Source organism: Ranitomeya variabilis, chromosome 1 (genome assembly GCF_051348905.1).
Source record: "Ranitomeya variabilis isolate aRanVar5 chromosome 1, aRanVar5.hap1, whole genome shotgun sequence".
In the NCBI taxonomy this organism is placed as follows: domain Eukaryota; kingdom Metazoa; phylum Chordata; class Amphibia; order Anura; family Dendrobatidae; genus Ranitomeya; species Ranitomeya variabilis.
The window spans coordinates 670,494,399-670,638,577 of NC_135232.1; the positions used below are offsets into that span (position 1 = coordinate 670,494,399).

General features: G+C 45.4%; 1 protein-coding gene across 1 annotated transcript; it reads left to right on the forward strand.

The window, feature by feature from the left end:
* The first annotated feature begins 40,867 nt into the window (after positions 1–40,867).
* On the forward strand, positions 40,868–118,177 carry EHD4 (EH domain containing 4). Its single transcript, XM_077263987.1, has 6 exons — positions 40,868–41,409; positions 47,912–48,088; positions 59,372–59,469; positions 65,064–65,476; positions 113,608–113,772; positions 114,370–118,177. Exons 1-6 carry the CDS (start codon positions 41,180–41,182, stop codon positions 114,904–114,906), a joined length of 1,620 nt encoding a protein of 539 aa, XP_077120102.1. The 5' UTR covers positions 40,868–41,179; the 3' UTR covers positions 114,907–118,177.
* Positions 118,178–144,179: the final 26,002 nt, after the last annotated feature.

Here is a 144,179-nt window from a genome sequence, read left to right on the forward strand (position 1 = left end):
AGAAATTGGCTGTGTCACAATGAGTGATTCAATCCCCATTGCAATACCCCCCAGGAGTGAAATGTTAATATGGTGTTGGGCAGCAATAGGCCTCAGAGGTAAAGACTACCAGGCCCTGGTAGAACCTGTCTATACAGATAGTAGGCCCACCCTCCTGACAGCCAGAGGGGTGGTTGAAGTCCGCAAGGGGAGGGTGCCAGTACGTGTCCTTAACTGTGGAGATGAAGAGGTCCACCTAACCAAATATGCCACACTTGCCAAATTGTTTGCTGTTGATAATAATGTGATACAGGCAACAGAACCCTTGGTCCAGTCCAACCAGGTGGAGGACAATGGCTCTGCAGGGCAAATGGAAGATGGGTGTCAGAAATTACATATGGGCACTGACTCTACCCCATCGCACCAAAAACAAGGAGCTTACAGGGTGGTTCATAAGTATGAGCGGGTATTCAGCAAGCACCCCCTAGATTTTGGGCAGGTAAAAGAGATTCAACATCATATCCCCACGGGAGGTCATCCACCCATTAAAGAGAGATACCGTCCTGTACCCCCAGCTCATTATCAGTGTGCCAAAGACATGTTGCGAGAGATGAAGGAGGCTGGGGTAGTGAGAGACAGTTGTAGCCCCTGGGCAGCTCCATTAGTCCTCGTCAGGAAGAAGGATGGCACAATGAGGATGCGTGTTGATTATAGGCAGATAAATCGAATTACACATAAAGATGCATAACCACTGCCCAGAATAGAAGAGTCCTTAGCTGCTTTAAAATCTGCTAACTACTTCTCTACCTTGGATCTCACCAGTGGGTACTGGCAGGTTCCTGTAGCAGAGGCGGACAAGGAAAAGACGGCCTTCACCACACCGATGGGTCTCTGTGAATTCAACTACATGCCATTCGAACTGTGCAACACCCCAGGAACGTTCCAGAGGATGATGGAGTGCTGTCTTGGACACAAGAACTTTGAAACCGTATTGCTATATCTGGACGATGTAATTGTTTTCTCCAAGACTTATGAGGACCACCTGAAGCACCTGGCCAAGGTGTTCGAAGCCCTGTCCAACTTTGGCCTAAAGGTAAAACCGTCCAAATGCCATCTGTTAAAGCCCAAAGTGCAGTACCTGGGCCATGTAGTGGGTGCCAAAGGGGTGGCCCCAGACCCTGACAAGGTCACTGTGATCAGAGACTGGCCGAAGCCCAGCAACCTCCATGAAGTCCGGCAGTTCCTCGGGTTGGTAGGCTACTACAGGAGGTTTATCAAAGACTTCACCAAGAAAGCCGCGCCATTGCAAGACCTGTTGGTGGGCCAATCCAAGAAAACCAAGGGTAAGAATACCCCATTTGACTGGAACGACGGACTGGAGGGATCCTTCACTTGTTTGAAGTTGGCGCTGATGGGAGAAGAGGTAGTGGCCTACCCAGAATATGACCAACCGTTTGTGCTGTATACGGATGCCAGCAACGTGGGACTGAGAGCCGTGTTGTCCCAGGTCCAGAAAGGCAAAGAGAGGGTAATTGCTTACGCCAGCAGGAAACTTCGTCCCACTGAAAGGAACCCTGACAACTACAGATCCTTTAAGCTGGAGTTCCTCGCCATCGTTTGGGCAGTGACGGAGAGGTTAAAGCACTAGCTGGCCTCAGAAAAATTCAGCGTCTTCACGGACAACAATCCACTGACACACTTGGACACAGCAAAACTTGGTGCCTTAGAGCAGCGGTGGATGGCCCGGTTGTCCAATTACGATTTCACCATCAAATACCGGGCAGGGCATAAGAATGCGAATGCCGATGCATTGTCCAGGATGCCCAACTTGCCAGAAACGGGAGAAGACTCGGAAGCACTCGAAGAAATAGAGTTGCCAGCTTTCCATCTCCCCAAGGCCACTCAGTATTCCCATCATGTGGGGAACAGGCGCAAGAACAAGCAGGATGCCATGCTGAATCCCCTGCCCCACCACGGATGGGCAGAGACCCAGGACAGTGACCCCGCGGTCCGTCGGGTGAAAGAGCTCCTGACGCAGGCAGGTTCACACCCTGGCCCGGATGATCCACAAGAGACGCAACAACTGTGGAAGGGGAGAGGCAAACTGTTTATTTACGATAGTAAGCTGTGCCAAAGAAGCATCGAGCCACACACTCATGAGTTGGTATGGCAGATAGTAGTCCCAAGACAAGATGCGCCAATGGTTCTGGAAGCGTACCACGATGGAGCAGGACACTTCGGATGGAGGAAGTTGGAGAGTCTACTCCGTGGAAGGTTCTACTGGATTGGCATGAAGAAAGCCATCGAAAAGTGGTGCCGAGAGTGTGGCCCATGTAGCCTACGCAGGAAGGACCGTGACAGCCAAAGGGCTCCTCTGCAGCCTATCATCACCAAACGGCCGCTTGAACTGGTCGCGCTAGATCATGTAAAGCTAACACCCAGCCGGTCAGGCTATGTCTACGCTCTAACCATCGTGGACCACTACTCTAGATTTCTGATAGTTGTGCCTGTCAAAGATCTGATGGCCAGGACAGCAGCCAAAGCCTTCCAGCAGTACTTCTGTAGACCACACGGGTACCCAGAGAAGGTACTGACTGATCAAGGACCAGCATTTGAAGCGGAAGTGTTCCAGGAATTATGCAATTTATACGGGTGTAAGAAGATCAGAACGACACCGTATCACCCACAAACCAACGGGATGTGCGAGAAGATGAACCAAGTGGTAATCGACTTACTGAAGACCTTGCCTGTGGAGGAATGGCCATCAAAGTTGCCTGACGTGGTAGACATGTACAACCACATCCCAGTGAATTCCAGCAACTGAACTCCAGCATACCTGATGCGAGGAAGATCCAGTAAGTTACCTGTTGATCTAGACATGGGAGTCCTAACCCCAGAAGATACCTCGCCAGATGCAGATTGGGATACAGAAAGACAGCAAAGGTACCGTAAAGTACAGGAATGCGTGGAAAGAAGTCTAGCCCAAGCCAGACAAAAACAAGAAAGGGACTACAACCAGCATGCTCCTGTAATTCCGTTGTCACCAGGTGAACAAGTACTCAAACGGAAGAGGAGTTTACACAATCTTGACAACCAATGGGAAGCGGAACCATATACCATCCGATTTTGACAATACAAAGGTCTGTCTCATTAGCAAAGATGGAGGAGAAACCTCAACAGCAATATCCAGAGACCACCTCAAAATATGCCCTGATAAGTTGAGAGATAGGGAAACAGATCCAGGAACATCTCCACCCGTAGAAGAGAAGATGATACACACTGTTCTTGGAGACTTTCCCCAGTCTTGGACTCAAATAAATCAGGCCATCGTGGTACCTGTTTTGACGTTTCGTCTGCCAAACCCGCCGGAACCAAATGTGATGCCAGATCATCTGGAGCCAAAAGAGACTCTGCACCAACAGATTCCAATAGCCGACGTGATCCCAGCCGTAACTCAGCCACAGCAGACTCCAACAGAGGATGCCATGCCAACAGTTGAATCGGCAAGTCCACCCTTGGCTATCGGTGAATCTGCCATGCCCACAATTAGTAGCAGCAGTCCTGAGAACTCCAGCATACCAATGCTACCTAGACTCACTAGAAGTGTAGCGTAGAAGACAGTGCACTACACCAGTGATAGCAAGCACAGCGGACCCTGTTAGGTCACTAGCAACCCCTGCACTGCGAAGGTCTACATGTAGCACTAAAAATCAGACCCCAATTCGCTACAAAAATTGGAAATATTAATTGTTGCTGCTGTTTGTTTGAAAATGTCTGCATCACTGTCTCAGGTTCAAAATGGACAATGGAGTAATGGACAGTGAATTACTCAAAAACTTTCATTATACTTTTAAAAGGATCCCTTTGTTTACCCGGGATCCTTGCTGTTTCAAGTTTGCACTCGCTGAACTGGGAGTCATGAACTGTGCATGACCAAGACTTTCGCAACGTTCAAGTGTCCTCACCTCCCATAAAGGGAAGCATTGTTATCTTAACCTGTTTTAAAGCATTCCAAAAATTTGTAAGTCTTTTTGCTAATGTATGGTTGTTATTCTTTTCCCAGTCCCGGAGTACTGGATTTAACAGGGGGGGAGTGCGGCGCCCCAGTGTCCTGGTCGTCGCAGTGATGTCATTATGCTTTCAGGGGAGAAGTGATGTCATGTCTGAAGGCAATTAAAGACAACCATATTCAGGTATTACACGCATGCAACATGTTCACACTCCAGACCAGAAGGGGGAGCTCTAAGCCTGTTTAGGGTGAGCTCCCCTATTGACATCCTGATCTGGGGGGAAGGGAGTTCAGTTCCTGTCAGGCAGACAGAAGAAGTGGAGCTCTGCTTGCCTGAAGTGCCGCAACTCCCGGAAAAAGACACAAAAGGGTGAACATACTGCAGAGAGTGTGCAGGAAAGCAGAGCACAGGAGAGGAATATCAGAGGGAGATCAGCCAGGAACAAGCTGCTCCTTTCTGAGGTGCAGAAGCCGGTAGCCAGAAACACCGAGGGAGTAATTGACTCTACGCATTACTTCAGAGACCGGCAGGACAGTCAATTCCAAGTTGGCTGCCCGACCTTGATACCTAAGAAGACACCGTGGCAAATTGTGGGGGTCGGGGTGTCTCTAGGGTCCCTACAAACAAGCCCCAGGCTATCCCAGTCATATGGGTTGTCCTATCCATACCATCTGGGGGACAGAGAGGAAGAAATAACATCTAGAACATCTACAAGAGTTGTGAGGACCTGTTATGATCCCAATGACAGAGGATCTCTGATATTCCGGCAAGATAGCAAAAATATAAATACTGCTCTAGGGAGGTGGAAACTGGGCTAACCGCATACCTGATCCTGACACAAACAACTAAAAGTAGCCGGTGAACGTGCCTACGTTGGTTCAAGACGTCTCGAGCCAGCCGGAGAACTGACTACCCCTAGAGGGAAAAAATAAAACCTCGCTTGCCTCCAGAGAAATTGAACCCCAAAGATATAGAAAGCCCCCAACAAATAATAACGGTGAGGCAAGAGGAAAACACAAACGTAGAGATGAACTAGATTCAGCAAAGTGAGGCCCAATAGTCTAGATAGCAGAAAATAGATAGTGGACTATGCGGTTAGCAGAAAACCCTACAAAACATCCACGCTGAACATTCAAGAACCCCCACACCGACTGACGGTGTGGAGGGAGAATATCAGCCGCCTAGAGCTTCCAGCGAGTCAAAAAATCAAATGTAAAGCAAGCTGGACAAAAACACTAAATAATGCAAACGATCCAAATTGTACAAAACAGACTTAGCTTTTCTTGCATGAGGCAGACTGAAAGGAATCCGGAGGAGACCAAATAGGTCTGGATACAACGATGCCAGGCAAGAGACTGAGTCCAGAGGAGACTCAAATAGGAAACACCCGCTGCTTAACGACACAGCTGGAGCTCAGGCCTGCAACAAGACATACCTAACACACTACCGTTAGTGACCACCAGAGGGAGCCCAGAAACACAGTTCACAACAGTACCCTCCCCTTGAGGAGGGGTCACCGAACCCTCACCAAGACCCCCAGGGCGATCAGGATGAGCAGCGTGAAAGGCATGAACCAAATCAGCCGCATGAACATCAGAGGCGACAACCCAGGAATTATCCTCCTGACCATAGCCTTTCCACTTAACTAAATACTGGAGTTTCAGTCTAGAGATACGAGAATCCAGAATCTTCTCCACCACGTACTCCAACTCGCCCTCAACCAAAACCGGGGCAGGAGGCTCAACAGCAGGAACCATAGGCACCACGTACCGCCGCAACAAGGACCTATGGAACACATTATGAATAGCAAAAGACGCTGGAAGGTCCAAGCGAAAAGACACTGGGTTAAGGATTTCCAAAATCTTATAAGGACCGATAAAGCGAGGCTTGAACTTAGGAGAGGAGACTTTCAAAGGAACATGCCGAGAAGACAACCAAACCAAATCCCCAACACGAAGTCGGGGACCCACACCGCGGCGGCGGTTGGCAAACCGCTGGGCCTTGTCTTGTGACAATTTCAAATTGTCCACCACATGGTTCCAAATCCGCTGCAACCTATCCACCACAGAATCAACCCCAGGACAGTCAGAAGGTTCAACCTGACCCGAGGAGAAACGAGGATGAAAACCAGAGTTGCAGAAAAAGGGTGAAACCAAGGTGGCAGAACTAGCCCGATTATTAAGGGCAAACTCGGCCAGTGGCAAAAAGGTAACCCAGTCGTCCTGATCAGCAGAAACAAAACATCTCAAATAAGTCTCTAACGTCTGATTAGTTCGCTCGGTCTGGCCATTAGTCTGAGGAAGAAAAGCCGACGAAAAAGACAAATCAATACCCATCTTAGCACAAAAGGATCGCCAGAATCTGGACACAAACTGGGATCCTCTGTCAGATACAATATTCTCAGGGATGCCATGCAAACGAACCACATTCTGAAAGAACAAAGGAACCAAATCAGAGGAGGAAGGCAACTTAGGCAAGGGCACCAAATGGACCATTTTAGAAAAACGATCGCACACCACCCAGATGACAGACATCTTCCGAGACACCGGAAGATCCGAAATGAAATCCATGGAAATGTGCGTCCAAGGCCTCTTTGGGATAGGCAAGGGCAAAAGCAACCCGCTGGCACGAGAACAGCAAGGCTTAGCCCGAGCACAAATGCCACAGGACTGCACAAAAGAACGCACATCCCGCGACAAGGAAGGCCACCAAAAGGACCTGGCCACCAAATCTCTGGTACCAAAAATCCCAGGATGTCCCGCCAACACCGAAGAATGAACCTCAGAAATAACTCTGTTGGTCCATCCATCAGGGACAAACAATCTCTCTGGTGGACAACGATCAGGCCTATCAGCCTGAAATTTTTGCAGCCCTCGTCGCAAATCTGGGGAAATGGCAGACAAAATTACTCTCTCTCTGAGAATACCAGCCGGCTCAGAGACTCCCGGAGAATCAGGCACAAAACTCCTAGAAAGTGCATCAGCCTTCACGTTCTTTGAACCAGGCAGGTACGAGACCACAAAGTCAAAACGGGAGAAAAACAATGACCAACGGGCCTGTCTAGGATTCAGGCGCTTGGCAGACTCGAGGTAAATCAGATTTTTATGATCAGTCAAAACCACCACACGATGTCTAGCTCCCTCGAGCCAATGTCGCCACTCCTCAAATGCCCACTTCATGGCCAACAACTCCCGATTACCAACATCGTAGTTCCGCTCAGCAGGCGAAAATTTCCTTGAAAAGAAGGCGCATGGCTTCATCACGGAGCCATCAGAACTTTTTTGCGACAAAACAGCCCCTGCACCAATTTCAGAAGCATCAACTTCAACCTGGAAGGGAAGAGAGACATCCGGCTGGCACAAGACTGGCGCTGAAGTAAACCGACGCTTCAGCTCCCGAAAGGCCTCCACGGCCGCAGGAGACCAATTCGCAACATCAGAACCCTTCTTGGTCATATCCGTCAAAGGTTTAACCACGCTGGAGAAATTAGCGATAAAACGACGGTAAAAATTAGCAAAGCCCAAGAACTTCTGCAGGCTCTTAACAGACGTGGGCTGAGTCCAGTCATGAATGGCACGGACCTTAACTGGGTCCATCTCCACAGTAGAAGGGGAAAAAATAAAACCCAAAAAAGAAACCTTCTGTACCCCAAAGATACATTTTGAGCCCTTCACAAATAGAGCATTCTCCTGCAAAACCTGAAACACCATCCTGACCTGGTTCACATGGGACTCCCAATCATCAGAAAAAACCAAAATATCATCCAGATAAATAATCATAAATTTATCCAGATATTTCCGGAATATGTCATGCATGAAGGACTGAAACACAGAAGGAGCATTGGATAATCCGAAAGGCATCACCAGGTACTCAAAATGACCCTCAGGCGTATTAAATGCCGTTTTCCATTCATCTCCCTGCTTTATGCACACAAGGTTATACGCACCACGAAGATCTATCTTGGTGAACCAACTGGATCCCTTAATCCGAGCAAACAAATCAGACAACAATGGCAAAGGATACTGAAATTTAACAGTGATCTTAGGCTACGTTCACATTTGCGTTGTGCGCCGCAGCGTCGGCGCCGCAGCGCACAACGCAAACAAAAACGCGGCAAAACGCACGCTAAAACGCTGCGTTTTGCGCCGCATGCGTCCTTTTTGGCCGAAAGTTGGACGCAAAGAAAATGCAACTTGATGCGTTTCTTGCGTCCAACGCTTGCGGCCATGCGGCGCAAAACGCAGCACAACGCATGTCCATGCGCCCCCATGTTAAATATAGGGGCGCATGACGCATGCGGCGACGCTGCGGCGCCCGACGCTGCGGCGCTGACCGCAAATGTGAACGTAGCCTTATTCAGAAGACGATAATCAATACAAGGTCCCAGAGACCCGTCTTTCTTGCCCACAAAAAAGAATCCTGCACCAAGAGGGGACGAGGATGGGCGAATATGTCCCTTCTCCAAAGACTCCTTTATATAACTCCGCATCGCGGCAGGCTCTGGCACAGATAAATTAAAGAGTCATCCCTTAGGAAACTTACTAGCAGGAATCAAATCTATAGCACAATCACAATCCCTATGAGGAGGAAGGGCACTGGACCTGGCCTCATTAAATACATCCTGAAAGTCTGACAAAAACTCAGGGATCTCAGAAGGAGTAGAAGAAGCAATAGACACCAATGGAGAATCGCCATGAATCCCCTGACACCCCCAACTAGACACAGTCATAGCTTTCCAATCTAAAACTGGATTATGGGCCTGTAACCATGGCAGACCCAAAACGACAACATCATGCATTTTATGCAGTACCAAAAAACGAATCACCTCCTGATGTACAGGAGTCATGCACATGGTCACCTGCGTCCAATACTGAGGTTTATTCTCTGCCAATGGCGTAGAATCAATTCCTCTAAGAGGAATAGGATTTTCCAAAGGCTCCAGGACAAAACCGCAGCGCTTGGCAAACGAAAAATCCATCAGACTTAAAGCAGCACCAGAATCCACAAAAGCCATAACTGAGTAAGAAGATAATGAACAAATTAAAGTCACAGACAAAATAAACTTAGGCTGAAAAGTACCAATGGCGACAGGATTAACTTTTTTCTTTAAACGTTTAGAGCATGCTGAGATAACATGTGTTGAATCACCACAGTAGAAACACAACCCATTTTGACGTCTATGATTTTGTCGCTCGGCTCTGGTCAGAATTCTGTCACACTGCATAGAATCAGGTGACCGTTCAGACAGCACCGCCAAATGATTATCAGATTTGCGCTCCCGCAAACGTCGATCAATTTGAATGGCTAGAGCCATTGAATCATTTAGACCTGTAGGGATAGGAAACCCCACCATCACATCTTTAATGGCTTCAGAAAGACCATTTCTGAAATTTGCGGCCAGTGCACACTCATTCCATTGAGTAAGCACGGACCATTTCCGAAATTTTTGGCAATATACCTCAGCTTCGTCCTGACCCTGAGAGATAACCAGCAACATTTTTTCAGCCTGATTTTCAAGATTAGGCTCCTCATAAAGCAAACCAAGTGCCAGAAAAAACGCATCAACATTCACCAATGCAGGATCTCCTGGCGCCAGAGAGAAGGCCCAATCCTGAGGGTCGCCGCGCAAGAAGGAAATAACAATCTTAACTTGCTGAGCGGAATCACCAGAGGAACGAGGTTTCAGAGACAGAATTTACAATTATTCCTAAAATTCAGGAATTTAGATCTATCTCCAAAAAACGGCTCAGGAATAGGTATTTTTGGTTCAGACATAGGGCTATGGATAACAAAATCCTGAATGCTTTGCACCCTAGCAGCAAGCTGATCCACACTAGAAGTCAGAGTCTGGACATTCATATCTGCAGCAGAGTTTCAGCCACTCAGAGAAAAAGGGGATGGAAGAAACTAGGCAAACTGCAGCAAAAAAAAACAGACAAAAAACTCAGAACTTCTTTTTAATCCCGCTTCTGCGATGCATTAAACATTTTCTTTTGGCCTGGCATTCTGTTATGATCCCAATGGCAGAGGATCTCTGATATTCCGGCAAGATAGCAAAAATATAAATACTGCTCTAGGGAGGTGGAAACTGGGCTAACCGCATACCTGATCCTGACACAAACAACTAAAAGTAGCCGGTGAACGTGCCTACGTTGGTTCTAGACGTCTCGAGCCAGCCGGAGAACTGACTACCCCTAGAGGGAAAAAATAAGACCTCGCTTGCCTCCAGAGAAATTGAACCCCAAAGATATAGAAAGCCCCCAACAAATAATAACGGTGAGGCAAGAGGAAAACACAAACGTAGAGATGAACTAGATTCAGCAAAGTGAGGCCCAATAGTCTAGATAGCAGAAAATAGATAGTGGACTATGCGGTTAGCAGAAAACCCTACAAAACATCCACGCTGAACATTCAAGAACCCCCACACCGACTGATGGTGTGGAGGGAGAATATCAACCCCCTAGAGCTTCCAGCGAGTCAAAAAATCAAATGTAAAGCAAGCTGGACAAAAACACTAAATAATGCAAACGATCCAAATTGTACAAAACAGACTTAGCTTTTCTTGCATGAGGCAGACTGAAAGGAATCCGGAGGAGACCAAATAGGTCTGGATACAACGATGCCAGGCAAGAGACTGAGTCCAGAGGAGACTCAAATAGGAAACACCCGCTGCTTAACGACACAGCTGGAGCTCAGGCCTGCAACAAGACATACCTAACACACTACCGTTAGTGACCACCAGAGGGAGCCCAGAAACACAGTTCACAACAGGACCTTACCGAGAGGCTCAGCAGGGAGGTACTACAACACAAAGGCGCTAGTAGGAAGGCTACTGATTTCCACCTGGATAAGGGGACTCTGGAATTGCCTTCAGAACGACCAGACTCTGCCTGCCCTGTCATCTGGCACTCCGGGCTGAGGATACCATCTGAAGTCTTCAGTAAACAAGGTAAAAGACTGCAAACCTGTCTCCTCGTTCTTTATTGCACCTTGTCCATATATAAACTCTTTTACTGGACACCCCTGAGGGCCACGGACCGGGTCAGTCACCGTGACATCCCCCGAACCGCAGGACCCGGTACCGAGTACCCCATTGCCCTACACTGGGGGCGATCCATGTCCCACCCTTCTGCACGACCAGCACTCACGTCTGCGTCTGTCTGGAGGGCGCTTCAGTCTGGATCGTCGACCTCAGCGGGGGACATCTCTCATCTGTGGTTGCTCTTCACCCCAGGATACGGAGTTACACTCTGGGGCCACCACTGAAGCCTTCTTCATGCTGCGCACCTCTCCTCTATCTCTTTCTGGCGGCTTCCGCACGTTACCTCGGGGTATTCCGCTGGTCCCCAAAACGGCAGTAAGGGCTTTCCCCAGACTCTCAATCTCCTCCCAGATTCTTCTTATCTTCAGCTGGGAATCTGGGGTCCACATCGCCTTTTCATTTTGACTGGGTGCTCCGCAGTTGTAGCATGTAGGCAGTCTTATTCGCCGAGCGGCACTAGTCTCACTTTGGGGGCCGGTCTCTCTTTCTTGCACCGGAGGTGCAGCAGAGGTATTCTTATATTCAGCTACTTCCTCACGGACTCGCTTAACCTCCTTCTTCAAGTCTTCTACCCATTGAGGGGCTGTTACCTCCCCGCTCCATACCTTTCCCACTGGCACTACCACCCCTTGCTCTTGCTCGCGCGTGCGTGCCTCACTCCCGACCTCAGAGAAGGTCACATCTGGCTTTATGCGCATGCGCTCTCGCAGGGCCTGTTTCATCAACACATCTCGCAAGCCTGTCACCAGTTGGTCTTGCAGCACAACGTCAATTGACCCCACACCTACGCCGTCCTTCCGTATAATGGCAGTATGAAGCTCCTGCAGGGCATTCATATATTGCATCACGGTCTCCCCCTCTCTTTGTTCCCGGCGGAACAGTCGCATGCGCAGCTCCCCCATGTCAGTGGGGTCCCCATGCGTCTCCTCAAGTATACATAATATTTGTCCAGGGTATCTCTCGCCTGGGGGGGTCTGAGCATAACAGAGTCCCATGCATCCCCCTCTAGGGCCATCACAGCTATTTCCGCCTGCAGAGCAGATGTCATAGAATGCATCCGCATCATCCCTCGGATGCGCTCCGTCCAACTCCACAACATGACATCGCTCCCCGAGAATTTTGGCAGGTTAACTAACTTGGCTCCCAGGGAGATGCTAGACCTGGGGCCTCCCTCAACTGCTTGGTCTGCCCCTTCCGCGCTACCGTGTGACATCCTGCCGACTACGCCAAGTGTAATAAGGTGCAGGGTGCAGAGTATGTCATCACGGAACAGACAGACCAACTGTTGAGGGGAATTTATTAACAGGAGTAAGATCCTCCTCGCAGGGAGTAAACAGGGGGTTAATAGAGATAAAGCAAAACAGTAAACAGTTAAGCGGAATTGCAACGGTTAACGAATGTTCTTGTAACTTATCAATCCAGGGAGGTCCTGACTTGAGGGTCCTTATTACAACATGGGTACAGTCACCAGCAGCGCTTGAAGATCCTCTGTCTCCTGTAGACTCCGGGGTTAAGTCTCTGCTGCCTATTCTCAAAGTGAAACTGAGAGCAGGAAGTCACACAGCCACTCTGCTTCCAGTCTCTGTATATTGGGCTGACAGTCTCTCTCTCTGCAGCAAGAATACACACACTGAGCAGTTTACTTTGTCACACTCAGGGGTCCTGGCTTGTCAGTGCAGTCACCGGGGCTGCGCGCTCAGGTCACTGTAAGGGGATACATCTTCTTTGATTATGGAGGCTTCCAAGTCCACACTCTCACATCCAGCCTTCACTACGGCTGGTATCTCAGCCTCAGTGCCCTCACGGGGAGTACTCTCTCGGGGAGCGTGGCGCTGCAGCCTGCTTTCTCTCTGGCGCGCTGTCCCCTCTGTCTGGCGCGCTCTGCTCTCCCGCTCTTTTCTGACCACACCCCCCTCTCTTCCTCTCTGCCCCCAGCTGTCACATGGTCCCTTCTGTCCAGGGCAGAAAGTCTTCCCCCCAACAACCCAGCTGTCTGACTATGTGGTTCCAGGTAAGGAGCAGGGAAAGCAACCTCCTTACACACTCACAGCCACATAGTAGTATGCAGCACACACAGTAGCATACAGCACACACAGCCCACGTAGTAGTATACAGCCCACACAGTAGTATACAGCCCACACAGTAGTATACAGCTCGCACAGCCCACGTAGTAGTATACAGCCCACACAGTAGTATACAGCCCACCTAGTAGTAGTATACAGCATAGCCCCCCCCCCCCCGAGAAAGGCCCCACAGTCCAGTTAAAAAAAAAAAACACTCCTCACCTCTCCTCGTGCCCGCGTTGCTCCCTGCTCCAGTCTCGGCAGCTGCCGCTTCACTGCCCGGCACACAGCAGGTGCACAATGATATGACGTCATCGCGCACCCGCAGTGTCAGCGCGAGGCAGAGCGGGGAATGATGGGAGAGGGAGCGTCGTCAGATGCTCTCTCCTCCATCATTGCATTCAACTGTCATAGACGCCGGTATAGTTGAATGCGGCGGGGGCGAGTCAGCGCTGGCGCCGCTGACAACGGCACAGTGTGCAGCGGCCCAATACTGGCACCGGCCATCCTGGCATTTGCCAGAACTGCCTGATGGCCAGTCCGGCCCTGCCCATCGCGCTCCTGTGAAGGCGGCAGGGGCACTTCTATCTACCCTGCCGAGGGAAGAGCAAAGTGCTATTCTGCACATGAGTGGGGAAAGGCCAAAGAGCGTTGGGGCATGCGCATTGCAGTACTGTACTTTGCCCTTGATAAGGCACATAGAAGTGTGCCTGGTGCCTGTGTCGAAGTGCGATGGTGAGAACTGACTGGGTGACGTAGAACACGTCATCCAAATGAAGCAGGGAAGGAGAACATCATCACAAGAAGAGAGGAGGCACTGGATCAAGACCAGCGACACCCATCAGTACGGACCGCACCGTATGTGAGTATAATAAAACCTATTTTTCTACCTTACAGGGCATCATATATACAGCATTCCATAACACTGTCACATGGGGTTGAAAGGTGGTGGTCATAAGTTATATGGGAAAAACCTGGTGACAGGATCTGTTTAAGCATGCTGACATCTCCCTTATATACAGTATGAGTCCACACACAGCTCCCCATATGCAATATGAGCCTCCACATAACCTCCCTATCTACAGTGTCATACAGCCTCTTATATACAGTGTGAGCCCCACAAGTCCCCCTATATTCAGCATGAGCCCTCACATAGCCTCTCTTTATATAGTATGAGCCCAATATAGTCCCTATATACAGTATGAGTCCTGACATAGCCCCCTAGACACAGTATGAGCCTTCATATAACCTCTCTATGTACAGTATGAACAGCCACATAGCCCCTTATATACAGTGTGATTCCCCACATGTTCCCCTATATTCAGCATGACCCCTTAGGCTGGTTTCACACTTGCGTTTTTATCTGCATGCGTTTTTTAAAAAAACGCATGTGTGAAAAAACGCATGTAAACGCGGTAAAACGCATGCGTTTTTTAGACGCATGCGTTTTTATAGAAATACACAAGAAAACAAGAAAAAAACAAAAAACCCTAACCCTAACCCTACCCCTAACCCTACCCCTAACCCTAATCCTACCCCTAACCCTAACCCTAACCTGAAATGCGTGGCACTGAAATACGTTTATATACGTATATACGTATATAAGTGCCACGATATTTCAGTGGCCACGTATTTAAGTGCCACGTATTTAAGTGCCACGTATATAAGTGCCACGTATATAAGTGCCACGTATAGAAGTGCCACGTATTTAAGTGCCACGTATATAAAAATGCAAGTGTGAAACCAGCCTTACATAGCCTCTCTATGTACAGTACGAGTCCCTATACACAACATGAGCCCTCACATAGTCTCCTATATTCAGTATGAGTCCTCACATAGACTCCTATATGCACATAAAAAAATAAATAAAGACACTCATCTTGCTCCCGTTCCCCTAGTTTTTGCATAGCAGACACTTTGAAGTGACATCATCACATCTGCGCTCTCAGTCGCACACATTGATTGGTGGAAGAAGGTGTTGGCGGCTCTGTGCTCCACCAATGTATTGTGTTGAAACGATATACGGCACTCCTTGTTGTGAGATGAGCTGCCCAAGTAGGGTTTCAACCCATAAATAATGCAATAGAAAAACTTGGCACTCAGGAAGTTGCAGTGAAAGAAAGCAAATTTCATTTGGCAATCCTTATTATTCTTGAAGTTTCAGTCCTACATATGGACTTTTATCAAAACTTACTGCCTCTTGAGATAAGAATGTTTATACCGTGTGTAGCAGCATGTGGTATTGCGCCATTAGCTAATGCCGAGCGTCTCATTACAATGCTACACGCGGTCAAAACATCCTTATCTCAAGAGGCAGTCAGTTCTGATGAAAGCCCGTATGTAGGACCAAAACGTCAAGATTAATAAGGATTGCCAAACATAATTAGCTTTCTTTCACTGCAACTTCCTGAGTGCCAAGTATTTCTATTGCATGCTCTACTAATGTATTCACCGCTGTCTGCATCCTGAGGGATGCAGGCCTGGGAGGGCATAGTGCAGCCCGTGGACCACCATTTTCAGCCCTAAGGCCGGGGTCACACTTGCGAGTGTGATGCGAGAAACTCGCATCAATACCCGGCACTGCCGCCGGCACTCGAGACCGAAGCGTGCGGGTGTATGTATTTGCAGCGCCCCAGAGTCCTGGTCGTTGCAGTACTGTGGCTCCGCCACTAAGGGGAGCTATGGTACGTCTGATGGCACTGAAGGAGTTCACCTGACCAGGTATCACAGACACCAATACATTTCACAGCCGGGCCTCCAGGGGGAGCTAAGGGTTCTATTCATTAGGCCACTCCTCACATACTGGTAAAACTGGGGGTCAGGCAGGAAGTTAGAGAGAAAGCTGACTGGGTTGGAACCAGGCAACACCTTGTGGCAGAGGGTGTTGTGGGGGAAGATTCGGTAGGGCCCCTGTCGGGGGTGGGATCCTGACAGAGGTCTGGCAACTTGAGAGAACGTCACGGGACCGTGCCTGGTCAGCATAGCGGCGGTGCCCAAGGAAGGATTAGAAGCGAGATAGATTGTGCTGAGTGAGAAACGAGATCAAAGCAACAAGGAGAATACCAGTAGGAGTTGTGCTGTGAGACCGAGGCAACATGCTACTGAGGCGCACAACCGGCAGCTGGAACGCCGAGGAAGTATTCATACATCTAGCTTCAAGCAATACTTCAAACCAACGGCAGGACAGTCAGTCATAGGCAGGCTGTCTCACCTAAATCACCTACGAAGACATAGGGGGCAACTTGTGGAGAGGGGCGACTCTAGGGTCCCGGAAGAGCTCCGAGCCTACCCGTCATACAGGTGCCGTCCTAACCGTAACATCAGGGAGGGACGGAAGATTAGCAGAACATCATCTAATCGAGTTGTGAGGGAACTTAAGAAACAGACACAACAGTTGTGGGGACTTTCCGTAAGCACAGCAGGGAAGGACCACAACACATAGCGCTAGCAGGAAGGCACAGATTTCCACCTGCAAAGAGAACTCTGGAAGTGCCATTGGACCGGCCGGACTTGCGCAGCCTGGTTAACCGTATTCCGGATTGAGGACCCAGAGATCTTCAGTAAAGAGGTAAAGAGACTGCAACCTGGTGTCCTCGTTATTTACTGCACCGCACCACCACCACTATCCACATCTATTGCTGTACGCCCCTCAGCAGGGTCACGGACCGGGTCTAGCCACCGTGACAACCCCAGAGCAGACTCAGAGGCCCGGTACCGGGTACCCCTCGGCCCTGCGGCAGTGGGGGCGCTACAACTTGGCGTCACGAACAGGATCTACTTAAGCCTGAAGAATCAGGTCATGTGTGCCTTGGAACTGTGATTTATTGTGCTTGGACTGTACTTTATTGCAAGGACTGTGCTGTGCCATTTGCCGCCAAAATCCGCCGCCATTACAGCGCTGAGGAGAGCGCAGGAGAAAAAGAGGGGCGTGGAGTAGGCGTAGACAAGCTGGAGAGCACGAAAGACAATGGCCGCCCAGTCTAAATATTGTTGCATCTTAAGGGCGGGCCCGTCAAAAGGGGAGATCCGCCTCCTGATCTTCTATGGCGGGCGGAGACCGAGGAAACGAAACTATGACCCAGAGGAGGTGGGACTGGAGACTAGAGAAGGCCTGCAGAAAAGGATGGCCCCGCATCGACCCCCGTCACCGGAGGATTACTCTGATATGCCCCCGCTGGAGGATCTGGATCCGTGGGAGCTGTCGATGGGGCATCCTTTGCCTGCGCAGTCCCCAGCCCGTGTGCCTCCCCCAGGGGAAAGGAGTGACGCTGGAGGAGTCACCCCAGGTAGGGGTACTGAGTGCCGCGGCCCCCAGGGAGACCGCATCACCTCTGCACCAGACCCGGCCGCCGCTGCGGCCACTGGCGCCCCAGCATTCCTGCCGTCTGCTCCCAAAGAACTGGGGGGGCCGGACATGGGGCCCTTCCCTTGGGGAGAGTACAGGAATCACCTGATTGCAGAGTTCCAGCGAGAAGTGGAGCGGGAGGCGCGTGGTGAGCTGCTGGAGGGCTCCCTGCCGAAGTGGGGCGTCATGATTGTTTACCTGCCCCAGACAGGAAAGGGCTTCGTGCAGGAGATTGGGACAGCCCTGAGAGTCCGCATCACCCGGGATGAAGTGGAGCCCTGCCTGTGCGGAGACGGCGCCAAGTCCTTCCTGAAGCCGGGGGATGTGGTCACATATCGCCGGCACCTAAAGGGGAGCAGCTGGTGGGCCCGGGATATGCAGCGCTGCACCGCCGTTCTGGCGGTATCCCGAACCGAGGGGGAGGAGCTTGCCGCTGAAGCCGCTGCTGCCGCCGCCGCCAGCATCATCCATCGGCCCACGCAGACCCTCATCGCAGCGCACGACCTGGTCGTGCAGAAGACCCGAACCCACGGGGTGCACCTGGCCGCGGGAGTAAACTTGGAGTCCAGCTTATCCGGGCCGCAGAAAGCCACCTGCCAGGTAAAACCTCGGTGGGGGCTGCCAGAAACTGAGTAATGAGTAAGCTTTAATGACTGTAAATAGTTCCTTGTTTTTCTCTACTACTTTGCTGCTAAAACCCGTACGGGGTTAGTCAGTGAGTCCTCTTAGGAGCCATGTAAGGATGGCTCAGTGATTTAAAACCGAAAGTAAATGTTATGTTCTATACTGTGTATAGTAGTGGAAGGACAGTAGGCTCGGGCAGAATGGGGCGGTCCTGTAAAGAAAGGAGAGGCAGTAGGCCTGGAGCAGTTAGGACAGGCGGTCCTGCAGATTTAACGAAGGAGAATGAAAGAGAAAGAGTTCAGAATAATTCTTTAGTGGGTTTAGTCTGTACGCCCTTGAAGAAGAAGTCAGTTTCATAATGTTTTATAAGTAACGTCTTTAGTGGATAGGAAGTGTACGTCCTTAAGGACAATGTTAACTTATTATTCAAAAGTTTGCACTGAGTAGAATACCCGGTTGGGTAACAGGAGTTGTTTACAGCCTGTAATTTATAATGTTTAACCATGTTTGTAACGTTCAAGTGTCCTCACCTCCCATAAAGGGAAGCTCTGTTCAAGCTTACTTATTGTTATTGCATTTTCAAAATTGTATGTCTTTTTGCTAACCTGTATTGTTGTTTTCTTCCCAGTCCAGGAGTACTGGATTTAACCGGGGGGGAGTGCAGCGCCCCAGAGTCCTGGTCGTTGCAGTACTGTGGCTCCGCCACTAAGGGGAGCTATGGTACGTCTGATGGCACTGAAGGAGTTCACCTGACCAGGTATCACAGACACCAATACATTTCACAGCCGGGCCTCCAGGAGGAGCTAAGGGTTCTATTCATGAGGCCACTCCTCACATACTGGTAAAACTGGGGGTCAGGCAGGAAGTTAGAGAGAAAGCTGACTGGGTTGGAACCAGGCAACACCTTGTGGCAGAGGGTGTTGTGGGGGAAGATTCGGTAGGGCCCCTGTCGGGGGTGGGATCCTGACAGAGGTCTGGCAACTTGAGAGAACGTCACGGGACCGTGCCTGCTCAGCATAGCGGCGGTGCCCAAGGAAGGATTAGAAGCGAGATAGATTGTGCTGAGTGAGAAACGAGATCAAAGCAACAAGGAGAATACCAGTAGGAGTCGTGCTTTGAGACCGAGGCAACATCCTACTGAGGCGCACAACCGGCGGCCGGAACGCCGAGGAAGTATTCATACATCTAGCTTCAAGCAATACTTCAAACCAACGGCAGGACAGTCAGTCATAGGCGGGCTGTCTCACCTAAATCACCTATGAAGACATAGGGGGCAACTTGTGGAGAGGGGCGACTCTAGGGTCCCGGAAGAGCTCCGAGCCTACCCATCATACGGGTGCCGTCCTAACCATAACATCAGGGAGGGACGGAAGATTAGCAGAACATCATCTAATCGAGTTGTGAGGGAACTTAAGAAACAGACACAACAGTTGTGGGGACTTTCCGTAAGCACAGCAGGGAAGGACCACAACACATAGCGCTAGCAGGAAGGCACAGATTTCCACCTGCAAAGAGAACTCTGGAAGTGCCATTGGACCGGCCGGACTTGCGCAGCCTGGTTAACCGTATTCCGGATTGAGGACCCAGAGATCTTCAGTAAAGAGGTAAAGAGACTGCAACCTGGTGTCCTCGTTATTTACTGCACCGCACCACCACCACTAGCCACATCTATTGCTGTACGCCCCTCAGCAGGGTCACGGACCGGGTCTAGCCACCGTGACAACCCCAGAGCAGAGACTCAGAGGCCCGGTACCGGGTACCCCTCGGCCCTGCGGCAGTGGGGGCGCTACATATTTCTATGCAGTCGCATACTCCGGTCCTAAGTGCCGGCGGCAGCACCGGGTGTTAATACGAGTTTCTCGCATCACACTCGTAAGTGTGACCCCGGCCTAGACTGCACTTTGCCCAAGTCTAGTGTATGATATACTGTGACTACAGTCATGTGACGTCTGGTATCTGTATCACAATTTATTACATCCCAGTCATACACTTATCTGTGTACTGATGTACTATACTATGTGCACATGCCTACAGTGTTATATGCACTGATTATACCTGGACCTCATATTATAATGGATGGAATTATATAGGATATATGGTGTCCAGGAGCCAGGCTCAGGAGCAGTCAGGATCACTGTATACTTGTGTCTGACCATGACTGTGAGTTATTGCTGTAGCTTGAATGGGTGACAATGGAGCCGAAGACTCCACTGATAGTGACCTGAGCTGCATGAAAGTTCAAATAGGTGCAATAAATCATCACACTCACTGTGCCTCAGAGGGACTGCAGACACAAAAGGCAGGATACCGCCCGGTCCTTGAATCTCCTGACCCCTGCAGATCTCTTCTCTCAAGTTGCTCTCCAGTCCACCACCAGGAAGAATCCGGGCCAGCACGCTGCTGAGGTGAGATCAGAAGACACAACCACACAGTGCGTACAGTGTGAGCGTGTGTACAATTCAGGGATGGCCTGTCACCACTTACAGGATTAAAGTGGTGCAGTGCCAAATGCCATCTTATAGGCAGCAGGAAGCCGGGCAGCCCGCATCTGCTGCTAGGGAGACAGGCCCGGGGGGCACTTGTCCCTCTGCCACCCAGCCCAGCCTGCCCCTGAACCTGACGGAACTGGAGAGGATCTGCAAGGAAGAGTGGCAGAGGATCCCCAAATCCAGGTGTGAAAAACTTGTTATATCATTCCCAAGAAGACTCATGGCTGTACTAGCTCAATAGGATGCTTCTATTGAGCAGCAAAGGGTCTGATTACTTATGACCATGTGATATTTCTTCAATAAATTTGCAAAAATTTCTACATTTCTGTTTTTTTTCAGTCAAGATGGGGTGCAGAGTGTACATTAATGAGAAAAAAAAAATGGACTTTTTTGAATTTACCAAATGGCTGCAATGAAACAAAGAATGAACAATTTCAAGGGCAGCATGGTGGTTCAGTGGTTAGCACTGCAGCCTTGTAGGGCTGAAGACCTGGGTTCAAATCCCACCAAGGACAGCATCTGCAAGGAGTTTGTATGTTCTCCCCATGTTTGCGTGGGTTTCCTCCGGGCACTTCAGTTTCCTCTCACATTCCAAAGACATACTGATAGGGAATTTAAATTGTGAGCCCCTTTGGGGACAGCGATGATAAAGTGACGGTACAAACAAACTGTAAAGCGCTGCGAAATATATTAGCGCTATATAAAAATAAAGATTATTATTATTAAAGGGGCCTGAATACTTTCTATACCCACTGTATGAACAATCTATACTCATCTTTAGGCCGGTGTTACACTTGTGAGTGCAATGCAAGAAACTCGCGCAAGTCTCTTGCATCAATACCCGACACTGCCGCCGGCACGCGGGACCAGAGTGTGGCTGCATATATTTCTATGCAGCTGAACGGTCCAGTCCGAGCCACCGGTGGCAGTGCCGGGTATTGATGCGAGAGACTTGCGTGAGTTTCACATTGCACTCGCAAGTGTGACACTGGCCTTAGTGATGATCTCCTTCCTCTCCTGTTGAAATTCAGCATTTTCACATATAGATTGCAGAGCACCCTGGATGAAGCAGCATCGTTTACACTCAGAAAATCCTGATACAGGCGACACCTTGGTACATTCTGCAAAGATATTTTCTCCAGCATTCCCAAAGCTGTGCCACTTGTCAGGGAAGACAATCGCTTTCAGCAGAACATTTCAGCCATTGTAAGTTCATGCTCAAAACTTATAACTTTCCTCTCCATCAGTACCTCATTACATCATTTGCCAACAATCGAAAATTACTCTTCAAAACCTTCCACTCACTCCTGAGCCCTAAAGTACGGGCCACGGTCACCAACTTCAGAGCTGACAATCTGGCCACTTATTTCCTAGAAAAAATTGACCCTATCCATCAGGACATTTTTGCACAATAACCTCAGAGCCTGGATTCGCTTCGCTCATGCACCTCAAGCTCACTTTCCATCGTTGAGTCTGTTACAGAATAAGAAGCTACCAAACGCCGTACCTCTTCTCGCCTTACTACCTGTACCAATGACCTTATTCTCTCACATGTCCTTCAGCCTCTCTCTCCAACTGTCTCTGCGAACCTAACTAAAATATTTAACCTCTCTCTTTTTCCTCCGGTATCTTTCCTCCTTCATTCGACACATGCGATCATAACCCCTCTACTGAAATAAACATCCCTTGACCAGAACTGCACTGCTATCTTTAGACCGGTCTCTAAACTTCCCTTCATCTCGAAACTCCTGGAACGCCTGGTCCACTCCCGCCTAATCCGCTATCTCTCAGATCATTCTCTTCTCGACCCTTTACATTCCGATTTCCATTGTTTTGTTTACACTCTATTGAAACTTCCCTCACTAAAGTCTCTAATGATCTACTAACAGTTAAATCTAATGATCACTACTCCCTGCTAATTCTTCTGGATTTCTCTGCAGCATTTGACACTGTGAATCATCAGCTCCTCCTCACTATGTTCCACTCTATTGGGTTCAAGGACACCGTTCTCTCCTGGTTCTCTTCCTACCTCTCTGACCGCTCCTTCACTGCATCTTTTGCCGGCTCCTCTCCTCATCCCATTACTTTTGGGGCTCCTCAGGGTTAAGTCCTAAGCCCCCTCTATACACCGCTCCTACTGGACATACCATCAGCAGATTTGGTTTTCAGCATCATCTCTATGGAGATGACACCCAGCTGTACACCTCTTCTTCAACTGACATCACCCTAATTAAAAAGATCCAATCTTTATTAATATTATCTTAAAACCCACCATCAGGTGGTAAGTACACACCACAAAGGAAACACAGTGTGAAAAAAACACACACAACCTTGGAATGTACTAGGAATACCTAGTGTTTTGCCTATGCTTATTCCTGCCTAATGGTGAAGGTTGGCACCCTAGGGGGTAGCGTTGTGGCACCCCGCTCAGCGATGACTACCCCTATGATTCCCTAGATGCACCCTATAGCCAATCTTGTGTCCCTATACACAATTTGGTATCGGGCCTCCTGATGAGCCACGAAGGCGAAACACGATGAGACAATGGAAGGCGGGTGGCATACATTTCACATGAGTGCCCTGATATCTAACGATAGTTCATAACACTCTGATGAGTGAGGGTTACCGTCTCAATTGATCCACATGCATTGGGCCAGTGTTATATGTGGCTATCATTGTATATCCTTGATTATATATACTCTGTGGCTAGGACATTGAATCATATGCCTCGATTTATGATATTATATCATGTTGGATCAATAAGAGCTTACGGACTGACTTGTGAGAACTATCATTTCTTTGTATCTAGGAAGGCCACCAGAGCCATATGTACTTGAATGTTTTTAATTTACTTTGGGATATAGGGTTCCTTTACCTGCAGATGTGGCCTATACCTAGTATTAATGGTTCCTTTATTATGTATGGGGAGAAAAGATCGGATCTATAGACAGTCCTACACCTTACTTACACGCAATAATAATAATAATCTTTATTTATATAGCGCCAACATATTCTGCAGCACTTTACAGTTTAACAGTTTCAAACACAACAGTCATAAGTAACAATGTTAACAATACAATAATTAAAGCAAAATAAGACGATCCTGCTCGTGAGAGCTTACAATCTACAATGAGGTGGGGGAGATACAAAGTACAGGTGTGTATTTACAATGATGTATTTACAATGATGGTCCAGCCATCTTCAGGGGTTGGGGAATAGATGGAAGTAGTGAATGGGCTACACACACACACAAACATAAAATGACTTTGATTAGTGAACGTGATAGGCCGCTCTGAACAAAAGTGTTTTGAGGGAGCGTCTAAAGCTATGCAAGTTGTGGATGGTCCTAATATCTTGGGGTAGAGCATTCCAGAGGATTGGCGCAGCACGGGAGAAGTCTTGGAGTCGGGAGTGGGAGGTATGGATTAGTGCAGAGGTTAGTCGAAAGTCGTTTGCAGAACGCAGTGGTCAGTTAGGCTGTTAGACAGAAATAAGGGAGGAGATGTAAGGGGGTACCGCACTGTGGAGAGCTTTGTGGGTGAGAACAAGTACTTTGAATTGGATTCTATAATAAATGGGCAGCAAGTGTAACGACTGGCGAAGAGCGGACATGTCTGAATACTGATTAGCTAGATGGACAACCCTGGCTGCTGCATTAAGGATAGACTGGAGAAGGGAAAGTTGAATAAGGGGGAGGCCAATTAATAGAGCATTGCAGTAGTCCAGGTGGGAGTGGATCAAGGCGACAGTGAGGGTTTTTGTTGTTTCCATGGTGAGAAAAGGGCAGATTCTAGAGATGTTCTTTAGGTGTAAGTGGCAAGAGCGGGCAAGAGATTGTATGTGGGATGTGAATGAGAGATCGGAATCAAATGTAACACCCAGACAGCGTGCCTGCTGCCCGGGTGTTATTATGGTTCCACCCACAGAGAGTGGAAATGTCAGATTTAGGGAGGTTAGTAGATGGCGGGAGCAGAAGAAGTTCAGTTTTGGAGAGGTTGAGTTTCAGATAGAGACATGATGTTGGAGACTGCAGACAGACAGTCAATGGCGTTCTGTAGTACAGCAGGGGTAAGGTCAGGGGATGACGTGTATAGTTGTGTGTCATAAAGCATAAAGATGCTACTGAAAGCCAAATCTGCTGATGGTGTGTCCAATTGGGGCCATGTACAGGGAGAAGAGAAGGGGGCCATGGACTGATCCCTGAGGCACCTCAACAGTGAGAGGAAGAGGAAATGAAGTGGAGCCAGCGAACAGAACACTGAAGCAGAGGTCAGAAAAAAGTGTAGTTACTCACTGATAACGGTATTTCTCAGAGCCCATGACAGCACACCAGAGAGAGGGGATCCGCCATTCAGGGACAGGAAACCTACGGGACAAAAGGGCGGTACCTCTCCCCTGCATCAGTTTTGTTTACAGAGCATCGGAGGTCCTCCAGGTTAGTCACAAAAAAAAAATAAACAACTTTATCATAATGCTTAACAAGTGAACACCGTGTCTATATAGAAAAAATACATTTTATACAAAAGAATGTGCTCACCGCACATGTGATGAGGGGGGGGGGAATAAGCAGGTGCTGTCATGGGCTCTGAGAAATACCGTTATCGGTGAGTAACTACGCTTTTCTCAGTCGCCCATGACAGCACACCAGAGAGAATTGCAGAGATTATTGTTTAGGGAGGGACCACAGCCTGTAGAACCCTTCTTCCGAAGGTTAAGTCAGATGAAGAGGCTAGGTCTAAGAGGTAGTGTCTAAAAAAGGTTGAAGGTGATGACCAGGTGGCCGCCTTACAAATCTGATCTAATGGTACTCCGACCTTTCGGCCCAGGAGGTCGCCATAGCCCTTGTAGAGTGGGCCTTCAGACCCTCTGGAACTGCGTTCCCGGTGGACGAGTACCCCAGGGCTATCGCATCTGTTATCCAGCGTGCTATAGTGCCTTTAGAGGCTCTGAGTCATCTCCTGGGTCCCTGGAAGCAGATAAAAAGAGACCCTTCCTTCCTACACTGCTGAGTGGTTTTAATATATTGAACTAGACACCTTCTCACATCTAGTGTGTGGAACCTCTCTTCTTTCTTATTTCTAGGGTCTGGACAGAAGGAAGGAAGGATTATTTCCTGAGACCTGTGGAATGTGGACGCAATTTTTGGTAAATAGGCAGGGTCTGTTTTTAGTACAACCTTGTCACTCAGGATTTGTGTAAAGGGAGGGTTTGCAGACAAGGCTTGGAGATCACTTATTCTGCGGGCCGATGTCAGGGCTATTAGGAGGGCAGTTTTAAGTGATAGAATCCTAAGGGGTACTGATTCTATAGGCTCAAATGGGGATTCTGTTAAAGCTGACAAGACTAGGTTCAAATCCCAGGTTGGTAATCTATGTATAGTTACAGGTTTAGACCTTACGGCTGCTCTGACAAACCGTATTACCCAAGGGTTGGCAGCTATATTTTCACAGTACAATGCTCCTAGGGCAGCTATCTGTACTTTTAAGGTACTTACTGAAAGGCCTAGGTCTAACCCCTTTTGTAGAAATTCTAATATTTCAGCAACTGGGACCCCATCTTTCAAGCTAACCCCAGAGGAGGACAAGAACTTTTTCCAAGTTTTGCCATATATTTTTGTGGTCACAGGTTTTCTACTTTTCAACCCCCTTTCCTTCAATAGTGACCTCTCAAATTCCACGCTGTCAGGTGGAGATTCTCTGACTGAGGGTGGAACACCGGTCCCTGTGACAGGAGGTCCTGAAGATCCGGAAGGACTCAGGGATCGGAGATTGATAGCATTCTCAGACAGGAGAACCAGGCCCTTTTGTGCCAGAAGGGGGTTATTAGGATGAGTCTGGATCTGTCCTGTCTGATTTTTCGCAGAACTGCTGGAATGAGGATGGTGGGAGGGAATGCATATGCAAGAGTTTATGTCCAGGGAATCGTGAATGCGTCTACAGCCTGAGGGTTCCCCCTGGGATCTAGGGAGCAAAAGGTTTTCACCTTCCTGTTGTGTATGCTTGCAAAGAGGTCTATTACAGGGATTCCCCATAGATCTGTAATTTTGTTGAAGATGTCCTGATTTAGAGACCATTCCCCTTGCTTTAGTTGGGTACGGCTTAGGAAGTCCGCTCTCTGGTTCTCTACACCTTTTATATGTAGGGCCGATAGGGATAGAAAGTTGTTCTGTACCAGGCTGAAGATTTCGGAGGTGGTTTTCATTAATGTTTGAGACCTGGTCCCTCCTTGGTGGTTTAAGTAGGCTACTACTACTCTGTTGTTCGAGAATATTCGGACATGATGCCCTTGTAATTTGTCTAGGAAGAATAGTAATGCATGACTCACTGCCCTCAGTTCTTTTAGGTTTGAGGAAGCCCCGAGTTCCTGACTTGTCCATGCTCCCTGAGCGACTCTGTTGTCCAGATGAGCCCCCCACCCTGTGGGACTTGCGTCTGTGGTAACTATCTGAGACACCTCTATCACCCAGGGAATCCCTTTTGATAGATTGCTGGGATTTAACCACCAAGCTAGGGAATGAATAGTAGGCAAACTTAGAGTCATGCGACCCTCTAACCGTCCCCTTAGCAAACTCTGGTTCCTTAAAATGTCCCACTGGAGGGGTCTCGTGTGGAGCTGTGCCCACTGAACTGCTGGAAGGCAAACAGAGAGGGAGCCCAATAACGACATCGCCTTTCTCAGAGACATGGATGGGTTTGAGCAAGCTTCCGACACTAGATGTATTATCTTTTGTCTTTTCTGGACTGGGAGGCGACATTCTTGAGAAAGAGAGTCCAAGGTGAGACCCAAAAATTCCTGAACCCTGGTTGGTTCTAGTTTTGACTTTTGAAGGTTCACCAGCCAGCCTAATTTTTTTAGAGTGTCTATCACTCTGTCGCATTGCTGACGGCAGAGTTGGGCCGAGTTGCTCGCAATCAGAAAGTCGTCCAAATATGGAACAATCAAAATGTCTTCCTCTCTTAGATGTGCCATCATCTCTGCTACCAATTTGGTGAAGATGCGAGGTGCAACTGAAATACCAAAGGGAAGAGCTCTGTATTGGTATTCCCTTATTTGTCCTTTTATGACTACTGCCAGTCTGAGGAATTTTTGAGAGTTCTCGTGGATGGGAACGTGATAATACGCGTCACTGAGATCTAGAACTATCATAAAACAGTTTGGAAACAGGTTTTTTATTGTTGACGTTGACTTTATTGACTCCATTTTGAATCTCTGGTTCTTTACATAAGTATTTAACTTCTGCAAGTTTATTATAGCCCGGAAGGTCCCGTCCGGCTTGGGAACCAGGAATAACGGGGAGTAAAATCCCTTCCCTCTCTCCAGAGGGGGGACTTCCTGGATGACAGTTTTGTCTATCAGTTTTAAGATTTCTAGTTCTAGAGCTTCTTGTTGTTGAGGAGAGGACCTCAGCGGTGTTATCACATAATTTCGGGGGGGTAGGGATAGAAATTCTATTCGAAGCCCCGCACCTATAAAATTTTGTATCCAAGGGCTGGTTAAAATTTTCTCCCAGGCCCGGGAGGAATTGAGACAATCTCCCTCCCACCCTGGGGAAGATGTCACTTGGGGGGAGGGGGTTTTCTGTCTCGTGAGGAATTACCGAAAAGGAACCCACTGTCTCTTCTTTTCCCATCATCCCATCGGTTTTGATCCCTTGGTGGTCTTTTTCTAAAAAATGTTCTGTTCCGAAAGGGACGCTTAGCGAACGTTGGGGCCAGGTTGGGGAACCCTTTCTTTTTATCACCTGCTTTCTGCAGGATATCGTCCAGAGTTTCTCCAAAAAGAAACTTGCCCTCACATGGGATTGAACAAAGTTTTTGCTTAGTTTGTAAATCACCTGGCCAGCTTTTTAGCCATAGGGTTCTACGCGCTGCATTCGAAAGAGCTGCAGATTTAGACGCTAGTTTAATTGAATTGGCAGAAGAGTCTGCCAAAAATGCCGCGGCTCCTCTAATCATAGGGATAGACTCTAATACTTTATTTCTGGGCACCCCATCCCTTAGCTGTTTTTCTAGGTTGTCAACCCAGATCATTAGGGATTGTGATGTGCAAGCAGCTGCTATGGCTGGTGTTAAACATCCCCCTGCCGACTCCCAGGCCCCTTTAAGAAAAGTATCTGCTCTCTTATCAAGAGGATCTTTCAGGGTTCCCATATCCTCAAATGGTAACGCAAATTTTTTTAGAGGCCTTAGCTGCGCGACGTCAAGTTTGGGGGCTTTATCCCATGAAATAGAAGCCTCCTCTTCAAAGGGATATTTCCTTTTAATAGAGGGAACCGATGCATTCTTTCTCTGGTTTTTCCCACTCCTTTTTAATTAACGCTTGAACGTTTTCATTAAGGGGAAAAACTTTACGCTTTTTTTGGCATAGTCCTCCAAACATGATGTCCTGTACTGTTTTGTCAGGACGAGGGTCCAATACCCACATCGTTGATCTTACTGCCTTTACAAGGCCGTCAACTTCATCTAGGGGGAAGCAATGCCGACCTCCACTCTCATTATCTGAAGAGGAGAAGGAGGAGTCCTGTGTATCTGAGTTCCCACTGTTAGAGCTGGAAGAATCCGAATTCCCATAAGGAATAGGTTCTTTCCTACTGACTTTCTTCCCACTTTTAGGGTATGTGCACACGACCGGATTTCTTGCAGAAATTTCCTGAAGAAAACCGGAAATTTTCTGCAAGAAATCCACATTTTTTTTTTTGAGTTTTTTTTCCGCTTTTTTTTTGCGTTTTTTTTTTAGCATTCTGCAAGCGTAATTAGCTTGCAGAATGCTAAAGTTTTCCAAGCGATCTGTAGCATCGCTTGGAAAACTGACTGACAAGTTGGTCACACTTGTCAAACATAGTGTTTGACAAGTGTGACCAACTTTTTACTATAGATGCTGCTTATGCAGCATCTATAGTAAAAGATAGAATGTTTAAAAATAATAAAAAAAATAAAAAAAATGGTTATACTCACCCTCTGCACACAGCCGATGTCCTCAGCGGCATCCGTTCCTATAGATGCCGGTGTGGTTCAGGACCTTCGATGACGTCGCGGCTTGTGATTGGTCGCGTGAGTCACATGAGCGGTCACGCGACCAATCACAAGACAGCGACGTCATCACAGGTCCTGAACCACATCATCTATAGGAACGGAAGAGAGAGCATGCACCGGAGAGGCGGGAACACTTCGGGGGCCATCAGAGGGTGAGTATAGGACTATTTTTTATTTTAATTCTTTTTTTTTTTACCAATTATATGGTGCCCAGTCCGTGGAGGAGAGTCTCCTCTCCTCCACCCTGGGTACCAACCGCACATAATCTGCTTACTTCCCGCATGGTGTGCACAGCCCCGTGCGGGAAGTAAGCAGATCAATGCACTCCTAGGTGTGCGGAATCCCCGCAATTCCGCATTTTTAATGAACATGTTGCTTTTTTTCCCGCGATGCGATTTTTTCGCGGAAAAAAATGCAACATTTGCACAAAAAATTCGGAATACACTGAAACTAATGGGAGGCATATGTAAGCGTTTTTTCGCATTTTTATCACGTTTTTATAGCGAAAAAACGCGAAAAAAACGCGAAAAATCCTGAACGTGTGCACATGGCCTAAAGGGAGTTAAACACAGTTTCCACCTCTGACTTAATTACGGATCGTAATTCAGAGGTGAAGTTTGGGGTCTCCTCACAGAGGACTCGTCCTATACAGGAGTCACATAGCTTCTTATCTCAAGATTGCGGTAAATCTTTTTCGCACAAGAGGCAGATTCTGTGTTTTGTCTTCCCCATTTTCTTCCTTCCCTAAGATAAACGGAGAAGGGGGAACCCAAATTATAAAAAGTGAGCTTTCACGAAGATCACTCACCAATCTGACGCAGCCACAGGTACCGGTTCTGGAGGAGGGGTAGGATCCTGAAGTGAGAGATCCGTAGGCGGTAGCTGGTTCACCATGCTGGAGTTCTTGCTATGCTGCGTGGAATGGCTACCAGACCAAGAACTCCGGGTGCCAGCAGAAGTTAATTTCTTCTGTGCGTCCGGCTTCGGTCACTGATCATGGCGCTGCTGCTGCTGTGGCGGCGGCTGGAGCTGCTGATCGCTGTCTTCCATGGTACTACCTTGGGACGGCATGCAGCAAGAGCTTCCATGTGCACCTTCTTTTTAAAGCATGGCGCTTATTATCAGCCCCTCCCCCTGTGGCTGCATGATAAAGGAAGCGTTCATTTTTTTTTTTTTTTTTTAAACTCTACTGCGCATGCGCGCGCAGTCAGGGACCCGGAAATGAAAAAATCCGGTTCCGGGGCAGCACCATCTTGGTGTACTCACTCACTGCGTGATCACCGGTGTCATGCGTGCCGCAGAATGCTGAGAGCCCCTAACTCCTATCCGGAGTGGCGGCTGTGCTTCCCCCCGCTCACGCTTTCAGACCCATCGGTCGTAGCCATGGCGGCCTCGGATACCGAACCAGCCGTGTCAGGGGCCTCCCCGCTGCCGGAACTCGGACTGGCTGGCTCCGGATTTCTCGTTCTCAGGTTCCGGTCTTCTAGCAGGTACCGTCCTAGAAGGTTCCCCGTCAGGGACAGGAAACCAAACTGATGCAGGGGAGAGGTACCGCCCTTTTATCCCATAGGTTTCCTGTCCCTGAAGAGCGGATCCCCTCTCTCTCTGGTGTGCTGTCATGGGCGACTGAGAAATAGGAAGAGAACCACGAGAGAGCAGTGTCCTTAATTCCTAGTGACTGGATCCTAGAGTAGGAGGGGGTGATCAACAGTGTCGAAAGCTGCAGAAAGGTTGAGAAGAATGAGCAGAGAGTGGTCACTGTTATATTTTGCTGTCAGAAGGTCGTTGGTCACCTTGATGAGTGCAGTTTCTGTCGAATGTAGGGGGCGGAAACCGGACTGTGAATGGTCTAGGAGGGAATGAGTGGAGAGGTAACGGGTAAGGCGGGAGTAGATCAGGCGCTCCAAGAGATTAGAGATGAAGGGGAGATTGGAGACTGTAGTTGTTTGAGCAGGATGGGTCGAGGGTGGGTTTCTTTAGAAATGAAGTAATGATAGAGTGTTTGAAGGAGGAGGGGAAAATGCCAGAGGAGAGAGAGAGATTAAAGATTGTAGTTAGGTGAGTTGTGAAGACTGGAGAGAAAGACTGGAGATGAGAGGGAATGGGGTCAGTAGTGCATGTAGTTGGATGAGAAGAAGAGAGGAGCTTGGAGACTTCTTCTGTGATGGGATCAAATGTGGAGAGTGAGCCAGGGGAAATGCAGGGAGGGATGGGAGTCACTGCACTTGGTGGCTTGTAGCGGATTTCCTGACGGATATTATCTATTTTCTCTATAAAGTGGGAGGCCAGGTCATCAGCACAAATGTCTGTCATAGGGGATTGTGCTTTTGGCCTGAGGAGGGAGTGAAAGGTGTCAAAAAGTTTCTTGGGGTTGTTGGATATTGAGGAGATCAGGGTAGTGAAGTAGGTCTGTTTGGCAAGGTGAAGGGCAGAATTATAGGTTCTTAACATAAATTTGAAGTGGATGAAGTCTTCTGGTGTGCAAGTTTTCCTCCATAAGCGTTCAGGACCCCTAGAGCGTCGCTGGAGAAATCGGGTTTGCAATGTGAGCCAGGGCTGTTTTACTCTGTGTTTGGAGGTTCTGAGGGTGAGGGGAGCTACTTGGTCAAGGGTGCTTCTAAGAGTGTTATTGTAGTGATGTACAGCCAGATCAGGACAGGAAAAAGAGGAGATTGGGGACAATGATTAGTGTAGGGAGTCTTAAAGTGTGTAAGGGTTAATAGCATGTAGATTTCTGAATGTGTGGTAGGTAGAAGTGTGCTGGGGTGGGCGAGGGATTGTGAGCATGAAGGAGAGAATGTTGTGGTCAGAGGGTAAGCGGTGAGTTATCTAGGTAGGAGATTGAACAGAGCCGGACAAAGACTAGGTCAAGGGTGTTACGGTCTTTGTGTGTTTCAGAGGTTGAGAGTTGTCAGAGGCCTAGAGAAGTGGTTAGTGATAGAAGCTGGGATGCAGATGTGGAAGTGGGGCTGTTAATGGGGATGTTGAAGCCTCCCAAGATAAGGGTTGGTAGTTCTTAGGACACGAAGGTCGGCAGCCAGGCAGAGAAATGGTCCAGGAAGAGGGTGGGTGAGCCTGGGGGCCGGTATATGACCGCAACGCTGAGGGAGAGAGGACAGAAGAGCCTGATGGTGTGGACCTAAAAAGAAGGGAATGAGAGTGATGGAACTGGAGGGATGACCTGGAAAGTGCATTGTGGGAACAGTAAGCTTTCGATATGAGGTAGGGTAGGAGTTGAAGTTGGTGGATGGTGGACCAGGGTTGGGGGAGATGTCCCCTGAAATCAGTAGGAGTAGGAAGAAAAAGAGCAAGTAGTTTTTGGAATTGTACAAAGTTTTTTTGTGCAGTGTGTTTGGGCAAGACGGGCTGAGGTTTTTCAGGAAGGTGAGAAGTGCATGACAGCTGTACATGGGAGAGGGAAAGAGAAAGGAGCTGATGTATATGAGTCGTGATGGGGGGGATGGGACTGTGAATGTGGATGGCAACGGAACACAGGATAGGAATAAAGCACATGGATAGAAGGGAGAGCAGAGTGTGGGTTACCTGACTCCTGCCCTGACTGGCTAAATGCCATGGAATAACTGCTTTATCTTGATACTTATCTTCTGGGATGCTTTGCTTTGGGGATGCTTGCATGCACCCCCACATGCGTGCACTCCTAAGGATGTTTCAAAATGTATAGACGATAATCCAGGCTCAGGAGAGATGGATTGAATAACACATGATAATTGCACTCAGACAGATCCTGGCTGATGACTGGATCATGCAGCCTTATAGCGTGACCCTGATTCATTGTAATGATGGCGGACCACACAATATAAGCAGTTTTTACCTTTTGTGTCCCTCTGTTTCCTTATTGACTGTAAGCTGGCCAGCAGGAGACTCACTCCTCTTATAACTGGTGAACTATCTTTTAATTTACCATCTACCAATGACCTATTAACCGGCAAGAGCAAGCGACACTACTCTATCCTCCTCCTCCTGGACCTGTCCTCTGCCTTTGACACAGTGGACAATTCCCTGTTGCTGCGGACCCTCTCATCCCTTGGCATCACAGACTTGGCCCTATCCTGGATCTCGTCATACCTAACTGACCGGACATTCAGCGTCTCCCACTCAGACACCAGCTCCTCACCTCGCCCCCCATCTGTCGGAGTCCCGCAAGGTTTATTCCATGGCGCTTTACATGTGAGGAGGGGTATACATAATAAAAACAAATTGAAAAAAGAAAGGGGTAGCCAACGGCAAACAATACCTATAGTATATCATCTGGGAAGATCAAATTATATATATATCAAATAGTAATAACTCCCAGTGAGAACTAATTTTGCCCTAATATTGGATTAAGACAGTTATCATAAATAACATACGAGGGGGGGAGGAGGAAATGAATCCAAAGAGATAACCTTATGTCTTTTATTAAAATTGCTTTATTTAAAGTGCAAGTGAGGAGGCAATGGTGACAACACGATCACCCAACAAATATCTAAAAACAGAAAACACACAAGACACCAGGAAAGAACAGCTGCTGACCCATAGCAGAAAAACATTAGTATAGCAATAAGCAATCAGCATAAAGGGTCAAATTTACAAAACCAGCAGGGTTATATATCCAGCTTCACACCAAAACACCTAAAAAATCATTAAGTCCCATAAACAGCAATGTCACAAAAGGTATGCAAACCAGTATAACATGATATAGCACGAGACTTAAGTAGGTGAGAGGAATGATAAATTAATACATCACCAAGGTATAGTATTTAGCAGATGCAGGATCCCGGTGTCCGCCCCGACGCGCGTTTCGGAAACCCTTCGTCAGGGGGTGCATAGTGCAGGATAGAAAATGTGCTGTATAAGTAGGCAAGACCCCGGAAATGAATATCGGCCGTAACCCGGAAGTAACCGCGTGTGTCATAGCAACCGCCGGTACAATACAGGGAGATGGCGCCATCCAGGTCATGCGGGTCGGTGCACGTGGGGCCCCACGTGGTCCGCCCACAACAAACACTGGGTCGCCATTCACCAACAATACAGCCGGCGGGCGCATGCGCAAAACGCTGCCAAATACGGAAACAGCCTAGAAAATGAAGGGGAGGAAGAAAAGGGGAGGAAAAAAGAAAAATAAAAGAGGACATAACGATCTATGATAAGTAGTATAACCAAACAAAAGGCAATTCTCATAATGCAAAGAGTTACCATTAACATACATATACATGGAATAATAGTAAATTATTAAATAGAACCATAGAGAATGACAAAACGTTATTTTATATCATAAAGGTGCATGTTATATTTCAATCAAACATGTATGACGTTCTCCTTAGTGCAGGACATATGTTCCATGGTAAAAAGTGGAAAAAAGGAGAAATATCCATATAAACAAATTCATGTATGGAGATAGTACAATAATAACTCTCAAAAAGTTATCAAAAGTCTCATAAAGCGGTTGCTATGACACACGCGGTTACTTCCGGGTTACGGCCGATATTCATTTCCGGGGTCTTGCCTACTTATACAGCACATTTTCTATCCTGCACTATGCGCCCCCTGACGAAGGGTTTCCGAAACGCGCGTTGGGGCGGACACCGGGATCCTGCGTCTGCTAAATACTATACCTTGGTGATGTATTAATTTATCATTCCTCTCACCTACTTAAGTCTCGTGCTATATCATGTTATACTGGTTTGCATACCTTTTGTGACGTTGCTGTTTATGGGACTTAATGATTTTTTAGGTGTTTTGGTGTGAAGCTGGATATATAACCCTGCTGGTTTTGTAAATTTGACCCTTTATGCTGATTGCTTATTGCTATACTAATGTTTTTCTGCTATGGGTCAGCAGCTGTTCTTTCCTGGTGTCTTGTGTGTTTTCTGTTTTTAGATATTTGTTGGGTGATCGTGTTGTCACCATTGCCTCCTCACTTGCACTTTAAATAAAGCAATTTTAATAAAAGACATAAGGTTATCTCTTTGGATTCATTTCCTCCTCCCCCCTCGTATAATAAAAACAAGTATAATAATCTTAAACAATACAAGTCATAACTGGTACAGGAGGAGAGAGGACCCTGCCCGCGAAGGCTCACAATCTACAGGGGATGGGTGAGAATACAGTAGGCGAGGATAGAGCTGGTCATGCAGCGGTTTGGTCGATCGGTGGTTACTGCAGGTTGTAGGCTTGTCGGAAGAGGTGGGTCTTCAGGTTCTTTTTGAAGGTTTCGATGGTAGGCGAGAGTCTGATGTGTTGTGGTAGAGGGTTCCAGAGTAGGGGTGATACGCAAGAGAAATCTTGTATACGATTGTGGGAAGAGGAGATAAGAGGGAAGTAGAGAAGGAGATCTTGTGAGGATTGGAGGTTGCGTGTAGGTAAGTACCGGGAGACGAGGTCACAGATGTATGGAGGAGACAGGTTGTGGATGGCTTTGTACGTCATGGTTAGGGTTTTGTACTGGAGTCTCTGGGCAATGAGGGGCCAGTGAAGGGATTGACAGAGGGGAGAGGCCGGGGAATAGCGGGGGGACAGGTGGATTAGTCGGGCAGCAGAGTTTAGAATAGATTGGAGGGGTGCGAGAGTGTTAGAGGGGAGGCCACAGAGCAGGAGGTTGCAGTAGTCAAGGCGAGAGATGATGAGGGCACGGACTAGGGTTTTTGCAGATTGAGGAATGAACGGATTCGTGAAATATTTTTGAGTTGAAGTTGGCAGGAAGTGGAAAGGGCTTGGATATGTGATTTGAAGGAGAGATCAGCGTCAAGGATTATGCCAAGGCAGCGAGCTTGTGGGACTGGGGAGAGTGGGCAGCCATTTATTGTAATGGATAGGTTCATTGGGGGGTTGCGTGAGATGGGGGAAAGATGATGATGAATTCTGTTTTGTCCATGTTAAGTTTCAGAAATCTAGCGGAGAAGAAGGATGAAATAGTGGACAGACATTGAGGGATTCTGGTTAGTAGGGAGGTGATATCTGGTCCAGAGATGTAGATCTGTGTGTCATCAGCATAGAGGGGATACTGAAAGCCATGAGATTCTATGAGCTGTCCAAGGCTAAAGATGTAAATAGAGAAGAGCAGGGGCCCTAGGACTGAACCTTGTGGGACTCCGACAGATAGGGGGCGAGGTGAGGACGTGGTGTGTGAGTGGGAGACGCTGAATGTCCGGTCTGTTAGGTATGATGAGATCCAGGATAGGGCCAAGTCTGTGATGCCAAGGGATGAGAGGGTCTGTAATAATAATGAATGGTCCACTGTGTCAAAGGCAGCCGACAGGTCGAGGAGGAGGAGGACAGAGTAGTGTCGCTTGCTCTTGGCGGTTAAGAGGTCATTGGTGACCTTAGTTAGGGCAGTTTCAGTGGAATGGGGTGACCGGAAGCCAGATTGTAAGCAGTCAAAGAGGGAGCAAGAAGAGAGATGGGAGGACAGTTCAAGGTAGACGTGTTGTTCCAGTAGTTTGGAGGCATAGGGGAGAAGTGATATGGAAGTGAAATACAGTATAATATATCCACCCATCATACAGTATAATACACCCCCATGGTCCATACTGTATAAAGTATCTGCCCATAGTCTATACAGTATAATTCATCCCCCCATGGTCCATACAGTACAACACAGCCCCCCCTTGTTCCATACAGTATAAAACATCCCGCATTGTCTATACAGTAAAATGCATCCCCCCATGGTCCATACAGTATAATACATCCTCCTATGGTCCATACAGTATAAAGCATTTGGAGCGCCTGTTAGGACCCTGGGGTACCCGGGCCGGGTCTGGTGGTCGTTAAAGGGGTGGTTACGGTGGCAGCGACCCGGTCCGTGGCCCTGGGCGTCCAAGTTAAAGGATAGGACTTTAAAGGGGTTGTTGTGAATAAAGAATAGAGTTTGTTCGTGATGCCACCTGTGGTATTCGGTCAGGGATGACCGACGATGCTTAAAAGGGGTCCACTGTGGTGATATTATGGCAGCAGGGATGGTATGGCTTTCCACAGGTGAAGCCTATTCCCCAGGGCTCCCGGTGTAGCAGGCAAAGATGACAGACGGTGTAGTGCCAGAAAGAATTAGAGGACACAAGTTTGTAGTCTCTTTACCTTTCACTGGTATAAGGCAGCCACAGTCCAGGGTACGGATCACAGGTGATGGTGAGGTCTGGCCAACTTGGAAGCAATTCAGAAATCCCCCTAGCCAGGTGGGTTTGGAAGCCTTCCTCACTGCGCTGTGTGGTAGTCCCTTGCTGCCTTAGGCTTCACACAAGGTCCTCAATTTCTCTCTGTCCCTTTAAGTAGGACACTACCCACATGGCAGGCAACTCGAACCTTTTTACAGATGTCTCTAGTTATGACTCCGGGCTCTATGTGCTGCTGTGCCTTCGGGTGTTAATGGAGGACAGGCGCTTGAAATCTCCTGCCCGCCGGTCTCTGCTGTGTGGCATGCTGTTACCCCCACAACCTCTGAATTCCGGCCTCTGGTTTCTGCGCTTCATCATGGAGGAAGATCAGTCGCAGCTCCCCTCCAGCTCTTTACTTCTCCTGTGCTTCTTCTCTCCTTAAAGTTTTGGAAATCATTTTGTATCCAAATCCGGCTTTAAACTTCTCCACAACAGTATCACGGACCTGCCTGTTGTGTTCCTTGGTCTTCATGATGCTCTCTGTGCTTCAAACAGAACCCTGAGACTATCACAGAGCAGGTGCATTTATACGGAGACTTGATTACACATAGGTGGATTATATTTATCATCATGAGGCATTTAGGACAACATTGGATCATTCAGAGATCCACAATGAACTTCTGGAGTGAGTTTTCTGCACTGAAAGTAAGGGGCCAAGTAATATTGCACGCCCGACTTTTCAGTTTTTGAATTTCCACAAAAATTTTAAATAAGCAATAAATTTCGTTCAACTTCACAATTGTGTTCCACTTGTTGTTGATTCTTCACCAAAAATTTACATTTGGTATCTTTATGTTTGAAGCATGATATGTGGGAAAAGGTTGAAAAGTTCCAGGGAGCCAAATACTTTCGCAAGGCACTGCATAAAGCACCCCCTCATTGCCTATACAGTATAATGCTTCCCCCTCATTATCTATATAGTATAATACATCCCCCCGGGGTCCTCAATACAGTTTTATCTGCACACAGTGTTCTAAAAAACAATAAAATACAATACTCACCTCTCCTCCCCATTCCTCCGCTGCTCTGGTCTCCACAGTGCCAGCTTGTCAAGTTCTGAAGTGTCGCAAATCTCAGCGTACAGAACCCCACTTAGTGACATCATGGCGCTGTGAAGTCAGATGCTGAGGAAGAGTGATGGGGGAGGAAGCATCAGCTGACACTCCCTCTTCCAACTTGCTTTCATCTGTATCGGCTCCCAGCAGATGCCGATACAGTTGAACTTGCTGGGTCTTCCTGCTCTGCTGCACAGTTTAACTGCGCACGCCGATACTGTAAGGTTATGTTTCCACGGTCAGTAAATGCTGCGGGTTTGATGCTGTGTACAGCTGCAGCATCAAACCCGCAGCAGCCAGATGTTACAGCATAGTGGATGGGATTTGAAGAAATCCCATCTCCACTATGCGTGCAGGGACGCCCCCGGGTTCCCTGAGGAGAAGGACATGCGGCGCATCTTTCGAGAATGCAGCATGTCTATTTATCTTGCGGAGACGCTCCATCTCTGCAAGATAAATTTCCCATCCAATGTATTTGGTGCCGTGATTCCGGACGGTTCAATGAACACATGCAGAATTATCTGCGTTCAAAAGCCGGAAGTGCTTTGGACGGAGCACACATGTGCTGCATCCAAAATGCTGCCGGTTCCTGACCGTGGAAACATACCCTTAGGCCGGGATCACACATACGTGAGATACAGCCGAGTCTCGCAGGTTAAAACCCAGCTCTGGCGCCTGCACTCCGGAGTGGAGTGTGCAGCCGCACAGCAATACATGGACCTGCACGCTCCGCTCCGGAGTGCCGGCGCCAGAGCTGGGTTTCACCTGCGAGACTCGGCCGTATCTCGCGTATGTGTGATCCCGGCCTTAGAGGTAACGTAGCTCCGGGTGGTCCCCCTCAGAGCGGGGGCCCAGGGCGGCCGCACCCTCTGCCCCCCTCTGGTAGCTATGCTTATGGCGCTATAGAGATAAAATAATTTTTATTTATAAAAACTCCTTTATGACTCATTTAAGAGCTCACAATTAAAGTGATGACCATTACTTACGTTATCATGTTTCTTAGAAGATACAATAGATTTTAGGTCTTAAAGGGAACCTGTCACCTACTTTTTCGTATATAAGCTTCGGCCACTGCCATCAGGGGCTTATCTACAGCATTCTATAATGCTGTAGATAAGCCCCCAATGTAACCTGAAAGGTAAGAAAAACAAGTTATATTATACTCACACAGGGGAGGTCCAGGTCCAACGGGCGTCGCGGTCCAGGTCCGATGCCTCCCATCTTCATACAATGACGTCCCCTTCCTCGCTTCCTGTCGCGGCTCCGGCGCAGGCGTATATTGTCTGCCCTGTTGAGGGCAGAGTAAAGTACTGCAGTGCACAGGTGCTGGGCCTCTCTGACCTTTCCCGGCGCCTGCGCACAGCAGTACTTTGCTCTGCCCTCAACAGGGCAGACAATATACGCCTGCGCCGGAGCTGCGGCGTGAAGACAAGAGGAGGACGTCATCGTAAGAAGATCGGGGGCCCCGGACCGGACCGCGACGCCCATCGGATCGGACCACCCCTGTGTGAGTATAATCTAACCTCTTCTTCTCATCTTTCAGGATACATCAGGGGCTTATCTACAGCATTAGGCTACTTTCACACTAGCGTCGTGCACTGCACGTCGCTATGCGTCGTTTTGTAGAAAAAACGCATCCTGCAAAAGTGCTTGCAGGATGCGTTTTTTCTCCATTGACTTGCATTAGCGATGCATTGCCACACGTCGCAACCGTCATGCGATGCTTGCATCGTGTTGCGCCGGCCCATCGCCACCAAAAAACGTTGCTTGTAACGTTTTTTGGTGCGTTATGCCCGTCTTTTCCGACCGCGCATGCGCGGCCAGAACTCCGCCCCCGCCTCCCCGCACCTCACAATGGGGCAGCGGATGCGTTGAAAAACCGCATCCGCTGCCCCCGTTGTGTGGCGCTTCCACAGTATGCGTCGGTGCGCCGCAATGTCGCATTGCGACGTGCAGTGCACGACGCTAATGTGAAAGTAGCCACAGAATGCTGGAGATAAGCCCCTGATGCCGGTGGGCACTTCCATTTTGGGGGTGACAGGTTCCCTTAAAACTACTGGAGGTTTTGCAGTGTGGTTGCACCGATCCACAGTGGCTGCAGGAGGCGCTGCAGAGTCGCCACGGTGCAGCAGATGACAGAGCAGCGCATGACGTTATGGCCGGGAGCTGGAGGTGGCTGGCAGCGGGGAGTTCCCGGGGCGGTGTCGGGGAGCTCGCAGGTGACGTGTCCGCGGCTGTAGGGCGGGCGCCTCACTGCTCGGGTGAATGAGGAAGTGAGAGAGCGCCAGCCCGTGTGATTCCACCGCTCCCCGCCTGACTGGCACCTGCTGCTCCGACTCCCGCTGCCCCCTGCGCAGTCCCCGCTGTGAGGAGGAGGAGAAGCCCCGGACATGTTCAGCTGGCTGGGGAAGGAGAGCGGCTCCGGCCGCGGCACTCAGGATGTCCTGCAGACGGTTACCGGCGGCCTGCAGTCCCTGTACACCGGGAAGCTGCTGCCGCTAGAGGAGCATTATCGCTTTCATGAATTCCACTCACCGGCGCTGGAGGAGGCAGACTTCAAGAACCTGCCCATGGTCCTGCTGGTGGGCCAGTACAGCACTGGCAAGACCACCTTCATCAGGTAGGAGTGATGTCACAGGTCCGCCAGCTAGGAGGGACGCCTGTGTTATGGTGACATCTCCATCGGGGGAGGGGGGGACACACTTGTGTCATGGTGACATCTCCATCAGGCGGGGGGGACAGTTGTGTTATGGTGACATCTGGGGGGGACATTTGTGTTGTGACATCTCTATTAGATGGGGGGAGGAGACACCTGTGTTATGGTGACATCTCCATCAAGCAGGGCGGGGAGGACATATGTTATAGTGCTCCATCTCGATCAGCGTGGGGGGGGGAGACCCCTGTGCTATGATGACATCTCCATCAGGTGGGGGGGGACATTTGTGTTGTGACCTCTCCATCAGGTGGGGGGACATATGTTGTAGTGTCAGAAAAGAACTCCGGCACACAAAAGGAATCCAAATGAATAATAAAGTTTATTGTAATCTTCTTAATATCTCATAATTCAAGAATTAAATGCAAGAATAGGATCTGCACACGGTAACAAAGCCAGATGAACGAATCAAGTATCAGTTTTTCTTATCAGGTATCAATTTCAACGTTTCAGCTGTCTATGAGCCTTTATCAAGATATACCTGTATCTGAAATGATATAAATTATAATTAGAATCCAAGTGCAGATGTCATATGAACGCAGAAAAATTAATAATAATAAAAATAATAATATGGCAACAGTTGGCCATAAATTACCCCTGACTCTCTCTGGGGTATATTGCATCCATATTATATTAACAAAACACAATGTATAAAAGTCTCTAGACATATACAAAAGTCCTACAAAGTAAGGATAGAATACCAGACAAAAGCTGTGTTCATCTTTGTATAAGAACATATGAATGCTAAAAAAGAAAGAAACTAATTAAATGCGGCAGGTTCTTGTAAGGGCACATAAACATATACCACTAGAATGCCCAGAAACAGCGTAATAGCAGAAACATAGGGCTAGACAGGTAACGGCCGCAATATTGAGTCCATAAAAAAGTAAAAGAAAGCCCTGAAATAATGGGTATCATACCTTATGGTGGCCAAATGTCCGGATAATAGGCCCGTGGTGCAGTGCGGTGAGAGCCGCATGTTTGTGCTTCTATACGTGGTGGTAGAAGAGCTTCCTTGTGACCGGGAGGTGATAGTGCCCAGTGCGCAGGCGCAAGTAATCGTGAAGCGCCGAGTCACTGAAGACACAAGAGCGCATGCATGAATTAACGAGGATCTGAGCCTGCCTGCTGAAAAGAAACAAAAAGAGAAGAATTAAAATAATAATACAAACAGCGTATGGTGTATCAGATTAAGTGTGAAAATAAGTATATCAATACAGTTTTCGGGATGATATGAAAGAATTGTGGGAAGGAAAAAAGGGGAGGAAAAAAATATAATCGAAAAATACAGACATGAAAAAAAAGAATCTCAGTACGAATTATAACCAATCTCCGTAGTAATCCAGTAGTCTCCACTATTATAAATAATATAAATTATGTCAATTACCATCAATAATACCAATGCTAATAATGTTACTAAGAGAAAGTATTAGAATCCATCAAAAAGGGCATCCATAATAGACAAGATGATCAGCTACTAGCGTACGACTTCGTATTTCCTATTAAGTCCCAATGGGGAGAGTGTTTGTAACTTGTCAATCCAATAGGCCTCACGTACCTTAAGTTTGCTGACCCTATCACCCCCCCTCCTGGATACTGGGATCCAGTCTATAACTTGATATCTAAGTTGTGCAATGGAGTGCTTGTGTTGGGAGAAGTGGGCAGGAATTGGTAGCAAGTTACGTGAGCACCGGATAGTAGATTTGTGCTGAGAAATGCGGTCCCTTATATGTTGGGTGGTTTCGCCAACATAACCGAGACCGCAAGGGCACTTGATAAGGTAGACCACATGTGTGGAATCACACGTCAAATGACCTTTAATAGGAAACCTACGTCCAGTTCGTGGATGCGTGAAAGAGTCACCCTTTGTGATGTTAGAACATTGCATACATCCTAAACAGGGAAAAGTCCCATTCCGTGGGGTACTAAAGACCCTCTGTGTCACAAATTTGGTCGACCCAACATCTGCTCTCACAAGATGGTTCCTTATATTATCTGCTCGTTTGTTACAAATCATGGGTCTGGAGCTAAATTCTGGAACATGTGGATAAGCATTTTGCAAAATATTCCAGTGCTTGAAAATACATTGATGAATACGCTGTTTAAAAGGATGAAATGTGTTCACCAAGGCTATTCTGGGAGTCTTTTGCGACCCAACTGTAGGTTTGATTGTGCAAAAAGAAAAGGCTATAAGAAGCCACAGCCAGCTCACCAATCCAGGCAGGTGCACGGAACATCATCTTGGACTAAGATGGATATACATAACGAAGTAAGGAAGGCGTTGCAGCTCCATAAAATTCAAATGCTTGCCTGAGCAAGCATTTGAATTTTATGGAGCTGGAACGCCTTCCTTACTTCGTTATGTAGGTTTGATTCCACTCTCAGTCAGGTCAGAGGTGGTTGGCGGATAGCCCCTGTCCTGGAATTTCATGTCCATTTCTTTGTCTCTGACGGCGAGTGGTTGGATTGGAGACTATTCTTTCTTGAAATTGATACCTGATATGAAACTGATACTTGATTCGTTCATCTGGCTTTGTTACCGTGTGCAGATCCTATTCTTGCATTTAATTCTTGAATTATGAGATATTAAGATTATTACAATAAACTCTATTATTCATTTGGATTCCTTTTGTGTGCCGGAGTTCTTTTCTGATATTTCATATTTTTCTCCTGAGCACCTTATTATACAGTGAGCACCCCATTTTTTTCAAATTTGTATATGTTGTAGTGTGCCATCTCTATCTGGCGGGGGGGGGGGGAATCCCTGTGCTATGGTGTATTATCTCCATTTTTTGATGGGACACCTGTTGTGCCATCTCCATCAGCGGGGCGGTGCACACCTGTGTTATGGTGCGCCATCTCCATGGGGGTGGACACATGTCAGGGTATGTTTCCATGATCAGTATACGCTGCGGATTGGACGCTGCGTACAGCCGCAGCGTCCAATCCGCAGTGTCCAGATGTTACAGCATAGTGGAGGGGATTTTATGAAATCCCATGTCCACTATACGTGCAGGGCCACATCCGGCTTCCCTGCGTAAATGGACACGCGGCACGTCTTTCTAGACCACAGCATGTCTTTTTATCTTCCGGTGATGCTCTGTCTCCTCAGGACAGTGATATTTATCTTATCTATAGGATGCGGTGATTCCGCATGGTTCAATGAACACGTACAGAATCACCATGCGTACAAAAGCCGGCAGCGCTTTGGACTGAGCGGACTTGTGCTGCGTCCAAAGCGCTGCCGGTTTGTGCCTGTGGAAACATAGCCTTATGGTGCGCCATCTCATCATTGCATGGGAGGACATGTGTTATGGTGTGGCATCTCATCAGGGCGTGGGGGGATCTCCATCAAGCAAAAGAATTTGAGGGACAATACAATCAGGCAGGAGGACCACCTATGTTGTGGTGCACCACTTTCATCGGGTACAGGGGGTGCCTCCATTTTAATATTTAAAAGAAAACGTTTTTATCGTTTTGGAGACTTCAACCTGTGATTGTCTTATCTATTGTTCTGTATCATTGAATTCAAGCATACTGCAGTGTATAGCTAAAATAACGATCTAGGAGGCCCAGCCTATGATCATGTAAGGCGGGTATTGGGCACCCAGAAGGTAGCACCCCCAGAACGATGCTCTATAAAAGCCACTGTCAGATTGCCAGCAGCATTTAAGGGGCTCACAGCTTAGGTCTGGTCTCTGCTATTACGGATGCCAAATGTTTAATACAGCAATTATCTGCCAGCTATAATGTGGACTCAGCTCCTGATGCCTGAGCCTGCTTCATTCTCGCACAGCTGATGTGCAACTTCCATGTACTGTGGCTGTCTGGAAGGAGTTAACCAGTTAAAGGGGGTATTTATATAGGTAATGCTCCTATAGAGAGTTGCAAGGACTGGTTTGTCTACTTTACTATGAGAGATAAGGGACTTATTGTCCTTTGTGATTAGGATAGAAGAAACACAAGGAGAAAAGAAACAAAACCCAGAATATGTATTAAACCTTCTTCAAAGTACTCCCATCTTATTTGGTCAGTATTTTACATCAGTATGTGTAAGCCAAAACCAGGAGTGGAACAATGAGGAAAAGTATAATAGAAAGACGTCACCACTTCTGCATTTATCACCCACTCCTGGTTTTGGCTGCTAGGTTCACATTGCGTTAGTGCAGTCCGTTCAACGCATGCAACGCACTCTTTTTTTTTTTTTTTTCTTTTTCTTTTTCCTCCAAGTAATTAAACTGGTATTGTCTTTCCTTAGTCTTATTAATCCAAGGTCTCGCTATCCTTTGATCCTAACTCTGTCCTGATGACTATGCCTGTGTTCTCAGCACTATTATTAACCATGTCCTTCAAACCAGGTAATTGTGAGTTTTGTATAATTATTTTCCGCTTCTGAACTTCCATGTTCCTCCGAACAGGAATAAACATTGTTAGTGTGTGACAGAGTTCAGGGTTTGTTTAGATAAATAGAATTACCGTAGTATTTATCAAGGTGCAGAAAAAGAGTGATCTTGTATGCCGACGTTCAGGCTCAGGACATGTTAGTCCTGAGGAGTCTAAACTTTTTGGAGGAAGGGGAACTGCATATATAAGCGTTTTTCAGACGCTGCCCTCCTTATCGTTTTGATGGTCAAAGGTTACCATTATGTGACTTGGTGTAGAGCTTTAGTTTCATTCTTTATTCACATCTGTCTCATTTGTCTGTCGGTGGATATCATTAGGACCACCATCACTGCTCTTTCAGTTGTTTTCGTCCAATTTTGTAGAATTGCATATGTCTATAAACAAAATTGAGAGAGGGGAATGAATTTGTCTTCCAAGCCCCCCGTTTTCTAAATGCTAACTTGTATAACAGTTTTTATAACTGCCATTACTTGTCCTGATTGAAAACCATAAAAGGCAAAAACAAACAAAATGAGACAAATTCGCTAAAGTCTGAAATTTTGGCAGAATTGGGCAAAGATTTAACTTGTAAACTCTTCTCCTATGGAAGATGCTTGGGGAAAGAGGAATGGAGCATGTTGGAGTTTAAGACGTCATGGTGTTGCCTCCTACCCACCAAAAAATAAGGCTAAGTTCAGACACAGTACTCTCCCCCGAGCACTACATGGAAGTTTCTGTTGGGATCCCCGATAAGCACTATTCCGACAGGAACAACATTGGAGCCGTTCACTCACTGAGCTCTCTATCTGGGCTCTGTCTTGACAGTACTTGTGTGGTTTATTTTTGTTTGTTTGTTTTGTTTTCTTCAGAGAAGCACAAAAAAAGTGTGGGCTCTGTCGGGAATCTTTTGGAATACTGTTTTACCATAGATTTCAACAGTAATCTCTAGTGCTCGGGGGAGAGTGTGCACCTACCCTGAAATAAATCCATATTAAGCTGCATTTTCATGTAATCTAAAATGGCAACATATTTGAATTACATTTTAGTTCCCTTATCCAATACACTGCAAATCTGGAATAAATTTTGCATGTGTAAGGGCTCCCATAAACAATGGGTTATGTGCCAAACCATCTGATAGCTATCTCTCTCGACTCTCCCCGACTTCCCCCACAAACTGGAAAGCTTCGCTTATCTTAGCATTCCCGTGTTATTTGTGACAGTCACTGCCAGAATCTTCTGGCACTGACTTTTCTCCAGGGAGAAGAAAACTATAAATCGCTGAAAATCTAACAAGATGAATTCTTCTCTCCCCCTACATCATCTGTCGGGGTGAAAGTTGGGAGACCCCCCCACACACACACACACACACATTAGATTGTCATTCAATCCCTTTGGTGGGTTGTTCTGACTCGATGTGTAAAGGGTCTTCGCAGACACATTTCTCAATGGCCCTTATTCACCAAAGCAGTTTCACCAGCAAATGGGGAAATTATCTTAGAAAAATCGTAAAGTTTTTGCGTGACTCGGTGTTGCACAAAAATGTTGTGACTTTTAGCGATTTCATGTTAGTTTCTCCCAGTTCCAACAAAATGGACAAGAGTGACACACTACAGCTCATCTAATTCAGGATCTGCTGTGGCTTTTATTACTCGAGAAATCTTACTCCAAAGACTGCGCAGGTAGCCACTTGTCAAATGCTTCTGACTCCTACATGCCTCCTCATCATGACTTGTAAGGAAATCACCGATCTTGAGAATCAGGCCCATGTTTATTCTTGCTTTATCTGTTGCATTTTTCCTCTATTGACCTCAATTGGGTGGATTGCAGCATTTAAAACCATTGTAACTTTTTTTCTATATACTAGAACAAACAAATGGTTTCCCGCTACTTTGTAACCTGCTATTTGATCTTTCTCCTTCCCTCCCTGACCCCTGTATAATACTATGTATCAGTAGTTCTGTTATCAGAGCACTTGAATTGTTATCATTGAATAATAATAGTTTATTGTTCTCTCCTTGTTTACCAGATACCTGCTAGAACAAGATTTTCCAGGAATGCGAATAGGACCAGAGCCCACCACTGACTCATTCATTGCCGTAATGCATGGTGAGAAAGAAGGGAGTATACCTGGAAATGCATTGGTTGTTGACCCTAAAAAGCCATTCCGAAAATTGAACAGCTTTGGAAATGCCTTCTTGAACAGGTACAGTCTATAAACAAAACTTGCTAATAAATATTAACAAAATAGACACAAACAAATCCAAATAACATAAAATGTACAGGATTAAGACTGAGGGGATGTCAGCGCAGGACATGCCTGCTTCTGCAAGCTTTGCATTGCAAACTGAACTCTGCAGTTAAAAATTCACTGCATATATTGATGTATCATAGATTCGTAGATCTGACATCCGCATCTTCAGACTCTCTCCAGACTTTCAGGACGAGACTTGGTGAAATACCATCAGTGCTTTTGGTACTGGACTATGCAGAGCATTTTCTGATAGAGAATCTGTCGCATATTCGACCCATCTGAACATACCCTTAAAGGGGCTTTCTAAAATCAGAAAAAAACCTTGAATGGGCAATAAAAAAAAATAAAATACGTTCATATCCTTTTTTTCCTTTGAAATAAAATTTGTACTGATATCTGAAACTCCGTCATGTGTCTACCATTTGCATGCACGTCTCGCTTCCATTCCATACAGGTGCTAAAGGTGTGAACGCTTTGGAAATTGACCTGCAGTGCTATTTTGAAGTCGCCATCATGGCAAAGTCTCTTGCAGCAAATTCATTTTTTATTTGCAAATTTTTGACTTGAATGAGATGTGCGGTATTTATCTGCAGATTTTGCACATGCGTTAATATTGCGTTTCTGCAGCGGAATCGCAGTAATAATGAATGTAAGGCTGCCGTCACACTATCAGTATTTGGTCAGTATTTTACATCAGTATTTGTAAGCCAAAACCAGGAGTGGGTGATAAATGCAGAAGTGGTGCATATGTTTCTATTATACTTTTCCTCTATTTGTTCCACTCCTGGTTTTGGCTTACAGATACTGATGTAAAATACTGACCAAATCCTGAACGTGTGACGGCAGCCTAATCTGTACATGCTTTATCAACTCCAAAAAAACAGGAAGTAGTTTTCTTTAAAACTTGACATGCCAAAAAGAAACCTCAACAGGAAAAAAATGCGATATATACAATCGTATGTAAAAAAAAATAAAAAATAAAAATTATAATAATAATTGCACTAAACGTAATGAAAAAATACATTTATCTAATTGGTGCAGAAAATCTTCAACATCAAACACTCGCCTCTACCAGTAATAATAATAAAAAAAAATAATAATAATTGCTAACTATTTCACCAGAGAAACTTTGTTTTGTTTTTGTGTGTGTAAAATATACGTAATATGATAAGATTTACCAAATGTATTTTGTCAGAGACCGTTGGGTGAAAAAGTGACATTTAGGAAATCACATGAGCATCTGAAGAATGTAATGTAGATCTGCTGATGCAACATGTAATAAATGGAAGTTCCTTTTCATTCAGCTGAGTATATGGTTTGCAGCCACCCACAGATTACACTATCAAACTTTGGTTATCTATACAAGGGACTTGTTTGTCAGCAGGTTTTCTCTATAGAAAAGGCTGTGAGCTGAAAACAATAGCAATGCTCGCTTTGGAATAGGGTTAGCGAGCTTCAGCTGATAGGATTTTAAATAGAGGCAGATTCATCTCCATTATAGCAGCCAAGTGTTGTAAGGCCGTGTAGAGCAAGGATGAAATCTGTGATCTTTAGGTCATGCTGTAGATTTTAAAATTAATCTGCATGCCCAAAAATCTGCTCACATTTAGACTTATGTAAATGGAGTTTCGCAAAATCCCATTAACTTGTTATTGCATTGTAGGTTGAACATCGCGTTAATGTCTATGAACACGTTGACACATTCAGCATTTATTTAGTCAGTATTTGACGTCCGTTTTTGTTGTCCAAAAATGTTTATTGAATTTTTTAAATATAAATAAGGGGAAGACTAGAAAGGGGAAAATGGGTAGAGCTGTAAGTTATTCAATAACTGGTAGGAAAGGAGGGGAAAAGCAAGGGGAAGGGAAGCATAAGGAGAACTTAGTTTATCATGGTGTATTATAAACAATAACAATATATTCAACATCTAAACAACTTTTTATATCCATATCAGCAGAGCAAAGGGTGTAATAGGGTTAATTTACGTAAGAGTACCAAATTTACAGAAAGGAGGTGAAAGGGCAGTATGGACACCTCCAAGTTTAAATGTATGTTTAGGGAAAATTTGAGATCTAGCTGTCCCATTTAAAAAAAAAAAAAAAAAAAAAATTTCTGGTAGAAATTGTTTCTATTGACGTATCTAAGTTCTAGGGATCTGTGGAGAGATTTTATCAATAATATTGCAAAATCTAGTTGGTAATGTTTTGTTCCAAAGGAAAGAGATAACATTTCTTTACTACTAGGAATATGTGCATTAGGAGTTGTCTGAAGGTAGAGTCGATGTTTTTACCAACTCTATTGATAAGAGGGCTATTTGTGGGCTGATCGTGATATTTCGGTTGTCCAAAGAGGAAACCCAATTCCATAGGGTAATAACTTTGGGACCGCTTCAAAAGAATATTAAGTAGGGTGCCCGGTTGACCACAGTTCCTCCAGCACATAGGAGAACTATCATTGTTAAGGTGAGCAATCCTAACTGGGGAGAAATACCATCTAGCTGTGGTTTTGAAGAAGGTCTTGTGTAGAGTCATGGAAATATTGGCGGAATAGGGAGAATTCCAGTGCATTCTCCTAGCAGACTCTGTTTTAGGTCTTGCTCGTTGCACTCTGAAGTTGGCTGGATTGTTGGATCTGGCCACCTTCAGTCTCCTACATCTCTACCATGTTACTTGGAGAGAAAACAGCCTCTGCCAGCAGCATGGAAGAGCGCTCCATTGAGACTAGCGTCACAATCGAGCAGCTGGTCCAAGCTAGCAACCATTGAGCATATTGTCCCCAGGAACCCTGGAGGCAGAGCAGCGGCGCGCTCCTGAACGTACAACCCGAGAAACTTTGTGTTTTTTTTTAAATCTTTTTCCTTGTCAGCCATGTCATAATGTGGAAAATGATTTTATCGGCATTCCTCCCGCCAATTGTCATTGTATGCGTGCTTTAATTGTGAAAAAAAAGATTGTGACGATAATGGCAAACTTTTAGGCTATGTGCACATGATGCGGATTTACTGCGTTTTTTTCCGCGCAGAAACGCAGATCCGCAAAGTGATTTACAGTACAATGTAAATCAATAGGAAAAAAAAATGCTGTGCTAAGGCTAGGTTCACATTGCGTTAGTGCAGTCCGTTCAGCGCATACACTAACGGACTGCGCTAACGCAAGTGCCGACTTTGGCACAGCGCTAGCGCAGATGGAGCATCTGCTAGCTCCATCTGCGCTAGCAGTGACGGACCCGGAAACGCTGCAGCCCGCGTCTCGGGTCCGTTACTCAATGACGGCACATCGCCTAGCGCACGCCCATTGTGGGCGTGCGCTAGCGATGCATCCGACATTGCTTTCAATGGTGGCGTTAACGGACTACGTTACACCGCGTTATGCCGCGGTGTAAAGTAGTCCGTTTAACGTACAGCCATAACGCATTGTGAACCTAGCCTAATGGTGTGGAAAATTCCGCATGGAAGACGCAGCGGATTGAAAGAAGGAGCATGTCACTTCTTTTGTGCGGATCTGCAGCGTTTCTGCACCCTTCCATTATAGAAATCCGCAGGGGTAAAAAACGCATGAAATCCGCAACAAAAACGCACAAAATCCCCATAAAAAACTCATCAAATCTGCACCTGCGTTTTCTGCCAGGAGATGCAGATTTTGTGCAGAGAATTCTGCACCCAAATCTGCAACGTGTGCACATAGCATAAAGCATATCAAAAGACAAATGCTCTTTTGTTAGGAGAAATTGTCGTTGATTTATAATTGTTAACTTGTTTCCACTTTCTGTGTTAAGGCCCCGTCTCACACAGCGACGCTGCAGCGTCGCTGTGTGGTCGCTGTGTGGTCGCTGGGGAGCTGTCACACAGACAGCTCTCTCCAGCGACCAACGATCAGGGGAACGACTTCGGCATCGTTGAAACTGTCTTCAACGATGCCGAAGTCCCCCTGCAGCACCCGGGTAACCAGGGTAAACATCGGGTTACTAAGCGCAGGGCCGCGCTTAGTAACCCGATGTTTACCGTGGTTACCAGCGTAAATGTAAAAAAAACAAACACTACATACTCACCATCTGTTGCCCGTCAGGTCCCTTGCCGTCCGCTTCCTGCTCTGACAGTGCACCCGTACAGTGAGAGCTGAGCGCAGCGGTGACGTCACTGCTGTGCTCTCACTTTACGGCGGCAGTCAGAGCAGGAAGCAGACGCCGGGGGACCTGACGGGCAACAGATGGTGAGTATGTACTGTTTGTTTTTTTTTTTACATTTACGCTGGTAACCAGGGTAAACATCGGGTTACTAAGCGCGGCCTTGCGCTTAGTAACCCGATGTTTACCCTGGTTACCAGTGAAGACATCGCTGGATCGGTGTCACACACACCGATTCAGCGATGTCAGCGGGACCTCAACGACCAAAAAAAGGTCCAGGCCATTCCGACACGACCAGCGATCTCACAGCAGGGGCCTGATCGCTGGTACGTGTCACACATAGCGAGATCGCTACTGAGGTCGCTGTTGCGTCACAAAACTTGTGACTCAGCAGCGATCTCGCTAGCGATCTCGCTATGTGAGACGGGGCCTTTAGACTAAGTTCACACTAGGTGTTTTTTTTAATGCAAATTCTCAGCTGCGTTTTACACCATCCGAAAAGTCTGAGTTCAGAAATCTTATGCACACACATTTTGTTGTTTGTTTGTTTTTTTTTGTCATCAGGATTTTGCTGCTTTTTTTTTTTTTTGTGCCAAAACCTGATTCTGTGTAATAGGACTTTTTTTTTTTTTTTCCAACGTTAAACATTATCAGTATGCACAAGAGACCAATCTAGCATGCCAAAACTGCAGGAAAAAATGCGAGAAAAAACAAACAAAACATGCTTTTTTTCTGCATCTTCTTTCTTGCCAAGAGATCAGGTTTTGCTTACCCTAAGACTAATTTCACTGTACATTTTGGCCTTTTTTTGCTCTCGCCAGGGTGCAGAGCATATTCTGTGTAAAGCCCAAATAAGGCTACTTTCACACTAGCGTCGGGCTCGGCCCGTTGCGGTGCGTCGGGCCGAGGTTACCGACGCTAGCGTTCTCTCCGCCGCACAACGGGGGGCAGCGGATGCATTTTTCCAGCGCATCCGCTGCCCCATTGTGAGGTGCGGGGAAGTGCGGGGAGGTGGGGGCGGAGTTCCGGCCGCTCATGCGCGGTCGGAAAAAGTGGACCGTCGGGAGCAAAAAACGTTACATGTAACGTTTTTTGCTCCCGGCGGACCGCCACAAGACGGCTCAACCGTCTCACGACGGTTGCGACGTGTGTCAATGCGTCGCAAATGCGTCGCTAATGTTAGTCAATGGTAAAAAAACGCATCCTGCAAGCACTTTTGCAGGATGCGTTTTTTGCCAAAACGACGCATTGCGACGTATTGCAGTTAACGCTAGTGTGAAAGTAGCCTAAATGGGATTCATGCAGAGCCATTGAGTATATAACATGTAAACAGATTCCAAGAGCTGCAATTTTTGGATAAGTGGATATTCATTTTTAAGTAATTGATGTTACATGTGGAGGTAGTTGCAAAATTCTTAGAAATCCTATGGTGCCTTAGCAAAAATAACTTCTGTTAACCATCCACTGGTGGCTCTGTGGGAACATAGTGGGGTATGAGTTTCAGAATGTAGAAGGTGGAAGAATGTAGCACCTTGCAGATGTCTATCAGATGGGAAACAAGTATTTGCACATTCCTTGGCCCATGCTTGTAAATGGATTGACTTTCTGCTGATCCTTGATAAGGAAGAGTCTTTAGTGGCTCTTATCCTTGATTTTTGTGCAGTGATGCAGTCTAGGAAATATTGAAAAAAAACACCCTGCTGGGGCTAAGACTCTGCTTGGTCTGTCATTTGTTGGGTGTAACTTCCTTATATTCAGAAAAAACCATTTCTTAAATGAGGTTTTGCCAGGAAACCATGTTATATGGTCAATGAGTTATGTATTTAGCGGAAAAGTACTCACTTGTATCAGTTTCTTAAAGGGCAACCATCGACTACTGTACTAGCAAATGCAGCTCACTGGTAAAACAATACAACAAAGCCTCCCTAATTCTCTGTTCACATGCTGATTTTTTTTTTTTTTTAATGTAAATTAAAAGCAATCAGATTTTAGAAATCATATGCACACGCTTGTTTTTTTTTTTTTAATTTCTGAACTGAATTTGAGAACTGCAGTGATTTCTAAATCTGCAGCTTGTCCTCTCTTTCAGTGTTTGCGCAGCATTTTTTCACCCTTAGAAAGTAATGAGTGAAAAAAACACTGCAAGTAAGCCACAAGTTTTCCTGGCATTTTTTTGTGAATTAAACTAACCCTTTTTAAACATATACATATGTGTGCTTTGTCTGCTAGTAATCCGCACCCAAAAAATTATAGTTAAATGCGCCACAAAACGGGCAATTTGAATGTAACATATTTAATGCCAAGAGGGCAGGTTTGGTTGTAGAACAACAACAAAAAAATCAGTGAAAAACGCTGTGTGTGTGTGTGAGCATAGCCTAAGTGTGTGTGTGCAGATTTTGATTTTCCCTTTCAAATCCAGTACCATGTTATACTTTATTTTTAAGTCTTTTCAGTATCTCGCAAAACATCTAAAAAAAAATTAATAGAAATTACTTTTATGTCGCATTGTTAAAAAAACATGATGCAAAGCATAGAATCTTAGGAGACTTACCTACGCGTTTCGGGCTCTCATGTTCTTTGGTATAGCAATTTCACAAAATGGGAAATTCCATCTTATAGGCTTGAAAGGAAGTGATGTAAATAACAGCGGACCATTCCCTAAGATACAATAAATGAGCATCAAAAAATCTAAATGATGGAATGAAGGGAAATTACAGTAAAAGAAAGTGCACACTTATCATTTTTATATCAAATAACCGTAATTAATTGTGGTGACAGTAATACACATTAAATATTTTTATTTTTTGCAATTTCTATTCTTTGCGACTAAACTTTACAGATCAAAATGCATAGGAAAGTATCCTTGTATTCTTTGCCTTTTTTATCATGTCGTGTTTTTTTTTTTTTTTTTTTTTTTCACAATGTGAAATTAATATAATTTTTTTTCTATTGGATCTGTTTCTGGATATCGAAAAGACTTTTTGCTGATCTCTGGTTTGTACAGAAGTGCACAATAGGGAAGTACCGCAAGAGAAATGAGACGGTGAGAGTGATAGTAGTTGTGTATTGGTCACAACGTCTATAAGAACCTCAGAATCCGCTGCTGAAGGAAAAATTATTTCAGATAGCAATACACTTTAATGGAGAGATCACGGTATGCACTTGTGGAAAAGAAGAGTCCTCAATGGTCTAAAATTAAGGTTACGCCAACGCGTTTCAGCCATGACTTGCACTTTTTTCAAGGTAAAAAAAAAACATATATTTTTTTTTTTTAACCTTAAAAACGGGGCCAGTGCGGTATGGAAATGTGTTGGTGTAATAAAACCTTCATTTTATACCATTGAGGCTTCTTCATTTCTACAAGCACAGCCCAGATACCGTGATATTAAGTGAAAATATTTTATTTTTTTCCATGCACCGTTTGCAATGTGATGGCTACAGCTATTAATTTAGGTGGGTGAAAACTGGGAAATGTAGATATATCTATCTCTCTAGTCTTGGTTATGTCTTTACACTGCATCCACCAATAACGGTAGCACAATGTCAGGGAAGAATGAATCTATATTGCACAATGATACTGTTACAAGATACGGTCATTAAAGTCTGAAAATAGAAATGGTTCAGGAGTCCGCGACAAAACTGTCTGCCAAAAGATGTCTCAGAAAATGATCCTTTATGAGGCAATGCCATAATTGTTGAATTAGTGACCAGTCATCAAAAAATACAGAATCCAGACCTGTAAAACTGGCTGGCGGCCCTTAAAATCTTTACAAGCTTACTGTTCTCCTGTTATTACAATGACTCAATTATGCATTGTTCATAATACAGACCATGTGCTGTTAATCATACCCTGCTAGGCTTTAATTCAATAGTAAGGGCATGTTCACTTGGTGCGTGTTTAATATGGAAAAAAGAGGATTTTACAGGTGCAGCAAAATAAATGAGATTTCTAAAATGTTGTTCTCACAGTGCGCTTTCTGGGCGGTGTCACATTTTTTAAAACAGCGGCATGTCTATTCGTTCAGTGTTTTTGTCAGAGGAAAAAAATACCATAAAAAATGCACGTAAGCATTCATGTATTAAAAAGCATTGTGTGAACATAGCCTAATATTGTTTGTCCTTGCTCACCTAAAGTCTAGAACTTATAAAGCGTTAAGTTTTAAATGTTTCTGGAGAATCTTTAGAGATATATGAGATAAATGGTAATTAAGGGACAGACCCTTTTTTCTGGTATGGACTTGCTGTCAGTAGTCATGAGCGCAAGATCTCATCACTCGTTTGCCTAGGGTGCTCGTGGGTGCTCAATTAACATGTTCGAGTCCCCGCGGCCGCATGTTTCGTGCCTGTTAGACAAACTGAAAACATGCAGGGATTGAGGACAAACACTGGCAATCCCGGAATGTTTTGTGGCTGTCTAACAGCCACGAAACATACGGCTGCGGGGGCTTGAACATGTCACTCGAGCACCCGCGATACTTGGTGCATACGCGAGCACCCTCGGCAAACTCGAATAACGAGCACTTGCACTCATCACTAGCTGTCAGCAGTTCTACTGGCAAACATCACAGCCATCCTCTGAGATATCTGGAAACCTGCATTCCACTCCACAACCTTTTCTTTCCCTTTTTTCAATGTAAGAAGGAGCTGGCGTTTGTGTTAATTTGCTCCCATTGTGAACATCCTATCAAAATTAGTGCATGGTTCAAACCGATCATGCGATTTGCAGTAGCAACTGATTTAGATTGCGGCTTTCATTTTCTAAATGGCCTCTGAAAAAAGAATCTGGGAACCCGTTATCTGTGAACCTTGGATTTTCTATCTTTAGAGCATTGTCTGATTCACACCAGAATAATAGATAAGGGTTCTCACCTCAGGACCTTTATCACAGAGTCACACCATCTACAGAGCTGCTAGTCTTTTCTTTTGTTGTTCTTGCATTACAGTAAATTGATCTTATTGTGAACTGTGAAATTCTCCATTTCTCCTGTGGAGGCGCTGCAGTGGAATTGAACATTTACTACATGTTAGTCCTCCAAAACAGGTTGTAGCTTATCACTGGGATCTAAACGGCAGGACACCCCATAATCAGATTATTGTTGGGTACTCAATTCATGGCATATACTACACCGATAAGCCATTTTTCTCAAGGATTTTTAGACTAATCGTAAATATACTAAAGGTACATTCACACTAAACGATATCTCTAGCGATCCGTGACGTTGCAGCGTCCTGGATAGCGATATCGTTGTGTTTGACACGCAGCAGCGATCAGGATCCCACTGTGAGATCGCTGGTCGTTGCTGAAAGTCCAGAACTTTATTTCGTCGCTGGATCTCCCGCTGACATCGCTGTGTCGGTGTGTGTGACACCGATCCAGCGATGTCTTCACTGGTAACCAGGGTAAACATCGGGTTACTAAGCGCAGGGCCGCACTTAGTAACCCGATGTTTACCCTGGTTACCATTGTAAAAGTAAAAAAAAACACTACATACTCACATTCCGGTGCCCGGCGTCCGCTTCCCTGCACTCCTCCTGCATCCTGTGTAAGTGCCGGCCGTAAAGCAGAGCGGTGACGTCACCGCTCTGCTCTGTGGGAGATGCCGGAGATGTTCGGCGCTGACACAGGATGCAGGAGGAGTGCAGGGAAGCAGACGCCGGGCACCGGAATGTGAGTATGTGTTTTTTTTTTTTACTTTTACAATGGTAACCAGGGTAAACATCGGGTTACTAATCGCGGCCCTGCGCTTAGTAACCCGATGTTTACCCTGGTTACCAGGGGACTTCGGCATCGTTGGTCGCTGGAGAGCCGTCTGTGTGACAGCTCTCCAGCGACCACACAACGACTAAACAGCGACGCTGCAGCGATCGGCATCGTTGTCTGTATCGCTGCAGCGTCGCTTAGTGTGAAGGTACCTTAATTGTATTGATGGGGGTCTATGAAAACTGACATAACCGCAATATTTTCCATACATAACTTTTTAAAAATGTTGTAAAATCCAGTACTGTGCAAAAGTTGAAGGCAGTCATAGAAAAATTACTGCGAAGTAAGATTGTTGTAAAAAAATGTGTTTTATCCGTTAACAAAATGCAAAGTGAATGATCAAAAAGAGAAATCTAAATCAAATCAATTTTTGGTGTGACCACCCTTTGCCCTAAAACATAGAGCTGCGCAGGACTTCTACAGGATTCCACCCCAAATATAGTATAGATGAAGAACTTGGCACTCCAAAATAGATGCAAGGATTAGTAACATTTCACAAAAGCAATTCACTGTATGTACAGATTAACGTTTCGGCCTGTAATTGGGTCGTCTTCAGAACAGATTGCAGCTTTAAATGAAGAAGTTGGTATATAAAAATGAATGCGGTAAGTGTGCTCAAGCCATATTACAATTTTGCAAAACGATCTGAATAAGATGTCTGAATGTGCAAACACTTGGCAAATGAGATTTAATGTAGATAAATGTAAAGTAATGCACCTAGGACGGAGTAATCCTATTGCTGCATATACATTAAATGGGACCATACTCTGGACTACAGAACAGGAGAAGGACTTGGGTAGTTTGGTTAGTTGAGCAGCAGTACTCAATGTCAAGCAGCAGCTGCAAAAGCGAGCAAGATTTTAGGGTGTATAAAAAGCAAGATAAAATCCCGCAATTACAACGTATTGTTACCCCTTTATAAATCATTTGTGAGGCCACATCCCACCAATGACAACATCTGCAAGGAGTTTGTATGTTCTCCCCATGTTTGCGTGGGTTTCCGCTGGGTTCTCCGGTTTCTTCCCACACTCCAAAGACAATACTGATAGGGAATCTAGATTGTGAGCCCCATCGGGAACAGCGATGATAACGTCTGTAAAGCGCTGTGGAATATAATAGCGCTATGTAAGCCATGCATAATAAATGAGGATAAAGATGGATGACCCGACCTCTCTTGATTGTTTTGTTCTCGGTTTATTTTTATCAACACAAACCAAACTTTTTATTTTTGAAGACATTCCTTCCATACGGCATTTTTTTTCTACTTTTGCACAGTTCTGTATGTTTGTGTATGTCTTTAGGAAATCTCTATGGCTGACCTATAACAGTATATATTTTTGGCTATGTTTCAGGTTTATGTGCTCACAACTGCCCAATCAAGTCCTCAAGAGCATCAGTATAATAGACTCCCCCGGTATCCTGTCTGGAGAGAAGCAGCGTATCAGTAGAGGTTGGTTATATTCATGTACTGTATGTGAAGAATGGCACAGCTGTGGGAAGTCGCTGTCCTGAATGAATGAACACATTGATATTTGCATTTAACTCTCTTTTCAGTAACTTCATGTGACAACCCTACTGTCTGGTAGTGTTTTGGTTTTTGGTTTTTCTTGATAGAAGTACACTTCTACAAGTTTTTTTTTTTCGATGGGGGGTGGGGGCGATCTATGTTGTTGAAACTATCCAAATTATTATTTTACCTTTTTATTATTTAGCTTTTCTTTTTTTTTTTTTTTTTAATTATATAGCTTTTTTATTATTTATCTTTTTATTGCATGTACTTTTTTATTATTTACTTTATTATATACGGTACTTTTTTATTTTTATATGAAAACTTTGCTCATATGTGTCTTGGTTTACATTTATAATGGAAACCGCAAAAATGTTGCTGGATAAGTCATTAAACACACGTTAATTAACGTGACCAAACTAACATCCGGTAGGGCCCAACTCGGTTGTGTTGTGAGGTCTGGCATTTTGATGGCAGGAATTGTACAGCACACTGTGCTAAACATAAACTAAATGTTCTTCCAAAGCTACACGTACCCGTACACAAAAGTTAGATGCTTGGGGTTTTAGTCCATACATTTATCGTGATCCTGACCTAATTTTTTAAAAGGTATGATTATTACTGCAGACTGGTATGGGGAATGATATGTCGTGACTACTGCGTCTCCCAGCTTTGGGGTTGGTTCCTCCTCTAAGACAAGCCCTGTAGTTTCTGTATTTGAAATTCTCTAGCTGTCTTTAGTTAAAGGAATTTTCCAGGCTTGTAAAAATGTTCTGTATGTGCGTTAAAATAGTACATTCACCTTTTAAATGCCTTGCTAGTGTTGAGTAACGCAATTCTCACCTGACATGTCATCACTGCAGCAGAAAAGACCGAGGCAGGCAGCTAGTCAGGTGATATTTGGGATTTTTTATTTGAGGGCAGCACTATAGTATAAATTGATGTTACAACTAGTAGAGGGCGGTCTATGACATATGTTGTGACCCCCAACTTCATGTACATATGTGAAATTTTCAGTGCAGTTGGTCCCAACCCAAAACTCTGTACAAAATTCTGGTGCTCGGGTAAAAACATGGGTTTCACATTTACCGTGACCTCACAATATAATGTAATGATTCTGTTTTTGTGATGCAGCAATGCTCTGTAGAGGAAGTGAGATACTACATTACATTCTTCCTATTCTGGAAACTCTGTATAATGCATTTATATGAAGCGACTGGAAACCCCCTGAATAAGGCGAAACTGCTTGGAAATGTGTGGGGATTTTACAGAGGGGGAGACAGATTAGACTCAAGCAAATAGAGTTAGAGAACCCTGGTCCAGTGGCCACTGGACCTTAGCACTGTGAGCCTCCTCCCATCTGCGGCACTTCTCCCATGGCAGCTAATGGAGGAACGCGACTAGTCCTACTAACTAGTGCTTGCGCAATGTTATTCATTGGAGATCAATAACGGACAGGTTTGGTCCAAGACCTGCATGGCAGAATAATTTTTCCTAAGGTGATGTTCACACTTGATATTCCTGCTGCAATCCTTTTTTTTTCTGCTATAAATGAGTTTTAAGAATGTTTGTTTTGCAAGAATTTTATGAGCCTGATTCATGAAAAGTTTTCTGGCATAAAACACCTTAATTTGTCAGAAGTTTTTGAAAAAATGTTGAGACATTTGGCGTTTTCAAGCCAGTCCCAACCAGTTTTGCCAAAATGGTCTGAGCATCTTAAAGATTGGCGCATTGCACTCCAGCGAGCCTGTTCATGAAGACCGGCATGCGCACTAGTCTTAATGAATCAGGCCCATAGTGTTTGTGTGTATAACATGTAGATCAGTTTTATTTTTCCTGTATTGGACCCTGCATAGCTCTGTATCTCTTATTTTCTTCTGATAGTTTAGGTGGTCCCCAGGAATATGCCCGTGGGCCGGAGAAAAGGTCATCACGGGCTGTAAGCAGCCGATGAGCCTGAGGTTCCCCACCCCTGGTTTAGGTGCTGCTGTCCAACGGGCTTTTGATGCAGGTCTCTAGGGTCCCTTGTTATCCACTATTCAGCATTTTCCTATTTAGTGTTTGATTTCCTGCTTATGAATCAGATTGGTGGAAAATAATTTTGAGACTTTGTTTTCAGGAAATAGTTCAATGCAGCTGGGTTTTAATTTTATTTTTAAGTTACTGGCTCAAAGAAAGTTTGTTGGCACGGTGCGAATGCTGTTTTCTTTTTGCCTTTACAAGAGCTATGGATGAACTTCTATATAATCTTTAGCGGTAGGAGAAAAACTAGAATTTGAGTGTTTTGTTTTTTCTCCCTTTTCTTTTTTTTCCACACATAGAGGGTGCTTGTTTTTTGTTTTTTTTGTAATTCCTGACAAATACAACCAAAAAAAACATGCCTTGCTCCATCAGTTGCATTTTGTGTCTAGGTATTCACCCCATAAAAGATGGGGTAAAGTAACTCTGTATTTGCACCACCATGTAACATATGGTAGCAATACATGAAAGCCTCACTATTTTGCACTTGGAAGCTACATGTGCAGAAGTACAAGGACTGCCATCTGCTTGAGGCCTACTGGTCACTTAGGCTTGAGGTGATCATACATCTTTAATAGCGAGTACAACTGTCAGCTCTTCTTCCAGATCCATCCATACACAACAATATATTCTCATTGGACAGATGAAAATAAACTATTGCCCGATTCCTTTGGAAGCAGTTTATCTCCTGTGAGAACAAATGAAATTCAACATGCCTAATCTTTGTTTTCCCGTCATTCGGTTTCTGTGAAGAGTTGGTACTCCCCATACACATTAGATGATCCCACAAAAATCTGTGCCTATAATAACTGATATTTAGCTACCCTGTACAGTATGCACCTGCACCTAGGACACTAACAGAACATGGGTATAACACATACATATACACTTTAGCATATTTTAAGCGCTTTTTCAGATTGTTTCCTGAGCAGACCCTCCTGAAAAAGCCATTGTGTGCACATACTTTAATCGGCGCTATCGGCACTGAACCATATTTTGTGGCTTCCAGAGTGTTATCCATGCCTATTTGTCCCTACAGAGATGCTAGGATAGCTTCTAGGTATAAAAACTAGAAAAAAACAAGCACAATAGGGTCACCGTGGTTTGTCTTGATGAAGAAGTTGAAAACTTCGAAACACGTTGACTAATGAACCACATACTTTTGGATACTTCCTTCTCGTCATCTTTCGACAGCATCTGCTTGTTTAACTCATTTGTTTCCAGGATATCCTCTTAAGGTACCTTCACACGAAGCGACGCTGCAGCGATAGCGACAACGATGTCGATCGCTGCAGCGTCGCTGTTTGGTCGCTGGAGAGCTGTCACACAGACCGCTCTCCAGCGATCAACTATGCCGAGGTCCCCTGGTAACCAGGGTAAACATCGGGTAACTAAGCGCAGGGCCGCGCTTAGTAACCCGATGTTTACCCTGGTTACCAGCGTAAAATCTAAAAAAAACAAACAGCACATACTTACATTCACGTCCCCCTGCGTCCACTTCCTGACTGACTGAGCGCCGTACAGTGAGAGCAGAGCGGTGACGTCACCGCTGTGCTGCTTTCACTTTCACTTTGCGGCGCTGAGTCAGAGGAGGAAGCAGACTGCAGGGGACGCAATGTGAGTATGTGCTGTTTGTTTTTTTTACATTTTACGCTAGTAACCAGGGTAAACATCGGGTAACTAAGCGCGGCCCTGCGCTTAGTAACCCGATGTTTACCCTGGTTACCAGTGTAAAATATCGCTGGTATCGTTGCTTTTGCTTTCAAACACAACGATACACAGCGATCGGACGACCAAATAAAGTTCTGGACTTTATTCAGCGACCAGCGACATCACAGCAGGATCCTGATCGCTGCTGCGTGTCAAACGAAACGATATCGCTAGCGAGGACGCTGCAACGTCACGGATTGCTAGCGATATCGTTATAATGTCGTTTCGTGTGAAGGTACCTTTAAGCTCTCTAATAGACAGTGATTGGATTTAGTGCCTAAAGCCTAACCACTTCACCTTACTCCTCCCTTGGTATTTAATATACCTGGTTAGATTTGAGAGACTGTCCAGAAGCCTTAACCTTTAGAAATTACTCCATAGACCAATAAGTGCCTTTTTTAGGTGGGTAGAGGGGGTGATATTGAGGCGTGCTAGAGGAAAGTAAAGTACTGGTTTTCCCTGACAAGCATGTTCTGCCAAGATAAGGAAGTTTTTACTTTCTGTAAGGAAAAAGGAAGTTTACGTAAAGTACAGCGACATTTATTTAGAAAGAAATCCTCCACTTCTGTTCACTTTCTTATTTTAACTGCCGTTATAAAAAGCGCCCTGTAAATATTTTTTTCCCCAGAGAATATCCTGTTATTAACAAATTTGAGCAGCAAATAGTTTTTGTTTTATTATACACAGTGGGAATTATTTACTAAGGAGCAGACACCAGAAATCTGGCACTCGTGTGATTGGTGTACCGTGCACAACACTTATTATTCAATTAGATCTATTTTGTAACTTGGCAGAGAAGAAAGAGGAAAAGCCGAAATTTAGACACATAATGTCAATAACTTAAGTCAAACAATAGGTGGGGGGGACGAAGACAAAAGATTTCTCAGCTGGCGTGAGTTAGTGTGATAAATTTGGCCCATTTAGTACATTTTTAGACCCTCTAGTCTGTTTTCTCTGTCTAAATATTAATGTACATCACCAATACAGGACAGTTAATTGCTATTAGGCCACATTCACGTATAATTTTTTAGCGGGGTGAGGTTGCTATAAGGGTAAAAAGAATCCACATGATTTCACCCCCAATCACTTTATATGCACATGTAGCTCGTTCAAAGACAAGTCCAGCAATACCTTTACATAGCCAATCCGTTCCTCAGTTACTGAGAAATCAGTGTTTGAATTTATATGCAAATTAGTCTAGATCTCAAGCCTCTGTCACTCCAGCTCTATTCCCCGCCCAATGCCACCACCTTCTGCTTGACTGGCAGCCTCTGTGCTGTGTGATTTCAGGCAAAGGAGTCATCAGTCAAGCAGGAGGAGGTGGAGCTGGGTTGGGATTAGAGCTGGAGTGACAGAGGCTTCAGATCTACCATAGTCCTTGAGCCTTGTTTTCACATCAATTAAACCTCTGATATCTCATTAACGGACTGGCCATGTAAAGATATTGCTGGATTTATCTTTGAAAGAGTTTGGGGCGTGATTTTGTGCTGACTGATTCCCTTTGACTATCGCCTTTCACTTCCACGTCAGAACTGAGATGCCATTTGTTAGCTGCTTCCCAGAAGTCAACAATTCTTGTGCATGTGTCTTAGTTTAAAAAAAATAAATACGGTAAATAAAAAAAATTATATCTTCCTTTTTTGGGAAAACCTCCATTTTTATGTTGCATACCGTCAAAACTTTCACTTTTTTTGCTGGTGTTTTGGGTAGGATTTTAGGTTGAAATTATTCCTAAACTGAGTTACTACGGTAAATTCTAATTTGAATCTAATTGGTTGTTTAAATTTTGCTTTGTTCCATTTTTACAGGCTATGATTTCTGTCAGGTCCTGCAGTGGTTTGCTGAACGTGTTGACCGGATTATTCTTCTTTTTGATGCTCACAAACTTGACATCTCCGATGAGTTCTCAGAAGCCATCAAAGCTTTTCGAGGTCAGGATGATAAAATCCGAGTGGTGCTTAATAAAGCTGATCAGGTGGATACTCAGCAGCTGATGAGAGTCTATGGTGCTCTCATGTGGTCCCTAGGAAAGGTGATTAACACCCCTGAGGTGGTGCGAGTCTACATAGGCTCTTTTTGGGCCAAGCCTTTGCAAAACACTGAGAATCGTAAACTGTTTGAAATGGAAGCTCAAGATCTATTCCGAGACATTCAAAGTCTTCCAAGAAATGCTGCACTACGCAAACTGAATGATCTCATAAAAAGAGCTCGCCTGGCAAAGGTAAGATTGACGAGTGTGTGTGTGTATGTATATGCACTTGTGGAGCATACCATTTTTTTAAAATCCTATATATCTTTGCAGCAGAACACTATCCAGGACTGTGCACAAATACTAGTGAGTAGCGATGAGCGAACGTGTTCTGATAAGATTTTATCTAAGCATGCTTAGGTGCTAGCCGAGTGTCTTCGGCGTGCTTGACTAATATGATATAATATGACTAATATGATATATGTTAGAGTCCCCGCATCTGTTAGTTGATCCTTGCATGTGTTGCGGCTGTCTAACAACCGTGAGACATGCAGGCACGGGGACTCGAACATATTATTCAAGCATGCCGAAGACACTCGGTTAGCACCAAAGCATGCTCGGATAACACCTTATCCCAGCATGTTCGCTCATCACTACTAGTGAGTAATAGACGTTGCTCTCCTAGATGGAGACGTTTTTTATGAATATTTTAATTTCCAGCAATTCTAGAAAACGACCTTCTGCAAAATGAAACTTTTCCGTGACAGGACATTGTTTTCCAGGTCACCACCTGACAGCACCATGGAGGACGTCCTTCTTATCCACAGTGGAACAGGAAACCACGAGAATTTAAAAGGACCCTCCCACTACCACCCTTCAGTGTTTTTCCTGTCCCACTGCGGATAGGAACGACGAGCGTCTATTCGACCGCTTCGGGCAGATGGTGAGGATCGAGGGGGCTCAGCCTTTCCCTTCCTACCTCAAGACTTCTGCAGCTGACACCCGGTACTAGGTTCCCTCAGCATACCTCAGTGCAGCGCTGCTCCTGAGGAACGGGTTGCTTCCCTCTGGCGGGGGCTCTCGACCCTAGACGATGCCTTGGATGTCTCAGTGTCCGGGAGCCGCCTCTGTTAATACCAGCGTCTGAAGAATTCATCATGCAGGTCCCGGAGGAGGAGTATCACCTGGCGTCCCTGCGTCCGGCTGCGCCGCACATCACTTCTGGGTCGCGGCCGGCGGCAGCGTTTCCTCCTCCAGGAGGAGTACTTCCGGTGCGAGATCGGGCAGCGTGACGAACAGAGGATCCTGCCGGATATATTAAGGTAACGATCATTGGGGGCGATCAGCTTCCCGGAGCAATCTACCTACTCTGGCAGTAGTATGGAAGAGACGGCAAAGACAGAGGTCAGCTCTGAGAGCCAGTGGCATGTGAGTACCCGGATTAAAAAAAGGTCACCATAAAAGCCCAGCTTAGCCCAGTTACCATAGGGTGCATATCTTTGTGTATTCCAGGGAGCTTCCACCTTTGCAGCAGCTAAAAAAGACTGCAAGAGGTCAGGGAAAAGTAAGAAGTTCCCTATTTGCATGTCAAGGCTACCAGAGACCTGGAAAAAAAACCCTCTGCAATGCATGCACCTTGAAAGTCATGGGGGTAGATCGGGCTGCGCTTATCTCCAACATGAGGTCTATGATAAAAGCAGGAGGTGCAGGCCTCAATATCAGGACTAGTATGCCCTCAGGCCACACAGGCATCCTGTAAGAGACCAAGAGAATCTGACTCTGCTTCGGAAGAATTTTTTTTCAGAGTCCGATATAGAGGGAGACGGATCAGGCATGGATCCTCCAGAGAAGGGAAAAATATATTTGTTTTCCTCTGCAGACACAGACAAGCTTCTTGCTGCTGTAAGACACACTATGCAGATAGAGGAGCCTCCGGCAACTCTCTCAGTTCAGGATGAGATGTTTGGGGGGCTACATTCGCAGAATTCAAAGGTCTTCTCAGTCAACTCCCATATACGTTCTATGATCCTAGAGGAATGGGAAGAAGCAGTAAAGAGACTGGCGATTCCCAGGGACATTAGGCTACGACTACTGTTTGATCCTGGGAAGACATCCCTAAAATAGACATCCTGGTAGCAAAGGTGTCCAAAAGAACGGCTATTCCTTTTGAGTACTCCTCTAATCTAAAGGAACCGATGGACTGAAAGGCTGCTGGGCTCCTGAAAAGGGCCTGGGAAAGTTCGGCAGCAATAATACGCACTAACATAGCAGCAACATCTGTAGCGTGTTCTATGCATTTATTGGTAGATGATTTAGAGGAGCACCTGACATCCAAAACTTCTAGAGAATCTATCCTAAAGTCCCTTCCCCTATTGAAGCTGGCAACTGGGGTCCTGGCAGACGCTTCAGCTGAGTCTGTCAGATTTGCGGCTAGAAATCAATCACTGTCCAATGCAACTCGAAGAGCCATCTGGCTAAAGAGCTGGTCAGGGGACACGGAATCGAAAACAAACTTTGCTCTATTCCCTTTTCGGGGGGGAAGGTATTTGGGCCTGCCTTGGACTACATTTTAGAGAAAGCCTCAGATGAAAAGGAGTTTCCTGAGGAAAAGCGTAGGGAAATCGGGAAGATGGAGCTTTCCCAAAGGGGGTAGAAATAGAGATTCCATATTATCAGGCTCAGGATCCGCCTCTCGAATGAAATGACGCTATCCGTGTAGCGGGGCGTCTGATGGGGTTCCTGGAGAGTTGGCAAAAGATTTCCAGAGGTCCTTGGGTTCTTCAGGTTATCTCTCAGGGATATAAAATAGAATTCGAGGGTCTACCTCAAGAGAGATTTCTCGTAACAAGCCCCAGGCTTGTTTCAACCTCCCCTATGTGGTCAGATATTCAGGACCTCTTAAAAATGGAAGCAATTGTTCCGGTACCCGTTCAAGAAGAGCGCAGAGGTCATTACTCGAGTCTCTTCTCGATTAAAAAAAAAAACGTCAGGGGAATCCAGAACAATACTAAACCTCAGACCCCTAAACAGATGGATAAGGTACAAGAGGTTCAAGATAGAGTACATCCGATCCACAATACCCCTCTTAGGCAAGGATGTGGTTATGTGCAGTCTGGACTTAAGGAGTGCATATTACCATGTACCGATCCATGTAGACCATCAAAAATATCTAAGGTTTGCCGTAGAAAGGGAAGGCAGGATCTACCACTATCAGTTTTGCTGCCTTCCTTTCGGACTGGCATCTGCTCCCAGAATTTTCACGAAGCTAATGGTAGAGGTGGTGGCCTACCTGAGGAAACGCAACATAACTATAATCCCCTACCTAGATGATTTTTTGGTAGTAGCAGATTCTGTAGAACAGCTCAGAATTGACTGTCAGTCGTTGATCTCCACACTGCAAAAAGTCATCTGGTACCCAAACCAAAAATAAAATTTTTGGGAGTCATGTTAGACTCAAGAATGTGCTTCCTACCAAATGAAAAGCAAGCCAGCATAAGAGGATTCGTCAGTTTACGGGAAGCTGGATCTCCATCAGAGATGCAATGAAGATCCTAGGACTGATGACATCCTGCGTTCCCCTTGTGAACTGGAGCCTATTTCCTTCTCGAGATCTTCAGCAGGCGGTCCTAACATTCTGGAACAGAAAGCAGAGCTCATTAGACAGAAAGATGCTGTCTCCTCGAGTCAAAAAATCCCTATATTGGTGGACCATTCCCAGGAATCTCCAGAGAGGTGTCTCGTGGGTTCAGTCCCCGTGTGTCGTGGTTACCACGAATGCGAGTCAGAAAGGATGGGGCTGACACGTGCAAGGAAGATACTTCTAGGGACATTGGAGTCCAGAAGAGATCAGGGAATCATCCAACTTCAGAGAATTGAACGCGGTTTGGAAAGTTCTATCTCACTCCCAATCCATGGTGAAAAACAAACACGTAAAGGTACTGTTAGACAATACAACGACAGTGGCCTTCCTCCGTCATCAGGGCGGTCCAAGGCATCCAGTATTGCAGGGACTAGCAGGATGGATCTTCAGATGGGCAGAGAGATCGGTTCAATCAATCTTGGTGGTACATCTGGAAGGTACCAGGTTGCAGATTTTCTAAGCAGAAGGAAGGTAGCCACAACAGAGTGGGAATTGAACAACGAAGTGTTCACCATACTATGACATCGCTGGGGAAAACCAGACATAGATCTATTTGCGGTCAGAGAAAACGCAAAGGTCAGAACCTTCTAAACCCTGAACCCTCTGGGAAGTCCAGCGGGGGTCGACGCCCTTTCCCAATCATGGAACAAGAACGCTCAGGCAAATATACAACCACAGGGCCTGGGTTATACTAGTAGTACCTTTCTGGACGAAGGGGAGCTGGTTCCCCTTACTAAGGAAGATATGCTACCAAAAAGAAAGGATCTTCTGCACCCCAACCCAGAAAGCCCTCCAGCTATCAGCCTGTATCCTGAGTGTCAAGTCCGAAGATCTAGAGGGCTGTCAGATGAAGTTATCTGTACCCTACAAGCCAGTAGAAAGCCATTGACTTCCTCAATTTATAGAAAAATTTGGAAGAAATTCTTCAGTTACTGTGGAGAGGCAACAGTTGATACTGACCACCCAAATTTCCCCAAGATCCTTGACTTCCTACAGTCAGGGTTCAAAAAAGGGCTTAGGCCTAGCACCCTAAAGGTACCTTCACACTAAGCGACGCTGCAGTGATATCGACAACGATGCCGATCGCTGCAGTGTCGCTGTTTGGTCGCTGGAGAGCTGTCACACAGACAGCTCTCCAGTGACCAACGACGCCGAAGTCCCCGGGTAACCAGGGTAAACATCGGGTTGCTAAGCGCAGGGCCGCGCTTAGTAACCCGATGTTTACCCTGGTTACCAGTGTTAAATGTAAAAAAACAAACACTACATACTTACATTCGCGTCCGCTTCCCTGCACTGTGTGAGCGCCGGCCCTAACAGCAGAGCGGTGACGTCACCGCTGTGCTTTGCTTTCCGGCCGGCACTGACACACTCAGTGCAGGAAGCTCTGAGCAGCAGCGCGGACGCCGGGGGACGTGGCAGACATCAGAGGGTGAGTATGTACTGTTTTTTTTTTTTTTTTACTTTTACAATGGTAACCAGGGTAAATATCGGGTTACTAAGCGCGGCCCTGCGCTTAGTAACCCGATATTTACCCTGGTTACCATTGTAAAACATCGTTGGCATCGTTGCTTTTGCTGTCAAACACGACGATACACGCCGATCTGACGACCAAATAAAGTTCTGAACTTTCAGCAACGACCAGCGATATCACAGCAGGATCCAGATCGCTGCTGCGTGTCAAACACAACGATATCGCTATCCAGGACGCTGCAACGTCACGGATCGCTATCGTTATCGTTGTAAAGTCGCTTAGTGTGAAGGTACCTTAAGGGTGCAGATTGCAGCCCTCCGTGTATATTATGACTCCTCCTTATCATACCACCCTTGGATAGGTCGTTTCTCAAAAGCTGTTAATTTAGTGCTTAACACATTATGTAGGCACCCATACGATCTAGCAGAAGAAACTTTCACTCAAGACAGTGTTTCTAATGGCTATCACATTGGCTAAAAGGCTAGGAGAACTTCAAGCCCTATCTATTCAGAACCCTTATCTCCAGGTGTTCGAAGATCGATTAGTTTTGAGACTAGATCCAGCTTTTCTCCCAAAGGTCATCTCGGAGTCAAATATGAATCAGGAGGTGGTGCTTCTTTCATTTTGTCAACTCCCTAAAAACCTGAAGGAAAAATCCTACCATAATTTAGATGTCAGGGAGACCGTACTCAGGTACTCAGGTACCTGGAAGCGACCCAGGGCCTGGAGGCAAGATAATAATCTATTTATTCAGTACAGGGGTCCAAATAAGGGAAGGAAGCATCGACGTCCTCTATTGCCAGATGGATCAGATCCACAATAATCTTAGCCTATGATGCACAAGGGAAGAGCCCCCCAGAGGGTCTCAGAGCCCATTCAACTAGGGCTATGGCCGTTTCTTGGGCAGAAAAAGGGGGGGCTTCAGTAGAACAGATCTGCAGGGCCGCATCATGGTCTAATCTTAGTACGTTTACCAAGCATTATAAAGTAGATGTGGTGTCGATACAATTGGCATTTGGCAGAAAGGTGCTTCATGCAGTAGACCACCCTAGGATCATTATACTTTGGTACTTCTCCATAGTGGTGTCAGGTGGTGACCTGGAAAACGGTAATTAGACCTACCGGTAATTGTATTTCCAGGAATCCATCCTGACAGCACTATTGGTTCCCTCCCTATTGCAAAGCACTCCATAATTATGTGATGTAACATTTGTATGACAAGTTCTTGTTTAAATAAAATTTCTCTTGCATCCATCCAGATGTTACTTTGGAAAATCACTGAAGGGTGGTAGTGGGAGGGTCCTTTTAAACTCTCGTGGTTTCCTGTCCCACTGTGGATAATAAGGATGTCCTCTATGGTGCTGTCAGGATGGATTCCTGGAAATACAATCACCAGTAGGTCTAATTACCGTTTTTATTACATACTAGCTGAAGAGGCCGGCGTTGCCTTGGCATAGTAAATATCTGTGGTTAGTTATAGCACCTCACTTCTCTTATTTTCCCATCACGCCTCTCATTTCCCCCCCCTCACATCTTTAATTTTCCCCCTCACTCCTCTCATTCCCCCCTCACTCCTCTCATTCCCCCCCTAACACTTGTCATTTCGACCTCACATCTGTCATTTTCCAATCACTCCACTATTTTCCCTCACTCCTCTCATTTTACACTCACACCTTTTTCATTTTCACCTCACACCTCTCATTTTCCCCTCAGTATATACATGTTTGTCATCTCCCTTATATATAGTATACACCTGTATGTCATCTCCTGTATATAGTATATACCTGTATGTCATCTCCTGTATATAGTATATACCTGTATGTCATCTCCTGTATATAGTATATACCTGAATGTCATCTCCTGTATATAGTATATACCTGTATGTCATCTCCTGTATATAGTATATACCTGTATGTCATCTCCTGTATATAGTATATACCTGAATGTCATCTCCTGTATATAGTATATACCTGTATGTCATCTCCCCTGTAAATAGTATATACCTGCTGTATGTCATCTCCTCCTGTATATTGTATATACCTGTGTCATCTCCTCCTGTGTATAGTATATACCTGTATGTCATCTCCTCCTGTATATAGTATATACCTGTGTGTCATGTCCCCTGTATATTGTATGTACCTGTATGTCATCTCCTCCTGTATTAGACCTCGTTCACACTTTATTTGGTCAGTATTTTTACCTCAGTATTTGTAAGCTAAATTGGCAGCCTGATAAATCCCCAGCCAACAGGAAGCCCTCCCCCCTGGCAGTATATATTAGCTCACACATACACATAATAGACAGGTCATGTGACTGACAGCTGCCGTATTTCCTATATGGTACATTTGTTGCTCTTGTAGTTTGTCTGCTTATTAATCAGATTTTTATTTTTGAAGGATAATACCAGACTTGTGTGTGTTTTATGGCGACTTTCATGTGTCAAGTTGTGTGTGTGTGTTGAGTTGTGTGTGGCGATATGCATGTAGCGACTTTTGTGAGGCTGGTTTCACACTTGCGTTTTGATCTGCAGCGTTTTAAAAAAACCCGCATGTGGTGAAAAAACGCATGTAAACGCGGCAAAACGCCGCGTTTTTTTAGACGCATGCGTTTTTGCATGCAGAAAAAAACGCGGCGTTTTGCCGCGATAACATGCGTTTTTTCCAGCGTTTGCGTTTTTTAAACGCATGCTGAGAAGTGTGTGACAGCTGCCAATCATCAAAATCAACTAGAAAACCCACTATAAACAGAAATAGCTAGGGTTAGGGTTAGGATCCCTAGTAACCCTAGGGATCCTAACCCTACCCCTAACCCTGACAAGCCACCCCCCACCATCAAGTTGATAAAGGCATCCAAACCCTAACCCTAACCCTGACAAGCCACCCCCCACCATCAAGGTGATAAAGGCATCCAAACCCTAACCCTGACAAGCCACCCCCCACCATCAAGGTGATAAAGGCATCCAAACCCTAACCCTACCCCTAACCCTATATGACAGTCAATACTCTACGAGTTTATATTTTTTGTACTCTATAGCAATACCGTATATCTTGGGGTGTCCACATTGAACAAAGCTTTTTATTAGAAGAATGTCCTGGTCACCAGGTCAACATAATAGCCAATTCCTATGGATCCCTAGGGTTAGGGGTAGGGTTAGGGTTAGGGTTTGGATGCCTTTATCACCTTGATGGTGGGGGTTGGCTTGTCAGGGTTAGGGGTAGGGTTAGGGTTAGGGTTTGGATCCCTTTATCACCTTGATGGTGGGGGGTGGCTTGTCAGGGGTAGGGTTAGGGTTTTCTTGTTTTTTCTTGTGGTTAGGGTTTTCTTGTTTTTTCTTGTGTTTTCTTGTGTTTTTCTATAAAAACGCATGCGTTTTTAACGCAAGCAAACGCATGTGCTTAAAAACGCATGCGTTTACATAGACAGGAATGCATCTTTTTGCCGCGAATAAACGCATGCGTTTTTTTGCGGCAAAAAAACGCCGCTACAAATTACTACATGTTGCATTTCTGCAAATGAACGCACGCGTCAAAAAACGCATGCTTTGCCGAAAACGCATCAACGCACGCAAAAAACGCATGCGTTTTTTAATGTTAAGTATAGAAAAAAAGCATGCGTTTTTTAGCGCTAAAACGCAGCGGACAAAAACGCAAGTGTGAAACCAACCTGAGATGAGTTTCGTGTTGCGACATGCGTGTTGCAACTTTTTGTGTGTCGAGTTGCATGTGACAGGTTAGTGCAGCAAGTTGTGTGCAGCAAGTTGTGTGCAGCAAGTTGTGTGCAGCAAGTTGTGTGCAGCAAGTTGTGTGCAGCAAGTTGTGTGCAGCAAGTTGTGTGCAGCAAGTTGTGTGCAGCAAGTTGTGTGCAGCTGCTTGTGGCGAGTTTTGCTTGTGGCGAGTTTTGCTTGTGGCGAGTTTTGCTTGTGGCGAGTTTTGCTTGTGGCGAGTTTTGCTTGTGGCGAGTTTTGCTTGTGGCGAGTTTTGCTTGTGGCGAGTTTTGCTTGTGGCGAGTTTTGCTTGTGGCGAGTTTTGCTTGTGGCGAGTTTTGCTTGTGGCGAGTTTTGCTTGTGGCGAGTTTTATGTGTGGTGCGTTTTGGGTTGTGTGAGGCAACTTTTGCATGTGGCAATTTTACCACGTGTGCAAGTTTTGCGTGTGGCGAGTTTTCCATGAGGTGAGTTTTGCACGTGTGGCGAGCTTTGCGTGAGCCTAGTTTTGCATGTGGTGAGTTTGGCGAGTTTTGAGCGGTGACTTTTGTGTTTCGACTTTTATGTGGCGAGGTTGGTGTATGTGTGGTGAAATGTGTGCTGAGGGTGGTATATGTGTTCAAGCACGTGGTAGTGTGTGGCGCATTTTGTGTGTGTGTTCATATCCCCGTGTGTGGTGAGTATCCCATGTCGGGGCCCCACCTTTGTAAGGCTACGTTCACAACGCAAACAAAAACGCAACAAAACGCATGCTAAAACGCTGCGTTTTGCAACGCATGCGTCCTTTTTCGCCGAAAGTTGGACGCAAAAAAAATGCAACTTGCTGCGTTCTCTGCGCCCAACGCTTGCGGCCAAAAAAACGCATGCTTCGCAAAACGCAGCACAACGCATGTCCATGCGCCCCCATGTGAAATATAGGGGAGCATGACGCATGCGGTGACGCTGCGGCGCCGAACGCTAATGTGAACGTAGACTAACTGTATGGTATATACTCTTCGGCGCCATCGCTCTCATTCTTTAAGTCCCCCTTGTTCACATCTGGCAGCTGTCAATTTGCCTCCAACACTTTTCCTTTTCACTTTTTCCCCATTATGTAGATAGGGGCAAAATTGTTTGGTGAATTGGAAAGCGCAGGGTTAAAATTTCACCTCACAACATAGCCTATGACGCTCTCGGGGTCCAGACGTGACTGTGCAAAATTTTGTGGCTGTAGCTGCGACGGTGCAGATGCCAATCCCGGACACACACACACACACACACACACACACACACACACACACACACACACACACACACACACACACACACACACACACACACACACACACACACACACACACACACACACACACATAATACACATACACATATAATACACATATATAATACACATACACATATAATACACATATATAATACACATACACATATAATACACATATATAATACACACACACACACACACATTCAGCTTTATATATTAGATGAATTTGTACAGAATGTCAGTGCAAGCCGTTCTCCTGAACTATTACCTGTACAGTAGTTGCGTCATTATTCTGTATAGAATTTGTGCTTTAATACGTTTCCACCATGGCTAATTTTAATTTTTGCTTTTTTTTTTTCTTTTCATCCATTTTCTGAGTTATATTTTTTTTATATTAATATTCACACAGTCATGTGAGGGCTTGTATTTTGTTTTTTGGGGGGGGTTTTTGCAGGTCAAGTGGAGTTTTGAATGACCTTCAATCCCCATTAACTTTTTTCATAACATATGCTGGAAAATGTTTGGAGGAAAAAAATAAAATAAAACTAAAATCAAAGTGCAATGAAGTGATCCTACAGGACAGGCTTGGTTGTGATGGGAGCTGGTGATCATCACACAGCAAGCAACCCATTTGAATGCCGCTGTCTGAGATTGACAGCGGCATGTAAACGATTAAACCGCAATGATCATACAGCAAGCAGCCTGCTCCGTACTTTTCGTACCAGTGGTGCGAGGTATTGTGGCATCGTCCCATGAATCTTCTCTGTGTGAAAAGTATGGTACGGGCAAGTACGAAGCCAAACTGCAAGCTGGTGTACGAGCCGCAGACCCTTTAAAACAGCTGATTGGTGCTGGGGATCAGACCTCAACAGATGTAACTTACTTATAGGGCCTGAATTTTAAAAGGCTGGGTAAACCCTTTAATTGTATTTGTTTAGCAGTAATTACACACTCAATAAATTAAGGAAACTATTACTGTAAAAAAACAAACTTGGTGACGACAGTACTCGACATTATTGCTATAGGACCAGGATGTATGGTAGAGATCAGTTCCCGGGCCTGTAACGCCGTCCCGGGGCAGTGGTGATATAGCCATGTCTTCTTATCCTATTATTAATCTTTTTGGCTGGTCAACATTGTGTGTCTTGGATTTCTAAGTAAGGAAGGCAATCCTTTTCCTGTTGTAAAGCCTGTCCTGACTGGTCTTGAAATCCTGGATAACCTGTCTGGCTTTTGTACTTCATTAATCTTTCCAGAAGGAAAAAAATTAAAAACGCCCTTTAACTTCCACCATCTCTAGAGATAGAAATACTCTGGTATGTGATGGAGTTGCAATAAGGCACACGGGAAGTGCAAAGGTGTCTTTTCCGGGTATGATGTACAACACTGATACTTATTGTTACCTACTGACCTGAGCAAAAAATACCAACCTCTCGGATGTAGATCTAAAGTGTTATGCTTGTACTCGGCAGATGCCTTTTTAATGGTATGTACAAACCTTTTTTTAAAGTAATTTTGTGCTAAATTAGGCCAGACTCATGCTTTATTTCCATATGTTTGTTTTTCACGTATGTTAAAAAAAATGTAAAGAATCCCAAGAGAAGGTCTCCTAGAAACTTTTCTTGAATAACTGACAGCGTTCATTAGATTGGAAGATTTTGGTTCACAAACTGGACCGAAGTTGGACTTGTCTCCATTCTTTTATGTGGACTTTCTGCAAAGAAAAAAAAAGCCCAATAGAATATAATGATCTGTTTGCTGTCTGTGAAAACGCTGACAGATCATGAATGAAATACAGTGACGTGTGATTTTGTGACTAAACAGACTTGTAATAAGGGTTCACTTAGGATAATAATTTTATACAGCAGCGCCACTATATTCGGCAGCACTTTACAAGTCAAAAGATACATAGTCAAACCATACCAGACCTAATAAAGTAACACGTGATTCAACAATTTAATGGGAGTCTGTCAGCAGGATTTCACCCCTAAACTATTTCAAAGATAAGTCCAGCAATACCTTTACATGGCCACTTCATTCCTCTGTTACCGACAAATCAGCCTTGGAATTGATGTGCAAATGAGGCTGAAATGCAATAATAATCTTTATATAGCACCAACATATTCCTCAGTGCTTTACAATTCAGAGGCTCATATACAACAGTTATAAGTAATAAAGTTAAAGATAATGCAATAATTAAAGCGAAAGTAATGACAACCCTGCTCATCAGAGATTACAATCTACAATGAAGTTGCGGTGACACAAAAGACAGGAGCTTATTTCCAATGATGGTCCAGCCATCTTGGGGGAACGTGTATAGATAAAGGCTGCATGAGCTAGTTGCCAGCCAATATTTGTAGTACTTTTGCGTTCAGTGGAGTTTGATGCAGAGCTATGTTCAGAGAAACAGTGAACGGGATATATAATAATAATCTTTATTTATATAGCACCAACATATTCCGCAGCGCTTTACAGTTTAACAGTTTCAAACACAACAGTCATAAGTAACAACGTTAACAATACAATAATTAAAGCGAAATAAGACGACCCTGCTCGTGAGAGCTTACAATCTACAATGAGGTGGGGGAGATACAAAGTACAGGTGTGTATTTACAATGATGTATTTACAATGATAGTCCAGCCATCTTCAGGGGGTGGGGGATATATATATATATATATATATATATATATATATATATATATATATATATATATATATATATATATATATACACACACACAATTATTTATCTAATATATAATTGCCTAGAATACTACTTCCTGCAATTTGTGCCAACTTCCGTGGCTTTGTCCGGAGCTAATGTCCGGAGATAAGTGACGTCACCAGTGTCCTACACCCAGGCAGAGCACAGGGGCCCCAGGCAGCCTATGGGGCCCCAGGCAGAGCACAGGGGCCCCAGGCAGCATATGGGGCCCCAGGCAGAGCACAGTGGCCCCAGGCAGAGCACAGGGGCCCCAGGCAGCATATGGGGCCCCAGGCAGAGCACAGGGGCCCCAGGCAGCATATGGGGCCCCAGGCAGAGCACAGGGGCCCCAGGCAGAGCACAGGGGCCCCAGGCAGAGCACAGGGGCCCCAGGCAGCATATGGGGCCCCAGGCAGAGCACAGGGGCCCCAGGCAGCATATGGGGCCCCAGGCAGAGCACAGTGGCCCCAGGCAGAGCACAGGGGCCCCAGGCAGAACATGGGGCCCCAGGCAGAGCACAGGGGCCCCAGGCAGCATATGGGACCCCAGGCAGAGCACAGGGGCCCCAGGCAGAGCACAGGGGCCTCAGGCAGCATATGGGGCCCCAGGCAGAGCACAGGGGCCCCAGGCAGCATATGGGGCCCCAGGCAGAGCACAGTGGCCCCAGGCAGAGCACAGGGGCCCCAGGCAGAACATGGGGCCCCAGGCAGAGCACAGGGGCCCCAGGCAGAGCACAGGGGCCCCAGGCAGCATATGGGGCCCCAGGCAGAGCACAGTGGCCCCAGGCAGCATATGGGGCCCCAGGCAGAGCACAGTGGCCCCAGGCAGAGCACAGGGGCCCCAGGCAGCATATGGGGCCCCAGGCAGAGCACAGTGGTCCCAGGCAGAGCACAGGGGCCCCAGGCAGCTTATGGGGCCCCAGGCAGAGCACAGTGGCCCCAGGCAGAACATGGGGCCACAGGCAGAGCACAGTGGCCCCAGGCAGAGCACAGGGGCCCCAGGCAGAGCACAGGGGCCCCAGGCAGCATATGGGGCCCCAGGCAGAGCACACACCAAATCGGAGGCCGAGGGGCCCCGCCAACCAAATCGGAGGCCGAGGGGCCCCGCCAACCAAATCGGAGGCCGAGGAGCCCCGCCCACCAAATCGAAGGCCGAGCGGCCCCACCCACCAAAGCGGAGGCCGAGCGGCCCCGCCCACCACAGCGGAGGCCGAGGGGCCCCGACCACCACATCGGAGGCCGAGGGGCCCCGACCACCACATCGGAGGCCGAGGGGCCCCGCCCACCAAATTGGAGGCCGAGGGGCCCCGCCCACCAAATCGGAGGCCGAGGGTCCCCGCCCACCAAATCGGAGGCCGAGGGTCCCCGCCCACCAAACGGAGGCCGAGGGTCCCCGCCCACCAAATCTGAGGCCGGGGGTCCCCGCCCTCCAAATCGGAGGCCGAGGGGCCCCGCCCACCACATCGGAGGCCAAAGGGCCCCGCCCACCACATCGGAGGCCGAGGGGCCCCGCCCACCAAATCGGAGGCCGAGGGTCCCCGCCCACCAAATCGGAGGCCGAGGGTCCCCGCCCACCAAATCGGAGGCCGAGGAGCCCCGCCCACCAAATCGAAGGTCGAGGGGCCCCGCCCACGAAAGCGGAGGCCGAGGGTCCCCGCACACCAAATCGGAGGCCGAGGGGCCCCGCCCACCAAAGCGGAGGCCGAGGGTCCCCGACCACCAAATCGGAGGCCGAGGGGCCTGGCCCCGCCCACCACATCGGAGGCCGAGGGTCCCCGCCCACCACATCGGAGGCCGAGGGTCCCCGCCCACCACATCGGAGGCCGAGGGTCCCCGCCCACCACATCGGAGGCCGAGGGTCCCCGCCCACCACATCGGAGGCCGAGGGTCCCCGCCCACCACATCGGAGGCCGAGGGTCCCCGCCCACCACATCGGAGGCCGAGGGTCCCCGCCCACCACATCGGAGGCCGAGGGTCCCCGCCCACCACATCGGAGGCCGAGGGTCCCCGCCCACCACATCGGAGGCCGAGGGTCCCCGCCCACCACATCGGAGGCCGAGGGTCCCCGCCCACCACATCGGAGGCCGAGGGTCCCCGCCCACCACATCGGAGGCCGAGGGTCCCCGCCCACCACATCGGAGGCCGAGGGTCCCCGCCCACCACATCGGAGGCCGAGGGTCCCCGCCCACCACATCGGAGGCCGAGGGTCCCCGCCCACCACATCGGAGGCCGAGGGTCCCCGCCCACCACATCGGAGGCCGAGGGTCCCCGCCCACCACATCGGAGGCCGAGGGTCCCCGCCCACCAAATCGGAGGCCGAGGAGCTCCGCCCACCAAAAGTAAGTGCGGCCCCGGGTGCAAAAGTAAGTGCGGCCCCGGGTGCAAAAGTAAGTGCGGCCCCGGGTGCAAAAGTAAGTGCGGCCCCGGGTGCAAAAGTAAGTGCGCCCCCGGGTGCAAAAGTAAGTGCGCCCCCGGGTGCAAAAGTAAGTGCGCCCCCGGGTGCAAAAGTAAGTGCGCCCCCGGGTGCAAAAGTAAGTGCGCCCCCGGGTGCAAAAGTAAGTGCGCCCCCGGGTGCAAAAGTAAGTGCGCCCCCGGGTGCAAAAGTAAGTGCGCCCCCGGGTGCAAAAGTAAGTGCGCCCCCGGGTGCAAAAGTAAGTGCGCCCCCGGGTGCAAAAGTAAGTGCGCCCCCGGGTGCAAAAGTAAGTGCGCCCCCGGGTGCAAAAGTAAGTGCGCCCCCGGGTGCAAAAGTAAGTGCGCCCCCGGGTGCAAAAGTAAGTGCGCCCCCGGGTGCAAAAGTAAGTGCGCCCCCGGGTGCAAAAGTAAGTGCGCCCCCGGGTGCAAAAGTAAGTGCGCCCCCGGGTGCAAAAGTAAGTGCGCCTCCGGGTGCAAAAGTAAGCGCGCCCCCGGCCCCGGGTGCAAAAGTAAGCGCGCCCCCCAGTCCCGTGTGTGAAAAGTGCTGCTGTAAAGCTGGTAGCGCTGTTCAAGCACCATGTATTTCCTTCAGGAAATGCCCATCTAATATATAATTGCCTAGAATACTACTTCCTGCAATTTGTGCCAAGAAAGAACATACCAATATACATAGTTATTGATACATATTATTTATTATTTACATTATTATTCTTAACCCCTTAGTGACAGAGCCAATTTGGTACTTAATGACCGAGCCAATTTTTACAATTCTGACCAGTGTCACTTTAAGAGGTTATAACTCTGGAACGCTTTATCGGATCCCACTGATTCTGAGATTGTTTTTTCGTGACATATTGTACTTCAAGTTAGTGGTAACATTTCTTCGATATTACTTGCGATTATTTATGAAAAAAATGGAAATATGGTGAAAATTTTTAAAATTTTGCAATTTTCAAACTTTGTATTTTTATGCCCTTAAATCAGAGAGATATGTCACAAAAAATAGTTAATAAATAACATTTCCCACATGTCTACTTTACATTAGCACAATTTTGGAAACAATTTTTTTTTTTGTTAGGGAGTTATAAGGGTTAAAAGTTGACCAGCAATTTCTCATTTTTACAACACCATTTTTTTTTAGGGACCACATCTCATTTGAAGTCATTTTGAGGGGTCTATATGATAGAAAATAACCAAGTGTGACACCATTCTAAAAACTGCACCCCTCAAGCTGCTCAAAACCACATTCAAGAAGTTTATTAACCCTTTACGTACTTCACAGGAACTGAAACAATGTGGAAGAAAAAAATGAACATTTAACTTTTTTTTGCAAACATTTTACTTCAGAACCATTTTTTTTAATTTTCACAAGTGTAAAAACAGAAATTTAACCACAAATTTTGTTGTGCAATTTTTCCTGAGTACGCCGATACCCCATATGTGGAGGTAAACCACTGTTTGGGCGCACCGCAGAGCTTGGAAGTGAAGGAGCACCGTTTGACTGTTTCAATGCAGAATTGGCTGGAATTGAGATCGGATGCCATGTCGCGTTTCGGGAGCCCCTAATGTGCCTAAACAGTGGAAACCCCCCACAAGTGATACCATTTTGGAAACTAGACCCCTTAAGGAACTTATCTAGATGTGTGGTGAGCACTTTGAACCCCCAAGTGCTTCACAGAAGTTTATAACGTAGAGCCGTGAAAATAAAAAATCGCATTTGTTTTCACAAAAATGATTTTTTCACCCACAAATTCTTATTTTCACAAGTTTAACAGGAGAAATTAGACCACAAAAGTTGTTGTGCAATTTCTCCTGAGTACGTCAATACCCCATATGTGGGGGTAAACCACTGTTTGGGCGCACCGCAGAGCTTGGAAGTGAAGGAGCACCGTTTGACTTTTTCAATGCAGAATTGGCTGGAATTGAGATCGGATGCCATGTCGCGTTTGGAGAGCCCCTGATGTGCCTAAACAGTGGAAACCCCCCACAAGTGATACCATTTTGGAAACTAGACCCCTTAAGGAACTTATCTAGATATTCGGTGAGCACTTTGAACCCCCAAGTGCTTCACAGAAGTTTATAACGTAAAGCCGTGAAAATAAAAAATCGCATTTTTTCTACAAAAATGATCTTTTTGCCCCCAAATTTTTATTTTCACAAGGGTAACAGGAGAAATTAGACCACAAAAGTTGTTGTGCAATTTCTCCTGAGTACGTCAATACCCCATATGTGGGGGTAAACCACTGTTTGTGCGCACCGCAGAGCTTGGAAGAGAAAGAGTGTCGTTTTACTTTTTCAATGTAGAATTGGCTGGAATTGAGATCGGACGCCATGTCACGTTTGGAGAGCCGCTGATGTGCCTAAACAGTGGAGACCCCCCACAAATGACACCATTTTGGAAACTAGACCCCTTAAGGAACTTATCTAGATGTGTGGTGAGCACTTTAAACCCCCAGGTGCTTCACAGAAGTTTATAACGTAGAGCCGTGAAAATAAAAAAATCGCATTTTTTCTACAAAAATGATCTTTTTGCCTCCAAATTTTTATTTTACCAAGGGTAACAGGAGAAAATGGACACCAGAAGTTGTTGTACAATTTGTCTTGAGTACGCCGACACCCCGTATGTGGGGGTAAACCACTGTTTGGGTGCATGGCTGAGCTCGGAAGCAAAGGAGCGCCATTTGACTTTTCAATGCAAAATTGACTGGAATTGAGATCGGACGCCATGTCGTGTTTGGAGAGCCCCTGATGTGCCTAAACAGTAGAAACCCCCCAAAAGTGACCCCATTTTGGAAACTAGACCCCCCATGGAACTTATCTAGATGTGTAGTGAGAACTTTGAATGCCCAAGTGCATCACAGAAGTTTATAATGCAGAGTCGTGAAAATAAAAAATATATTTTTTTTTAACAATAAAGATTTTTTAGCCCCCAAATTTTTATTTTCACAAGGGTAACAAGAGAAATTGGACCCCAAAAGTTGTTGTCCAATTTGTCCTGAGTATGCTGGTACCCAATATGTGGGGGTAAACCACTGTTTGGGCGCACGGCAGAGCTCGGAAGAGAAGGAGCGCCATTTTAGAATTCAGACTTTGATAGAATTGTCTGTGGGTGTTATGTTGCGTTTGCAGAGCCCCTGATGTACCTAAACAGTAGAAACCCCCCACAAGTGACCAAATTTTGGAAACTAGACCCCCCTAAGGAACTTATCTAGATATGTGGTGAGAACTTTGAATGCTCAAGTGCTTCACAGAAGTTTATAATGCATAGTAGTGAAAATAAAAAAATATTTTTTTTTCCCCACAAAAAAGATTTTTAGCCCCCAAGTTTTTATTTCACAAGGGTAACAGGAGAAATTGGACCCCAAAAGTTGTTGTCCAATTTGTCCTGAGTATGCTGGTACCCAATATGTGGGGGTAAGCCACTGTTTGGGCGCACGGCAGAGCTCAGAAGGGAGGGAGCACCATTTGACTTTTTTAGCGCAAAATTGGCTGTCGTGTTTGGAGACCCCCCTGATGTACCTAAACAGTGGAAACCCCCAAATTATAACTCCAACCCTAACTCCAACACACCCCTAACCCTAATCTTAACCCGATCCATAATCCTAATCACAACCCTAACGATAATCACAACCCTAACCCCAAAACAGCCCTAATCTCAACCCTAACCATAACCCTAATCAAAACCCTAAATCCAACACACCCCTAACCCTAATCCCAAACGTAACCCTAATCCAAACCCTAATCCCAACTCTAACCCTAACTTTAGCCCCAACCCTAACCCTAACTTTAGCCCCAACCCTAACCATAACTTTAGCCCCGTCGTCACAAAAAAAGTTCAATGTAACCTTTTTTTTGTACGTCGCGTCCGCCATTTCCGCGCATGCGTGGCCGTAACTCTGCCCCCTCCTCCCCAGGACATAGACTGGGCAGCGGATGCGTTGAAAAACTGCATCCGCTGCCCACGTTGTGCACAATTTTCACAACGTACGTCGGGCCGACGCATTGCGACCGCCCCGTACCGAGGCAAGTGTGATAGAAGCCTAAGGCTACTTTCACACTAGCGTCGTACTCGGCCCATCGCAGTGTGCCGGGCCGACGTACCGACGCTAGCGTTGTAAGCGCCGCACAACGGGTGCAGCGGATGCTGTTTTTTCAACGCATCCGCTGCCCCATTGTGAGGGGAGGCGGAGTTCCGGCCGCGCATGCGCGGTCGGAAATGGCGGACACGTCGCACAAAAAAGTTACATGTAGCTTTTTTTGTGCCGACGGTCCGCCAAAGCACGACGCATCCGTCGCACGACGGATGCGACATGTGGCAATGCGTCGCTAATGCAAGCCAATGGAGAAAAAACGCATCCTGCAAGCACTTTTGCAGGATGCGTTTTTTCTCCGACGCATTGCGACGGAAGCCAAAAAACGCTAGTGTGAAAGTAGCCTAACCCTAGCCCTAGCCCTAACCCTAACCCTAAATTTAGCCCCAACCCTAGCCCTAACTCTAACCCTAACTCTAGCCCTAACCCTAGCCCTAACCCTAACTCTAACCCTAACTCTAACCCTAACCCCTAACCCTAATTTTAGCCCCAACTCGTCTTCTCCTGCCGGCCGGCAGATGGCAGCAGATGGCGGGCGCACTGCGCATGCGCCCGCCATAAGACAGAAGAGGACCCAGGGACACCGGGTGAGTATGTTAGGGTCCCCGAATCCCCCTATTTCTCTGTCCTCTGATGTGTGATCACATCAGAGGACAGAGAAATACAGATCGCTTTTTTTTTTTTTGCGGTCGCCACTAAACTGTTAATTACTGCAAACCGACCCCGATCATGTTCTTTGGGGTCTCGGCTACCCCCGGCAGCCGAGACCCCAAAGATCTTCCGGGTGCCGGGCGGCGGGCGTACTGCGCGTGCGCCCGCCATTTTTTCCCGGAAAAAAGATGGCGGCGCCCATGGGGACCCACGAGGAGCTCCGGGGGAGGTAGGTAAGTATCGGGGGGCTATTGGGGGCCATCGGGGACCCTATTTCTCTGTCCTCCGATGTGCGATCGCATCGGAGGACTGAGAAATTAAACGGCACATCGCGTTTTTTTTTTTTTTTTTTGCGACCGCCGGTAAACGGTTAATTACCGGCGATCGCAACTCGGGGGTCAGTAAAAAACCCCCGAATCATGTTCTCTGGGGTCTCGGCTACCCTCGGCAACCGAGACCCCAGAGAAAATCCGACTCTGGGGGGCGCTATTCACTTTTTCCACAGCGCCGTTAATTAACGGCGCTGTGGTTTAAGTACCCTTAGCGGCCGCCGTTAAAAGGCGTATCGGCGGTCGTTAAGGGGTTAAGCAAAGAACCGTTGTTGTGGCATTTGCCACAACACGCAAAGTTGTTGTCTGATGTCTTTCATCACTCCCCTCATAAGCATGTTCATGGATCCTGTGTAACTGTACCTTAAATAACAAGAATTGTCAAGAGCTGGTGAGTGCAGCCATTTTTTGTTCTTTCTTACTATTATTTATTAATTGTATTATTCTTACATTTGAATAAATAAAGTATATATGGATTCTAGACTCCCGATTCTTGCCATCTAGTTATATATATATATATTTAAAGAAAAATGGCCCAAAAAACATAAAAAAGTGGATTTTTTTTTTGTTCTATTTATTTTTTTTATTCTATTGAAAGAAACCATTTGACTGTTGGTTGGAAAAGCTTGCACATTTATTGAGGTAATTGTATATGAAAGGACTTCGATTAGGGAACTTGATAGGCCGCCCTAAACAGATGTGTTTTTGGGGATCGCTTAAAACAGTGTAAATTGTGGTTAGTCCTAATTTCTTGGGGTAGAGCATTCCAGAGAATTGGTGCAGGTAGGGAGAAGTCTTGGAGCCAGGAGTGGGAGGTACAGAATAGTGTGGGTGTTAGTCGAAGGTCGCTTGCGGAGCATAGATAACAGGTAGGCTGAAAAAAAGAAATGAGGGTGGAGCGGTAGTGGGGCCTGCTCCGTGGAGAGCTTTGCGCGTGAGAACGAGCAATTTAAATTGGATCCTATAATGTATGGGTGGTCAGTGCAATGGTTTACACAGAACGGAGGAGTCCGAATAACGATTAGCCAGATAGATGACCCTAGCTACTACATTAATGATGAACTGGTGTGGGGGAGGCCAACCAATAGAGATTTGCAGTAGTCTAGGTGGGAGTGGATAAGGGCAACAGTGAGGTTTTTTTGTTATTTCTATGGTGAGAAAGGGGAGGATTCTTCTGAGATGTTCTTCAGGTAAAAGCTACTAGAGCGGGCAAGAGATTGTATATGGGAGGTGAAGGAAAGATTAGTGTCAAACATAAACACCTAGACAGCAAGCCTGCTGCCTAGGCATTATTGTGGTACTACACTCTGAGAGGGAGATGTCAAATTTAGGGAGGTAAGTAGACTGCCTGAGCAAAAGAAGTTCAGTTTTTGAACGGTTGAATTTCAGATGAGTAGTAGTAGTGGACATGCTGTTGGAAACTACAGACAGTCATTGGTGTTCTGTAGTACAGCGGGGGTAAGGTCAGGAGTTGATGTATATAGTTGTGTATCATCAGCATAAAGATGGTACTGACAGCCCAATTTGTTGATGGTCTGTCCAATTGGGTCGTGTAGAGAGAGAAGTGAAAAGTGCCAAAGACTGAGCCCTGAGGGACCCAAATAGTGAGAATAAGAGGAAAAGTAGTGGAGCCAGAGAACGATACACTGAAGGAGCCGTCAGAAAGATAGGTAGGAAGAGAACCAGGAGAAAGCAGTGTCCTTTATGCCGATTGAGTGGAGCATAGAGGGTAGGAGGATGAGGTCAAGAAGAATGAGCAGAGTATAGTCATTGTTACATTTTGCTGTAAAAAAAATTGTTGGTCACTTTCAGTGCAGTTTCTGTAGAATATAGGGACGGAAGCCAGACTGTGATGAATCCAGGAGAGAGGTAGTGGAGAAGTAAGTGGTAAAGTGGGAGTAGACCAGGCGTTCCAAGAGTTGAGATGAAGGGGAGATTGGAGACTGATCTGTAGTTATTTGTGCAGGATGGGGCAAGAGAGGGTTTTTTTGTTTAAGAAGTGGAAAATACTGGAGGAGAGGGAGAGTTTGAAGATTTTAGTTAGGTGATTAGTGACAACTGGACTAGGTGTTAGGGTACCGTCTCACAGTGGCACTTTTGTCGCTACGACGGTACGATCCGTGACGTTCCAGCGATATCCATACGATATCGCAGTGTCTGACACGCTACTGCGATCAGGGACCCTGCTGAGAATCGTACGTCGTAGCAGATCGTTTGGAACTTTCTTTCGTCGCTGGATCTCCCGCTGTCATCGCTGGATCGTTGTGTGTGACAGCGATCCAGCGATGCGTTCGCTTGTAACCAGGGTAAACATCGGGTTACTAAGCGCAGGGCCGCTCTTAGTAACCCGATGTTTACCGTGGTTACCAGCGTAAAAGTAAAAAACACAGTACATACTCACATTCCGGTGTCCTTCAGGTCCCTTGCCGTCTGCTTCCCGCTCTGACTGACTGCCGGCCGGAAAGTGAGAGCAGATCACAGCGGCGACATCACCGCTGTGATCTGCTTTCACTTTACGGCGGCAGTCAGTCAGAGCGGGAAGCAGACTGCAAGGGACCTGACGGACACCGGAATGTGAGTATGTACTGTTTGTTTTTTTTTACTTTTACGCTGGTAACCACGGTAAACATCGGGTTACTAAGCGCGGCCCTGCGCTTAGTAACCCGATGTTTACCCTGGTTACCCGGGACCTCGGCATCGTTGGTTGCTGGAGAGCGGTCTGTGTGACAGCTCTCCAGCGACCACACAACGACTTTCCAACGATCACGGCCAGGTCGTATCGCTGGTCGTGATCGTTGGAAAGTTGCAGAGTGTGACAGTACCCTTAGGGAATTGGGTCAGTAGTGCATGTAGTAGGACGAGAAGAAGAGAGGAGCCTGTAAATATCTTCTGTGACTGCGTCAAATGTGGAGAGTGAGCCAGAGGAGATATGTGGAGGGGTGGGAATCCTGGCACTTGGTGACTGGGAGCTGATTTTCTGTTGGATATTCTCTCTTTTCCCTATAAAGTGGGAGGCCTGATCATTAGCACAGATGTCTGTGTTAGGGGCCTGGCCTTTAGGACTGAGGAGGGAGTGAAAGGTGTCGAGTTTTTTTGGGTTGTTGGATAGTGAGGCGATCAGGATGGTGAAGTAGGTCTGTTTGGTGAGGTGAAGGGCAGAGTTATAGGTTCTTAACAAAACTTTGTAGTGGATAATGTTTTCTAGTGTGAGAGTTTTCCTCTATAGGCATTCAGCACTCCTGGTGCATAGCTGGAGAAATCGAGTTTTCGATGTTAGCCAGGGCTGTCTTACTCTGTGTTTGGAGGTTCTGAAGGTGAGAGGTGCTACTTGGTCCAGGGTGCTTCTGAGAGTGTCATTGTAGTAATGTACAGCCAGATCAAGACAGGAAAAAAATATATTGGGGGCAGTGATGAGTGTAGGGAGTCTTTTAAACGGCTCGTAGATTTCTGAATGTGTGATGGGTAGAAGTGTGTATTCGGGTGGGCGAGGATTTGTGAGCATGAAAGAGAGAATGTTGTGGTCAGAGAGAGGAACAAGTGAGATATCTAGGTAGGAGATTGAACAGACAAAGACCAATCATGGATGCTACAGTCTTTGAGTGTTTCAGATGTTGAAACCTGTGAGAGGCAAAGAGAAGTGGTTAGAGACAGAAGCTGGGATACAGATGGGGGGTGGGGCTGTTTATGGGGATGTTGAAGTTTCCCATGATAAGGATTGGTAATTCGGAGGACAAGAAGTGCAGCAGCCAGGCAGAAACATGGTCAAGGTACTGGGTGGGTGAACCTGGGGAACAGTACACCATGTTCCAAATTATTATGCAAATTGGATTTGAGTGTCATAAAGATTTCATTGGTTTGTTTTTCAAATAAACTCTTGGATGGTATTGTGTCTCAGGGCTCAATGGATCACTGAAATCAATCTTTTAAACACATGTGATAGTTTTCCAGGTGATTCCAATTAAAGGAAAACTACTTAAAAATGATGTTCCACATTATTAAGCAGGCCACAGATTTCAAGCAATATGGGAAATAAAAAGGATCTCTCTGATGCTGAAAAGCGTTAAATAGTGCAATGCCTTGGACAAGGTATGAAAACATTAGATATTTCACGAAAACTTAAGAGTGATCATCATACTGTTTCTGTGCTCTGTTTCAGTCACAAATCTCTTCAGAGTTCATGCAGATAAAGGCATAATAAGGAAGGTTTCTGCCAGACAAATGCATTGGATTAAGAGAGCAGCTGCCAAAATACCATTACAAAGCAGCAAACAGTTATTTGAAGCTGCTGGTGCCTCTGGAGTCCCTCGAACCTCAAGGTGTAGGATCCCTTCAAAGGCTTGCTGTGGTGCATAAACCTACTATTCGGCCACCCCTAAACAGTGTTCACAAGCAGAAACGGTTGCAGTGGGCCCAGACATAGAAGAAAACAGTCTTGTTTACTGATGAGTGTCGAGCAACCCTGGATGGTTGTAATGGATGGTTGGTGGATGGCTACCATGGCCCAACAAGGCTGCGACGTCGGCAAGGAGGTGGAGTCATGTTTTGGGCCGGAATCATGGGGAAACAGCTGGTAAGGCCCTCTAAGGTTCCTGAAGGTGTGAAAATGGTGTGGCCACCATCTTCCCGAACCTTTGGAGTATCATCAAGCAAAAGATCTATGAGAGTGGGAGGCAGTTCACATCAAAACAGCAGCTCTGGGAGGCTATTCTGACTTCATGCAAAGAAATACAAGCAGAAACTCACAAGTTCAATGGATGCAAGAATTGAGAAGGTGATATCAAAGAAGGGGTCCTATGTTAACATGTAACTTGGCCTGTTAGGATGTTTTGGAGTTAAATAGCTTTTTTGTTCAGTGAATGTGACCTCCTAATGCTGCAAATTCCCCAAATTAGCATTTTCAGTTCTTTAAAACATATCAAATATTTAGAAATTCTACTGTGCCTAATAATTTGGAACAGTGCATTTTAAGTTTTTATTCTTTTTCGAGATTATACTGTTATTGGGAGGTTTCTTCAATAAAATTCGATGTATACTCTGAGTGATGACTTTTATTAGACTGACTGTTTAGTCAATTAGCACCGACCATTTAGGAAAATCCGAGAAAAATATAATTTGGAACATGGTGTATATGACCGCTACTCTGAGGGAGAGGGGATGGAATAGTCTGATGGTGTCAGCCTCAAAAGAAGGGAATGAGAGTGATGGAACTGGGGGATGACCTGGAACGTGCATTGTGGCGACAGGAGTATGCCATCTCAACCCCAAAGTCTGTTCGTGGATCTTTGGGAATGGGAAAAATTTAAGTTTCCATGAGAAATAACCGCAAGGATAACAGTGTCAGAATCCTGAATCAAGGTTTCAATGAGAGCCAACAGATTGAGGGTTATTCACAGAGTAGTTGTGCACAATTAAAAGAGGGAGATGAAGAAGTACAACTAATGTTAATAAGGTTAGCAGGATCTTGATGTGAGATGGGGGAGTGGTTGACCCCTTCATGACCTTAACTTTTTTCGGTTTTGCGTTTTCATTTTTCGCTCCCCTCCATCCCAGAGCCATAACTTTTTTATTTTTCCGTCAATATGGCCATGTGAGGGCTTATTTTTTGCGGGACAAGTTGTACTTTTGAACAACACCATTGGTTTTACCATGTCGGGTACTAGAAACGGGAAAAAAATTCCAAGTGCGTCTAAAAATTTTTGGAAGTGCATCTGAACAGCAAGGTGGATTGCTGTTGAGGGGAGATAGAGAGAAAAAAAATCTATAAATCTACAGCACAGCGAGTGTGAACGAGCTGAGTGTGACCTGAGCGTAAGTGTGAACGGCAGTAAGTGTGTGACTTGTGATTCAGTGAGGAGGTATTTGGAAGGCCTTTAACAAATACCTGTGTGAATTGGTGTGAGTTGCTGAATTGGGAGTAGCTATATTCATAAGGAGTTAACTTAGGGTGGGGGCTCATAATTAAGGGGATATAAGGGGCAGCTGTTTGGGGCTCAAGTCCTTTTTGGAAGTGCATCTGAACAGCAAGGTGGATTGCTGTTGAGGGGAGATAGAGAGAGAAAAAAAAAATCTATAAATCTTCAGCACAGCGAGTGTGAGCGAGCTGAGCGTGACCTGAGCGTAAGTGTGAACGGCGGTAAGTGTGTGACTTGTGATTCAGTGACTTTGGAATCAGGGAGTTTCCAAGGGAGGAATTGCTTCTGTTTTTTTTGTTGTTTTTTTTTTATTAATACTTTGTATTTATTTTTAATTAACGTTTCTGGGTGGTGCAATCCCCATTAGGAAATGTGCTCCACAATTGTTAATGCCATCCAGTGCACATCTTGCCACATGTATGCAGTCCTTGACCAGCCGGTCGAGGGTGCATACTGCTGTGCGAGATGTGAGCCCATTGTGCATTTGGAAACCCAGATACTGGATCTAAATGTGCAGCTGGCAACACTGAGATCCATAGACAATATGGAGAGGAGTCTTCTGCTCACAGAGCAGACGCTCAGTGGGATAGATGAGGGGATGGTAGGATGGAGCTGCAGGACAGTGTGGCAGTTAGCTGGGTGACAGATAGAAGGCGGGGTAGAGGGAATAGTGCCAGGGAGGCTAGTCCTGATCTGGCACACCCCAATAAGTTTGCTAAGTTGGCAGATGAGGGGGGTGCCAGTACAGGGGTAGCATTGCTGCAGCCAGGCATGTCCTCTGAAAGCCGGAGGAGTGACTGCTCCAGTAAGGAGGGAAATAGGAGAGCAGGGCAGGCCAGACAGGTGCTGGTAGTGGGGGACTCAATTATTAGGGGAACAGATAGGGCAATCTGTCACAAAGACAGGGATTGTCGGACGGTGTGCTGCCTACCTGGCGCTCGAGTCCGACACATCGCTGATCGGGTGGACAGATTACTGGGAGGGGCTGGTGAGGACCCAGCGGTCATGGTGCACATTGGCACAAATGACAAAGTTAGAGGTAGGTGGAAGGTCCTTAAAGATGATTTCAGGGAATTAGGCTGCAAGCTGAAAGCAAGGACCTCCAACGTGGTATTTTCCGAAATACTGCCTGTACCACGTGCCACGCCAGAGAGGCAACGGGAGATTAGGGAGGTTAATAAGTGGCTCAAGAATTGGTGTAGGAAGGAGGGGTTTGGGTTCCTGCAGAACTGGGCCGACTTCTCAGTTGGCTACAGGCTCTACGCTAGGGACGGGCTGCACCTCAATGGGGAAGGTGCAGCTGTGCTGGGGGAGAAAATGGTTAGAAGGTTGGAGGAGTGTTTAAACTAGGGATTGGGGGGGAGGGTATTCATTTTATAGGAGGGGAAGATAGTGCAGATAGAGACCTGGGCACAAATAAGGAAGTTGGGGGTGGCGGTGGCATGGGGGGTGGGGTTAGAACAGTTAGTAATTTAAGAAAGAATAGAGGTACAGAGAGAAACATCAAGTGCATGTATACTAATGCCAGAAGCCTCGCCAACAAAATGGATGAATTAGAACTAATGTTGTTGGAGCATAATTATGACATGGTGGGGATATCTGAGACGTGGCTGGATGAGAGCCATGACTGGGCTGTTAACTTGCAGGGCTATAGCCTGTTCAGAAATGACCGTACAGATAAGCGTGGGGGAGGGGTGTGTCTATATGTAAAATCATCCTTAAAACCCATCCTGCCTGATAATATAGGTGAATTTAATGAAAATGTAGAGTCCCTCTGGGTGGAGATAAGGGGAGGGGGAAAAAATAATAAATTACTGATAGGGGTTTGTTATAAATCTCCAAAAATAATGGAAGCAATGGAGAATATCCTCGTAAAGCAAATAGATGAAGCTGCGACTCAAGGAGAAGTCATTATTATGGGGGATTTCAACTACCCTGAAATAGATTGGGGAACAGAAACCTGCAGCTCCAGTAAAGGTAATCGTTTTTTGACAACTATGAGAGACAATTACCTTTCACAACTGGTTCAGGACCCAACAAGGAGGGGGGCACTGCTAGACCTAATATTAACCAACAGGCCAGAGCGCATATCAAATATAAGGGTTGGGGGTCACTTGGGGAATAGTGATCACAAAATAATAAGTTTTCATGTCTCCTTTAATAAGATGGGTAGTAGGGGGGTTACACAGACACTAAACTTCAGGAGGGCAAATTTCCAACGGATGAGAGAGGATCTTGGTGCAATTAACTGGGACGATATCCTGAGACACAAAAATACACAAAGAAAATGGGAGACGTTTATTAGCATCCTGGATAGGACCTGTGCACAGTATATACCGTATGGGAATAAACATACTAGAAATAGGAGGAAACCAATATGGCTAAATAGAGCTGTAAGGGGCGCAATAAGGGACAAAAAGAAAGCATTTAGAGAATTAAAGGAAGTAGGTCGTGATGAGGCATTAAATAAATACAGAAAATTAAATAAATTCTGTAAAAAGCAAATCAAGGCAGCAAAGATTGAGACAGAGAGACTCATTGCCAGAGAGAGTAAAAATAATCCCAAAATATTCTTTAACTATATAAATAGTAAGAAACTAAAAAATGACAGTGTTGGCCCCCTTAAAAATAGTCTGGGTGAAATGGTGGATGAGGATGAGGAAAAAGCCAATATGCTAAATGACTTTTTTTCATCAGTGTTTACAAAAGAAAATCCCATGGCAGCCAATATGACTAGTGATAAAAATTCCCCATTAAATGTCACCTGCTTAACCCAGCAGGAAGTACGGCGGCGTCTAAAAATAACTAAAATTGACAAATCTCCGGGCCCGGATGGGATACACCCCCGAGTACTGCAGGAACTAAGTACAGTCATTGATAGACCATTATTTTTAATCTTTAAAGACTCCATATTAACAGGGTCTGTACCACAGGACTGGCGTATAGCAAATGTGGTGCCAATATTCAAAAAAGGGGCAAAAACTGAACTCGGTAATTATAGGCCAGTAAGCTTAACCTCTACTGTGGGTAAGATCCTGGAAGGCATTCTAAGGGATGCTATACTGGAGTATCTGAAGAGGAATAACCTTATGACCCAGTATCAGCACGGGTTTACTAGGGACCGCTCATGTCAGACTAATTTGATCAGCTTCTATGAAGAGGTAAGTTCCGGACTGGACCAAGGGAACCCAGTAGATGTAGTGTATATGGACTTTTCCAAAGCTTTTGATACGGTGCCACACAAAAGGTTGTTACATAAAATGAGAGTAATGGGGATAGGGGAAAATATGTGTAAGTGGGTTGAGAGCTGGCTCAGGGATAGGAAACAAAGGGTGGTTATTAATGGAGCACACTCGGACTGGGTCTCGGTTAGCAGTGGGGTACCACAGGGGTCAGTATTGGGCCCTCTTCTTTTTAACATATTTATTAACCCCTTCCCGACCTGTGACACAGCGTATGCGTCATGAAAGTCGGTGCCTTCCCGACCTGTGACGCATATGCTGTGTCACAGAATGATCGCGTCCCTGCAGATCGGGTGAAGGGGTTAACTCCTATTTTACCCGATCTGCAGGGAGAGGGGGAGTGGTACTTCAGCCCAGGGGGGGTGGCTTAACCCCCCCGTGGCTACGATCGCTCTGATTGGCTGTTGAAAGTGAAACTGCCAATCAGAGCGATTTGTAATATTTCACCTATGAAAATGGTGAAATATTACAATCCAGCCATGGCCGATGCTGCAATAGCATCTGCCATGGCTGGAGACCCCGATCTGCCCCCACCCCAGCCCACCGATCGCCCCCCCAGTCGTCCTTTTTGCCCCGATGTCCGTTCCGCTCCCCTCCTCCCTCCTGTCGGCTCCCCCGGTCCTCCTGTCCGCTCCCCAGGTCCTCCGATCCCCCCCCCGTGTTCCGGTCCCACCCCCCCATACTTACCTAGCTCCGATGTCCCTCCCGGTGTCCGGCCGTCTGCTTCATGGGCGCCGCCATCTTGGAAAATGGCGGGTGCATGAGCAGTACGCCCGCCGAATCTGACAGCCGGCAGATTCGTTCCTGCACATTTTGGTCGCTGTGATAAGTTCTATCACAGCGATCAAAATAAAAAAAATAGTAAATAAATCACCCCCTTTATCACCCCCATAGGTAGGGATAATAATAAAATACAGAAAATATAATTATTTTAGTTTTTCCATTAGGGTTAGGGTTAGGGGTAGGGTTAGGGGTAGGGTTAGGGTTAGGGGTAGGGTTGCACTTAGGGTTGCACTTAGGGTTGCACTTAGGGTTGCACTTAGGGCTAGGGTTGCGCTTAGGGCTAGGGTTGCACTTAGGGTTGCACTTAGGGTTGCACTTAGGGTTGCACTTAGGGTTGCACTTAGGGCTAGGGTTGCACTTAGGGTTGCACTTAGGGTTGCACTTAGGGTTGCACTTAGGGTTGCACTTAGGGCTAGGGTTGCACTTAGGGCTAGGGTTGCACTTAGGGTTGCACTTAGGGTTGCACTTAGGGTTGCACTTAGGGTTGCACTTAGGGCTAGGGTTGCACTTAGGGTTGCACTTAGGGTTGCACTTAGGGCTAGGGTTGCACTTAGGATTGCACTTAGGGTTGCACTTAGGGCTAGGGTTGCACTTAGGGTTGCACTTAGGGTTGCACTTAGGGTTGCACTTAGGGCTAGGGTTGCACTTAGGGTTGCACTTAGGGTTGCACTTAGGGCTAGGGTTGCACTTAGGGTTGCACTTAGGGCTAGGGTTGCACTTAGGGTTGCACTTAGGGTTGCACTTAGGGCTAGGGTTGCACTTAGGGCTAGGGTTGCACTTAGGGTTGCACTTAGGGCTAGGGTTGCACTTAGGGCTAGGGTTGCACTTAGGGCTAGGGTTGCACTTAGGGTTAGAATTAGGGTTAGAATTAGGCTATGTGCACACGGTGCGGATTTGGCTGCGGATCCGCAGCGGATTGTTCGCTGCGGATTCGTATCAGTTTTCCATCACGTTTACAGTACCACGTAAACCTATGGAAAACCAAATCCGCTGTGCCCATGGTGCGGAAAATACAGCGCGGAAACGCTGCGTTGTATTTTCCGCAGCATGTCAATTCTTTGTGCAATTCCGCAGCGTTTTACACCTGCTCCATAATAGGAATCCGCAAGTGAAATCCACACAAAAAACACTGGAAATCCGCGGTAAATCCGCAGGTAAAGCGCAGTGCGTTTTACCTGCAGATTTTTCAAAAACTGCAGAAAAATCCACACAAATCCGCAACGTGAGCACATAGCCTTAGGGTTGGAATTAGGGGTAAGACTAGGGTTAGGGGTGTGTTGGGGTTAGGGTTGTGGTTAGGGTTGGGATTAGAGTTAGGGGTGTGTTGGGGTTAGTGTTGGAGGTAGAATTGAGGGGTTTCCACTTTTTAGGCACATCAGGGGGTCTCCAAACGCGACACGGCGCCACCATTGATTCCAGCCAATCTTGCGTTGAAAAAGTAAAATGGTGCTCTCTCCCTTCCGAGCCCCGACGTGTGCCCAAACAGTGCTTTACCCCCACATATGGGGTACCAGCGTACTCAGGAGAAACTGATCAACAACTTTTGGGGTCCAATTTCTCCTGTAACCCTTGGGAAAATAAAAAATTGCGGGCTAAAAAATTATTTTTGAGGAAAGAAAAATGATTTTTTATTTTCACGGCTCTGCGTTATAAATTTCTGTGAAGCACTTGGGGGTTCAAAGTGCTAACCACACATCTAGATAAGTTCCCTTGGGGGTTTAGTTTCCAAAATGGGGTCACTTGTGGGGAGTTTCTACTGTTTAGGCACATCAGGGGCTCTGCAAACGCAACGTGATGCCCGCAGAGCATTCCATCAAAGTCTGCATTTCAAAACGTCACTACTTCACTTCCGAGCTCCGGCATGTGCCCAAACAGTGGTTTACCCCCACATATGGGGTATCACCGTACTCAGGAGAAACTGGACAACAACTCTTGGGGTCAAATTTCTCCTGTTACCCTTGGGAAAATAAAAAAAATCAGGGCTAAAAAAATTTTTTTGAGGAAAGAAAACGTATTTATTATTTTCACGGCTCTGCGTTATAAACTTCTGTGAAGCACTTAGAGGTTCAAAGTGCTCACCACACATCTAGATAAGTTCCCTTGGGGGTTTAGTTTCCAAAATGGGGTCACTTGTGGGGGGTTTCTACTGTTTAGGCACATCAGGGGCTCTGCAAACGCAACGTGATGCCCGCAGAGCATTCCATCAAAGTCTGCATTTCAAAACATCACTACTTCACTTCCAAGCCCCGGCATGTGCCCAAACAGTGGTTTACCCCCACATATGGGGTATCAGCATACTCAGGAGAAACTGGACAACAAATCTTGGGGTCAAATTTCTCCTGTTACCCTTGGGAAAATAAAAAAATCAGGGCTAAAAAATTTTTTTTTGAGGAAAGAAAACGTATTTATTATTTTCACGGCTCTGCGTTATAAACTTCTGTGAAGCACTTAGGGGTTCAAAGTGCTCACCACACATCTAGATAAGTTCATTTGGGGGTCTAGTTTCCAAAATGGGGTCACTTGTTGGGGGTTTCTACTGTTTAGGCACATCAGGGGCTCTGCAAACGCAACGTGACGCCCGCAGAGCATTCCATCAAAGTCTGCATTTCAAAACGTCACTACTTCCCTTCTGAACCCCGACGTGTGCCCAAGCAGTGGTTTACCCCCACATATGGGGTATCAGCGTACTCAGGAGAAACTGGACAACAACTATTGGGGTCAAATTTCCCCTGTTACCCTTGGAAAAATAAAAAATTCAGGGCTAAAAAAATTTTTTTGAGAAAAGAAAAAATATTTTTTATTTTCATGGCTCTGCGTTATAAACTTCTGTGAAGCACTTGGGGGTTCAAAGTGCTCACCACACATCTAGATTAGTTCCTTGGGAGGTCTAGTTTCCAAAATGGGGTCACTTATGGGGAAGCTCCAATGTTTAGGCACACAGGGGCTCTCCAAACGCGACATGGTGTCCGCTAATGATTGGAGCTAATTTTCCATTCAAAAAGCCAAATGGCGTGCCTTCCCTTCCAAGCCCTGCCGTGCACCCAAACAGTGGTTTACCCCCACATATGGGGTATAATCGTACTCAGGACAAACTGGACAACAACATTTGGGGTCCAATTTCTCCTGTTACCCTTGGGAAAATAAAAAATTCTGGGCTAAAAATCATTTTTGAGGAAAGAAAAATTATTTTTTATTTTCACGGCTCTGCGTTATAAACCTCTGTGAAGCACTTGTTGGTTTAAAGTGCTCACTATGCATCTAGATAAGTTCCTTGGGGGGTCTAGTTTCCAAAATGGGGTCACTTGTGGGGGAGCTCCAATGTTTAGGCACACAGGGGCTCTCCAAACGCGACATGGTGTCCGCTAACGATTGGAGCTACTTTTCCATTCAAAAAGTCAAATGGCGCGCCTTCCCTTCCGAGCCTTGCCATGCGCCCAAACAGTGGTTTACCCCCACATATGAGGTATCGGCGTACTCAGGAGAAATTGCCCAACAAATTTTAGGATCCATTTTATCCTGTTGCCCATGTGAAAATTAAAAAATTGAGGCTAAAAGAATTTTTTTGTGAAAAAAAAGTACTTTTTCATTTTTACGGATCAATTTGTGAAGCACCTGAGGGTTTAAAGTGCTCACTATGCATCTAGATAAGTTCCTTGGGGGGTCTCCTTTCCAAAATGGGGTCACTTGTGGGGAAGCTCCAATGTTTAGTCACACAGGGGCTCTCCAAACGCGACATGGTGTCCGCTAACGATGGAGATAATTTTTCATTCAAAAAGTCAAATTGCGCTCCTTCCCTTCCGAGACTTACCATGTGCCCAAACAGTGGTTTACCCCCACATGTGAGGTATCAGTGTACTCAGGAGAAATTGCCCAACAAATTTTAGGATCCATTTTATCCTGTTGCCCATGTGAAAATTAAAAAATTGAGGCTAAAATATTTTTTTTGTGAAAAAAAAAGTACTTTTTCATTTTTACGGATCAATTTGTGAAGCACCTGGGGGTTTAAAGTGCTCACTATGCTTCTAGATAAGTTCCTTGGGGGGTCTAGTTTCCAAAATGGGGTCACTTGTGGGGGAGCTCCAATGTTTAGGCACACGGGGGCTCTCCAAACGCGACATGGTGTCCGCTAAAGATTGGAGCCAATTTTTCATTCAAAAAGTCAAATGGCGCTCCTTCCCTTCCGAGTTCTGCCGTGCGCCCAAACAGTGGTTTACCCCCACATATGAGGTATCAGCGTACTCAGAACAAATTGGACAACAACGTTCGTGGTCCAGTTTCTCCTTTTACCCTTGGGAAAATAAAAAAATTGTTGCTAAAAGATCATTTTTGTGACTAAAAAGTTAAATGTTCATTTTTTCCTTCCATGTTGCTTCTGCTGCTGTGAAACACCTGAAGGGTTAATAAACTTCTTGAATGTGGTTTTGAGCACCTTGAGGGGTGCAGTTTTTAGAATGGTGTCACTTTTGGGTATTTTCAGCCATATAGAACCCTCAAATTGACTTCAAATGTGAGGTGGTCCCTAAAAAAAATGGTTTTGTAAATTTTGTTGTAAAAATGAGAAATCACTGGTCAAATTTTAACCCTTATAACTTCCTAGCAAAAAAAAATGTTGTTTCCAAAATTGTGCTGATGTAAAGTAAACATGTGGTAAATGTTATTTATTAACTATTTTGTGTCACATAACTCTCTGGTTTAACAGAATGAAAATTCAAAATGTGAAAATTACAAAATTTTCAAAATTTTCGCCAAATTTCCATTTTTTTCACAAATAAACGCAGAAATTATCGACCTAAATTTACCACTAACATGAAGCCCAATATGTCACGAAAAAACAATCTCAGAATCGCTACAATCCGTTGAAGCGTTCCCGAGTTATTACCTCATAAAGGGACACTGGTCAGAATTGCAAAAAACGGCAAGGTCATTAAGGCCAAAATAGGCTGGGTCATGAAGGGGTTAATGACCTTGTAGGGGGCATTCAGAGTAGAATTTCAATATTTGCAGATGACACTAAACTCTGCAGGGTAATCAATACAGGGGAGGACAATTTGATATTACAGGATGATTTATGTAAACTAGAAGCTTGGGCTGATAAATGGCAAATGAGCTTTAATGGGGATAAATGTAAGGTTATGCACTTGGGTAGAAGTAATAAGATGTATAACTATGTGCTTAATTCTAAAACTCTGGGCAAAACCGTCAATGAAAAAGACCTGGGTGTATGGGTGGATGACAAACTCATATTCAGTGGCCAGTGTCAGGCAGCTGCTACAAAGGCAAATAAAATAATGGGATGCATTAAAAGAGGCATAGATGCTCATGAAGAGAACATAATTTTACCTCTATACAAGTCACTAGTTCGACCACACTTAGAATACTGTGCACAGTTCTGGTCTCCGGTGTATAAGAAAGACATAGCGGAACTAGAGCGGGTGCAGAGAAGAGCGACCAAGGTTATTAGAAGACTGGGGGGTCTGCAATACCAAGACAGGTTATTACACTTGGGGCTATTTAGTTTGGAAAAACGAAGACTAAGGGGTGATCTTATTTTAATGTATAAATATATGAGGGGACAGTACAAAGACCTTTCTGATGATCTTTTTAATCATAGACCTGAGACGGGGACAAGGGGGCATCCTCTACGACTGGAGGAAAGAAGGTTTAAGCATAATAACAGACGCGGATTCTTTACTGTAAGAGCAGTGAGACTATGGAACTCTCTGCCGTATGATGTTGTAATGAGTGATTCATTACTTAAATTTAAGAGGGGACTGGATGCCTTTCTGGAAAAGTATAATGTTACAGGGTATATACACTAGATTCCTTGATGAGGCGTTGATCCAGGGAACTAGTCTGATTGCCGTATGTGGAGTCTGGAAGGAATTTTTTTCCCCATGGTGGAGTTACTCTTTGCCGCATGGGTTTTTTTTGCCTTCCTCTGGATCAACATGTTAGGGCATGTTAGGTTAGGCTATGGGTTGAACTAGATGGACTTACAGTCTTCCTTCAACCTTAATAACTATGTAACTATGTAAAAATTGCGCCATTTTCCGATGTCCGTAGCGTCTCCATTTTTCGTGATGTCGGGTTGGGTGAGGGCTTATTTTTAGCGCACTGAGCTGACGTACTTAATGATTCCATTTTGGTGCAGATACAATCTTTTGAACGCCCGTTACTGCATTTTAACCCCTTACCGGCATCAGGCGTAATAGTACGCCGATGTTGGTATCCCTCACTTTGATCCGGGCTCCGGCGGTGAGCCCACATCTTTTCCGGGACATGTCAGCTGTTTTGAACAGCTGACATGTGCCCGCAATAGCCACGGGTGGAATCGCCATCCACCCGCGGCTATTAACAAGTTAAATGCCGCTGTCAGACTCTGGTGAGGGCTTATTTTTTGCGCGCCGAGCTGACGTTTTTAATGATACCATTTTGGTGAAGATACGATCTTTTGATCGCCCGTTATTGCATTTTAATGCAATGTCGTGGCAACCAAAAAAACTTAATTTTGCCGTTTTGACTTTTTTTTTTCTCACTACGCCGTTTAGCGATCCTTTTTTTTTTATTGATAGATCGGGCGATTGTGAACGCGGTGATACCAAATATGTGTATGTTTGATTTTATTTTTGTTTTATTTTAAACGGGGCAAAAGGGGGGTGGTTTGAACTTTTATATATTTTTTTTATTTGTTTTTAATATTTTTAAAAAAATATATATTTTTTTTTTAACTTTTGCCATGCTTTAAAAGTGCTGCATGCACAGATAAATACCGTAGTTTGGAGGTGAAATCCTGCTGGCAGTTTTCCTTAAAATAAGACTATAGGGTCCTGCTTGGAAACTTATAATCCATAAGGAAATGTGTAACACGTGAAAAGTGCATGTCATGTGTGCTCCAGACAACATTATAATAAGAGTATTCAAGTAAAACTGCATGAATTGGTCACTAGCCAGTATGTGTGTATGCTCAAATACAAAGTGCTGCTGAGTGCATGGAGGAAGTAGGAGCAGATCGAAAAGGCCAGATTGGGGGAAAACTAAGGAAGAGAAAACATAGAACAGTTAGATTAGTGAGGTAATGTGTATTTAAAGCATTCCTAAAACAGTAAATTCTGGGAATTAACCAGATTGTCTGGGGTAGTACATTCTAGAAAACTAGTGCAGCACGAGAGATGTCTTAAACAGGAGTGTAAGGTTTGGAAAATGGAGGATAGAATAGGAATGCAGGATTTTTTGGGTCCACATTAATTTGCAGAATAAAATACTAAAAATAGTCTGTGTCTAGTATTGCCACATATGTGTGTGATTTAGCCGATGTGCGAGCCATTTCTGCTGGAGTTAGGACCCCCATGATAACGCATTAGTGATCAATAATTGTAGGTAGAAGATGCTAAAAGCATTCAGCTCTTGTAATCTGCATTCATTCATTTTACAAGAACCTGATTTTCCATGACTGGTAGCATGAATACATATACAGTGGGGCAAAAACGTATTTAGTCAGTCAGCAATAGTGCAAGTTCCACCACTTAAAAAGATGAGAGGCGTCTGTAATTTACATCATAGGTAGACCTCAACTATAGGAGACAAACTGAGAAAAAAAATCCAGAAAATCACATTGTCTGTTTTTTTTATCATTTTATTTGCATATTATGGTGGAAAATAAGTATTTGGTCAGAAACAAAATTTCATCTCAATACTTTGTAATATATCCTTTGTTGGCAATGACAGAGGTCAAAACGTTTTCTGTAAGTCTTCACAAGGTTGCCACACACTGTTGTTGGTATGTTGGCCCATTCCTCCAGGCAGATCTCCTCTAGAGCAGTGATGTTTTTGGCTTTTCGCTTGGCAACACGGTCTTTCAACTCCCTCCAAAGGTTTTCTATAGGGTTGAGATCTGGAGACTGGCTAGGCCACTCCAGGACCTTGAAATGCTTCTTACGAAGCCACTCCTTCGTTGCCCTGGCGGTGTGCTTTGGATCATTGTCACGTTGAAAGACCCAGCCACGTTTCATCTTCAATGCCCTTGCTGATGGAAGGAGGTTTGCACTCAAAATCTCACGATACTTGGCCCCATTCATTCTTTCATGTACCCGGATCAGTCGTCCTGGCCCCTTTGCAGAGAAACAGCCCCAAAGCATGATGTTTCCACCACCATGCTTTACAGTAGGTATGGTGTTTGATGGATGCAACTCAGTATTCTTTTTCCTCCAAACACGACAAGTTGTGTTTCTACCAAACAGTTCCAGTTTGGTTTCATCAGACCATAGGACATTCTCCCAAAACTCCTCTGGATCATCCAGATGCTCTCTAGCAAACTTCAGACGGGCCCGGACATGTACTGGCTTAAGCAGTGGGACACGTCTGGCACTGCAGGATCTGAGTCCATGGTGGCGTAGTGTGTTACTTATGGTAGGCCTTGTTGCATTGGTCCCAGCTCTCTGCAGTTCATTCACTAGGTCCCCCCGCGTGGTTCTGTGATTTTTGCTCACCGTTCTTGTGATCATTCTGACCCCACGGGGTGGGATTTTGCGTGGAGCCCCAGATCGAGGGAGATTATCAGTGGTCTTGTATGTCTTCCATTTTCTAATTATTGCTCCCACTGTTGATTTCTTCACTCCAAGCTGGTTGGCTATTGCAGATTCAGTCTTCCCAGCCTGGTGCAGGGCTACAATTTTGTTTCTGGTGTCCTTTGACAGCTCTTTGGTCTTCACCATAGTGGAGTTTGGAGTCAGACTGTTTGAGGGTGTGCACAGGTGTCTTTTTATACTGATAACAAGTTTAAACAGGTGCCATTACTACAGGTAATGAGTGGAGGAAAGAGGAGACTCTTAACCCCTTCACCCCCGGAGCTTTTTCCGTTTTCGTTTTTCGCTCCCCTCCTTCCCAGAGCCATAACTTTTTTATTTTTCCGTCAATTTCGCCATGTGAGGGCTTATTTTTTGCGGGACGAGTTGTACTTTTGAACGACATCATTGGTTTTAGCATGTCGTGTACTAGAAAACGGGAAAAAAATTCCAAGTGCAGTGAAATTGCAAAAAAAGTGCAATCCCACACTTGTTTTTTGCTTGCCTATTTTGCTAGGTTCACTAAATGCTAAAACTGACCTGCCATTATGATTCTCCAGGTCACTACGAGTTCATAGACACCTAACATGACTAGGTTATTTTTCACCTAAGTGGTGAAAAAAAATTCCAAACTTTGCAAAAAAAAAACAAAACAAAATTGCGCCATTTTCCGATACTCGTAGCGTCTCCATTTTTCGTGATCTGGGGTCAGGTGAGGGCTTATTTTTTGCGTTCCGAGCTGGCGTTTTTAATGATAGCATTTTGGTGTAGATACGTTCTTTTGATCGCCCGTTATTGCATTTTAATGCAATGTCGTGGCGACCAAAAAAACGTAAATCTGGCGTTTCGAATTTTTTTCTCATTACGCCATTTAGCGATCAGGTTAATGCTTTTTTTTATTGATAGATCGGGCGATTCTGAACGCGGCGATACCAAATATGTGTAGGTTGGGGTTTTTTTTATTGATTTATTTTGATTGGGGCGAAAGGGGGGTGATTTAAACTTTTATATTTTTTTTATTTTTTTCACATTTTTAAAAACTTTTTTTTTTTACTTTTGCCATGCTTCTATAGCCTCCATGGGAGGCTAGAAGCAGGCACAGCCCGATCGGCTCTGCTACATAACAGCGATCATCAGATCGCTGTTATGTAGGAGAATTGCAGGTGTGCTGTGAGCGCCGACCACAGGGGGGCGCTCACAGCCACCGGCAATCAGTAACCATAGAGGTCTCAAGGACCTCTATGGTTACAATGGAGGAGCATTGCCGACCCCCGATCATGTGACGGGGGTCGGCGATGCGCTCATATCCGGCCGCACGGCCGGATGCGGTAGTTAAATGCCGCTGTCTGCGCTTGACAGCGGCATTTAACTAGTTAATAGCGGCGGGTGATCGCGATTTCACCCGCCGCTATTGCGCGCACATGTCAGCTGTAAAAAACAGCTGACATGTCGCGACTTTGATGTGCGCTCACCGCCGGAGCGCACATCAAAGCGGGGGTCCCGACATGTGACGTACTATTCCGTCACATGTCGGGAAGGGGTTAAAGAAGAAGTTACAGGTCTGTGAGAGCCAGAAATCTTGATTGTTTGTTTCTGACCAAATACTTATTTTCCACCATAATATGCAAATAAAATGATAAAAAAACAGACAATGTGATTTTCTGGATTTTTTTTTCTCAGTTTGTCTCCCATAGTTGAGTTCTACCTATGATGTAAATTACAGACGCCTCTCATCTTTTTAAGTGGTGGAACTTGCACTATTGCTGACTGACTAAATACTTTTTTGCCCCACTGTAACAAGTTTCTGCAGAACAACGGGTCAGCTAAATGTCTTCTTGTGACTACCACATAACTTCATAGAACTATGATAGGATTCCTAATATCACTAGGTTGTACACCATCCACTGACATTGAGGTGTCTCCTGAAAGGCAGATAAGCGAAGTCCTGCTGATTATGGCTGCAGTTGTGTCCATGTATCCATGGTTCTGGAGAAACACTATGTCAAGAACGCAGTGAAATATGTGTCCCTATTAAGGACGCCTTTCACATGGTCTTGTTATCCTATAGGAACATACATGAAACAAGTACATTTGTAAAAAAGTTTAAACTATCCTTGGCCCGATAAGGACTCGTTGGTTGTTTAAAATTCCTTCTGAGGTTTACGTTGCCTTTTTATGTTTTTTTATCCTCTTATTCTTGCACTGGTAGCTGTAGGTTCTTGATACTATAATGTAACTTTTATGTCGATCTGGAAAAATGAGTTATGAAAGGGAAATCTATTTGTACCTTCTTAGTTCAATGTCGATCTACGTTTAGGCTATCTTTGCATAGTTATATATGTTTTTATCGTTTTGGCATTTGTTTGACATGTTTACATCTAGATACCATTTTGAGTGTGGAGCCTCCTTTGACAATGGAGGCCTATGCTAGATTTATTTTGCTGGCATTCTTACCATTGCAATGACGATATAAATGGGCAATTTCTACACATTTTTCATTTGACTGCATGGACATTGTCTAGAAGTCCAAATCTATTTCCAGGCTGTTCCTCCAGGGCATGATTTAGTTTGAACAGTCCTTCTGTGCCACGCCATGGTGCACCAAGCGCCGATACTTGGTTTTAACAGTGATTCTGTGCTGACATAATCCCCTTTAAGTGTCAACACATACCTATAAAGGTGCACTGAACTGTTTGGCCACACCAATGGTGCACAAAACACCTCTACTTGGGTTGAACATTCATTCTGTGCTGACACTCGCCTTAAAGGATATCCTGACTTCTCCTAAAGTCTTTAGTGGCCCAATGGGATTCTGTCTGCCCAGCTACTGGAAATGACGACAACCTTCTCTGGGTTCAAATTCTTTTTTTCCATTTCCCACGCTGGCTCCTCACGGGCAGATCGTTTCCCCAGTAGACTCCAATCACATGTGAAGACTCGCTAACAGGTCCTCATTTGGCATGACTTGCCTCCAATGCAGGGTTAGACCTGTTTTCAGTCATTTTCTGCATAAACTGAGAAGCACAAGTTGCTCTTACTTGCTTCTTACAGACCAATAATATAATGGTCTAGCACCTCGACTGATGGGCTCCTTCTAGGCTTCATACAATTTTGGCAGCTTAGTGTTTTGGCTTTGCCAGGCTCTGGTACTTTAGCTGACGCCAGGCTCTTTTTGCTCTTAGTTTAGTAATGTAGTGTACCTTTTGAACGAACTCCTCTCTTCTGTGAGATCTTTACAAAGTAGTTGTCCCATACATGAGGATTAAGCTGCCTCTTCTTCTCCCTTGGTCTTGATCAATGCAATTTTGAAAGATGGTTTTGATAGTTGCTTCTTCTTTTTGTAAGTCCTAATTCCCCCATGATGGTTGTATGGATGTGCCGATTTACTTGCAAGTTGTTAATTTATACCTACGTAATTAAAGGGTGGTTTTGACATTCACCTTCATGAGGACATCATGTGCTGATGAGATCTGAAAAGGGAAAGTCACTTAGCTTGAGGTATTTGTCCATTGAGGCTTTCATTAAATGAGTTAGTTGGTAAACTTTTCCATAGTTGCATAATTGCTTTTGCAGCCACATTTTAAAGCGCAACCAAAATGACCGGAGCAGTGCAAGAATGACAGAACCGCACGTGTCACACCCATGTGTATATATAGAATACATCGGGCTTTTATGTTGTTGTGTTTTTTTCAAAGTGCCAAAATTGAAATTTCAGTTTCTACTTCCATTACCAGTGGGAGTCCATATGTCACAAGTAAAGCAGGTTACAATATGGTAAATCTGATACACAGAGCATTGCATGAATTTTCATATAAAATACAGGGACGTGGTAGCTCTAATGCTCTGGTCCAATGAAGCACAGCAAGGGTATGTGCACACGTATTTGCAGCAAATTTTTTTGCAGCAGATTTTTCTGCAGCAACAACCAGAGTTGGCAGGATAAAACTACTTAAAATAAGGCCGGTTTCACACGTCTGTGGCTCCGGTACGTGTGGTGACAGTTTTCTCACGTACCGGAGACACTGACACACGTAGACACATTAAAATCAATGTGTCTCTGCAAATGTCAGCGTGTTTTCACGGACCGTGTGTCTGTTTGAAAAACACGGAGACATGTCGGTGTTCGTGGGAGCGCACGGATCACACGGACCCATTAAAGTCAATGGGTCCGTGTAAAACACGTACCGCACACGGATGCTGTCCGTGTGCAGTCCGTGTGCCGTGCAGGAGACAGCGCTACAGTAAGCGCTGTCCCCCCAGCGTGGCGCTGAAGCCGCCATTCATTTCTTCTCTCCAGCAGCGTTCGCTGGAGAGAAGGAATGAAAAATCATTGTTTTTTTTATTTTTTTTGTGTTTAAAATAAAGATCCTTGTCACCTCCCCCCTCGCACCCCCTGTGCGCCCGCCCACTGGAAATAAAATACTCACCCAGCTCCCTCGATGCTTCCTCTCAGCGCCGCAGCTTGTCCTGTATAAGCCCTCACGTGGTGCCTCTCATTACAGTGATGAATATGCGGCTCCACCTCCCATAGGGATCTTTATTTTAAACACAAAAAAAATTTAAAAAAACAATGATTTTTCATTCCTTCTCTCCAGCGAACACTGCTGGGAAGAAGGAATGAATTCCGGCTTCAGCACCAGATGCAGGGGACAGCGCTTATCTCTAGCGCTGTCTCCTGCACGGTCCGTGTGGTACCCAGGTGGCACACGGGCGGCACACGGCTGCCGCACATGTGCCACACTGATGTGCCACGTGAGCACACGGATAACTCCGGTACCGATTTTTCTGGTACCGGAATTATCTGGACGTGTGGGACAGGCCTAAGTGTGTTTTTAAGCATCTTTACTTCCCCCCTCCCCCCTTTTTTTTCCCATTTGTGTGAAAAACGCTAAAAGAATTGACATGCTTTTTTTTGGGGGGGGGGGGACAGTTTTGTTTGGCCAAATCTGCAAGGAAAAAAAAAAAAAATAAGCATGTGCTTGAGACTTCAGAAATCTACTTCACTGGCTCTGTAAAATGCTTTGTTTTCTTTCTGCTGAAATTATGCGTATGTGAACAAGCCTTAAAGGGCCACTGTCACCCCCCTCCAGCCGTTATAAACTAAAAGAGCCACCTTGTGCAGCAGTAATGCTGCATTCTAACAAGGTGGCTCTTTTAGTTTTAGGTTCAAGCATACCCCAAATAAAACGTTTTTATACTTAGCCACAATTCCGGTCTCTAGCCAGGTAGGCGGGTCCTCACTCCCCAGCTTGGCCAGCTCCTCTGCCGTCACTCACATCTTCCTGCGCTTTCTGCGCCGCCCCCTCAGCGCTGTTATCGTTTCAAATCCGGCGCCTGCGCTGTGTACTGGTGTCCTGCGCAGACGCAGTAAGCTCTGGCCGTCTGATGTAATGGCTGATACCAGAGAACAAAAGACATCCACAGAACACCAGGATGGATCTGCTGCACAGCAAATAGCTGTAGGACCTGCGATGACGTCACTGCCATGTGATTGCCCTAATTGAATTGAATTCACTGCCATGTGATTGAACCTAAAACTAAAAGAGCCACCTTGTTAGAATGCAGCATTACTGCTGCACAAGGTGGCTCTTTTAGTTTATAACGGCTGGAGGGGGTGACAGTGGCCCTTTAAAGCGGGATTCCCATCGCCAAGATCCTATCTCATCAAGTTGTAGGTGTAGTAATAATAATAATAATAGCAAATGCCTCCAATTACAAATGTAGTGTAGTCCGATTCGCTATGTGCAGGCATTGCAGAAGCTTAAATATCCATGGTTCCGACCACTAAGAGCTGTCTGTCTACTATATGAGTGGTCGTAACCATGGATACATAAGCTGCTTCATCTCTGACAACTGGGGTGAAGCTATGGTATCAGCCAAGAGTTGCTGATCTGCGCTGTTGCTGTAACTCCCATAGAAATTAATGATCTTTACAGACTCTCTCAGCTGATTCTGTTCTTCCACCTCCAGTGTTCAGAGATGGACGGACTTATTCCCTTCTGAGATGGAGATAACCTTTTACAGAACAGCATTTTGACAAATGGATGTAATTAAACAGATCTTTTTAGGCTAAGTTCATACGTCCAATAATCATCCGTTAGAATGGATCCAGCAGCAATCGGTTGTGCAGACACAACTTTTTAATTCTTTTTTTTTTTTTTTAAACTTATCGCGGCTGGATCCGTTGTTTTTCATGAAAGCTGTAGAAAACTCATTCGCTAAATAACCATCCGTTTTCTTCTATTTGTAACGGATCCAGTAAGCAAAATAAGGATCAAAGGATTTACAAATGAAAGAAAAACAGATTGCGAACTAACAGGTCTGTTTTCCATAGGATTCAATGTAAAAAAAAAAAGAGATTCTGCAGAGCAGTTTATAAAAACAAAAAAAAAAAACGGACTAAAGTTGTCTGCACAGTGTTTGCTAACGGATTGCTGCTAGACCTGTTTTATCTGATGATTACTGGGCAATGGGCATGTAAAAGTGTACACGTGACACAGCAACTTTTGTACACTTGTTTTTGTAATACTGGCTGTCCTATACTCCTGCTATGTATTCCTGCAATTTATCATGCTTGTAAATGAAGACGTCCTGTACACAGGGCCGTATTTAAAGTTTCTGCTGCCCTAGGCACTTTTAGCGCTGCCTCCCCCTTTGGTGAGTATGACACTATCGGCAGTGACTTTTGGCAATAATCGCTGATGTGAAAGTCGCCTTTTGCAGCAGATCGGGCAGTTTTTCTGCATGTGCCGCATAACGGATCACTTACAGCAACACTGCGTTCGGCCTCATTAATTCCCTATGGGATTTGTGGCACTTGCCATGATCTGGAAAATGCAGTACCATACCTCCCAACTTTTAAAGAAGGGAAGGAGGTATAAAGTTTGCGCCGCGGCAAATTTTAGGTCACGCCTCTGACCACACCCATTTCACAACTAGTCACACCCATATCCACGTTCCAACCACAGCCATTTAGCACTGCTGATCACACTGTTTTATATACAATAATTATAACCGAAAAAATATGGCCACAGTGCTCCATACTGTATAATGGCCACACATGATGCTCCATACTGTATAACGGCCACACATGATGCTCCATACTGTATAACGGCCACACATGATGCTCCATACTGTATAACGGCCACACATGATGCTCCATACTGTATAATGGCCACACATGATGCTCCATACTGTATAATGACTGCACATGATGCTCCATACTGTATAATGGCCATTGGCCACACATGATGCTCCATACTGTATAACGGCCACATGATGCTCCATACTGTATAATGGCCACACATGATGCTCCATACTGTATAATGGCCACACATGATGCTCCATACTGTATAATGGCCACACATGATGCTCCATACTGTATAATGACTGCACATGATGCTCCATCCTGTATAATGGCCATTGGCCACACATGATGCTCCATCCTGTATAACGGCCACACACAGTTCTCCATACTGTATATTGACACCCCCCCTCCTGTATGCATGGCTCATATTCACCTCCCTGTATGCATGGCTCATATTCACCCCCCCCCCATGCATGGCTCATATTAACCCCCCTTCTGTATGCATGGCTCATATTAACCCCCCTTCTGTATGCATGGGTCATATTAACCCCTCTTCTGTATGCATGGGTCATATTAACCCCCCTTCTGTATGCATGGCTCATTTTAACCCCCCTTTCTGTATGCATGGCTCATATTAACCCCCCCCTTCTGTATGCATGGCTCATTAACCCCCCCTTCTGTATGCATGGCTCATATTAACCCCCCCTTCTGTATGCATGGCTCATATTCCCCCCCTGTATGCATGGCTCATATTAACCTCCCCCCCTGTATGCATGGCTCATATTAACCTCCCCCCCCCCCCGTATGCATGGCTCATATTAACCTCCCCCCCTGTATGCATGGCTCATATTAACCTCCCCCCCCCCCTGTATGCATGGCTCATATTCACCCCCCCCCCGTATGCATGGCTCATATTAACCTCCACCCCCTGTATGCATGGCTCATATTAACCTCCCCCCCCTGTATGCATGGCTCATTAACCCCCCCTTCTGTATGCATGGCTCATATTCACCCCCCCGTATGCATGGCTCATATTCACCCCCCCCCCCTGTATGCATGGCTCATATTAACCTCCCCCCCCCCCCCCCTGTATGCATGGCTCATATTCACACCCCCCCCCCTGTATGCATGGCTCATATTCACCCAACCCCCCCACCCCCGCGGCGGCGGCGCTGGGGGGGGCGGTCGGACCGGACAAAGTGATATAAAAAAAAAAAACCTGCTCAGGTGCCACCCCCCCCGCATTGCCCCGCCCTAGGCACGTGCCCTCACGTGCCTAGTGGCAAATACGGCCCTGCCTGTACAGACCTGTCATCATCCTCAGTCTGCAGCTTGTTACCTGAAAAAACATTGACCTTGTTCAGGGTGCTCTCTCACATGCTTCTTTTGATGATAGCCCCTTTAAGTGTCCTCTGCTATCTATCAGCTAAGGTAGCCTAGCCCCTGCCCCTGCTTCCTTTCCTATCTCTTTAAATCGAACGAAAAAAATTTAAAAATATGAATTATAATTGTGTTTTTTTTTTTGTAGTTAAATGGATTGTGCATGGCATGGTAGGATGATTTTCAAATTATTTGCTGCATGGTTTTGCATGTAAGTTCGCTATTTATCTGCAAAACCATCAATACTTTGAAAAATGGCACACATTTGCATATTGGTGTTTTTTTACCTTACAACTGCTACATGGGTGATCGCCCTGATATGGAGACATTTGCTATGTGGGTGATCTCCCTGATATGTAGACATTAACACAAGAGTCGGTTTCTTTGTGCCATTCTGCCATCTAGTGGCTGCCAGTAGAAAGTTCAAATGGTAACTTTTACATGAGGAATGCACAAGTTTTTGTGGCCTAGCGGCCACATTGTCAGTCTCACACAATCCCAACGGTTGTACTAATATTGATAAGGGTCTTACCATCTGAAAAAGGAAGGAAGCCAGCTCACCAATGCTGCCAGTTTTCATCCAGAGCACAGAACAGCGTTGCTGCCAATTGTGGAATTGGCAATATTAGGAAAGTAGATCCCGCTTGACTGATCAAGTCTTCAGCTTTATTGTTGTAGTATTAAAACCTCATTATGTCAACGTGTTATCCAACAGCAGGAACACAAACGCGTTTCAGTGCGCACTGCATGATGTACAGAAACTTGTTTAAGGTGGCGATTCCATCAATGTAATTGAAATAATCTGCAAAAAGCGAACCACTCCTATAAAACTATGATTCTGGTAGCTACACACATCAAAGGTTCCTTATTGGAAGCAGGCTAGGAGACCACCATTCTGACAAATATGGGGTCCCTGTTTTTGCCACACAGTGCACCATTGGCACTTATCTGTCCCTGCTTCCCTGCATTACTCCTTTTTTTGACATGGAAGCTGTAAGCAGCCATCAGGCACAGACAAGCACTCCTGTGACCAACTGGCTTGGAGACAACACAGAACAGCATCGTGCACCACATGTGCCCCGGACTGTAAGGTGTGGATGCCTGTTTAATAAAAGAATGTAATGCATGACTCATTTTTTATTCTTTATTTCGCAGGTACATGCCTACATCATCAGTCACCTGAAGAAAGAGATGCCTGCAATGTTTGGGAAAGATACCAAGAAGAAGGAGTTAATAAGCAAGTTGCCAGAAATCTTCTTGCAGATCCAGAGAGAACACCAGATTTCACCTGGGGACTTTCCTGAGGTCAAGAAAATGCAGGTACTGATATCTCTAGAAGGCTGGGGCGACTTAGGCCGCTACAAACCAGGATTCATTCGATGCTTCAGTACAAGTGAATGGAGTTGCACTGCGACAAGTAAGACACAAAAATAATCTGACAAGGTTGGACTTTTTACAACTTGCTTTTTGCAGTTGCATTACCATCCAGGTTATAATGCGACCCCATTTACTTGCAATGTAGCATTGGCAGTGAGTGAATTTTGGTCTCACCGCAGCTTTCCTGGCCAAAATTGCTGTGTGACCCTAGCCTAAAGGGTATGTGCATGTGACGTCTTATACACACCTAGATGTAGGGGACGTGTGCTTGAGGAAGTGACTTGTGGTCCAGATTCATTAAAGTGGGGGCCTCCGCACCACAAAAGAAAATGAGACCGTAGGTCTTGCTGCAATTTATTTGGAAAAATCTGCTAGCATTGTGCAGTGAGATTTGATGAATCTTAAGAAATTTGTGAACTTGGCTTGTACTGGAAGCATCCAAGAATAAAATAATTGCAATCCATACTTATGCAGCTACATATAATTAGTGTATTAAAAATCCAGAAAAATTCAATATGTCAAATTTCTATGTATTCACAGCAACAACTGGAAATGTACGACTTCTCGAAATTCCACGCTTTGAAGCCTAAGCTAATTGAGGGTGTAGATAACATGCTGGCCAATAAAATCGCCCCTCTTATGAGTATGATTCGAGAGGAAGAGACCAGCATGCCACCACAGATGGTCCACGGTGGAGCATTTGAAGGGACCATGGAAGGCCCCTTTGGCCAAGGTTATGGAGAAGGAGCTGGCGAAGGCGCTGGTGAAGACGAGTGGGTGGTAGCAAAGGATAAACCGCTTTACGATGAGCTGTTTTATACATTGTCTCCAATCAATGGCAAGATTTCTGGAGTCAACGCTAAGAAAGAGATGGTGAACTCCAAGCTGCCAAATAGTGTTTTAGGGAAAATCTGGAAACTGGCAGATTACGATAAGGATGGCATGTTGGATGAGGAAGAATTTGCTTTGGCAAAGCATCTTATCAAGATTAAGCTTGAAGGCTATGAGTTGCCCAATGATCTACCTCCCCATCTTGTGCCCCCTTCTCAGAGGAAGCCAATCCAGGACTCCGAGTAATGAGCCTCACCCTATGGATAGGACGTCCAAGGAGATGGTCAGAAGACCCGTGCATACAAAGGCTCAGGGGATTATGGATAACATACTTTTAAAACATAGTCTCAACGTTTTTAAATGTACAGATTGTGTATTTTTTTTTTACTTCTAAATCTATGCTATCTAAATATTCCATACGTATGCTGTATTAATACTTCAAGTTTACATACTTGCTTTACAAGATCCTGATTTGTGTTGTGAATCTTCTACTATTACCAAGTATGTACAAGAATCCTCTGACGTAATTTGCGTCATCTTTGGTATTGCCGTGCAGTTTATATGTGACTTTATTAAACTTAATGGTAAGTGTCCAACCTAGAGGGAATGAGTTCTGGCTGAAGAAGTCAACGTGTATCTGTCAGGTCTCCTACCTATCCCAGAGAGCCGATACCGAATGATGGTTCTCCTGGTATGAAAGCTCCTACGTGAAAAGCTTCCTATCACTCCATGTTAGCAGGATGTGAAGAAATAGACTGCTTTTTAGATAGAAATGAGGAGTCAAATATAAATCGCCTGCAACTATCACTCCCACATCGAAGGCTAGTCGGGGTAGTATGGGAGACCAGACAGATGGGCTTTACATATGGTGGCCTCAGTAAGGTCCACATGTAACACCGACATGTCAGTACACCTAGTGGCCAAAGCAGCAGAAAAGGGAAAACCAAAGTTGTACTATTTGGCTGCAAGGAAAAATACGCAGGACATGCAATTTGGTTCCGAGCTATTCATAAAGGAGCCCACTCCCTGCACGCAAGGGTGATTATTGTGCCCTGCATGTCCACCACTACATGGAGAGGTGGAGGTAGCACATTCCTTGTTAATATACCGATCAGGCTTATTCTTTTCAGCCAAATCAATCAACAGTTTTCCTTTATGCTATTTTTCGATTTAGATGTGCTAAGCTTTTATCTGAAATATACTGCTCTTATGGCCTGTGTTCACACGGTGCATACCCAATGTGTTTTTTTTTTTTTTATTACCACAATTTTTCAAGAATGTAGCAAGAAAAAGCCAACCCCTCCACTTTGAAGTGAATTTCACTCTTCGGAAAACCATTTACAAGCAGGTCAATCTTATATAATTTATGTATCCATTCAAATCATCTTTGTAACATTCTGGGTCACTGGTTTCTTTGTGACCACTTTGAAAATCTTTAAAGCGTTTGTACACTTTATTATTTATTTATTTTTTTTCTATAAAGGGTTCTGAAATGCCCTGCAGATCTGTGGGGGTCCAGATTCTGAGACGACTCAACCCACTTGTCCGATGTGTGTTACTCCTACCTGAGCGTGCTCGCAGTGTGGGGCATTTTCTATTGAGCCCATGCGCTTCACTGTATGCACGCTCAGGCAGGAGCAGCACATATCAGATAAGTGTTCTGAGCGATCAGTGGGGGGTCTCAGAACTCTGACTCCCACATCGAACTGCAATGCATTTTAACACCTAGAAATAAAGTGTAGGCATGTCTATTAGGGATGAGCGAACATGCTCGGATAAGGTGTTATATGAGCATGCTCGTGTGCTAACAGAGTGACTTCATCATGCTCAAATACTATATTCAGTTCACCCTGTCTGCATGTCCTGGGCTGTTTGACAGCCTCAACACATACAGGGATTGTCAACCAAACAGGTAATCTATGCATGTGTTGCTTCAGTTGAACAGCCGCGAGACATGCAGCCATGGGAACTCATTTTTCAAGCACACTGAAGTCACTGTTAGCACATGAGCATGCTCAGATAACACCTTATCCTAATGTTTAAATCATCATCTCTTTCCTCTTATTTTCCATGTCCACAGAGATGAGTCCTCTGAGATTCACCCCACTGATGTGCAAAGTACAGCATGCTCGGAACACCACAATGTGAGTTGTAGGTCCACATAGTATCACGGTTTGCAGACCACTGATGTCAATTTTAGTGCTGACCTCCTACACATAATGGGAAAACTCCAGGAATATCCTGCTCCTCGTTTACTTGGGCTATGTTACACTTCATTTTTTGCTGTCTCTGTTCACATCAGCCCTAGTATTTTCATATCTAGCGGCAGAAAAACGAAAATGAATGACTACTGTGCCCCGGGCCCTTACAACCCATCTGTTCTCAATGGGTCTGCCAGGTTCCCGTAATGGTGACCGGCATTTTTGTGAAACAGGTAGTGCTACAATTAGATTTTTTTTTTTTTTTTTTTTAGACTGAGGCTTAAAACAGAGTCTCAAATGCAGATGTGAACAGAACCTTAAACTTAATGATTACAGTGTGTGTTCTATTTGTGTAGGGTTTATATCTCCTCTCTATAAATGATTGTAGATTTATAGAAGGGCTTATTTTTTGTTTTGTTTTGTTTTGTTTTGTTCTTTCTGCCTCATACAGTAAAATGATTTCTCCAAAAAAAGGAGATTATTGTATAAAACTGATTTATTTGTATTTTATTTTTTTTAATATTGAGACTAGATTTTAACGGGTAATGTTTTTTGTAGGGATGACGGCTGTTTCAGAAACTAGCATTTAACTGGAATTTCCTGACTTGAACTGGAATTGGCTTTGTGTATTTTACTTAAATAAAGTTTGTGCACTCGCACAGTAGACACGGCACCGTCATTATAACAAATGCGATATTGTACTTCTGCTAAATCTGTATATATGTTTCTGCCATTTCCGTACCTGAAATGCCTTAGTTTTTTTTTTATATATACTTTGTATCACTGATTTACTGTGACTGATCCGTAAATGCCAAGACTCCTCACAACGCTTGCCTTTTACACTGTTGGAGGGGTGAGCAGTTCGGAGATGTTTTTTTGCAGAATAAGAGAATGCAACATCCTAGAACTGTAATCTATATTATATGAAATAACTTTTTATTTTTTTACTTAGAGAATATTTTTCACTTTGGAAATATTCCATGCACTTCCGGAAAACACTCCATAGATGCAACTGATAGGCTCGTGTCTATTACTTCTCCTGGATCCCAAGTATATATGACTGGTGCTTCTTACACTTTGGACTGGCAGTCAGCTCTAATACTTCTCTGATAGGTTATAAATGTAGCTTTCTTGTTTTTTTAGCATAAAGGAGATTAAATTACATATAAATGTTAGTAAAGTGTATGACCCTGTAACTTTGTGTATGGCTAAAGTGACCACTGGTGAATAATAAATTGTAATACATTTTTGCTTTTAGAATTGATTGACACTAGTAGTTTTCTTTATAATGAATAAATCTATATAATATAAAAAAACACCTTTCTTTCCTTTTAAAAGGGGCTGTCCAGTGAACACAGGTTAACAAGTCATGACCCTATTGATCTGTTTATCCCTGTTAGGGCTCCTGCGAACTGTGCTGGGATAAGGTGTTATCTGCGCATGCTCATGTGATAAGAGTGTCTTCAGGCGTGCTTGAATAATATGTTCGAGTCCCTGCCGTTGTTAGACAGCCGCAACCAATGCTAGGATTGCCTAACAGCCGCGAGACATGCAGCCGCAGGGACTCGAACATATTAATCGAGCACACCAAAGACACTTTGTTAGTACCCGAGCGTGCTCAGGTAACTCCTTATCCCAGCACATTAATTCAACACTAGTGCTCGCTCGTACCTATATTCTATGGGGCTATTCACGTCTTTTTTTTTTTTTCTTTTTTTCCCATTTTCGATCCAAGTTGTCTAATTTCCATGAGATGAGAGTGGAGAAACTTTTTTTTTTTTTTTTTTCCTTCCTTCTATTCACGTAGGAGAAAAACTGATGCAAGTAATCAGGCGGCTTTTTGCAGATGTGGAGGAAATGGTCTCATCGCCATACCCTATGAATGGAGCTCTAGTGTGCACGCTTGACTGCGACACCAGTCATTGTTTATGGGGGAAAAAAAAAGCCAAATCCAGCGCTCGGCCCATAAGGTATGGATGGAGCAGAGGTCAAGCATGTCTACTTCTGCTCCATTCTTTCGGGGATAAATGGTTCCCCCATTTGGTGCAGATCTACAACCGATAAATACGTTATCACACATGTTGTTTCCACCGAGAGCCCCTTATAACTGGCATTCATGCTTCATGAAAAGTGGCTTTTCTTAGTACCTTTTTTCTAAATTGAGGTGTGTTCGCTTTTTTCTTTTTAATATATTTTTTGATGCTTTTTGACAGTATCATGTAGCATGCAGTGGCGTTTTCTGTAATCAGGATATTTGAGTTGCCCCTCTGTAAAGCCCTGTTCACACTAGCCATAATTAGGTTTGTTGCTTTCTTTTTTCATGCAGTAAGACTTGAGAAAATCCATACCACAGCCAAATCAGTGTAGATCCAGTAAAAACTAAAGCCATGATGCCAGTGCGAACCTAGCCCTATTTTATTCCAGCATGTTAAGGTCATTTTTTTTAGCAACATTTGACTATTTTTCACACTTTTGACAAATCGGTGTTGAATTTGCCTATGGTAAAATTTGACTTGATAATGAATCCATGGTAGAAATCTGAGGCTGAAATTCAAATTCTGCTTCTCATGTTCCCAGTGGAGTCACACATGGGTTCGATCAATGGTAATTTAGTGGAGGCAATTCCACAGGTTGTGTCGAGACTGTAGCAATGAATGTACGGTGGGCATAGTGTTAAGGGTTCACTTTTGCAGTAACATAAGGCTACCGCAAAAGCGGACCTGTAGAGGACGAGCAGTTCTCCGCAAAATGAATGGTCAGAAGCAGCGCTATAGGGACGAGCTGCTGAAAGTTCTGTGGCCCCCAATTCTAGAAATCGGAGAGAGACTCTGGTCAAATCCTCACTTTGTAGCAAGTTTAAAAACCATTTAAGTGCTATTAATACTAGAATAACTATGTATCTAAATGTTTGTTTTGTGCTTTGTTGAATACTTCAAGGTCAAACTATTATTTGCACACTAATTTAGGACCACAAAAATAAAACCATAAAAATGGAGCAGAAGTTAAGTGTTTGAATAAGGGAGACTTTCCACAAACTTTTTTTTTTGCAATCAGACTTCCGAACCAATCGGTCCGAGCACGTACTGCTAAAGCACTAATTGGCTGTGAGTATGACAGCCCCAGAAATATATGAAGCCATCGCACTAGTTCGGAGAGCCGCGGCCAGTCCTTGCATTGCAGTCGATGCTCGAACCGATTGCCACGGATGTCTAAATGAGTTATAAGGGCTCATTAAAACGTCTGTGGATGTCAGTTCATTCTCGGACCGCAATGCACGGACTCACCTCGGCTCTCCCGACCCAAGTGGCAAAGCCGCAGCCAGTCTGTTCTTTAGCAGTCCATGCACAGACCCATTGGCATAGACGTCTGAATGAGCCCTTAATGGTTGTGTCCCATCATTTTATGTAATGTTTTCTATATTGTCCTAGCACCCTTGCTAATGGAAGAGGACTTCCATTAGTGTCTGTACGTGTCCACCCTAGGACATAAAGGATACGTTCCCATAGAGCGAGCATGCAGCATACACTCGGCCACAAAATCCTCTTGAGTTTTATAGTAGCAGCATTGAATAAGGTTTTCTCAAAATTACATACATAAACTGCAGGGAACCAACAAAGTGGATGTGAGATCTGCAGCATGTCAGTCTTTGCATAGGGTGAAATATTGTAATCTATGCAATAAAAGGGGCTTGTTCGCCACTGGCGTATTTTCTCATGCAGATTTATAGTTTTCCCGCATGGCAAGTGGGATTGTTCCCCTTTTTTGGGGGAACAAATTATTACTTTTTTAATTAAATGCTTTTATTCAGGGCTAAAAATAATTTTTGTAATTTGGGTTTCATTAAAAAAAAATTGCACTGTTGGGCTTTTATAGGCTCTTGCTCCACTACAATTTTGTTGCGGTCTGCGATCATAAATCTTCTAAGAGGTGAAGAAGGGCTCAGATAAGAGTTACAAACTCTCCATGAAACGGTCATAGCGAACTGAGTTTTTCAGTTAAAGGGGTTTTCTGGACCTTTTTTTGCCTATGTGACAGCGCGGAGCCGCCTGTCAATCAACGTGATGTCACAGGAAGTAGGAGAATCGCTGCCAGGAGCGGTCATGATTGCTCTGAGCAGGGAGAGATCGGCACACGTCAGAACAGGCAGTTAGTTAACAACCTAGGCAATGTGCACACGTTGCGGATTTTGCTGCGGATCCGTAGCAGTTTCCCATGCATTTACAGTACAATGTAAACCTATGGGAAACTGAAACCACTGTGCCCATGCTGCGGAAAGTAACGCGCGGAAACGCAGCGGTTTACATTCTGCAGCATGTCAATTCTTTGTGCGGAATCAGCAGCGGTTTTACACCTGCTCCATAATAGAAAACCGCAGATGTAAAACCGCAGTGGAATCCGCTCAAAAACCGCGGTAAATCCACTATAAAAACGCAGCGTTTTTGCCCTGTGAATTTATCAAATCCGCAGTGGACCATTCTATGTGTGAACATACCCTTACTGTGCTTGGCCCCAAAAGAAAACAAAGGAGTATTCCCATCTCCAAGATTCTATTCCAATATGTAGTAGGTGTAATAATAATATTCGCAAATACCTCCAATTAGAAATGTAGTATAGTCCTTCTGATCCGCTCTGTCGCTTAGCCCATGTGCAGGCATTGCTGTAGCTTAAGTATGCATACGTACGAACACTCATATAGTGACAGTTGTTAGTGATCATAACCATGGATTCGTAAGCTAATGCAATTGCCGTGCACATGGGGTAAGCGACCTAACAAATCAGAACTATGCCACATTTGTAATTGGAGGTATTTGCTAATTTTACACCTACTACATTTTGGGAAAGGATCTTCTAGATGGGAATACTCCTCTTTAAGGCATTATGCAGCCAGCAATAGATAGTAGAAACAGAGGCTATAGTAGGCAAATGGTGCAATGTTTTTAATGAAACCCAATTGCAAAAATTAGTTTTAGACCAAAAGACATGCGGAGGACAAACAGTCTTCAAACAGAGGCTGGACAGACATCTGTCTGGGATGATTTAGTGAAGGTACCTTCACACTAAACGACTTTGCAGCGATAACGACAGCGATCCGTGATGTTGCAGCATCCTGGATAGCGATATCGTTGTGTTTGACACGCAGCAGCGATCTGGATCCTGCTGTAGGGCCGCGCTTAGTAACCCGATGTTTACCCTGGTTACCAGTGTAAAAGTAAAAAAAAACAGTACATACTCACCTTCTGCTGTCTATCACGTCCCCCGGCGTCCGCGCTGCTGCTCAGAGCTTCCTGCACTGAATGTGTCAGTGCCGGCCGGAAAGCAAAGCACAGCGGTGATGTCACCGCTGTGCCCTGCTACTGCCGGCGCTCACACAGTGCAGGGAAGCGGACGCCGGGGGACGCGAATGTAAGTATGTAGTGTTTGTTTTTTTACATTTACACTGGTAACCAGGGTAAACATCGGGTTAATAAGCGCGTCCCTGCACTTAGTAACCCGATGTTTACCCTGGTTACCCGGGGACTTCGGCATCGTTGGTCGCTGGAGAACTGTCTGTGTGACAGCTCTCCAGCGACCACACAGCGACGCTGCAGCGATCGGCATCGTTGTCTTTATCGCTGCAGCGTCGCTTAGTGTGAAGGTACCTTGACTCCTGCATTCAGCAGGGGGTTGGACCAGATGCCCCAGGAGGTCCCTTCTGACTCTAACATTCTATGATTTAAAATAAGTTACTTGTTATGTCCGCCCGTTTCTACCAAAAAGTTATCTCTGCCGGTCAGTAATTCTTATCTACGTTCTGTGCTCTTAACACATGATGAAAATAACATATTCCTAAACCCAAACTAGAAATCAACTGCTTCTTATGATGTGACATTTTAGAACAAGCCGTGTAATATAATAATATTAGATATTAATGAAACAGATCAGGAAGACTATATTTGCTTTGTACACATTGTTGCTTAAGTTTCACACGTTAATATCATGTTGCATTTTTATCTGTAACCTTCTCGTTGTGATCTGCAATATTTACTAAATAAAATATATTTCCTGATTCTTCTAATTTTTTCCCCATTCATTTTTCTCTGTTGCAGGGACTCTCAATCAATTTAATAACCTCTTTCTGTGACTGTGAATACACTAATCGTCTAATCACTTGGCTTTTGGATAGTCCAACCTGTGTCAGACTATTAGATTTGACTCTTAGAATTTCCTATTGTTCTGTGCAGTTCTTTTTCTTTCCAACTGTGGTTTGTGGCATCCTGATTCATGCTTCTTCTGAAAGATCGTACCAACATGACCTGTGTCTCTTATGGCGCAGCTAGCATACAATATGGTCAGCAAATTGTCAAGAATATACAATGCATCATCTTCCGTGATAGAAAAATTGGTGCATGTTACCCCCAAAGAGTGAGGTCACTAGCCCTGTGTCTTAAATACGTAAACATCTCTAGATTACTTTGTACCTCTGGCATATTTTTTCCTTAACTTTTGGACAGTACATATTCATTTTAAAGCCATTTTGCTATAAGTGTGTGTATAATTTTCACAGAGCTTTATATAATTATATTTTATTGGTATTTTATGCCATATAAACACAAAGTAGCAAGTATTTGTGACGTGTAAAGGAAATGGTACATGGTTTTCTAATTATTTTAAAAACATGAATCTGTGCCCTCGCATCTTTGTCCTGGACAGAGGTGTTGGAATGACCAGAAGACATCTTGGGAATACCCATCCCACACACACCAGAGGTCTGTTTATTGAGTATCCTAGAAGAGCCCTTATGGATCCAGCATAATAACATCTTTCTACAGGAAGCTCTCTTCCTTGCCAGGAAGCCAATAGCATTCAGGTGAATGGGGGATAAAACTCCTTTCTTTTCTCAATGGATGAAATTAATTAATATAACAATTCCCTATGCACATTTGGCCTACAAAAATAGAGAAGGGATGGTATGCACCTTCTAGGACAGTGTTCCCCTACTCCGGTCCTCAAGAGCCACCAACTGGTCATGTTTTCAGGATTTCGTTACTATTGCCCAGACGATAATTGCATCTCCTGGACAGTCAAAAATTCCATCACCTGGACAATACTAAGGAAAACACGACCTGTTGGAGGACTGGAGTTGGTGAACATTGTCCTAGGACCCCACTATTCTTCTGTAAAGATCAGAGCTCAAATGCACTCAAAAATTAACCGTATTGGTGCTCTTAAGGAAAAAAATAAAGTCACTATAATCAAGACTACCTTAACCCCTTCACGACATGCGCCGTACTATTACAGCGCATGTCGTGTCTCCCCTTTGATGTGGGCTCCGGCGGTGAGCCCACATTAGTCGCGACATGTCAGCTGTTTTGAACAGCTGACATGTGCGCGCAATAGCGGCGGGTGGAATCGCAATTCACCCGCTGCTATTAACTAGTTAAATGCCGCTGTCAAACTCTGACCGGCATTTAACTAGCGCTTCCGGCCATTAGGCCGGAAATGCGCACATCGCCTACCCTGTCACATGATCGGGGGTCAGCGATGCGTCGGTATAACAACCAGAGGTCTCCTTGAGAAATCTATGGTTGTTGATGCCGAATTGCTATGAGCGCCACCCTGTGGTCGGCGCTCATAGCAATGCAGGAATTCAGCTACATAGCAGCGATCTGAGGATCGCTTCTATGTAGCAGAGCCGATGAGGCTATGCCAGCTGCTATTGAAGCATGGCAAAAGTAAAAAAAAAAAGTTTTACAAAATATGAAAAAAATATATAAAAGCTTAAATCACCCCCCTTTTGCCCCATTCAAAATAAAACAATAAAAAATCAAACATGCACATATTTGGTATCGCCGAGTTCAGAATCGCCCGATCTATCAATAAAAAAAAGGATTAACCTGATCGCTAAACTGCATAGAGAGAAAAAAATTAAAAACGCCAGAATTACATTTTTTTGGTCACCTCAACATTGCATTAAAATGCAATAACGGCGATCAAAAGAACGTATCTGCACAAAAGTTATCATTAAAAACGTCAGCTTGGCGTGCAAAAAATAAGCCCTCACCCAACCCGAGATCCCAAAAAATGGAAATGCTATGGGCATCAGAAAATTACGCAAATTTTTTTTTTTTTTTTTAGCAAAGTTTGATTTTTTGTCACCACTTAGATAAAAAAGAACCTAGACATGTTTGGTGTCTATGAACTCATAATGACCTGGATAATCATAATGGCAGGTTAGTTTTAGCATTTAGTAAACCAAGCAAAAAAGCCAAACAAAAAACAAGTGTGGGATTGCACTTTTTTTTGCAATTTTACCACACTTGGAATTTTTTTCCCATTTTCTAGTACACGTCATAGTAAAACCAATGCTGATGTTAAAAAGTACAACTCGTCCCACAAAAAACAAGCCCTCACATGGCCATATGACAGAAAAATAAAAAAAGTTATGGCTCTGGGAAGGAGGGGAGCGAAAAACGAAAACACAAAAAGGAAAAAGAGCTGCGTCTTGAAGGGGTTAACCCCTTTCTGTCATTAGACGTACTATTCCGTCCATGTGGGGTGGGCCCTACTTCCCAAGGACGGAATAGTACGTCATACGCGATCGGCCGCGCTCACGGGGGGAGCGCGGCCGATCGCGGCCGGGTGTCAGCTGCATATCGCAGCTGACATCCGGCACTATGTGCCAGGAGCGGTCACGGACCGCCCCCGGCACATTAACCCCCGGCACACCGCGATCAAACATGATCGCGATGTGCCGGCGGTGCAGGGAAGCATCGCGCAGGGAGGGGGCTCCCTGCGGGCTTCCCTGAGCCCCCCGCAGCAACGCGATGTGATCGCGTTGCTGCGAGGGTCTTACCTCCCTCCCTGCCTGCTCCAGACCCGGATCCAAGATGGCCGCGGATCCGGGTCCTGCAGGGAGGGAGGTGGCTTCACAGAAGCCTGCTCAGAGCAGGCACTGTGAAGCAGCCTGCACTTCTCGCAGATCGGTGATCTGTCAGAGTGCTATGCAAACTGACAGATCACCGATCTGTATTGTCCCCCCCTGGGGCAAAGTAAAAAAGTAAAAAAAAAATTTTCCAAATGTGTAAAAAAAAAAAAAAAAAAAAATATTCCAAAATAATAATAAAAAAATATATATATTATTCCCATAAATACATTTCTTTATCTAAATAAAATAAAAAAAACAATAAAAGTACACATATTTAGTATCGCCGCGTCCGTAACGACCCGACCTATAAAACTGGCCCACTAGTTAACCCCTTCAGTAAACACCGTAAGAAAAAAAAAAAAAAAACGAGGCAAAAAACAACGCTTTATTATCATACCGCCGAACAAAAAGTGGAATAACACGCGATCAAAAAGACTGATATAAATAACCATGGTACCGCTGAAAACGTCATCTTGTCCCGCAAAAAACGAGCCGCCATACAGCATCATCAGCAAAAAAATAAAAAAGTTATAGTCCTGAGAATAAAGCGATACCAAAATAATTATTTTTTCTATAAAATAGTTTTTATCGTATAAAAGCGCCAAAACATAAAAAAAATGATATAAATGAGATATCGCTGTAATCGTACTGACCCGACGAATAAAACTGCTTTATCAATTTTACCAAACGCGGAACGGTATAAACGCCTCCCCAAAAAGAAATTCATGAATAGCTGGTTTTTGATCACTCTGCCTCACAAAAATCGGAATAAAAAGCGATCAAAAAATGTCACGTGTCCGAAAATGTTACCAATAAAAACGTCAACGCATCCCGCAAAAAACAAGATCTCACATGACTCTGTGGACTCAAATATGGAAAAATTACAGCTCTCAAAATGTGGTAACGCAAAAAATATTTTTTGCAATGAAAAGCGTCTTTCAGTGTGTGACGGCTGCCAATCATAAAAATCCGCTAAAAAACCCGCTATAAAAGTAAATCAAACCCCCCTTCATCACCCCCTTAGTTAGGGAAAAATAAAAAAATTAAAAAATGTATTTATTTCCATTTTCCCATTAGGGTTAGGGTTAGGGCTAGAGTTAGGACTAGAGTTAGGGCTAGGGTTATTGCTAGGGTTAGGGCTAGGGTTGGGGCTACAGTTAGGGTTGGGGCTAAAGATAGGGTTAGGGTTTGGATTACATTTACGGTTGGGAATAGGGTTGGGTGTGTCTGGGTTAGAGGAGTGGTTAGGGTTACTGTTGGGATTAGGGTAAGGGGTGTGTTTGGATTAGGGTTTCAGTTATAATTGGGGGGTTTCCACTGTTCGGGCACATCAGGGGCTTTCCAAACGGGATATGGCATCCGATCTGAATTCCAGCCAATTCTGCGTTGAAAAAGGAAAACAGTGCTCCTTCCCTTCCGAGCTCTCCCGTGTGCCCAAACAGGGGTTTACCCCAACATATGGGGTATCAGCGTACTCAGGACAAATTGGACATCATCTTTTGGGGTCCAATTTCTCCTGCTACCCTTGGGAAAATACAAAACTGGGGGCCAAAAAATAAGTTTTGTGGGAAAAAAAAGATTTTTTATTTTCACGGCTCTGCGTTGTAAACTGTAGTGAAACACTTGGGGGTTCAAAGTTCTCACAACACATCTAGATAAGTTCCTTGGGGGGTCTAATTTCCGATATGGGGTCACTTGTGGGGGGTTTGTACTGTTTGCGTACATCAGGGGCTCTGCAAATGCAACGTGACGCCTGCAGACCAATCCATTTAAGTCTGCATTCCAAATGGCGCTCCTTCCCTTCCGAGCTCTGTCATGCGCCCAAACAGTGGTTCCCCCCCACATATCGGGTATCAGCATACTCAGGACAAATTGGACAACAAATTTTGGGGTCCAATTTATCCTGTTACCCTTGTGAAAATACAAAACTGGGGGCTAAAATATCATTTTTGTGAAAAAAAAAAAGAATTTATTTTCACGGCTCTGCGTTATAAACTGTAGTGAAACACTTGGGGGTTCAAAGTTCTCACAACACATCTAGATAAGTTCCTTGGGGGGTCTAGTTTCCAATATGGGGTCACTTGTGGGGGGTTTGTACTGTTTGGGTACATCAGGGGCTCTGCAAATGCAACGTGACGCCTGCAGACCAATCCATTTAAGTCTGCATTCCAAATGGCGCTCCTTCCCTTCCGAGCTCTGTCATGCGCCCAAACAGTGGTTCCCCCCCACATATCGGGTATCAGCATACTCAGGACAAATTGGACAACAAATTTTGGGGTCCAATTTATCCTGTTACCCTTGTGAAAATACAAAACTCGGGGCTAAAAAATCATTTTTGTGAAAAAAAAAAAGAATTTATTTTCACGGCTCTGCGTTATAAACTGTAGTGAAACACTTGGGGGTTCAAAGCTCTCAAAACACATCTAGATAAGTTCCTTAGGGGGTCTACTTTCCAAAATGGTGTCACTTGTGGGGGTTTTTAATGTTTAGGCACATCAGGGGCTCTGCAAACGCAACATGGCATCCCATCTTAATTCCAGTCAATTTTGCATTGAAAAGTAAAATGGCGCTCCTTCCCTTCCGAGCTCTGCTATGCGCCCAAACAGTGGTTTACCCCCACATATGGGGTATCGTCGTACTCAGGACAAATTGCACAACAACTTTTGTGCTCTAATTTCTTCTCTTACCCTTGGGGAAATAAAAAAATGGGGGCGAAAAGATCATTTTTGTGAAAAAATATGATTTTTTATTTTTACGGCTCTGCATTATAAACTTCTGTGAAGCACTTGTTGGGTCAAAGTGCTCACCACACATCTCGATAAGTTCCTTAGGGGGTCTACTTTCCAAAATGGTGTCACTTGTGGGGGGTTTCAATGTTTAGGCACATCAGGAGCTCTCCAAACGCAACATGACGTCCCATCTCAATTCCAGTCAATTTTGCATTGAAAAGTCAAATGGTGCTCCTTCCCTTCCGAGCTCTGCCCTGCGCCCAAACAATGGTTTACACCCACATATGGGGTATCAGCGTACTCAGGACAAATTGCACAACAATTTTTGGGGTCCAATTTCTTCTCTTACCCTTGGGAAAATAAAAAATTGGGGGCGAAAAGATCATTTTTGTGAAAAAATATGATTTTTTATTTTTACGGCTCTGCATTATAAACTTCTGTGAAGCACTTGTTGGGTCAAAGTGCTCACCACACATCTAGATAAGTTCCTTAGGGGGTCTACTTTCCAAAATGGTGTCACTTGTGGGGGGTTTCAATGTTTAGGCACATCAGGGGCTCTCCAAATGCAACATGGCGTCCCATCTCAATTCCAGTCAATTTTGCATTGAAAAGTCAAATGGCGCTCCTTCCCTTCCGAGCTCTGCCCTGCGCCCAAACAATGGTTTACACCCACATATGGGGTATCAGCGTACTCAGGACAAATTGCACAACAATTTTTGGGGTCCAATTTCTTCTCTTACCCTTGGGAAAATAAAAAATTAGGGGCGAAAAGATCATTTTTGTGAAAAAATATGATTTTTTATTTTTACTGCTCTGCATTATAAACTTCTGTGAAGCACTTGTTGGGTCAAAGTGCTCACCACACATCTAGATAAGTTCCTTAGGGGGTCTACTTTCCAAAATGGTGTCACTTGTGGGGGGTTTCAATGTTTAGGCACATCAGGGGCTCTCCAAATGCAACATGGCGTCCCATCTCAATTCCAGTCAATTTTGCATTGAAAAGTCAAATGGCGCTCCTTTCCTTCCGAGCTCTGCCATGCGCCCAAACAGTGGATTACCCCCACATATGGGGTATCAGCATACTCAGGACAAATTGTACAACAAATTTTGTGGTCTATTTTCTCCTGTTACCCTTGGTAAAATAAAACAAATTGGATCTGAAATAAATTTTGTGTGAAAAAAAGTTAAATGTTCATTTTTATTTAAACATTCCAAAAATTCCTGTGAAACACCTGAAGGGTTAATACACTTCTTGAAAGTGGTTTTGAGTACCTTGAGGGGTGCAGTTTTTAGAATGGTGTCACACTTGGGTATTTTCTATCATATAGACCCCTCAAAATGACTTCAAATGAGATGTGGTCCCTAAAAAAAAATGGTGTTGTAAAAATGAGAAATTGCTGGTCAACTTTTAACCCTTATAACTCCGTCACAAAAAAAAATTTTGGTTCCAAAATTGTGCTGATGTAAAGTAGACATGTGGGAAATGTTACTTATTAAGTATTTTGCGTGACATATGTCTGTGATTTAAGGGCATAAAAATTAAAAGTTGGAAAATTGCGAAATTTTCAACATTTTCGCCAAATATTCGTTTTTTTCACAAATAAACGCAACTTATATCGAAGAAATTTTACCACTATCATGAAGTACAATATGTCACGAGAAAACAATGTCAGAATCGCCAAGATCCGTTGAAGCGTTCCAGAGTTATAACCTCATAAAGGGACAGTGGTCAGAATTGTAAAAATTGGCCCGGTCATTAACGTGCAAACCACCCTTGGGGGTGAAGGGGTTAAGCACTCAAAAAAATTCAAAATAACTCAATCCATGTAATGAAAAAGAAAATCTTTTGTAGTTTATTGTGGTTCACAGCCGAAGCAATGAATAAGCAAATAATATTCCCAACGGTTCGGCCTTTATGGCCTTTTTCAAGGGTTTTTTTCGAAAGGAAATAAAACATGAAGAAATTCATCATATAGCCACTATTCTTCTAACACCTTTGGGTCCCACCTGCCTTCTGACCTTGATAGTGATCTGAGCCCATATGGTTCCAAAGTTCTGACCCCTGATGCTGGAGAGAAGTTTGGTTCAGAGCTGGGGATAAATGAATATTACAGTATATATATATTTTTTGATTATAGCTGTTATTTATGCTTGTTTATGTATTTCCACTGGTGTCCTGTAAATGTTTACTTTGCATGAATGTACACCATGAATCCATAATGTACCTTTCTGTCTTTGATTTGTTGTTTACTTTTGAGATGAGAGTTCAATAGAAAGAGTTTAAAAAAGAAAAAATATATAAATGTGAAAATTGTGACATGCATTTGTAATCAGACCCCTGTAACCTGAAACCCCTAAATTAAATCTTGGAGTGTCCAATTGCCTTCAGAAGTCACATAATTAGTAAGTTGAGTCCAACTGGGTGTAATTTATTCTCCGTATAACTACAGCTGTTCTGTGGACGCCTCAGAGGTTTGAGACCTTTAGGCCGGGGTCACACTGGCTTATTACATCTGATGCGAGAGCATCCGATGCGAGATGCTAATGACCCTCGACTCCTGCTCTGCTGCGAGCAGGAGCCGAGTGTCATGCGTCTGTGCTCCGAGCCTCTCGCACAGGGAGGATCGGAGCACAGCTGCGAAGGAGGCGGAGAAACTAATTTCTCCATCTCCTCCATTGCCGGGGTCCTCGTTTAGCGCACAGCACTCGGATGATATCCAAGTGATGTGCGTTGTCTCACTCGCACCCATAGGCTTATATGGGTGCGAGTGAGCCAAGTTTTCCTCGGTCCGAGACCATCGCAGCATGCTGCGATTGTCTTGGACCGAGGATAACGGCCGCCAAAAAAATCGGCTGCTGGGAGCTGCCCCACAGCTTAACATTGGTCCGAGTGCAATGCGATTTTTTTATCGCATTGCACTCGTCCGTTTTAGTCGCCAGTGTGACGCCGGCCTTAGGGATGAAACTACATCATGAAAACCAAGGAACACATCAGACAGGTCAGGGATAAAGATGGGTGTGCAAAGAAGGGGCAAAAATGTCCCCTCTAGATGTGCAAATCTGGTGGAGACAGATCAGTAAAGACTTGTAGCAGTAATTGCAGAGAAAGGTGGTCCTACAAAGTATTGACTCATGGGGCTGAATACACATGCATGACACAATTTTCAGATATATATTTTTAAAATATTTAGAAAACTACTGGTATGTATAGTTTTCTTTACACTTCACAATTGCTTTCTACTTTGTGCTTGTGTCACAAAAAATCCAAATAACATACCTCATTCACACATCCGTGTTTAAACACTTACTTGAAAAAATGGTACTGATGTTATTGGATCAGTGTATATTCCATGTGTCCGTTTTCACCATCAGTGTGTCTCATAGATAGAATAAACAATTCTACATGGTTTGGAGGTGGAAAGGGAACCCTTTACATCTTACATCTACACTTTGTGCAACCGCACAGCTTGTACCAATGATATGTCCGCCCCTAGTCTGCAGTAAAGGCCTGGTAAAGTATTTGAAGGGCAAAACCCCAGTATTTGGGGGTGTCCATGTGTTCTAGACTTCAAGCAACATAACAGGTGCAGCGCTGTGCTGCTTATCGGTGGGGGGAGTCTAGGGCCTATGACCACCATCGATTAGTCGAAATACAACTCCCGCATGTCCTGCGTGCACAGAGCTTTCTGCAGGCTCAATATTAAGTATATGGGTCCGCAGACCGCCCTGTGAAAGTAAAAGTAGGGACTCTCAGACTTACTGCTGAGCAGTTCCTGCACAAGCTGCGGATGTCAGAGTGGTACTTAAATTAAAATCATTAAAGCTGATAGTCTACACTAGAAGCACATCACATCCATTGTACTATTGTGCTGTCGAAATTATAAAACGTCTGTCACTTTCTAAGCTTTCTAAGATACTTGTGTAAAATGAAAAGCCATCTAAATGTTATTACTCTTTAAAGGGAACCTGCCACGTTGTACCAGCATTGTGATCTTCACGATGTCTAAGTAACTGTTATGATGACCTGGTGGTTAGGAGCCCTAGGAATGACCTGATGAGCAAACTAGTAATACAGGACAAGCTCTGGGAAGTGGGAGCTCTGCTGACCGCAACCCCTAATCCTATCACAACAACTAGAAATAGCCGTGGAGCGTACCTGACTGCCTAGACGCCTCTTCACAGCATAAGAGCTAACTACCCCTAAAGATAGAAAATAAGGCCTAACTTGCCTCAGAGAAATTCCCCCAAAGAGAAAGGCAGCCCCCCACACATATTGACTGTGAGTTAAGATGGAAGTCACAAACACAGGAATGAAATAGGTTTCAGCAAAGGAGGCCAGACTTAACTAAACAGACTTGAGGATAGAAAAGGTATCTTTGCGGTCAGCATAAAAAACTACCAAAAAACCACGCAGAGTGTGCAAAAGAGACCCCACACCGACTCACGGCGTGGAGGTGCCACTGTGCATCCCAGAGCTTCCAGCTAGCAAGGCAGAATAATAATAGCAAGCTGGACAAGAAAACAGTGGTAAACAAATAAGCTAGCAGGGACTTAGCTTTTGCTGGAGTAGACAGGTCATCTGAAAGATCCAAAAGAGAACTGAACCAGTACTAGGACATTGAGCGCTGGCATCAAGTAACGATCTAAGTGGAGTTAAATAGAGCAGCCAGCCTAGGACTAAACGAGGTCAGCTGAGGAAGGAACCTCAGAACCAGCAGCTCCACTCACAGCCACCAGAGGGAGTCCATAGACAGAACTCGCCGAAGTACCATTCATAACCACCGGAGGGAGTTCGAGAACAGAATTCACAACAGCAACCTTCAGCTCGTCTGCATTGTTGAGTCTGGTGTCTCTCATCTTCCTCTTGACAATACCCCATAGATTCTCTATGGGGTTAAGGTCAGGCGAGGTTGCTGGCCAATCAAGCACAGTGATATTGTTGTTTGTAAACCAGGTATTGGAATTTTGGCAGTGTGGACAGGTGCCAAGTCCTGCTGGAGAATGAAATTTCCATCTCCAAAAAGCTTGTCGGCAGAGGGAAACATGAAATGCTCTAAAATTTCCTGGTAGACGGATGCTCTGACTTTGGTCTTCATAAAACACAGTGGGCCTACACCAGCAGATGACATGGCTTCCCAAACCATCACAGATTGTGGAAACTTCACATTAGACCTGAAGCAGCTTGGATTGTGTGCCTCTCCACTCTTTCTCCAGACTCTGGAACCTTGATTTCCAAATGAAATGCAAAATTTACTTTCATCTGAAAACAACACCTTGAACCACTCAGCAACAGTCCAGTTATTTTCTCATTGGCCCAGGTAAGACGCTTCTGGTGTTGTCTATTGGTCATGAGTGGCTTGACAAAAGGAATGGGACACTTGTAGCCCATGTCCTGGATACGTCTGTGTGTGGAGGCTCTTGAATTAATGACTCCAGTAGCAGTCCACTCCTTGTGAATCTCCCCCAAATTTTTGAATGGCCTTTTCTTAACAATCCATTCAAGGCTGTGGTTATCCCAGTTGCTTATGCCCCTTTTTCTACCACACTTTTTCAGCACTGTTTGAACAGCCAGCTTCTTCAGCAATGACCTTTTGTGGCTTACCCTCCTTCTTGGAGTGTGTCAATGACCTACTTCTGGACATCTGTCAAGTCAGCAGTCTTCCCCATGATTGTGGAGCCTACTTAAAATAGACTAAGGGACCTTTTTAAAAGTTTAGGAAGCCTTTGCAGGTGTTTTTGTTAATTGTTCTAAATTACTGAGATAATGACTTTTGGGTTTTCATTGGCTGTAAGCCATAGTAATCAACATTAACAAAAAAAAACACTTGAAATAGATCATTCTGTTTGTAATGACTCTATATAATATATGTTTCTCCAGTCACCTTCCACGACAGCAGTATCGGAGGATGTCTCCCCGCCTTAATAGGGGACATGAAACAAAGGTTAAATACCCCTCCCCTTCCTGCAACCACCAGTGTTTTTCCTGTCCCCTATGGGGCATGAAGAGGTTCTCTGATAGTGCTGCCGAGGCCGACGATCAGGAGCGCTGTTACCTTGAAGCCGGGCAGTCGAGGTCGGGGGCTCCGCTCTCCTCCTCCTTTAGACTGCTCCCATCTCCGCATCCTCCGCGCAACTTGGGACCTTCACCCGCCCTACCTGCGCCTTTTTCAGGAGGCAAGGCAGGGCGGTGTAGTGCTCCAGGGTCCTCCTGCAGCTCCCCGGCTTCCTCCTTCCTCCACGCTGCTGCTGATGGTGGCGCGCGCGCGTGCACCGGAAGTGACGCGCACCCGAACTTCCGGTTTCCTTGGCCCCATACGCTGCAGCTCCCGTGCGCACTGGGCGGCGTCATTGCCCCTAGGAGATCCAGCGGCAGCCATGACGGGTGTCTCTGACCCCCCCACGGACCCTAACGAGGAGGAGGAGTGCCACCAAATTCGCTGGGAGCCTCGGTAAAGTATTTATTCCTGGCTGGGGAAGCCTCCAGGTAAGACCTTCTGTCTGTGACCGTCTCTATCTGGACCACTGACTATATGGATGGCGACAAACCCCTACATTCTGCTCCTGCGGAGCCCAGCGTGCACCCCCCTACTGTAAGTAGTGGGATGATGTCCCTTGCTGTCCATTTAAATTTAAGTGACTTAGTCCGCCTTTCTTGTTTTAGGGAGACAAGGTCCCTGCCCCTAGGAAAGATAAGATGCCCAGCCACAAGTGTGCTGCATATGCGTCCAAGCTTCCCTCCGCATATAAAAAGAAGCTCTGCCAACCATGCACAGACGAAGTTCTGTGTAGTGAACAGCCCTCACTCATGGACAGCATCAGAACCCTCATCAGACAAGAGGTTCAGTCCTCCATGGCGGCCTTTTTTCAGACCCCAACACCGCAGCCTCCCCCTCCTAAGAAAAGGAAGATGGCCCCGGTAGTTTCTGACTCTGACTCAGGCGAGATACATACCTTGGGTTTAGAGGACATTTGGGAGAATGAAGGTTCTACTTCTGCTCCCAAATCTGACAATAAAAAATATATCTTCTCCGAGGATATGGAACAGTTAGTTTCCATGGTGAGGGGCACCATGGGGGTAGAAGAGGAGGTAGAGGGCCATTCTGTACAGGATGACATGTTTGGGGATTTGAAACCTAAGACTGTGAAGGGATTCCCCATACACGAAAATATCAAAACCTTATCCTACATGAGTGGGGCCTACCGGAAAAGGGGTTAAACGTCCCATCGGAGTTTAAGAATCGTTTCCCCCTTGAGGGAGACTGTTCTCTATTGGAAATGCCCAAAGTAGATGTACAAGTGTCAAGGGTAACCAAAAAAACGGCCCTACCCTTTGAAGATTTCTCTCAGCTGAAATATCCCATGGATCGGAAAACTGAGAGCTTATTGAGGAAATCTTGGGACACCAACTAATTTACTGAGATCTAACATGGCCTCAACATGTGTTGCCAGATCCTTGTTTCTCTGGCTGCGTACCTTAGAGAATCACCTTGTACAAGGTACGTCTAGGGAAGAGATTCTTAATTCTCTCCCACTGCTTCAGAAGGCGACTGGATTCCTCGCAGACGCCTCCGCAGAATCAGTACGAGTAGCCGCTAGATCCGCTGTCCTCACTAATTCGGCTAGAAGGGCCTTGAGGCTTAAATCCTGGGGAGGCGATATTACCTCAAAGTCCAAGCCTTGTGGTATTCCCTTCCAAGGTCATTATGTATTTGGGCCAGTCCTGGATGAAATCTTGGACAAAGCCTCAGATAAAGCGAAAGTCCTTCCAGAACAAAAGAACCCTAGGAAGTGGTTTTTTCGTTCACCCCGTGACCAAGATCCCCAACAAAATTACAGGGGTAAGGGCAAATCGGGATGGTGGAGTTATCCCAAGGGAGGGAAAACCAGAAATATTCTTGTCCCCTAACCTCAGCAGACCTCTGAGAAGCAATTACTGCTCTCCGGTCGGAGGTCGACTCTCGGGTTTCCTCTCCCAATGGCAGACGATCACCACGGATCAGTGGGTCCTGCGTACCATACGGGAGGGCCTAAGATTAGAATTCGAGAGTCCTCCTCCTCACCGTCTAACCATCACTTCTCTAAAGTCTCCAGGACTTCAGGAATCTCTGATGCCGGATATTCTAAGCCTGCTTCAAGCAGAGGTGATTTCCCATGTACCACATCGGGAAATAGGAGGTCACTATTCCCACCTTTTTCTGGTGAAAAAACCCTCTGGAAAACCGTATCATCATAAACCTGAAACCTCTAAATCAGGTAATAAAATACCGAAGATTCAAAATGGAATCGATCAGATCAACAATCCCGCTAATTGGTTAGAACTGGGTAATGGCGACATTGGATCTGAGGGACGCATACTACCATGTGCCAATACATCCAGACCACAGGAGGTTCCTCAGGTTCGCAATTTCCCAAAACAAGCGGGTCAGCCATTACCAATTCAATGTCCTTCCTTTCAGAGTCTCGTCTGCTCCACGAGTCTTCACCAAGATCATGTCAGAAGCCGTAAACTTTATCCGACAACAGGGGGTCTATGTCATTCCATACTTGAATGACTTTCTCATCATCGCCCCATCCGCTTCGCGCCTCAATCAGGACGTGACAAAGGTCCTCGATATCCTAAGGTCACTCGGGTGGATCCCGAGTTTGGCAAAATCAGATCTCCAGCCATCTCCATGGAAGAAATTCCTAGGAGTTCTTCTGGACTCGGAGAAGAGGATGTCCTTTCTACCCAAGGACCGTCGGATCGATCTTGTCCACAGGACCTCCAGGTTCAGAAGCCAAAAAACCCCGACTCTAAGAGACTCTATGTCAATCCTGGGTTCATTAACATCATGCATCCAGGCAGTCTCCTGGGCCCAAGCCCATACGAGAATCCTTCAATCTCACATCCTGACGTATTCAAGAGGACGCCAGATGGCTTTATCCAGGAAGATTCCCTTTCCCACTCGTGTGAGATCCTCCCTCCCATGGTGGCTGAACTCCCAAAACCTACATCGGGGAGTCAGCTGGGATCAGACTCCTCTCAGAGTACTCACAACAGACGCAAGCCAGAGAGGTTTGGGGCCATGATCGAAGGCTCCCACTTTCAGGGGTTGTGGGCCCCAGATGTAAGACACAGCTCCTCAAATCTGAGGAAATTGAAAGTGGAGGAGGCACTAAGGGCCGCATGTGTCCTCATTCAAGGTCACCATGTACGGGTGATGTCCGACAACATGACCACTGTGGCCTATCTCTGGCACCAAGGGGGCACAAGACACTCGAGTCTAAAGTTAACTGCTGGAAGGATTTTATCCTGGGTGGAGAATCACCTTCTGTCCATCTCCGCAGAACATATAAAGGGATTGGACAATTCCCAGGCGGATTACCTCAGCAGGAGGGACTTCCATCCAAGAGAGTGGTCTCTAAACCAGAATGTATTCCTATCCTTGGTCCAGAGGTGGGGAACTCCCGATGTGGACCTGTTCACCAACAATCGGAATACAAAATCAAACACCTTCTTCTCCCTGACCTCCTCAAACGAGGCGCAGGGACTGGACACTTCTCCCACCCCTGGGAGTTTGCCCTGGCATATGCCTTCCAGCCAATCCCATTGCTACCCAGAACACTACAGAAGATCTGGATAGATCAAGTTACAACGATTCTGGTAGCCCCATTGTGGCCAGGGAGAAGTTGGTTCAGCGCATTAACAGGCATGTGTCTAGAAGGCCCGATTCTGCTTCCCCAAAGACACGACCTTCTTCAACAGGGTCCCCTGCTTCATCCGGACCTACACAAGCTGAAGCTGGCAGCCTGGTTACTGAAGCCGAGATCCTGAAAGCCAGAGGACTCTCACAGGATGTGATTGAAACCCTACAAAAGAGTAGGAAGCCAATAACTAACACCATTTAAGGAAAAATATGGAAACAATTCTCATCATGGTGTTCCCCCAAACAAACCGGATCCATTCAACCCAAATATTGCACAGATCCTTCAATTCCTCCAGAAGGGCTTGGAACTGGGGCTTTCACCTAGTACCCTAAAGGTTCAGGTGTCAGCTCTTGGGTCTTTCTTCGACCAAGATCTAGCAAACCATCGGTGGATCAAACAATTCATAACATCGGCAACTTAAATCCGTCCGAGACTTCACGTCCACACCCCTCCTTGGGACTTGAACCTTGTTTTAAAAGGTCTGACCGGTGACCCCTTTGAACCCCTTTCAGCCTCCAGCTTAAAAATCCTGACCCTTAAAACCGTCTTCCTGGTAGCTATCACTACTGCCAGGCGTATAGGAGAACTACAGGCCTTGCCAGTCCAGGAGCCATTCCTGACCATAACCATGGATAGTATAATCCTCAAATTAGACCCTTCCTTTATGCCTAAGGTAGTTTCAGACTTCCACAGAAATCAAGACATCATTTTACCCTCATTCTGTCCAAATCCCTCTAATCCAAAAGAGGCCTTTCACACCCTGGACGTCCGCAGAGTGGTCCTGTTCTACCTCCAACAGACAGAAAGTTGGAGGTTGGATCAAAACCTGTTCGTCCAGTGGTCAGGACGAAATAAGGGCAAGAAAGCAGCCAAAAGCACGATCGCTAATTGGATTAAACAAGCCATTAGTCTTGCATACTCATCCCAGAAGCTTGCACCTCCAGCTTCACTAAAAAGCCCACTCCACCAGCTCAGTCTCGACTTCCTGGGCAGAGAGGGGAAATGCATCATCGGAGCAGATATGCAGAGCCGCCACCTGGTCGTCAGTCCATACATTCACCAGACACTACAGGCTCAACTTCAATAGGGACCTATTGTTAGGTTTCTAGGAACCTTCCACAACAACACTAATTTCCCTCCCTATCTGATTTATTTATTAGATGATTCCTGCACTTAAGTGGTAACTATACATGCTACTGTGTCCAGAAAAACACTGGTGGTTGCAGGAAGGGGAGGGGTATTTAACCTCTTTGTTTCCTATCCCCTATTAGGGCGGGGAGACATCCTCTGATACTGATGTCGTGGAAGGTTCCTAGAAACCGAATTACCGGTAAGTCTAATTCTATTTTCACTTTTTATATTGAAGAACTGAAATAAATTAACTTTTTGATGATATTCTAATTTTGTGAGAAGCACCTGTATTTTTACTATTTATTCACTTACTGTAGGTAATTTGCTAATGTGTTTTTATCCTAGGTTTTGTCTGTTATGTCCACAGCGTGAATGTGCACCTACACATTGCACTTATACCAAGAAGTGTGCCTGCCCATTTCTTTAGTTTTGCTTGAGATGGCAGTGTATAATGCTATATATTTCTCTTTACAACTGTAGTCTGTTTTGCGCATACATAATAATTGATGTAAGCAGGGCCGTATTTGCCACTAGGCACTTGAGGGCACGTGTCTAGGGCGGCAGCATGCGGGGGGGTGCACTTGAGCTAGGTTTTTTCCTTTTTTTTTTTATAAAACTCTGGGGTCAAGTGTCCGCCCGCAGGGGAGGAGGATGGGGGAGCCATGCACACAGGGGAGAAGGATAGGGGAGCCCTGCACGCAGGGTGAGAAGGATGGGGGAGCCATGCACGCAGGGGAGGAGGATGGGGGAGTTATGCATGCAGGGGGGGAGGATAGAGGAGCCATGCTCGCAGGGGAGTAGGATAGGGGAGCCATACACGCAGGGGAGGAGGATGGGGGAGCTGTTGTGAATTCCGTTCTCGGACTCCCTCCTGTGGTCGTGAATGGTACTTTGGTGAGTTCTGTCCTTGGACACCCTCTGGTGGCTTTAAGTGGAACTGCTGATCTTTGAGGGTGGCTTTCTCAGCTGCCTCGTTTATTGTTGCTGCTGGCTTCCCTATTTAACTCTGCCCAGGTCGTTAATTCATGCCAGCTGTCAATGTCTCAGTACTGGTTCAGATCTCTCTTGGATTTCTCTGATGACCTGTCTACTCCAGCAGAAGCTAAGTCCTTGCTAGTCCATTTGCTGTTCATTGGTTTTTTGAATATATTTCTTAGTACATGCTATGTTTTTCTCCAGCTTGCTATTATGATATTTCCTTGCTAGCTGGAAGCTCTGGGGGTGCAGAGCTGCACCTCCACACCGTGAGTCGGTGTGGAGGTCTTTTTGCACACTCTGCGTGGTTTGTGTAGTTTTTAATACTGACCGCATAGTTCCCTTTCCTATCCTCTGTCTGTCTAGAGAAGATTCGGCCTCCTTTGCTAAAATCTGTTTCATTCCTGTGTTTGTTACTTCCTCTTAACTCACAGTCAATATTTGTGGGGGCTACCTTTACTTTGGGGAATTTCTCTGAGGCAAGGTAGGCTACTATTTCTATCTTTAGGGGTAGTTAGCTCTTAGACTGTGAAGAGGCGTCTAGGGAGAGTTAGGTACGCTCCACGGCTATTTCTAGTGTGTGTGATAGGATTAGGGATTGCGGTCAGTAGAGTTACCACGTCCTCAGAGCTTGTCCCAGGTTTTCCATTTTAACCATCAGGTCATTTCAGGTGCTCCTAACCACCAGGTCCATAACAGTACAGCTGGCCGCTAAAGTGTTAATGCATCTCAAAAGAGGGAAAAGAGATTTTCTGAGTCAATTTTTTTTTCTTTGCTGCTTGTTTTGTCTTTCTTTTCCGCTTAACCTCTGGGTGGTTCAGGACTCAGGTGTAGATATGGATATTCAGGGTTTGTCCTCTTGTGTGGATCAACTCGCTGTTAGGGTACAGAGTATTCAAGATTATGTAGTTCAGAATCCGATGTTAGAGCCTAGAATTCCAATTCCTGATTTGTTTTCTGGGGATAGATCTAAATTTTTGAATTTCAAAAACAATTGCAGACTGTTTCTTGCTCTGAAACCCCGCTCTTCTGGTGACCCCATTCAGCAAGTAAAGATTGTTATTTCTTTGTTGCATGGTGACCCGCAAGACTGGGCATTCTCCCTTGAGCCAGGAAATCCTGCATTGCTTAATGAAGATGCATTTTTTCTAGCGCTTGGATTGCTTTATGACGAACCTAATTCTGTGGATCAGGCAGAAAAGATCTTGCTGACTCTATGTCAGGGTCAGGATGAAGCAGAAGTATATTGCCAGAAGTTTAGAAAGTGGTCTGTGCTTACACAATGGAATGAGTGTGCCCTGGCAGCAAGTTTCAGAAAGGGTCTTTCTGCAGCCCTTAAAGATGTTATGGTGGGGTTCCCCACGCCTGCTGGTCTGAATGAGTCAATGTCTTTGGCCATTCAGATTGATCGGCGTTTGCGTGAGGGCAAAGTTGTGCACAATTTGGCGGTGTCCTCTGAGCAAAGGCCTGAGCCTATGCAATGTGATAGGACTTTGACCAGAGCTGAACGACAAGAACACAGACGTCAGAATGGGCTGTGTTTTTACTGTGGTGACTCTTCTCATGCTATCTCTGATTGTCCTAAGCGCACTAAGAGGTTCGCTAGGTCTGTCACCATTAGTACTGTGCAGCCTAAATTTCTCTTATCTGTTACTCTGATTTGCTCTTTGTCGTCCTACTCTGTTATGGCATTTGTGGATTCGGGCGCTGCTCTGAATTTGATGGACTTGGAGTTTGCCAGGCGCTGTGGTTTTTTCTTGGAGCCTCTGCAGATTCCTATTCCCTTAAGGGGGATTGATGCTACGCCATTGGCCAAGAATAAACCTCAGTACTGGACTCAGCTGACCATGTGCATGGCTCCCGCACATCAGGAAAATATTCGCTTTTTGGTGTTGCATAATTTGCATGATGTTGTCGTGTTGGGTTTGCCATGGTTACAGGTTCATAATCCAGTACTGGATTGGAAATCAATGTCGGTGTCTAGTTGGGGTTGTCAAGGGATACATACTGATGTTCCTTTGATGTCAATTTCTTCTTCCACTCCTTCTGAAATTCCTGAGTTTTTGTCGGATTACCAGGATGTATTTGATGAGCCCAAGTCCAGTGCCCTACCTCCTCATAGGGACTGTGATTGCGCTATTAATTTGATTCCTGGTAGTAAGTTCCCTAAGGGCCGACTGTTTAATTTATCTGTGCCAGAACATGCCGCTATGCGGAGTTATGTAAAGGAGTCCCTGGAGAAAGGACATATTCGTCCGTCTTCGTCACTGTTGGGAGCAGGGTTCTTTTTTGTGGCCAAGAAGGATGGCTCTCTGAGACCCTGTATAGATTACCGCCTTCTCAATAAAATCACGGTCAAATTTCAGTACCCTTTGCCTCTGTTGTCTGATTTGTTTGCTCAGATTAAGGGGGCTAGTTGGTTTACCAAGATTGACCTTTGAGGGGCGTATAATCTTGTGCGTATTAAACAGGGCGATGAATGGAAAACAGCATTTAATACGCCCGAGGGCCATTTTGAGTACCTGGTGATGCCATTCGGGCTTTCTAATGCCCCATCTGTGTTTCAGTCCTTTATGCACGACATCTTCCGGAAGTATCTGGATAGGTTCATGATTGTATATTTGGATGATATTTTGGTCTTTTCGGATGATTGGGAGTCTCATGTAAGGCAGGTCAGGATGGTGTTCCAGGTCCTTCGTGCTAATGCGTTGTTTGTGAAGGGGTCTAAATGCCTCTTTGGAGTTCAGAAGGTTTCCTTTTTGGGCTTCATTTTTTCCCCTTCTACTATCGAGATGGACCCTGTTAAAGTTCAGGCCATTTATGATTGGACTCAACCTACATCTGTGAAGAGTCTTCAGAAGTTCCTGGGCTTTGCTAATTTTTACCGTCGCTTTATCGCTAATTTTTCTAGTGTGGTTAAGCCTTTGACTGATTTGACGAAGAAAGGCCCTGATGTGGTGAACTGGTCCCCTGCAGCCGTTGAGGCTTTTCAGGAGCTTAAACGTCATTTTACTTCGGCCCCTGTGTTGCATCAGCCAGATGTTTTGCTCCCTTTTCAGGTCGAGGTTGATACTTCTGAGATTGGGGCAGGGGCTGTTTTGTCTCAGAGAAGTTCTGATGGCTCTTTGATGAAGCCGTGTGCTTTCTTTTCTAGAAAGTTTTCGCCTGCTGAGCGTAATTATGATGTCGGCAATCGGGAGTTGTTGGCTATGAAGTGGGCATTCGAGGAGTGGCGACATTGGCTTGAGGGAGCCAAACATCGCGTGATGGTCTTGACTGATCACAAGAATCTGACTTACCTCGAGTCCGCCAAGAGGTTGAATCCTAGACAGGCTCGATGGTCACTGTTTTTCTCCCGTTTCGATTTTGTGGTCTCATACCTTCCAGGATCTAAGAATGTGAAGGCTGATGCCCTTTCTAGGAGTTTTTTGCCTGATTCTCCGGGAGTCTCTGAGCCGGCTGGTATTCTCAAAGAGGGGGTGATTTTGTCTGCCATCTCCCCTGATTTGCGGCGGGTGCTGCAGGAGTTTCAGGCTGATAGACCTGACCGCTGCCCAGTGGAGAAACTGTTTGTCCCTGATAGATGAACTAGTAGGGTTATTTCTGAGGTTCATTGTTCAGTATTGGCTGGGATTTTTGGTACCAGAGATTTGGTTGCTAGGTCCTTTTGGTGGCCTTCCTTGTCACGGGATGTGCGTTCTTTTGTGCAGTCCTGTGGGACTTGTGCTCGGGCCAAACCTTGCTGTTCTCGTGCCAGTGGGTTGCTTTTGCCTTTGCCTGTCCCGAAGAGGCCCTGGACGCATATTTCCATGGATTTCATTTCTGATCTTCCTGTCTCTCAAAGGATGTCTGTCATCTGAGTGGTTTGTGATCGGTTTTCTAAGATGGTCC

Excerpts from the sequence above, each read along its gene's own strand:
- EHD4 (XM_077263987.1), top strand. The coding sequence starts at position 41,180 with ATGTTCAGCTGGCTGGGGAAGGAGAGCGGCTCCGGCCGCGGCACTCAG. Across the intron at positions 59,470-65,063 it reads GAAGCAGCGTATCAGTAGAG|GCTATGATTTCTGTCAGGTC; the intron begins GTTGGTTATATT and ends CCATTTTTACAG. Across the intron at positions 113,773-114,369 it reads CTGAGGTCAAGAAAATGCAG|CAACAACTGGAAATGTACGA; the intron begins GTACTGATATCT and ends ATGTATTCACAG.